The 144,179-nt window shown below is 34.8% G+C and overlaps 6 protein-coding genes, 1 long non-coding RNA gene and 1 other non-coding gene across 11 annotated transcripts; 5 read left to right on the forward strand and 3 right to left on the reverse strand.

Moving 5' to 3' along the window:
• The first annotated feature begins 12,415 nt into the window (after positions 1–12,415).
• LOC127835386 (myosin essential light chain, striated adductor muscle-like) lies at positions 12,416–21,362 on the forward strand. The gene is made up of 6 exons (XM_052361784.1): positions 12,416–12,543; positions 13,307–13,334; positions 17,467–17,613; positions 18,828–18,995; positions 19,711–19,797; positions 20,680–21,362. The coding sequence occupies exons 1-6, from the start codon at positions 12,541–12,543 to the stop codon at positions 20,712–20,714; spliced, it is 468 nt and encodes a 155-aa protein (XP_052217744.1). The 5' UTR covers positions 12,416–12,540; the 3' UTR covers positions 20,715–21,362.
• Positions 21,363–30,189: 8,827 nt separating this feature from the next.
• Positions 30,190–36,630, forward strand: LOC127835367 (mannose-P-dolichol utilization defect 1 protein-like). Its single transcript, XM_052361752.1, has 5 exons — positions 30,190–30,340; positions 31,128–31,193; positions 32,521–32,653; positions 34,253–34,457; positions 35,426–36,630. Exons 1-5 carry the CDS (start codon positions 30,244–30,246, stop codon positions 35,642–35,644), a joined length of 720 nt encoding a protein of 239 aa, XP_052217712.1. The 5' UTR covers positions 30,190–30,243; the 3' UTR covers positions 35,645–36,630.
• A 2,486-nt stretch (positions 36,631–39,116) lies between these two features.
• On the reverse strand, positions 39,117–39,869 carry LOC127834848 (uncharacterized). The gene is made up of 2 exons (XR_008028248.1): positions 39,500–39,869; positions 39,117–39,337 (listed from the first exon to the last, which is right to left on the reverse strand). It is a non-coding gene; the product is annotated as an uncharacterized LOC127834848 (long non-coding RNA).
• A 1,473-nt stretch (positions 39,870–41,342) lies between these two features.
• On the reverse strand, positions 41,343–60,711 carry LOC127834473 (uncharacterized). 3 transcript variants are annotated; one of them, XR_008027956.1, is made up of 9 exons: positions 60,608–60,711; positions 57,286–57,404; positions 56,106–56,154; positions 54,572–54,639; positions 52,774–52,879; positions 50,783–50,901; positions 47,940–48,079; positions 43,498–44,526; positions 41,343–43,357 (listed from the first exon to the last, which is right to left on the reverse strand). XR_008027956.1 is itself a non-coding variant. In XM_052360338.1 (8 exons), exons 1-8 carry the CDS (start codon positions 60,666–60,668, stop codon positions 44,415–44,417), a joined length of 774 nt encoding a protein of 257 aa, XP_052216298.1. In that variant the 5' UTR covers positions 60,669–60,711; the 3' UTR covers positions 41,343–44,414. The 3 variants fall into 3 exon arrangements, 1 of the variants encoding a protein (XP_052216298.1); XR_008027955.1 differs by having other exon boundaries at positions 41,343–43,331; positions 43,478–44,526; XM_052360338.1 differs by having other exon boundaries at positions 41,343–44,526.
• LOC127834472 (uncharacterized) lies at positions 60,649–86,139 on the forward strand. 2 transcript variants are annotated; one of them, XM_052360337.1, is made up of 6 exons: positions 60,649–60,705; positions 79,720–79,783; positions 80,033–82,111; positions 83,210–83,314; positions 84,359–84,478; positions 85,154–86,139. In XM_052360337.1, exons 3-6 carry the CDS (start codon positions 80,050–80,052, stop codon positions 85,222–85,224), a joined length of 2,358 nt encoding a protein of 785 aa, XP_052216297.1. In that variant the 5' UTR covers positions 60,649–60,705; positions 79,720–79,783; positions 80,033–80,049; the 3' UTR covers positions 85,225–86,139. The 2 variants fall into 2 exon arrangements, with proteins under 2 accessions (XP_052216297.1, XP_052216296.1); XM_052360336.1 differs by lacking the exon at positions 60,649–60,705 and adding an exon at positions 76,409–76,488.
• Positions 86,140–87,580: 1,441 nt separating this feature from the next.
• LOC127834157 (uncharacterized) lies at positions 87,581–87,970 on the reverse strand. The gene has a single exon (XM_052359791.1). The coding sequence runs from the start codon at positions 87,968–87,970 to the stop codon at positions 87,581–87,583; it is 390 nt and encodes a 129-aa protein (XP_052215751.1).
• Positions 87,971–98,396: 10,426 nt separating this feature from the next.
• LOC127835144 (uncharacterized) lies at positions 98,397–104,752 on the forward strand. Its single transcript, XM_052361448.1, has 3 exons — positions 98,397–100,519; positions 101,478–101,600; positions 102,211–104,752. Exons 1-3 carry the CDS (start codon positions 98,407–98,409, stop codon positions 102,273–102,275), a joined length of 2,301 nt encoding a protein of 766 aa, XP_052217408.1. The 5' UTR covers positions 98,397–98,406; the 3' UTR covers positions 102,276–104,752.
• Positions 104,753–117,022: 12,270 nt separating this feature from the next.
• Trnap-agg (transfer RNA proline (anticodon AGG)) lies at positions 117,023–117,104 on the forward strand. Its single transcript has one exon. It is a non-coding gene; the product is annotated as a tRNA-Pro (tRNA).
• Positions 117,105–144,179: the final 27,075 nt, after the last annotated feature.

A 144,179-nucleotide genomic window follows, 5' to 3' on the forward strand; every position in this document is an offset into this window, starting at 1 on the left:
CTCCTATTTGCAACATAGTGTCAAATTTACCTCATACTAGAAGTTTAATGACAATACATGACAACAAACACGTTTTTTTACTACTTTTATTTGTTTAAAGGTCATTAAAATTGACAAACATTTGAGATTGTTTTTATAATTGATGCACAGGTGACGAGGTGCGTGGGAAAAAAGTAGTCCCGGTTTGGCAGTTGATGACGTCATTTCGTGCCGTTGATTATAGCCATGCCGTTGATTATAGCCGAAATTTAATAAACACGGCTTTAATCAACCGAATTCGCTGTAAAAGTGGGATAAAATAATTATCTCGCGTTAAATCCGTACTCCCGGGCATATTCATCAGTTAACTAGTGTTGTGCAGTACAACTGTATCCCTGAATGATTTGAATGACGAATACTTCTACAACCATTAAATATAATGTTTTGCATTGTTTTGCAAAATATATCTTGACATAAAATGTGTTCCATGCTGTGTTTTTATTTTGTTACATATGAACAAAAGGTTTGACAAATTATGTTTATGAATATTTTGTTATGTTCCAATATAAATAACTGAATGATATTAAATAGATATTTAACTGGGCCTTAACCATTTTGTTGTTACTCAACCATAGTTACACTCACTAAGTTAGTGTTACCAGAAAAAAGCGTCAAACGCATTCAACAACAACCACCAGTTATCTTTGCTACATAAGAATATTGAAAGGTTTAAAAATAACTTTTCATTGTTAAATTTACACAAATAATTCCAAAAACATCACTTGAGTCAATTATTTGATGACACAAATCCCCCAAAACCCCACCCTGTTCCTCATCGAAAATAATAGTGGAAAGTGTCGTTTTATTTAGTGACGCGTCTTTGTGTAAACACTAGAGACATGTCTATTAGTATTACAATATTTCAAATATCCTTACTATTCATTACGTTATTTTATCATCAAGAGCAATATTATATTTTTATTGTCTGTTAAAGCAACGTTTTATTCACCTTTAACTTTACTTAAATGGTATTAACAATTAAACATATGCTATGAAGTCAGTTTAATAACTAACGAGACAGAGGCCCGTGGATTACTGCGCAAATTGGTTGATTACGTCACTGCCACGTGGCATCTTCAGATTATGACCCGGCTGTACATAAAATGACCATAAAGTGGTCACGTGTTCATACTAGATTATGATTTAATAATGTATTATACATGATCTGACAGCAATACGTTATGATGGCATAACTCCGTCTATGACATGCATCAAGAGAGCATATGTTCGTCTCCCCTGGGTAAATTGTATATATATATATCTAATGATGTTTGTAAAATATGTTATTCCCCCGTGCGGCATTCGTGCATATATTTATCAAACATAAGCTGATATGCCGTTCTCGCGTTAGCGAATTGCGTTTTTCTTCTAAGAGCTCCGTCTACGATTCCTCAAATACAGGCGTTGTTACAAGCATACATCAAATGCACGTGTTTGAATAAGACTATTCTCATACAATAGCTAGTGAGTCTCACTAAATAATAAATAACAAAGCATTCATGTGTTTGTGTTGACGTTGGTCGGCGTGGTGGTCTGCATTAATTACTAAACGAAGACTGACTGAATACCGGGCTGAATAGATGACTAAATGATTTTTTAAATCAGTGAAATTAGAATGACCGTCGTTTGGATGCCCAGATATCAATTCACTATAACGCCCCCCCTCCCCCACCCTTATTCCGACTTGTGCGGGGGACCCCTCCTCCATCCAGGACATGTACTAAAGGATCCGTCCCTATGTGCAATATACCTGTAAAAATGTATTTCGGTTCATTATTTAAGCTCACATTTTGTATCACTTCGCCACCAATTCGTATAATCGTTTATTGAACTCGTCCACAGTAATTTGTAGCATTTACTTCTACAATGAACTACCGTATTTCTGTTGAGTACGTATAATGCTGATACAACAGTATCGAAATAAGAAAAAAGAAAAGATAAGAAGAGGTTGTCAGGGAAGTACGTCCAAAAGAAGAAATAAAGATTCAGTCAATAAAGTTAAGATGCATCGTTATGTTCTGTCGTCTTTTAAACATTTTACTTAACATTAGCATTTCAGACAATATCACTTTCACTCAGGGGTTTTCAAATATAAATTGGCACTTTAGTCATTTGAATTTAACGCAAAATTGTTAGTGATCAAATTGTATATACATGTACATGCATGTTAAAACAAAATCTATAGTCACTACACACTCTTATGTTAAATAATACTAAATTAAATAATAACGCACACATTAAACGGCTTTTATAAGTTCGCTGTAGCAACATTAACTCATTTTATGACATACATTTCGCTCTTGTATTTATCAGAGGTCTAAAAATACACGTTTATTTGTATTTATTGATAGATACATGTCTATGTGGTATGCCAGTTTATATAAAATACGCATAACAATCGAGTAAAGCAACTAGACGTGGTCAAGGTCCAACACTCGTGATTTCGAAGAGAGAAGTTTTGAGAAAGCCCTGTCGATTATTAACAGAGATATATTAACTAATATTATAGGTACCTTGTCACGTTTTGGTAAATTGTCAAAATTATTTAAAAATATCAGATTCTCAAGTTTCGTTGTAGTTATAATATTTGTGCGGAAACAGTAATACTGAACATTTACCATGCTCTAAAATAGCAATTATGTGCATCTTTTGACTATTTAAAAACCTGAAAATTATTTGTATCCGGAGAAGCGCCCCCCCCCCCCGGAGAAGTTCCCCGCGGAGAACTGCCCCCTTATTTTAAAGGGGGCGGAGAGGTGCCCTCCCATCAAATCTGTAGTGGCGGTTAACTGCCCCCCCCCCCGTCAGAATTAAGTAGGCGGAGATCTGCCCCCTCACAATAATTCAAGGGGCGGATGAGTGCCCCCCTGTGTCAACTTCAATTAGCATGAAACGTCGGGCATCATCATCACACCTTTTCCCCCAAACAGTTACTCTTACTTAAACAACAATGGTTTCTAATGAGAAGTTCAATGCAAATGGTGAGCAATAAATTACTTATGGCGAGTACGTAGTGAAAACAAAACATACGGGTAATTTTACACTATACCCGTACACATTTTATCCGGTAACAATTTAATTTCAGTACAAGTGTATTTCCATTTATCGAACTGAATAACACCAATTTTCTACATCCACCTGATACTATTATTTAAGTACCTTTGTACGCATCTATACCAATCACTATACATGAATGCCATGTAAAAGTCGTGTTTTAATAAGAGCGCGAAACTTAGTCGAGTCCACGCAGGAAAAGCGTGTGTGTAAATACTGACCATGTGTCGTAACTAAATATAGACGTGTAACTAAGTACATGTAGTACTTATGAAAGAAACATAACATAGGAATTAATGTACACAAAAAGATAGTATTGACTAATTGTAAATAGCGAAAAATACGTAAATTTACGAATATTAAATTAAATTCGATAGGCAAAATGGATGCCTATATATAAGTTATGAAGAAAGTTACTGGCGTTTTTGTCATTGTAATACTCGCTCTATATATCGACTTTACTCGCCGTGAAATTTCTTTATTTAGAGGGCACTTCTCCGGGTCATCAATTCTGACAAGGGGGCACTTATCCGCCCCCTATTTGGCAGCAGGAGGGCAGTTCTCCGCCAAATAAAAAACAGTGAGGGGCAGTTTTCCGCCCAGTGAACAATTATAAAGCGTTGCAACGCGAAACGATTGAATAATTTGGAGAGTTCTGTTGTTGTCGTTTTATTTTGGGATACTACGAGGATTGTGTATTTATAAAGTATAAAATACATCATTTGCGGTATGAGTACGGATGGCCGAGTGGTCTATGCGAATTATTTTTTTTACTCCAGGGCTCCAGGGGTCAGTTGTTCGAGCCCCGTTGAGGTTATTTCTTTCCTTTCTTTAATTTTATTCTTGTTTTTTTACAGGAGCTTTTTAGATCCAATGTTTACATTTCTCAATATAAAGCAATAAATGACAAACTTCAATACATGCCAAAATCTGTGAAAAGGCCCTTTTAATGGACGTTTGTTGATAATCATTAAATAATATATCGTGGTCGTCTCCCCCGATTATTATTTTGAGTAAGCCCGGCTTATCTGGCCACGTTCTAAAATTGCAACCACAGGTCGGCGTCATGCTGTGAGCACTGCTGGCACCGCTTCCAGGTACTGTCATGTCACTACGTGCGACCACGTATCAATACTTATTTCATTCAAATGTCCGTCATGTTTATCTGTAAGTTCTAAGGCCTGTGCGTAACAAATCAGTGATTTTGATAATTATATTAACATATCTGAAGGGTTCTCCTATTAAAGAAGATGATGAATTAAGAAAATTATGTGCAAACAATAAACAAATAAAACATCATTGTCAGCATTAAAACAGATTCAGATGGAAGACTTTAAAATCATTAGTTTATGTCATAACTTATAAGTTATATTCGTCAGATTTTCCGCACCTAAATATCGTAGTATACATTTTTAATTTCACCCACCGTTTTCATTTTTCCTCGCACCCGCTTTTTTCGTCGAAACGCTTTATTTTATTCATTTGTGTTGAGCTTGTTAAATGGTTAATCGAATAAAGATATCTGAATTAATCGGTTTGGTAGTGCCTTAAACGAAAATGCCGCTTCCCACCAGAACAAACATCATTTACTCCTCACATAAATTTAGGCACAAACTATAACTTATCTTATCATACCCCGTAAAAAACTTTCCGGAAGACCTAGACTGGTAGTCAAGTATTAAATTATCTTCCTGATAACTTCAGAAATACATCACGTTTTAACAAATGCCGTTCCCAGTTGGGACGGGCCTGCATGCGCAAGTAGCTTCTGCAGTAGAAATAAACATATATTTAATTACTTTGTGCATATAAACATGATTTCGATTAGTTTAAACCTATTATTTTAGCTCGATTGCATCGAAAGCCTCCGGCTTATGGAAACGCTCTCGAGTCCGTTTCCTGGGACTTACACCAATACATGGCGTCTTTGGGGAAGATCTACAGAACGCTTCCCGAGTCGGGATCGAACCCATGACGTCCTGATCGCTAGGCGGATACCTTATCCATTTCGATTGTATATGTTGTGGAAATATTATCGCGTGTCGTAAACTTATGCAAATCATTTTACTAATTTATTGTAATATTATTATTGATGGATTTAAGATAGTACCAAATAATGTATAAAGAATTGACTTCATGTGTTGTCTTATTATCATAATTGCATGTCTTATAATAACACATCTCTTTTTACGCATTCATGTGTTATTACTTGTAAACAATACATTTAAATTTCTTAACGACGCATTTTATTTCATTTAATATGTGCTTCCATAGATATAAAGCAATATCATGTAATATTTAAAGTCGCTTTTACAATTTCAGTAGAGAAAATGATTTTGTTACACTTTGCATCGATGTTCGAAATAAAAATTATTTAACTTACTAAGCAAAAACATTTAAACATTTAACCAACATTCACTTTATTGAATAGAATGCACAGATAAAATCATAAATAATTATTAACCTTATTCGCATACCATATCTTTGACGTTGAAGTGTCGTTTTTTGAAACGTATACGGTACGTTCAGTTATAAGAGACATGTTTGAGGTTGCATTCCTTACTTTTGCCTTCAGAATGTCAGTCATAACTTACGTACGTGCGTAAAATACGAAACTTCTCGAAAGACAATGAATGCAGCACGGTGGTAATTATTATCTCTTACAAGCCAAGTCTGCTCTAGTAATTACACGACTTGTGTTCGCTCATTTGTTTCTGCTGATACACACCTGATAAGCCATTTAGGATTACTGCAAAGCTGTCGCTACCCAGGTAATCAAAGGTACTACTACATGTATAGCAGCGTACATGTATTTGTATTATATTCATCTGATTATGTATAACCAGATGTGGTTAACGTGTATATTACTAGAACTAAGCGTTGTTGCGGATTGTAGTATTGAACACCTTTACTCCTGTGTACGGTTGCCATTCCCTTAAAACAAGTCGAAATCCAGAGCTACAGACCTTACTTTGACCAGGGACCTACACAAACAATTGTTTGTATAGGTCCTTGTTTAATCTAGAGCGATCAACTGTGATGTTCGGGCTTAAACAAATCGTGAAGGTAGCATTTTACTAAATAATCGAGTCAATGATGTAGGGAAGTTCTTTCTCGGTCTGTACATGACATATCTTGTTTATTGCTTAAATCGATTCAGCTTTGAATGCCCTTAAAGAAAAGGTATGGTTATGGAGGTATCTTTGTGCAAAAAGTTGCATTTATTTTCGCTTAAAGAAGTCGCTTTAACACTGAATTTTATAGGGAAAATATTTAGTATATTGTGACCTGAATATGATACCTGTCCGAGGTAGGAACTTGTATCCGGACTAAGAGAATCATGTAAAACCAATGTCCACACAATTATTTAAAAAAAATAATCGCAGGATAACGATCCGTTTGTACCGATGACCGTATACCAAGTAAGGTAATGTTATTTTGTTTTACGTCACATCTGCGCAGTCCAGTTTATTTTAAACCTATTTATTTTAGCTCGATTGCATCGAAATCCTGAAGCTTATTTGAAACGCTCTGGAGTCAGTTTCCTGGGCCTAGATACAGTACTTTTTGTCTCTGGGGGAGATGATAAGAATGCTCCAACAGTGGGGCTCGAATCCGTGACCTCCCGGTCGCTAGGCGAACACAACATCTACTACGCCATGGCGACCTTTTAAGGTCGCTGTCGCAATTGACGTCACAATTTAAGTCAAAATCACTCTGAAAGTGTTGTGTTATCGCGACGATATCCAGAAAACAATGATATGGTACACTGGAGCACTGAGCTTATTGACAAACAGTGAATATACTTTGTGTTTGAAATGCCATTTTACAGAATCATTTTGGAGATGCGGTGAACCTATGATTGACTAATTGTATATTTAATCAGTATGTATTGTTTGTAAAATATATTAAAAGCTTGAGTGTCGCACATTTGTAAACAAGCCATATTTATGATTGTGTTGATTAAAAATGTACGTATATTTTACAAGTTAATAACAGTTAGTTTTTTCTGATGAAATGTGACTTGAGTCTGTCTATAATACACTATCAATATCTTGTATTCTGATAAAACCTTTACTTCAGCTGCATGGTATGCAATTAGCGTTTTTATTCACATTCTGTGAACCGCTTTATTCGATCACCGGCGGTATTGCCAGTGTAATGCTAAAACTTCTTCAAAGAAACCGTTCGTATACTAGTAAGTCACAACTATTTCAGGACATAAACAAGTGCACGTTATGTAGGAAAATATTCTGATTACATGTACTAAGATATGATCTGTTTAACATATATCATGAATGTGCATCTTGTTTATTGAGTGTTCGTCGCGAAAATTCAAAATATATCCGAAAGAAATGGCGCGTTCTAGAACCGAGCACGAGAATGATATTACAACTAGACAAAATAACGTCCCGGTGTGCGAACAAGGCTAACACACTTTATGTACGTATGAAACATAACTTAGAAACAACAAAAAATAACATCTTTGAACGCTCAACGCTCTACGCAATAGGAACTATAATAGTAATATCGCTCGACTACATTGTTTTAAAGTTTCGGATGTCTCGTACAAAGATCTAAGTTCTTGCATCATACTTTTATATTATTTTACAGAATTACAGAACGAAGAATGTACATCAGAATGTTGATTGCTAAAAGTACTTATTTCAATTAGTAATCACTGATGAAAGAAGTTTGATATACATACATTTTATCGGCAACAAGTGAAAAGGGCTGGTATTTATAAAATCATTTGAAAATCACAAGTGTTTGAGAATAAAATGTAGATATTGAACCGTGATAAAGAAAACAACAGGAATATTGAAGACAGCGAAACAGCAGAAATTCTCGTCAAAACCGGAGATGCTTAATTTATTTAAGGCCTAATAATTGTCTATGACAGCTCCTCAATGAAAAGAGCACAACGACCAAAATATCAAGCCTGCATATAAAAATTAGAACTGACATTGTAAAGAATTGAGGGTGTGAACTACTTTAAATTCTTAAATCGTACCCTTCGCACAGAACATACATCGCACAGCAGATAAACAAGGCGGTAAACGAACATTTTCAAAGCTGGGGTCACCGCCAGAATAGTGTTAGCGCAAAAACACATCGGGACGTTTGAAAAGGCTATTTCCGTTTCAGTAAATTGACAAAAAAAAAAAATACAAAAATGAGATTCGCAAATTTTCGTTGTATTTATGACATTTGTGAGGAAACAGTTAAACTGAACATTTACCATGCTCTAAAATATCATTATATGCAACTTTTGAATATTTAAAAACCTGCAAATTATAAAGCGTTGCAACACAAAACGATTGAATAATTTGGAGAGTTCTGTTGTTGTCGTTATATTTTGTGATACTACGAGGATTGCTTATATAAAGTATAAAATACATCACTAATTGTATGAGCACGGATGGCCGATTGGTCTAAGCGATAGACTTTTAGTCCAGGGGTCAGTGGCAAGAGCCCAGTTGAAGGTTGCTTTTTTATATTCTTGTTTTTTTTTTAATGGAGATTTTTAGTTCCAATGTTTACATTAATCAATATAAAGCATTTAATGACAGACTTGAATACATGCCAAAATCTGTGAAAAGGTCCCTTTGAAGGCAAACCGAAACTTATTCTTGATTTGATTTCATAAGATGAAATTAAAAATTGAGCATATAGCTTTGTTATTCACATTTAAACGCCAAGGAGACACTTTATACTTAAGATGTTTATATGTAAAAAAACTCATTTTTTTATGATTATTATATTGACGCGTTATAACAAGCGTTATACAGCGTTGCAACACAAAGCGTTGCGTTGCTGCACACCACCCATAGGTATCAAGGTGAAGTTCGTAAATAATGAAAATGTTGTGAGAGAAAGAACCATTTTGAGTGTTGAAACAATAATACATGTCTGATTTAAGTGGTGGATATTTTATGGGATGATTATAAAATTCAGAAATATTGCTTATGACAACAAGACTGATACAGGAAGTCAAAGCCACAAATTTCGCAAACAGATGTATTGATTACTCCTGTAGCCATTTTGAGAGGATATTTAAAAGGGCGTAGGCACATTGCAATTTTGTGAAACATTTCATTCTTCGGTCCCCAGTTTTGTCTGATGCAGATTAATAATTGGAAAGCTTTACGCATGTAAATATACTGTTTTAAGGGTGGTCGGGCGTGCAGCAAATGGGCAGTGTGTTGTTAAAATGGCTGAAATGGATTTGTGAATAAAAACTCAAAGTCTCAAAATACGAAATGCTAAATATTGTGCAGAAACTAGTTATGAACTTGTTTTCCCCTCATTTAAAGAAGCTAGCTATTTTGAAAATGTTCTTGAATTGCTGTCAGTCATTGCGGTTCTCGGTCCCTGACCCAGGCAGCCGAAGCGTTAGAAACTTTATATATTGCCCCTTAATGAATTGTCTGTTGGAAATTCCAAGCGTATAATCTCGAGACAACTGAAAGCTGGCGCAAAACATTCTATCTTTACTGCCAAAGTAATCAAGCTTATAGGTCAGTATATCCTTTCGAACTACCACGTTACATGCAAAAAATGCAGACCAATTGTAAACAGCATAGACTACAACGCAATATGGACGAAACACTTGCCAACTCTTTCAGAACCCCTTTTTTGCCCAGGCCATTTGTAATCAGGGACCTATACAAACCTATGTTTGTATAGGTTCCGGTTGAAATTTATTTTTGTATTATTCGTAAATAAATTAAAACCAGAAAGAAAGAATGCAACCGTATTAAATAACGACACTCTAATAAAATTCCAACGTATTCAAAAACTTCTAAAATTACACAATACTGTATCAAGAGGGGTCTCTGTTTCGAATCCCTTGACAGACAAACCAGTATTTCCTATATAGTTTCTTGCTATCTATTAAAGTACTGTTAATAATAACATTTAGTGAAATTAAAATACGAAAACGAATAAGTCCCTTTATTTCCTAGTCAAAAAAAACTCTGTTTTTAATTTGGGGAAAACGCACTTGAAACTCAAAGGTTCGTGGGAGTAAGTGTTTCCTGATCTATATGAGACGCGTTCTGAGTAAACGGGGCTTAATGCATGTGCATAGATTGTCATCCCAGATTAGCCTGTGCAATCCGCACAGGCTAATCAGGGACGACACTTTCCGTCTTTATGACATTTTTCGTTTAAATTAAGTCTCTTTTTAGCAAAAATCCTATTCAAGCGGAAAGTGTCGTCCCCGATTAGCCTGTGCGGACTGCACAGGCTAATTTGGGACGACACTTTACGCACATGCATTTTGCCCAGTTTTCTCATAACACGACTCAGTTAATTATGAACTTTTCAATATTTTTTCACATACTGGTATTTAAGCATATGTTTACACAAATTAGGTTAGTAGTAAACTAATATGCACTTTTTCGGTTTAGATTGCGTTCGTTTACAAATGATAAGCTACGCTTTATTATTGTACATTCTAAACTGCAGCGTGGTGATGGTATATTTATTTGTGGCAAAAATGCTTGCCATTACAAGAAAAGATGGAGATTAACATTCAACTAGTATTTGCCAAATTTTCAATCAATGATACATATGAAAATATAATACTTCTTTGCTAAAATTGTGTATTTTCCTGCTGCTTTTGAAATTTTCTTGTACAGAAATAACTTATGCATAGAGATTATTATTTGTTTGCTTTTCCGTTGGGGAGATAACAACATTTATGTCCTTATATTTGTAATTCAAATGTTTCACCTTATTCATTGTCTTGAATACATATTTAATGCATTGATGTGTAAATATACATAAACAAATGTTTTGCGAGATCATGTTTTATGTTCATGAGAGTGAAAGTTGTACACGAATTTTTCACAAAAATGCGGGACAGAAATTTAGGGTTTGCAAATTGGAATGTTAACAAAAACTAAATGGTTCGGTTATTGTTTTATTATCTTTGATTTTGGTATAACAATACGAGTTGTGCGAAGAAAGAACAGAAAATTAAAATTTCGGTTAAAAAACCTACAACATACTTAGGAGTGTTACTTAAACGCACATAAGCTTCTTGCAAACCCTAAATTTCTGTCCCACATTTTTGTGTATATTTCAGAATATTTTAAAGGGATCTTTTCACGGTTTGGTAAATTGACAAAATTGAAAAAAGTCGTTTCATATTCGCAAATGTTCGGTTTAGTTATGATATTTGTGAGGAAACAGTATTACTGAGCATTTGCCATGGTCTAATATAGCCATTATATGCATCTTTTGACGATATAAAAACCTAAAAATTATAAAGCGTGCAACGCGAAACGATAGAATAAGTTGGAGAGTTCTGTTGTTGTCGTTTAAATTTGTGAAACTACGAAGACTGTATATATAACGTATACAATACGGATCTTATGTATGCTTAGCAGAATAGCTCGAGCGGTCTAATTGGTTTTTACTTCAGGATGCCGGGGGTCACTGGTTCGAGCCCTGCTGCGGGCTATTTTTTTCCCCCTTTTAAAATTTTATTTTTTACTGGAGCTTTTAAAATTTAATGTTTACATTTATCAATTTATATAGCATTTAATGGCAAACTTCAAAACATGCCAAAATCTGTAAAAAGGCCCCTTTAATTGATCTACAATAATTCCTGCTTGTATGGATTTTTGTATTCTGGCGATATTTACTGGTCAATTTCTATAGAGGAGTATGACGTTGATGTAATGAAAAAGTATCCGTTAACATTTTTCTACTAGGTTGTGTTTTAGACTACTGTATTCATTGTTTTAATACAAGTTTATGTAATGCATTTTTTATTTTAGGATCAATAAATGATTCGCTATTAAATTCCATTTAATACAATTAAAACAGTAATTGTTGCACGTATATGCTGTAAATTCCTCGTCCACAATTAATGTGTATTGTTGTATCATAATTATTATTATTAACGCGAGAAGCCATCGATGTTTTACAAACTTCGTCCAGATGATGAAATTTTCTACCGATGCTATCAAGAACAGATGGAAGCCCGCATGTAGGATGAATGTTCATGCTTCACCGAGATACCCCAAGGCGACAATGGATTAATGTTAGATTATTAACGAACATTCTGAAGTGTTATCTAATTAAGACGCGTCTGCTATAGGGGTACTAGTATACAATTCTGATTTGAATGTCTACCTAGCACTAGCCTTTACAGCCGACTTGATAAGAATCGATTACGTAAACTAAGCGCTGACCGTATCATCTTTGACCAGCCTGGCTTAATCGATCATTGCTGTTAATCTAATCGAGCAATGGGCTGGCCTATACAGGCGCGAATCATCCAAGCACGTGCGTTCATCCCCGCTTGACGGCGAATGGACTTGCCCGGCACGCGTACAGGTAAAAAGGCTGTTTTCTCGGTGTAAGTACGGATACCTCCAGTGCCTTCGGTGTGGTGCATATCGTGTACGGATTCTTTAGCCTACAGACAAAATGGTGAGTACTTTTAACTATTATTATCCATGAACGCTTTTTATTAGTTTATATTATATTGCTAACACCTATATATTAATTCTCATTATAAGTTATATTTGATACATAAACATGTACGCGGTTTTTCGGTAATGTAGGTAATTCTTCAGTTTATGTCGTTCTCTTATTTTCATGCACTAGTATGGCATGTTGAGTTAGAAAAGCGATCATGTGCAAAAGGCGTTGCATTATGTTGCTTAATTGAATTTTATACTTGCATATCATATATATAATATTGCGTTCATCCTCTTAAAGCTATATGCACAACACCTACAACAATTTGTTAAAGAAAGATTTATGTTAATTCACTGGTCGTTCAGTAAAGTGGATACTATAGAAAATTATTATTAAAGCTTGTCAGTTTGTTAATACACAACGAGCCACCACGTATAAAATTCGCTTGTAAATATTTTAGATAATAGTTATTGAATTAATACTTAGTGTGCTATGCGTGATGTGCTCGATTTGCTAAACGTTATTGATAAGAGATCGAGAGATAATTATACTAGAATTACACAACAATTTAACCTAGCTGCATATCGGTATGCGTTTATTTTGTTAGTTGTAGAGTCTGTTTCTCACGATTTGCTTCTTCTAGACACGAGTGTCGAATATATGAATACACATGTATGCAACCTATTATCTTCACACTTCGTAGCCTTAGCAACTACATACTGGTATGGTACCTGTAACCGATTAATAATTGTGCACACCTGGCTTCTTTCAGAGCGGCCTTTCTGAAGGAGAAATTGAAGGTAAGAAACTGAGTGGTTCCCGGACCTTTTAATGACTAACCCACTAATGTGTTTTCGTATATTAACCCATTTATGCCTAGCGTCTAGAAAAAAAGCCTTGGCAAACAGCGTAGACCCAGATGAGACGCCGCATGATGCGGCGTCTCATCAGGGTCTGCGCTGTTTGTTTAAAGGAATTTATGTAAGAAATATTCTAAATGTAGAAATAAATATACTAGATATCCCTAATTTTGGAAATAAATTGATCCAATTTAGAAGGATGGGAGAGTCCACTAGGAATAAATGGGTTAAGAAGTAAAATTAAAATTTAAGGAACTGCGACGTTAAAAGGTTTTAAGAATTAAGTTCAGTCAGCGTTAACAACCCCACTACCACAACAACGATTATTGGAACAATAACAATAACAAATCAACAACATTAACAACAACAACAGCCCTAACAATACCAACATGACTTATTGCTACAACACTTTAATAATTATCAGCGCTACTTTTTGGATTATTGACGCAAAGCGGCAATAATACACAGTAGCCAATCTTCAGCCTAATTTGCATATTACTGCAAACTTCGGAGCACTTCTGTCTACGCCGCAGAACTAACTCTCTGTTAACGCAACGCAATTTGATTGGGTGTTGTGAAAATGTTAGTACATGCGCATTGCTAGTATTCTCTATATAACGATAAAAGCCGTTACCGAGAAAAAGTATCCGAATGTACAATACTCGATTCACACAGGCGATATTTTAGATTGTATGTTTCCCTTTAACTCTTTCCTATTGAAGCTGGTCCGAGACTAGTAACACACTAAACATCGCAGTGGCGAAGACAGGGTTCAGAAACTTGAATGTTTTTCTAAATGAACTTAGTTTCCTTTTGAATCAGGGCCACGTTGTGAGATTTCATGTCAATAATCCACCAGTACTTTCAGTGCTTTGATTATCCTAAGCGCATTGCCTTAGTAAAAGTTTCTTAACGGTTGGCATTTAATTAGATGTCTATATTTCGAGGATAGAATGTATGCGTATATGAAAATAGTCCACCGATCATGATACCGACTTTCCATGGCGTTGGTCCTTACTTCGGAAAAGAAGTTGGAACAAGAACACCTGATATACACAATTGACTGACGCAGTTCGTGTAAACAATTCAGAGTAGAAGCGTGCCAGGTTTTCTGCAGCGTTTATGGTTATAGTCTGCGAAATGCGTTTGTACTTACATTAGTAGTACGTTCTGACCGTTCCATCTGCGCAGAGTTTAGGCTCTTTTTGGGATGGGTGGGGAGTGGGGCTGGTAGGGCTGGCACGTGAGTGGGTGGGGAAAACTGATTTTAAATGACATACATGAGGCGATTTATCATTGTTTGGTTGAACGCGTGTATTGCTTTGATTATCGGTATTTATCTGTGTATATAATCAAAGAAATCCATTGTTCTTGAATTGTATGGTAAATAGCAAGTATATTTTCAAAATTCAATACACTTACAAAAACATTAATAAATTGACATGTATACTGCTATTTGTGCATTTCGAACGTCTTATCTATTGTAATAAATGGTACAATCATATTCTTCTATAAAATTATACAATAAATGGATTACTTGTTGATAAAAACAAGTAATAAGCAATCTGGTGGACCGTTCTTCTAAATGTTTCCATGCGATATACATACCACACGATCAGAAAAGATACTTGGCATGTAAGCACGCATAACTCGTACGTCGATTGCTGACATGTGTAGCTGACCTTAATTACCTTCCCTGGCACTCAGACAAAATGCTTTCGCCGAGGCTTTCCAAGAAACCGCCTGTATTTGCATATACAACATTTAGACACATAAACGATAGCTTTCTTCTACGGATTCTCCATTATGCGTATTGCGAAGGCCGTGCGAAATAAGTATTCGTTTGCCAGCTTTGCATGTAACGTCGCTTATTAACTCAATACTAGCTAAGAATTCGTCGTTTTGATAATTCTACGTGTTTTGTTATTACAGTGGAAGGCGTTATACGAATACCGTTAAAGCATAATGTTATTATTGCATCTTTCTTACGGTTCTAAGCAACGGTATATTAATATTAGTTTATTTTGTATCCCAAAGTTTCCCCGACTTTTACAATTGATTCTCCTGAGGTTTACATGCGTCAAATTCCGATGGCGAATACTATACTTAATGTATTTTATTTTTAATGTAAACATACTAGAAATTGTCAAAAATACCCGCAAACATTGGTTATGTAACATTGTATTGTGTTCATTCCTGCAATGTTTGAAATTTATTTTGTGTTGCTAAGGTGGTCAAAGACAAACAATAGCCAATCATTTACGTATAACAACTTATTAAAATCTAAATCTCTTAAAAGAACAAACAGGTGGACGTTTTATGTTAAAATTGTAATCATCGCTCTGTTTAAACGACATTTGTGATATGGCAGTCTACATTTCAGACCTTTACACTAATGTGTCACACGTTATATTTAAATATTTTAAATTGGGTAATCGATAAAAGTATTTCCTAATAAAATTTCTCGTTTCTTTCAAACACTGTCTATTTATTCTGCCATGAAACAAGACTCTTACATGTATACATGATGCGAGCTTTTTTACGAGAAATGTTGTAGATGTATACAATATTAATCATATTCGTGCAGAGGCAAGGAAACGCACACACGCGCGTCTCTTTCCACCAATTTTACCTGTATCGTAACTATGGAAACTCATATATATTTGTTTGCCCGCTAACTAGCAACACGTGCGCGCTTATTCGCACGGCACGTTAGCATCTTTCGTATTGAAACCAGACACTAGACGCCTTGTGTGCGCTCAGTCCGATAGGCAGAAGTAGAGATGACTTTCCCATGTTTGGAATCGTCAATGACGTAGGCTGCGCTTCTGCGCGTGGAATGCTTATCATTGATATTTTTAGAGTCTTTCGCGGGGGAGTGTTTTTTTTTATGCCGCTTGCGTTGCCCTAGACGAGTAATTGCTTAATGCAAACTCACTCAGTATATAATGTAGATCGTACGTACTGAGTTAATAATCTCTCATACTAATTACTGAGAACAATTGCTGATAATTATCATTGATGATTGGCATATGCGAACGCAGCATGTACAGTAACTAGTGATCAATTTACACGAAGAACACGTGCGCCCTAGTACGCATCGAACCTCATGCCAAACATTTGTATTTCTAATCAAACAGTTGCCCAGAGATATTATCTGCATTAATCAATATTATGAGATAGACATACATGTATGATACATGCATGTTACATGCATGCCTGCATAAGTTGGATCAGCCCAGACTGTACATTATGGAGTCTCGTCTCATCTTGTAGTGTGTTGAGAGCAGCAGCTTTTAAAAAAAATGAATACAACTTTGTTTTTACAATTGTTCTACACAACTTAATAGTTATTTCCTTTGCGGTCGCGACAGTTATGGTTTTAAAAACGCTCATATAAATGGAGGAACACCAGATCATCGGAAATATCAACTGAACGCCTTCTAATGAACGAAAGTCAAATAAAGAGTTATTGAATAAATATTACAAGTAATTTATCAAAGGGAATCCATTCTTGTTTTTAAATTGCATATGCCTATTGCTTAATGACAACTCCGTGATGACAAATTACATTTGCATGTTGTTATATTACAAATGCTCAACGAGGCCTTCAATCGCTCGATACATTCACAAGCAACCAAATACTGTAAATAGCTTATAAAGACAGTAATATGATTATACATTTCAGTGCTGCAAGAAGCAAACAACAAAGTTTGAAAGCACTAGTGAATGAAAAGCGCTTGTCAATTTAGCAGTCCTGTAACGTTAACGTTGCATATATTTGTCTTTACGATGCCTTTACGTACTTATAATTATGTTGCATATCCTTATATTAACGTGGTCTCTACTTATCTTAACGTTGCATTTCCTTATATTTAAAATCCTTATACACGTTCTTATCTTTATTTTGCAGATGTATCTTAACTTTGCTTTTTTATAATAACGTTGCATATATGTATGTTAACGTTGAATTTTTGTTTTTACGTTGCCTTTACAATGTGTATAGCATTTCGTTGTTTATACTTACCTTAATGTCGCCTATACTTACATGAACGTTGTTTTTCGCGTACAGATGCCCGTGAGGTGTTCGACCTGTTCGACTTCTGGGACGGTCGTGACGGTGAGGTAGACGCCTTCAAGCTAGGCGACCTCCTCCGCTGCCTTGGCCGCAACCCCACCAACGCCGTCATTTCCAAACACGGCGGCACCCAGAAGATGGGTAAGCAATTGCTGGCATCTTTTTAGCTAAACTGAGCACAAAGCTTTTGGCGAGCTTTTGTTATCGCCTTTTGTCCATCGTGCAGCGTCCGTCGTGAGTTGTCCGTCATGAGTTGTCAACATTTACCCAGTGAAACCTTTAAAGGCCACATCTCTTGTCCAAATTTCACGACATTGGTAACAACATTCTCAGAACAATTAAGTTCCTTCGGGTCTCAGATTAGCGCCTGGTGGTCCATTGCCTTTTTGTTTCTATCCCAACTTTGGAATTATCTAAAATACAGGACAATTTATGTGAACTGGGTAATTTAACGTGTCCTCCTTTGTTCTCCTAATTACCACTTGGAATTATTGTTTAGCTGTCAATACTCATGGTGAACTATTTGAGATTAAGAATGAGACTGTACTGACATGGTTCGTTCTCTTGGGGAAAAGTGTCAAGGGCGTTACTCGACGAAATTGAATAAAATTAGCCGTACAATGTATCGGGACGCGTTCTTACCTTTTGGTGTCACATCAAGTTACATCCATGCAAAATTTGCGAATTATACCCCCATAAGATATCGATCGATATCTGTAATTGTAAGAATGTCAACGTCTAGCAGGGTGGCACACAGACAATGTGTACTGCTCGTATAGTTAACTGGGTGTAGAAATTAGGGCGAAAACGTTGTACTTTATAGATTAGTTGATATAATTTAATCTTAGTGGAATACCAAATTACACTATTGACGTAATGATATTTTCATACTGATAAAAAAATCAAAATTTGTCTGGAAAAAATGCAATGTTTAATAACTTCTTGTTGCATTTTTCACCTTTTTACAGCTGGTCACATCATAAACGAGTATGTTAGCGTTAACGGTAGCAAAAAAGCCAATCGCTTCTGAAATCTCTGTTTGGCTGATAAATTGTAGAAATGGCATCTAATTTTGATGTAAATTATTTTTTAACCAGATTTTCACACTTTCGAAGCTGTCTGAGCTAACTTTCTTAATAGCATGCATTTTGGCTAAACAATTCAGATTACCGGCGCTAACCTAGAGTATTCCATGTTACTCAATACACGTACTTACAACGTTACGCCAATCTACATAACGAGCATATACTTTATTACCCGCATTACCCGCTATATTTTGTAAGGGAGACTTGATTATCCGCTAGATTTCCTAAGGGAGAGAACTCATATATTTCATGCCTGCCACTATTTTTCAGGAGAGAAATCCTACAAATTCGAAGAGTTCATTCCCCTGTACAAGGAACTGCTCCAGGAGAAAGACACCGGTACCTTCGCCGACTTCATGGAGGCCTTCAAGACTTTCGACCGCGAGGGACAGGGATTCATTTCCGGCGCCGAGCTCAGACACCTCCTTACCTCCCTTGGTAAATGGCTTTCATTTCCGTTTTTTCTTATTTTAAAAGTTATGCGGTCTTAAATGGCATGACGTATGCACAAAGGTCCCCCATTCCTTTGCTACATTTTGGCGTGTAGCAGCGGCGATAACCACGTAGCGTTCAACTTTCGAGAGGTCTTACTGATTCCGAGAAGCTATTGTCAAACCCTACCCCCCATTTGTAAACGATAGCAACTGCCATCCTTCCAGGGCAATCGAATACACCTGTGCAAAAAAGCGATACTTACGTGTATACTAACAATTGCTGTCTGATCGATTGGACAGATTTATAAAATCATGTTAATGACTAGGTTTCATTAGTAAAAGAACAGCGAACGAAATGTCTTGTAGCATTCATCTACTGTGGGGTGCATGCTACATTTGGTGTTTCTATCACTATTCACATGTATTTACGAGAACTCGTGTTACACAAGTTAAAAGCGCCTAGCTATGGGAAAACGGGGTGTAAAGCATGTGCGTTAAGTGTCGTCCCGGATTAGACTGTGCAGTCCGCACAGGCTAAACAGGGATGACACAATTGCCACCGAGACTGAATTTTCGCTTAAATGGGACTTCGTTCAAACATTTCAAGCTGAAATTGTCGTCCCTGATTAGCCTGTGCACCTTACTCACTTGCATTAAGCCCATTTACCCCAGAGCGAGGCTTTATGAACTCCATGTACATGTTTGATCTGTTTGTGCAGGCGAGAAGCTGACGGACTTGGAAGTAGACGACATCTTGAAGCACATCGACCTCACCGAGGATCTGGAAGGAAACGTGAAATACGAGGGTATGCATAGCCAGATCATTCATAACTTACGACATACTTAAGAGCCTTTAAGAGAACGTGAAATACAAGGGTACGCATTGTCAGATGTTCCATAACTTACGACATACGCAAGAGCCTTTAAGAGAACGTGAGATAAGCGGGTACGAATAGTGGGATCATTTATAACGTACGACATAATTTAGATATTTGAGAAACGTTAAATGCTATGGTAGGTAGTCAGACCATAACTTACGACACACTTGAGATCCTTTAAATTATAGGAACGTCAAGTACGGGTGTTCATGGTTAGATCATTTAAGGCAATATACTAAAGATGCGGTAAGAAACGTAAAATCCTAGGGTTCGCAGTCAGACCATAACTTAAGACATAATTAAGATTCTAGAAGAGAACGTCAAGTACGAAGGTACTTAGAAAGATCATAAGTAAAGAAATATCAAAAATATAAGAGCCTTTATGAAACGTTAAATCCATGGGTATGTGATCAGATCAAAGCTAACGACACAAATAAGATCCTTAAAGACGAGCATAATTATGTACTCAGATCAAGACGTTTGCTTATAGAGATTCTTATAACTACGTAATATTGTGGAATGCGAGAAGAATAAACAGAAAACTTAACACAATGTAATTCAATGTGGAAAAGTCAGTTATTAAAGTTTCGAAATCTTGATATTTTTCTAGTGTTTTCGCTATAATTAGACTATCTTGGTGTGGGTTCGAGTTGATTTGATATACTTGTTCTGAGCAATGCTCTAATTTGAATCCTTTTTTCTCTACATATTGATATGCTTAGCACGCTCATTTTATTATTAAGATATTCGGTTTGAATTACACAATGTTCCTTTTAGCATTGATGTCAATGTGTTGTTCTCTATTTTCAGAATGCATCAACAAAGTCATGGCCGGACCCAACTAAGTCTACAGAAAAATAACAAATTTGACTTTTAAAATACAAACAAACATCAATAATCATCTCATTGACCAATGGCTTTGAGAAAGAGTGCATTTTTAACATCTTTGATGTTATTTGATTTCATGCTCAAACATTCTTGACTTCCCCCAAACAAAGGAGCTCCTAATTTTGTAGGCAAGGAACGATTTTATAGGTCACGTGACCGCCCATGTATAACATCTTTGTGATGAGCTTTTCGAACCTCTAAAAATGTATCAACCTGATTTTTGTTTTAAATGAAGAAGAAAAAAAACACCGTAAAATCGTTCCTGCAACGAGTGATTGATATTTAAATTCAGTTTCGTATGGAGTTTTGTAATTGTATTACATACTTTGTTGATTGTTTTTATTTAATCGATTATTTATTAATATTTAAATTGCTATTTAAGAACCATCTTTAACCGGCGCCGGTTACAGATTGTCAGGTGTGATGTTAACCAAGTGGCCCCAAAAGCCACGTGGTCTCTGTCACATGATTGTCTGTCTTATCTGTGATTGGTGTAAATTTTGTCTTGCAAAACGAGGACTCGCTGTTAAAAATGATTATCCCATTTTTGTATCCTCGAAAATGTTTAAAAAGCGAAGCGAATAATATATATATATTTTCCCGAATTGAGACTTTCTTGTGTTGTATTTTATGCGTAAGCACATGGTTTAGAATAAGAGCTGTAAAGTATTATAAACAAAATGCGCTGATTTGTTTAAGAATTAATATCGATTTGGATGATGCAACATTAATGGCGATTTCATGAGAAATAATTACACATTCGCCGATGAAAGTCCTCCTACACTTACATTTTACACAGTTATGAAGAAAATCGTGGGTAAATTTAATACAGAAATATTGGCAAATACTCTTCCATTCTAATCACACCACAAATAAAATCACGTTGTTATTTCTTGAACAGACAGCTGTCACAGAAATGAACGCGTATATTTTCAGGATGTAGAAAACACTTCTCGAAGAGTTAAAACTTGCTTAGGCAGAACAATTCATTTATGTCGCTTTGGTTTCGTCCTCAAAATAAACCAAGTAGCGAAGGCAAAAAGCGCTTCATTTTTACTGTTTCTAAAACTTTCTATTAACTTCGCTATATCTCCACCACGAGTTTAGCTAATTTAAATTATACCGAACACTATAAACCGATGATTTAATGTGTTTATTTTGAAGAGTACCGTACAAAGTTTATGCTACGAATTATTCGGTGATTAACTTCGCTTCAGTTCATCGCAAAAACTGTGTACATCAGGATAAAAGTTTATAATACACAATGTATTTATAATTATTAATATTGCGAATACTTCAAGTGAGTATTGAACCGGTACTTTAGATATGTCATAAGCATGTACACGCAATATTATTAATTGTATCATTTCACTGCCTTAAATCATTTGGAGCTAGTCTAAATTATGACCAATATGTACAAAGGATGATCAAAACGTTTCGGTGGACTTTCTTCAGAACGTTTACATCTGATGTAAGATCTATCGACATTCTTTTTTAGAATGAATTAAAACTTGCTTCATAGATTTGATTCAGATATCGCAAATCTTGGATAAGTGTATTCATTTTAATCATAGAAACATTTATACAACCTAGAGCAGTTCAAATCAAAAGGATTTTTTTATAGCAACAACATCAGTGTTTATTTTTGCGATAATGGGAACCAGCATGTTTTCGCACTGGTAAAAAAGCCATGGTAAATCATTACAATAATATCGAAAACCGACCAGGCTTCGTTAATGGTTTATAATTATATCATAAGTCTTGATGTCGAGTCTAAAATCTATTAGTATGCAAACCTGCGTCCCTAATGTATGTTGTGGAACTTACACTTTCAAGTCCCACATATCTATGAGCATCTATGAGCAATTGACTGTTGAATCATGCTTTTCTGACCTTTATACAAGTACAATAATAAATTAAGCACGTTTTTGTATGATAATATTAATTTCTCTTATTGGTTCTGCAAAATACACAAATGTTCCCATTTTGCCCTTTTCCAAAGTGGTGAGGAAAATTACTTCAAAATTGCATGATGAATGACGAAGTTATAGTCTGAATAATCTGTATAAAAACTTAATACTTACTTTATATAAGCCGGTAAAATTTTTTTTTTGATCTTTAAGTGTGGCCTCGACCTTTGAGGTAGGGTACGGTTGTTACACATGACCCACAGCCTCCATATGGTGAACGTGTGTGGTCAATAAGTTTTAAAATTTTATGGTGAATAAGTAAAGCACAGTTCAGACAAGCTGATTCTTTTCATATTTAACATTTAAACTTTAAGTTCGATCTTAATCGTTGAGGTAGGAAGACGGATGTTACACAAAAATACATCGTTGGTGGGATCCATTCATAAATTGCACTATCTGGTCTGGACAACGCGCAGTGACCAGATTTGTTTTTTGGCCTAAAGTGTGACATTGACCTTTGAGGTAGGGCTTGAACACGAGTATGACAGGTAACACATCGACTCATTATGGTGGTCATTAACGGAAAGTTATTTAATTTAAAAATTGCATCATAAATGGCAACATAACAGTTCGAAAAAGCGTCTTATGGCTTAATTTAACCTTTGACTTTGAGTGTGCAATTTAAGCTTTGAGGTAGGGAGACAAGTTTTTCAAGCATCGGGGGTCTTATGGTGGTGAACACTTGTGGTAAAATGGCACGAATACTGTCAACGTATGGTCCAGAAAATCGGACGCACGAACGCATGTACCGGTAACTCGACAATTGTTAATGCTGTATCGAGGTTTCCAAAATCGGGCTCAACAAAAATCACATTTTGCGCATGTCCGTCCTATTGTGACTGCATACAGAGATGCGTTAAATTGATCATTAGTGTCTGAGATCTTGCACGGAAATGATAATTAATCAAATGGCATAAAAGAGCTAGCCTGGTGATACCGTTTGCCAGTGTAAAAAGCCTTTGTCCTTAAATATAAATTTTTTAAATAAATGAATCAAATGCACTGCATCAGATTAACGTAAATTTAGTAACCCTTTTCATGCAGAAACAAACATTAAGTTAGATTTGTTGTTGCATTTTTGCTAAGATTTCGGCTGCATTCTACACCTGGTCAGCATTCAATTTATTAGGTGTGATGATACCGTCTACCAATCTATTATTGATAACCGATCTGGATGGTTGCTAAAATAAACTTCATTTTGACTTAAGCTTAACAGACAAGAGTTAAGGTAAGATGAACAAAGTACAAAGTGATAAACATTTTAATGTATGTATGCATAATTTACGTCAACAATTTCTACTTTAATAACATATCAAAATTAGTGTATATTTTGACGTCTAAGGTAGAGAGACGGGTGTCACACGCGACACGTCGTCTTATGATGTTGGGCATTTGTGCTCACATTAAGATATGAGTGAAACAAGAAACGTCGCAAAAACGGACGAACAGACAAATGGATAGATAGACGGACAGTGTGAATGCTAAATGCGGCCTTCTTTGAATGGGCGGGGCCAAAACAATGTAATATTCAATAGCTGTCGACGTCACTCCACTGGCTTTCTGTCAATGAGCCAGTGGGTACTAGAAATATGTCTCTGAAAATGTTAATTTTAAACAAATGAAAGAACTACATGTTCTATGAAATATTACCATAGTACACTGTCTATATCTATCATTAACTGAAACAAAAGTAATCTCCGAATCCGCCGTTTGTATTTGTCCGCACCTCCCGTGAAATGTACCGGTTAAGTACATACAATACTAAACTGCAGGTCAGTTATTCAGTGCAGACTAAATTTGCTCACGGACTCTACATGATATATACGCTCTCTGATTTGCTAAAAATAGTTTTCTGTCACACATTTTTATGAACACGTCTAAAGTAGTTTTGTGATATGGGCTTAATCAAAGGTCTTTGTCTTAATAAGGGCGTGTGAATTGTTTTACTATGTAAACAAATTAAAAAGCCTTAATGTTTAGACGGTTATATATTAAGAAAAACTTATCATTACAAACATTTAGTCGAACAATTTAAAACAATACAAATCTTGTTTAGATACCACACAGTATTTCTTACACAAACAGTATTACGGGCAAAAGCCCGCGTAGCGGGCGTTGACCGTTCATACATATGGACATTTAGACAACAATAGACATAGGTATGCATCTAAAAAAAATTGCAACGCGACATAAATTTTCGCGATGCTATGTATGACCTTTAACAAATCAAAAACACTTTGACATATGCTAAATCACATGTACAAACATACCTCAGGAAAAAGTATACAAATGACATCATAATTGTGTAGCGAATCGCACTTAATATTCTTTCATTATATGTTTTTCTCCGCTAAATGAGACCGTTTCAGAAATAAGATTACACAATTATCTCCCCTGAATGCTCATCTTCTTCATGTTCTGTTTCATAGACTGGTTCACTACATATAGTGACAGTCTTAACCAAACACAATTTTGGTAAATATAACCCGTCTAAAATGTTTTACCTGAATATCCGATTTCTTTCGAATTTATTTGCTTTGATCTTATCGATATCTTATTGTCATTATTATCCTGACAATTTATTATTATCCTGACAATTCACAAACGCTTGTTAAAAAAAATGTTTTACACATTATAGTTGGCATCTATATTCTTGCAGTATTCTCGCGATATTTCAATAACGACACCCTACTGTTAACTTGTCAGAATTCGTGACGCATTCCATTCGCTCTCAGACAGCAGTTTTACGTGTGATCATGAGCAATATTCTGGTAAGTTGTGGTTGTTATCCATCAGAAATACATTTATTCACAAAATTTAACGATATTCCGATTTAACTGTTTAGTCTTTTAGCTTATTTTAAACGTATTTACACCTCGTCTGCTCGCACTTGGCCGATATCCCGAAAGATTACGTATCACTATATAAAGTTTAGGCCTAAAACCACAAAATCTAATACCGTTGGATTTTCGTACCGATTTTTTTCGTAACAAATCTTCCAGATTCGAAATGAAAAAAAAACAACAACATGACATTTAGAAATTGTCTGCATCTTTTATCAAATTTTAAGATATTTGTTGGTTTTCCTTTTTTAGAAGCTGTTTGCCAAGGCAAGAGCTGGGCCTCACACAACTCCAGCCATTCTTTTGAACAAAACTGGCAGTTTAGTTTTCAGAAATAAACAAAGGAGAGATTCCTGAACTATCGATGTTTCCAAGTTATTTGTTGTGGTGATCTTATTATTTATTGGTTCTGTTGGTTTGCTTGGATGGAACATGTGTTAACTTTTATAGAACTTTGAAAAGTCTATATCTGTCTATATATAAACAAAAACAGCAATGGCATTATCAATCAGATGTGCAAATATTGTCAAAGGGTTGTTAAATTAACAATTTGAAGGTAGTGATGATGAAGAAATATGAAGGTTCCCTTGCAAATTTAGTCTGTATATTGACAAGTGTCTGTCTGTAAATGTCAAACTAGTAATACAAAACTTACCATGTATGTAAAAGAACTAAGTAACTGTTGTGATCATTGTTAGTAAGATAGTGTTATTCTAAACAGTAGCAAATAGCTTGTTTAGTCAGTGCATAATGCCATTAATATGATTTCCTTTCTATTGTGTAAATAATAAATGTGTTGTTACTTGTTGTTCCATGAAAAATGATTTATGCGCTAGTACAAAATCAGCATTGTTATCCCCACGCTTTTCGGAGAAAAAGTGGGGATATTGGGGTTATCTTCCGTCTGTCTGTCCGTCCTGGCCACTATCTCCTCCTACACTATTAGCACAAGAACCTTGAAACTTACACACATGGTAGCTATGTGCATATGTGCGAGCGTGGACTATTTGGAATTTTGATCTGACCCCTTTGTCAAAAGTTATGGGGGTTGGGGTGGGGGCCGGGTCAGAGATTTTCTTTCATTTTTGTATGTTATTTTACATTAAATTCTTCAGTTCTACACCGATTTACTTCAAATTGTCTTTTGATATTGAACATCTCTTATGACAATACAGTCAATCTCAACTATGCATGGCCCCATTACCAATCCTGGGGCGTCCGCCCACGTAGACCACGCCCACCCAAAATTGCCTTTTACTATAATTTATGTATAATTTCTTCATTTCTACACCGATTTACTTCAAATTGATATTGAACATCTCTTATGATCATACGGTCAATCTCAAATATGCAAGACCCCATTACCAACCCTGGGGCGACCCGCCCACATAGACCACACCAACCCAAAATTGCCTTTTACTATAATTTCTTCATTTCTACACCGATTCACTTCAAATTGACACTGAACCTCTCTTATGACAATACGGTAAATCTCAACTATGCATGGCCCCATAACCAACCCTGGGGCGCCCCGCCCACATAGACTACACCCATCCAAAATTGCATTTTACTATAATTTCTTCATTTCTATACCGATTCACTTCAAATTGATACTGAACCTCTCTTATGACAATACGGTCAATCTCTACTCACCATGGCCCCATTTATGCCAACCCTGGAACGCCCCGCCCACATAGGCCACACCCACCCCAAATTGTCTTTTACTATAATTTCTTCATTTCTACACCGATTCACTTCTAATTGATACTGAACTTCTCTTATGACAATATGGTCAATCTCAACTATGCATGGCCCCATTACCAACCCTGGGGCGCCCCTGGGTCAAACATGCGGTGTGGGGATACGCGTCGGCCTCTGCAACGCCATTTCTAGTTAATTTTGTAAAAGGTAATACAATGTTACTTCATTGATTCCACAGTTTTTCAAAAGATAACATCACTTTGGAACTTCATTTACGTAAATATTCTTGTAAGTTGATGACAGTGTATTAGTATTACTAATTGTGTAACTATTATTTTATGTGTAAATAAATGATGTGAAGCGTTTTGTATCTCCACACAATACCACACACCCTTTTATATATGTACTGAATATATATACTAACATCATTTACATGCTTCTGCTAGCGGCCTACCCAAGAAAGACAATGACTTCTTTAGCCTAAGAATTCCCGGGTACATTTCAGTAAATTTTCTGTACCAGGTGTACATCTTAGTATACTTAAGAGTACCCCGGGTACATTTAAGTAGTACCCGAACCGACACTGAGCTGTACTTAGTGTCTTAAGGGTGATCTAAAGAACGCTCCCACTTAAGGGATCAATACAGAGACCTCCCAGTTACTAAGCAGACACCATATCCACTATACCACAGCCACCGAACCAGCTTTAATTTAAATTCCTGCGGCTAGAAAACACACAAAATTATAAGATGCTAGATATTAAAGCTAGGAACATGTTACTCGTTTGAAGATCGAATTTTTTGGATGCATTACTTTATTTTTGAAACAATTATACTATTTTGATCACAATAATGTAAAATATTATTTAAAAAAAAAAACATGGTTATCAAAAAAGCTTTTGCCCGTAAATTAGGTAGCACCTATAATCACAATCTCCACGAAGAGTTGTCGTTCCTTGCTCTCACATACAACTCTGCGAAAGGCTCAGCCCTCCATTTTGTCTATAAAATAGATAAAACCGAACAAACGCATTCAACGTATATTTGATTGGATATTTAAGATCGCATGCATTAAATTAAGAAATATGACTTTGAAATGTACGATAAATCGTGCAAAAACTTGCGATTTTAATGCAACTCTTTGGAACTAATTTATTGCCCATTTACGCAGATGGAATCATTCCACGCACTTCACAAATGTAAACAATTGAACATATTTTTTTGAGTGACGTTAGGAATTGCTTCGACGTGTGTATGTTTGTTGGTTTCTTAACATAAAAAAAAAACATATCAATTTTATAATAATGAATTAAGACTGATATAAGATATCATGGTATGAGATGGTTTTCTTTAATGCAGTGAATGCAATGTAACCGTCGTGCAAGAGATTGTTTAGTATTCTGTAACCTCAATGATGAACGCTTGGAATGATCATTACATAAATGAGACGCTTTCATAACAATAGTCCGTTCTGCATTGTGTCACACCGGTGACAATAACGTAGTGACGTCACCATCTATGTATAGAATGGTCCGTTCTGAGCCCAACACAGAGGTGAATGTAATGTAACCGTCGTGCAAGAGATTGCTATAATCATATTATCCTTTTCTTAGAACCCAAATACGATAATTTGAAAACATTTTACCAGCTTAAACATACGCAAATCTATAATAATTTAAATATTTTAAACACAATATATATTTGTTTTTAATGACTTTTGTAAATAATTAATACAGACTTTCGTGCAATATTTTTCATAAAGAGTAGCCAGCAATGTTTTTAAAGCGTCCAAAATAGCCTGCATTTAAGTGGATCGGTACGCATTTTCTGTAAGAAGTGCGTACGTGTTGCAAAAAATGGATATGATGTGTTATGATATGTTATTTATGTATCGATATAATTCAGATATTTAGATTAGTCCATATAAACGGACTCCCAGAGCCTTTGATAATTTTTGCTATGGCGGCTCTGTCAGGTAATATGCACCCCTTCATAAACATAGGTGCAGTTCAGCGCAGTGAATCCGTGCGCTTCACTAAACAGACGACGTTCGAGACAAATTGAGAAAAATAATGAATAAACTTCATAAACATGTTAAATTTACCTGAATGGCAACCTACGGATGCTATCCTTTGCATGCACCCTATAAAAACACGACGATGTTTCAACACATTTTTCTCGCTGACATGTTTATGTTTAAATTTGAAACAGTGTATTCTGTATCGAATACCACATCGTTATCGGCTTTATTGGCTGGATCACATAACCCGACGTGCAAAATATTTGTGTACTGCGACCTGGGTCAATTTTCCAATATGGCGGATACAGTGTACAAAACAAAACCTAAGTCAATAAAATCAATTATTTCTTGCTTTAATGGTACCATTTGAATGAGTTTGTGGTTAAGATAGGTAAAGTTTAATAAGTTCTTGCAGTTTCAGCGTTCCTTAACCCTTGCATTGTTGATAACATTTTGCACCCATGGACAAGAGAGAGCGCATTGCAGCTCTAAGCAGCCGATTGGGCTATAAAAATTAGAGTTTAATTATTGCAACTAATTTAGACATGCGTTTAAAAAAAATACATTTTGAGCTATTGGAAACTAATTGATAAAAAGAGAAATAACTCATTCTGTTAAACACAGAAATTACTCATATTCTTAGATCTACTCATAATTCTCATGTTTTTGTTTTTTTCTTGTCAATTACTGTATTATTGATTATGTTTGATTATGTAATATGTCTATCGTCTTATGTAGATCAAATAAAATGTATTTGATCTACATAACAATATTGTACAGAGTTCTTTGTTATACATTGGGGCCGTTTTGACCAACTTTAAAACTGACTTTGGGGTCGTTTTGACCAAACTGGAACCGTTTTGACTCGTTTTGACATGGGGACGTTTTGACCTGGGGCCGTTTTGACTAGCTACCCATTGAGCTTCTCTTATTTGCGAACTATTGACGATAGAATGAACGAAACAATTGGCCTATTTCCGATGTTGGTTCAAATGGTAGTACCAGAGCCTTGCTTTACAAGAATTTTCACAGAGTTTAACTTGTTTAATGGTATGTGTTTGTGGTGTTTTTCGTTACTGGTGGTTAATGAAATGCTTTTATAAAATTTCCGAAAGTGTCATCCGAAATACTAAGCAACTGGAGAGATAACGGTGGCACGATTGCCCTCAGTTAAGATTTTCTTACATTTATTTTATTACGTGCTTAATTGCTTTTGCAGCAACTATTGATAAAGTTGTTTGAGTTACCATATTGATTGTGTTTTTCGTTTATAATTGAAGCTTTAATTTCTTGTGAAAATCATACTTTGACACTGGTGTCTGTCAACATCTAGCTAGATATTGGGGGTATAACTCACGGGGGAGTAACTTTCTATATACGGGTATATAGGGGTGTGCCGATTTTATGGGGTGTGTTTTTCGACTGAATTTATAGATATGGGTATGATTTTGAGCATCTAAGTATACTATAGATATGGGTATTGAAATCAGAAATTTGCTTGTATATAAATGCATAATGGGTATAACTAGTTACCGAAAATGACTTGTTTTATCAAAAATGATAACAAAAACAAGTTTGTTTTCCAATATATAGAGAGTTTATGAAAAAGATAAAGATTAAATCTACACTGCATGTGTAATAGTGTCAAGTGATAATATTTCTAAACTTGTTTTCTTCAATTGTTCCTTTTTTTATTTTGATTATAGCACTTTTTCATGTTGCTTGTAAACAAACATTTTTGTGATTTCATTTATCATTTTGATGGTTTTGAATCCTATATACAAGGTGTTACTTAGTCTTTTATAACTGCTTATCAGAATACTCTTGTTTGTTTCAGTTGAATGTCTGAAAATTGTGATAAGCAAATGTCTTGGATATGCCATCATTCTTGGGTCCTTCGTTGGTATGTATGCAAAAATCTATGTAAAATCTATGTACATGAAACTCTCATTGGAATCCCAAAAACTGTTTGCTGCTCATCAGTACCTTAGGGTTAGAAATGAAGCCTTAACAACTTGAATGTAATAAAAAATGTCATAAATTTAATTTGATATTCAAAGTGCAACTCAAAGACTTAGTGCGTATCTAATTGGTAATTTGTTAAGCTACTATGGTCAGTCATCATTGCCAGTATTCAGTATTTATGAGTTTCTCAGCTAGCACAGATCAAAATTGTTTTCTGGACATCATCATGGTTTAGAATTCAACTGTAAATCAGAGAGTAAAATATGAATTGCTCTAATAAGTTTCTGGAGCTTTGAATCGAAACAATTTCACTATTATTTATTCTCCAGTTTTCAAATACCTTCTATTTTGAAAGTTGTTACATGGAAAACATCCTACAGATGCTTCTTATTTATTGAGTATAGAACACCTCATTCAAGTTGTTAATGTTTTTGGGATTGTTATTATATAACATGATACAAAGTACTGGTTATTCCAAGGATGCAGACTTAACAGTGTCTAACACTTTCAATGTAATCAAGCTTAAATAGGTTTAAACTTAATATGTTTGCACTAAGTGAAATACTAATAACATATATTTTATAATTTAAAGCTGAAATGTCATATATATGTAAAATTATTTTTGGCTTGAACAAATGCAGAATTTTAATGATGGTTAAATGCGCTCTTGGCAATCGGGCTTAATGCATGTGCGTAAATATTACACAGTCCACAAAGTCTTATTAGGGACAGCACTTTCTGATTTCATTGTTATGCTGCCCCAAAATTTATTTTGGGGGGAGCATATAGTCACCGTCTGTGCACAATTTTTGTCCGGGCTATTTCTCAGCAACTAATGACCGGAATTCAATGAAACTTTATGGGAAGCTTCACTACCAAGAGGAGATGTGCATATTATCAGCGGGTTCTGGTCGGATGATTTTTCACAGAGTTATGACCTTTGAAATTTTCTATAAAAAAATTCTTGTCCCCCCCCCAACTACTGTGCCCTCAAGATGTTTCCTTTTAAATGAATATATAGTGCAATATTGTGACAAAAAAAAACTTTGGGGAGCATCACCCGTCTCCTACGGTTTCTTGTTTTTTTTAGTTTTTTTAAAGGAAGTCTCTTTTAAAACAAAGTTTTTGCGGAAAGTATCATCCCTGATAATCCTGTGCAAAGGCTAATCTGGGATGACACTTGAAGCACATGCATTAAGCCCAGTTTTCTGAGCGTGCAACTCATTTATATTTCATTTGTTCTCTCATGCTGTGAATATTTTCAGTGAAGGTACCTCAGATAGGCAAGATTTTACAGGCCAAGAGTGGAGAAGGGATCAGTTTAGCCTCTGTGTTATGTGAGCTGGTGGCCATCTCAGCCAACGCTGTCTATGGTTTCTCACATGGATTCCCATTCAGGTAATTATGTATTTCTTGTATTTCAGGTCATTGTATATTACAGTATAGATTTATTAGATATATTGGCAATTTCTATGTGTTTGTGTGTGAAACAAAGAAGGAATTATTACACCCCACGAAAAACGAAGAAGGGCATGGTACTGGATCTACCATGGGTATCTGTCTGTCTTTTTGGTTGTTTATTCATGGACACAAAAGTTTGGGATTAAGTTTTCTGCAACTTTTGATTGTTTATAGTTATAAATTGGTAAATTGTTTCCTTTGCACAGCCTGTCCATTAAGTTCTAAGATCACTCAATTAGTATCATTTTGTACAGAAAATGCAATGCAACAGGTGGCCAAATCTTTTTTGGATTAAAGGATACTAACTTTGTTGAACCTATCAACTGAAGAGTGTTTCTCATCTCTAGAGTTGAAGTGCTTTAAGTGATCAATGGAATTAATTAGACATGAATTGAACAGTTATTACATGTACACAGTTGGTTATACACATTGTTATAAAAGAATTCTGGAAACTGTGATCTTCCTTCACAATGCTATTATGTCTTTTTGAACATTTTTTGTAATGCTTTTTATATATGCCTTTGTGAACATCCTTAGTTATGCTATGGTGCCTTTGTAAACATCCCTTGTAATGCTATTATGCCTTTGTGAACATCCTTTTTATGCCTTTGTGAACATGCCTTGGCCTTTGTGAACATCCCTTATAGTGCTATATGGCTGTTTAAACATCCCGTGTAATGCTATACTGCCTTTGAGATCACCCATTGTAATGCTATAATGCCTGTGTGATCATCCCTTGTTATGCTATTATTTTTATGTGAACATCCCCCATAATGCTATTTTGCCTTTGTGAACAAGCTTCATAATGTTATAATGCCTTTGTGGACATCCCTCGTAATGCTATAGTGCCTTTTAGAGCATCCCTCATAATGCTATAGTGCTTTTGAGATAATCACTTGTAATGCTATAGTGCCTTTGTGATAATCCCTTGTAATGCTATTATGCCTTTGAGATCATCTCTTGTTGTGCTATTATTCCTTTGTGAACATCCCTTGTAATGTTTTTATGCTTTTATGAACACCCCTCATAATGCTTTTGTGCCTTTGTGAACATCCCTTGTAATGCTTTTATGCCATTGTGAATATCCTTTGTAATGCTATTATTCCTTTGTAAACATCCTTGTAATGCTTGTTATGCCTTTGCGAATATTCTTCATAATGCTATTATGACTTTGTACCGGTAAATATCCTTTGTAATGCTATAATGCGGCGTATTGACTTTGTAAACATCCCTCGTAATGCTGTTTGCCTTTGTTAACATACCTCATAATGCATTATGCCTTACTGAAAATCCCTTGTAATTCTAAAATGCTGTTGAGAGAACCCCTCATAATGCATTGATGCCTTTGTAAACATCCCTTGTGAAGCTATTTTGCCTTTGCTAACATCCTTTGTAATGATATTATGCATTTTTAAACATCCCTCGTAATGCTATTATGCCTTTGAGAACATCATTTGTAATTTATTATGCCTTTGTTAACCTCTATTATGCCTTTATAAACATCCTTTGTAATTCTATTATGCATTGTTTTTCCAGTGCCTATGGGGAGGGAGTGTTCCTGGCCATTCAGACAGCTCTGGTCATGTTCCTGGTGTTAATGTATGGAGGGAGACAGCTGGGCTCATTCCTTTTCCTGGCCGTCTATGTGGCCATTATGGCTGTTTTGTTGTCCCCGGCTACACCCAAGGGGCTCATTGCTGCAATGCAGGGAGTTAACATCATCATCGTCATGGCCAGCAAAGTAAAGCTTATTTAGACCTAATTGTCTTAATTCGCCAGTGGAACATTAGTTGACAATTAGAGATAGCAATTGTTGCCATATATGATATACATGGTAATTTCAATTAGAACATTTTGCATATTATTTTAGTATTCCACTTGCCCTAAGGAACTTGTTTTCAAAAATCTGAATCATTTTGCAGCTATAATTCATGGTTAACATTTTCACTTGTCATACTATAAATATAACTGAATTTCAATAAGCCTATAAGACTAAACTAGTCCCAAGCTCTGTGCCTAGTTTGTTTGCCTGAAGACTAGAGTGCTAGTACTTTGTATGTAAAAAAAACTAGTTATCATTATAGACTATAAAGTCTCTATTCCTTACTATCAAATCTGTGAGCATATATGGAAACTATGGTAAATATTAGTCTATATTCCTTGCCATCAACAGCTATTTTTCTTCCCCCATTGGGAAAAGTACCTGTACCATACCAATCGGAAAAAAATTAACCCGAAAAACCCTGAAAATTGGGAAAATTTGCGTAGTGAAATCTCCCTTTTGGAAATTATGGTCTTTTTAATTGCTTGGTATCAATAATACAAATCAACTCAAATATTGATTTACATGCATTTTGGCTTGAAATGTTCAGTGTCAGTGCTCTTAATTGTTAACTTGCAGGTACCGGTAATGCACTTTTGGAACAAAATTGATGAAATTTTCCTTCCTTTTGGGAATGTTTTAGACTGCAATTGGGAATTTTGTAGTTTTTCTGCAATGGGGAAAGTACCTTTTATGGGTACTTTATAAAGAAGGGAAAAAATCGCTGCATCAAATTTGTGTCAGTATATGGAAACCATAGTTAGTATTATAGTATATATTCCTTGCTGTCAAATCTATTGGCATATATGGAAACCATAGTCAATATTATAGTCTATATTCCTTTATATCAAACATGTTTGCCTACAGAGTAATACTTTATTTTCCAGCTAATCCAGGCATATGCCAACTTCACCAACGGAGGTACGGGCCAGCTGTCAGCCATAACGGTTTTGATGCTATGGGGCGGTTCACTGGCCCGTATTTTCACCAGTATACAGGAGACCGGGGATGCCATGACAGTGGTCACATATGTGGCAGCTTTCATCTGCAATTGCGTCCTTGTGGCACAGATTGTCTATTACTACAGGAAGGCTAAAGCCGATTAATTCAGCGTTTTACTGTAGGATTAACAAATTTGCCAGACCATATTGTGATGTAGGGAACATCTGTTGCTTTGCACAGGTCTTTAATGTATATTGCCCTGTTGTTACATATAGGTGAATTTATGTTTGTTCAGAATAGGTATTGGTAATTTAAAATGATGCTTAATGAGTGTATGAAAGATAATGCATACTGTTTTTATTGCTTATCCAATGTTCAAAGCTTCCATCTACTGAAAATAATTGAATGCACGCTCATTATGGTCAGAGTCCATTAGAAACAATTTTGCCAAGTTTAATTTTTGGAAGTGTTTTGTTAAATTATACATTAAAAGTGTAAGCTGTTAAGTGTTTTTGTTAGATTGTTGTTAAGTGTTTTTGTTAGATTGTTAATCTGTTATTAGAAACTTTTACCACATTTGTTAAATCCCATGGAATATTTGTTATTACCGGTATTTGTTATGTTGGAAGATGTACATGCATTGAATGAAGCCATTTTATTGATGGTCTTGCTTAACTTTTATGGGCATGGCATTTGCACAATAGATAAAATATAATTTTAATAATTGGCATTATATTTAACAAGGAAAAATTGAAACAAGTACCTTTTTTTTAAATTAAGAATGTTTGTAATAAGTGAGTCACGCATTGTCACATACTAGTCACACACTTAGAATACCACAGGGCTTATCCACTGAAGATTTCACATTCCATTCTTATTGTTTTACTCCAATATTACACATGATACTAGCTATTAGTAATTACTGCACAACTTATTGTAATGCAACCCCTTATTTATCTCATGCAATACTATCCGGAATTTTAATTTATAGTCAACACATAGGAATCTTGTGAAATGTATAAAAATATATGTGATATTTTAAGTGCACATTATTGGCAAATCAGTTTTAAAAAAAAGTTAGTTTGTGAAATGTTATTTGTTTAGAAATATAAATGATGCAATTAAAATAAAAATGTTATAAGAGCAAAAATGTTTTGTGCTTATTTAAAAGTTAAACACTTGAAATATTAACTGAAAATATTGGGAGAAAGAAGTATTTTTATTTTCTTACGTAAATGCTCTTTTCCTTTTCATTTCATTATCAGACAAATGATAGTACATAACAGTATCCATATGCAACTATACTTAATTAAATTTAGGATGCCTTTATTTTTAATCAATATCTATTAATACAGACGCTTGATTATGGGTATGCTTCCTATAGAACCAGAGTTTGGAGGTTTTGATCCCGAACAAAGTTGTCCATCTAAAAATCATTAAGTCAGAGTTCAAATATGCATCTATGTGTCTGGGGAGTCGTGTCAGACACATCTAGCTGAGAATACTTGTTCAAAAACTCCCAAAGGAATGGTTCAGAACATCCAGGTTGTGTCGTAAACACATCAGAGTTTGTCACACAGAGCAACATTCAATTATTAGTCTCTTCAGTATATAGATACTCTATAGTACCTGTACTAAATTGTCTATATGGACAGCTTATATAGAAAGGACAGGTAATCCCAAGGCACTTAGCCGCCTGTTAAGATTAACTCCTTGAAAACAGTATGATTTTTTATGCCCCCAAAGGATATAGTGATCGGACTGTCCGTCACACTTTGCGTTTAGGTTTTGAAAAATGCACATAACTTTTATGTTGCTTCAGATAACAAGTTCATATTTGGCATGCATGTGTATATGGACAAGGCCTTCCCATACGCACACAAATTTTTACCCCTGTGACCTTGACCTTAGGGTCCGCGTTTAGGTTTCGAAATCTGCGTTTAGGTTTCGAAAATAGCTCATAACTTCTATCAAGCGTTTATAGGGGGCATAAGTCATCCTATGGTGACAGCTCTTGTTTTACTATCATCAATAACTTGAACAAATCTTCATTGCGAGGCCAAGTCATGAATACTTCAGTAAGAAATTACCACCTATAACATGAGCACATGTTGGTCTCTATATCTGTGCAATATTGAAAGCCCTCCATAAATTGGATTGTTCAAACCTTGTGAAAGCTGCTCAGAGGAAATCGTTTGCACCTCGTCAAGCTTGGAACAGATTTAGGGGAAGTATTTTCAACACATGCAACAGATGTATAAGCTCAAATAGCAACAAGAGCACCGCCTTGCGGGTGCAGACCGCTCATCTATTTTCTTTTTAAAGGTGAAGGGACTCTCATATTCAATCACAAAGGAGGGAGGGGTTGAGTGAAGAGGGGTGCATTGTGTGGGGGGTGTGGACATTTATTACATTATGTTCCAAAAATGCAAAAAAAAGGGAAAAAAAATTCGGGGGGTGGGGGGGGTGGAGGGGGTGGGGGTGGGGATTCTTGGGTATGATGGTTGGAGGGTATTTCAAACATAAAATAATAAAATAAATATTTGTGTCTTAACCGTTTCAAAAAAAAAAATGGGGGTGGGGGGGGGGGTATAGTGTGAGGGTGTGGTGGTAATTTGTGAGATGATCTTAAAAAAAAAAAAAAAAAAAAAAAAAATTAGGGGGGGGGGGGGGGATTCGGGTGGGGGGACGGGGGGGTGGGGGGGGGATTCTTGGGTGCGATGGTTGGACGGTATTTCATAAAATAATCAAAATAAAAAGTTTTGTTTTTTAACCGTTTAAAAAAAAAATTTGGTGGGGGGGGGGTATAGTGTGAGGGTGTGGTGGTCATTTGTGAGATGATCTTAAAAAACAAAAACAAAAAAAACAAATAGGGGGGGGGGATTCGAGGGGGGGGGGGGGAAGGGGAGGGGGGGGCACGGGCGATGGTTTGGGTGGAGTCTATTGTGGTATGTCAGGTAAGAGTAGTTTTGTCAAAGTATCAATCAAATCTAATCATAAATAAAGAAGTTATGGCAATTTTAGCAAAATTTAATAATTTGACCTTGAGAGTCAAGGTCATTCAAAGGTCAAGGTAAAATTCAACTTGCCAGGTACAGTAACCTCATGATAGCATGAAAGTATTTGAAGTTTGAAAGCAATAGCCTTGATACTTAAGAAGTAAAGTGGATCGAAACACAAAATTTAACCATATATTCAAAGTTACTAAGTCAAAAAAGGGCCATAATTCCGTAAAAATGACATCCAGAGTTATGCAACTTGTCCTTAAACTGTACCCTTAAAAACAGTTTGCGAGTGTTCCAAGTATGAAAGCAATATCTATGATACTTTAGGGGTAAAGTGGACCAAAACACAAAACTTAACCAAACTTTCAATTTTCTAAGTATAAGGGCCCATAATTCCGTCCAAATGCCAGTCAGAGTTACATAACTTTGCCTGCACAGTCCCCTTACGATAGTTAATAAGTGTTGCAAGTATGAAAGCAATAGCTTTGATACTGTAGGAATAAAGTGGACCTAAACACAAAACATAACCAAATTTTCAATTTTCTAAGTATAACAAGGGACAAAATTGTCACAAAACCAGGTTTTCATTGTGAAAAAAAAATCTGATAAAGGGAGAAAACTCAAACTGAACTTTTGAAATGACCAAAAAAAATTAACCCCCTTTGTAAGTTTTTTTTTTTTTTTTTAAATCTATTTTTAGTCGTGGCGACCTTGACATTGGAGATATTGACGTGATTCTTTCGTGGGACACACCGTCCCATGATGGTGAACAAATGTGCCAAATGATTTTAAAATCTCACAATGAATGACATAGTTATGGCCAGGACAAGCTCATTTATGGCCATTTTTGACCTTTGAACTCAGAGTGTGACCTTGACCTTGGAGATATCGACGTAATTATTTCGCGCGACACACCGTCCAATGATGGTGAACAAATGTGCCAAATGATTTTAAAATCTGACGATGAACGACATAGTTATGGCTCGGACAAGCTCATTTATGGCCATTTTTGACCTTTGAACTCAAAGTGTGACCTTGACCTTGGAGATATCGACGTAATTATTTCTCGCGACACACCGTCCAATGATGGTGAACAAATGTGCCAAATGATTTTAAAATCTGACAATGAACGACATAGTTATGGCCCGGACAAGCTTATTCCGCCAGCCCGCCAGCCAGCCAGCCCGCCAGCCAGCCAGCCCGCCCGCATTCGCCAATCTAATAACCAGTTTTTTCCTTCGGAAAACCTGGTTAAAAAGGGCACATAATTCTGTCAAAATGCCAGTCAGAGTTACATTACTTTGCCTGCACAGTCCCCTTATGATAGTTAGTAAGTGTTTCAAGTATGAAAGCAATAGCTTTGATACTGTAGGAATAAAGTGGACCTAAACACAAAACATAACCAAATTTTCAATTTTCTAAGTATAAAAAGGACACATAATTCTGTCAAAATGCCAGTCAGAGTTACATTACTTTGCCTGCACTGTCCCCTTATGATAGTTAGTAAGTGTTGCAAGTATGAAAGCAATAGCTTTGATACTGTAGGAATAAAGTGGACCTAAACACAAAACATAACCAAATTTTCAATTTTCTAAGTATAAAAAGGACACATAATTCTGTCAAAATGCCAGTCAGAGTTACATTACTTTGCCTGCACAGTCCCCTTATGATAGTTAGTAAGTGTTGCAAGTATGAAAGCAATAGCTTTGATACTTAAGGAATAAAATGGACCTAAACACAAAACTTAACCAAAATTTTCAATTTTCTAACTATAAAAAGGGCACATAATTCTGTCAAAATGCACGCCAGAGTTATCTAACTTTGCCTTCCCAGTCCCCTCATGATAGTAAGTAAGTGTACCAAGTTTGAATGCAATAGCATTGATACTTTCTGAAAAAAGTGGACCTAAACGCAAAACTTGTCCAAAATTTTCAATTTTCTAAGTATAAAAAGGGCACATAATTCAGTCAAAATGCACGCCAGAGTTATCTAACTTTGCCTGCCCAGTCCCCTCATGATAGTAAGTAAGTGTACCAAGTTTAAATGCAATAGCATTGATACTTTCTGAGAAAAGTGGACCTAAACGCAAAACTTAACCGGACGCAGACGCCGAAGCCAAGGTGATGACAATAGCTCATAATTTTTTTTCAAAAAATAGATGAGCTAAAAATGATATCCTCATTAATTAATAAATGTTAACCAATTCACTGTGATAAATATTTGTGTACTCATTTAAACATATTTTTACAATTGTATTGCCTATATATTTTATTTGTTTTATAGACAGTTTGTTATTATTGCTGAACATAAAAGTATTCATGGCCACAACTTACAATTTCTCGAATAGTCTTTTACATTTCAATGATTCTTTTTAACGTTATGGATACCTCAATAACTCAAGACCTATCACTGAAGTATTTTCATCATCATGGTAGGATATCGAGTTTTTTTTATACTGTAAATGAATAAAGAACACACTTGAATCTTGGTGAATTCAGCTCAGGTTAATTGAAACTGATATCTCTCCAAGTGTAGTCCACAATCATTAGTTGATTTCCTCATTCAACTCTTTTAATATATGGCGTGACATAAGAATATAAATGTGTTGGATTTTACCTCTACAAACGTCCACCTGATGCAGTGTTTAACTTTTCATGTAAATCTATACTTCTTCAATAGTTGAATGTGACAAAAGCAACCAAGCCTATTGCAATTAAATACTTCGTGAAGAGTACCTGATGCCATCAGCCTGTCACTTCATTGTATGCTGAACATAAATATCAACATTCTTCACAGACCTGAAGTATTAAATGTATAGTGTTCAGTGTACAATGAAAATGACCCAGAATAAAACAAGTGTTTTAAGTAAAGTTTAATGTGCTTTTCATCATAGGTATATTACACTGGGACGGGGTGAATTTCAACAAAATAAGTAGAACACAAGTGCTAAAAGCCTAATGATGAGAGAATGATGTCTATAATATAAAATGCTGGTGCACACATAAAATACTGTTCAGCAGACAGAGATCAGAAATGTGCGAGTACCTAAACATTAAAATGTACTTAACAATTCATGAACACAGCTATAGCACTATAAATACATGTAACATGACCATCATTAAGTACGCAAAGCAACTTAAAATCAAAACAAGCAGTAAACAAAATATTCATTATGACAAAAATTACTATTGATGTGAACTAATCTTTATATAAATAATATAATTATAAATAGTGTAGGCAGAACTAATAGTATGCAAACAAATGATAATTGTTGTCTAGCACATGGATACCATAATTAGACATTGCAAATCAGCAGTTGCTTGTTCAATTGTGTTTTACAAAAAAATACATGTTTAAACAGAAAAGTTTGAACTGAACATTTGTCAAACATCCTTATAAAAAACATTGAATAAATCCTGTAATACATCAAAATCGATACATAACTTGTTCATTGGCTCATTTCCATTATAAATAATTAATTTTTTAAAGGAAGACATTAATACTACTGAAAAACAGAAAAAATAACCCCAAAAAGATATTTAAAGATAGATTTACAGTAAAATACAGGATTGGTACTTAATCAGAAGTACAATATTTTCCTCAAATTGAAACATAATCTAAGTGTTCCTTCCAACAATAGGTACAATGAAACCACATGTTACAAAATGTATTGCATCTATTCATTGAAAAAGATGTCAAAAAACTGAATTCTTAACATTCCTGTGATAGCTCATTTCTACTGTCATATAAAACTCATCAAAACTGCATCTTTTTAATCTCAGCTAACAATAGGATGAAAAACCACAACACACACAAAACTTAATCTACAACACACACAACTTCAATATATAATTATACTAGCTTGTTATATGTATCCCAAAGAAATGTTTAACTAAAGAATCTGATGATACTGATGTATGTTATTCTATAGCTCTTGATATATTGGACAATGTTGTCTATATTGTTCAGTAAAAAGCTATTTATTTAATATCCATGGCACCAAAAGCCTATATAAGGCTTACTGAGATACTGGAGTCTATATCCTGGGTAAAACCATTTTTTTGTGTCTTTGAGGGATAAAAAAAGCTCCCACAAATGGGATCAAACATGTGACGTCCTGGGCGCTAGAAAGAATAATATGAACTACAAATATAAAATCCCAAACTAAATAAAAGAATTGAAAAAAGCTATTTAAAAGACCCATGGGATGAGATGAATGATTGCATGCTTTAGCTTCCTTATACAAATTTGGATATTAATTAAGTCTTGCTGTGTTTTTCACATTTTTATTATTTTAAAATAGAAATAGCAAAAATGAACAAAAGTGAAAAAAATATCAAAAAGTTCCATTAGTTGAGGTGCCAGGATGTTGGAACCAAAAAAAGGGGCAGGGTGAAGCATCCAGATATTCTAGAGCATTTAACATGCAAAGGGTAGTTTCAATTAGCTAAATAATTTACTTTTTACTACATACTTTAGTGTAACAGATGATAACAAGATGTGTTTGTGAAACACAATGTCCCCCTATATGACGTTTGACCTTGTAGGATGACCTTGACCTTGTGAAGGATGACCTTGACCTTTCACCACTCAAAATGTGCAGCTCCATGAGATACACATGCATGCCAAATATCAAGTTGCTATCTTCAATATTGCAAAAGTATTCATAAAATAAGCGATTTCGGCCACATTTATTTGACCTCTGACCTTGAAGGATGACCTTGACCTTTCACCACTCAAAATGTGCAGCTCCATGAGATGCACATGCATGCCAAATATCAAGTTGCTATCTTTAATATTGCAAAAGTATTCATAAAATAAGCGATTTTGGCCACATATATTTGACCTCTGACCTTGAAGGATGACCTTGACCTTTCACCACCCAAAATGTGCAGCTTCATGAGATACACATGCATGCCAAATATGAAGTTGCTATCTTCAATATTGCAAAAGTATTCATAAAATGAGCGATTTTGGCCACATATATTTGACCTCTGACCTTGAAGGATGACCTTGACCTTTCACCACTCAAAATGTGCAGCTTCATGAGATACACATGCATGCCAAATACATATGTATGAAGTTGCTATCTTCAATGTAGCAAAAGTTATTGCAAAATGTTAAAGTTGGCGCAAACAGACGGACAGACCAACGGACCAACAGACAGACAGGGCAAAAACAATATGTCCCCCACTACACTACTATAGTGGGGGACATAAAAAGTTTTGTCCAACGAAAATGCGATTATGAAACCCTTACCACCTAGAAATCAACCCATTAATGATCAACACAATCCCTGACTACTGTCTACTGGTGGACTACACACAGTTAACAATTCTCTTCCACCTGTAACCTCTCAATATAATTATGTACACAATGACCAATGTCAAGAACAGAACATGTAAAGTAAAATCCTATAAAGGATACTAGTAAATAAAGAAGGTTTTATAGCTTAGTACACATCCAATGGTTACTATGACCACTGAACACTTGTACAAACGAAGTGTCATGAAACAGATAGTACACAAAACTCCAGAACACATCTATTTTAATTCATTTTGAACCACATTCTGCCTTTACATATAATAGGATGTCATATAACATGTACGAGCACTCAAAATTGCTCATCATTCCCAACATATGTGAGCTGGGTTATGGAAAAACTGGGCTTAATGCATGTGCGTAAAGTGTCGTCAAAAATTAGCATAAGCAGTCTGCACAGGCTTATAAGGGACAACACTTTATGCCTTGACTGGATTTTCTTGAAACAAAAAAATCCATTAAAGCGGTCAGTGTCGTCCCTGATTAGCATGTGCAGACTGCTCAGGATAATCTAACAGGACACTTTATGCACATGCATTAAGTCTGGTTTTCACAAAACACGGTTCATGTGTATCCATGGTGACCAGAACGGTTGCATGTAGTGTTGTCATGGAGACGTGTTCTTCAGCAACACTGTGGCAGGTAGCACCATGTCCATGGTGAGCTCTGCAGGGAACGTGTTCAGAATGTTCAGGATATGACTCGTCAGATTTAGTAACCTGGAAAAAAGAAAATAACAAGAGTTCCGCAGCCCGAGACATATGCCCTCCAAACAGGGCTTTGAACTAGTGACCCCAATTTCAATAAGGGTCATCTACTATCCAAGGCTAATGCACACGAGAAGTATCCAGCAAATTGTTCCAATTGTTGGTGAGTTATTGATTGAAAACAATTTTCATACTTATTGTGACAGTGACCTTCGACCTAGTGACCCAAATTTCTATAGGGGTCATTTAATGTCCCAGGCCAATTCACATGGGAAGTATCAAGCCAATCAGTTGATTATTTGATTAGTTAATGCTCAGACAAATGGAGTTGTTTACCCTCGGGACTTAGGTTAATAAACCATTGCCCGAGCACACTGCTTAACATAAAACTCTGCATAAAAAGGTTGAAAACGGCCATAAAATGGACAGCCCGATTTTACTGGGCTGTACCATTGATATAAATAGAAAACTTTGCAGTGTTGGTGCGGTGCCTTATTGGTTTAAAAATATCTATACTTATTCAAGAAGCGTTAAAAACGCAGTACTTAATAAAATTAATAATCAATATCTAGCCTAAAGCTGTAAGAAAGCGGTGTTTTTATTGGTTGACTGTATTTAAGAACATGGCTCTGATTGGTTATCTCTGTTACGTCTGCGCAAAAGCAAGTAGGTCAATCCGTTTTGGGATAAAAATTTCGCACAAAGAACGACCTTGAAATGGCGTCTGCTCTTGCACGGACGTGACAGAGATAACCATATGATAATGATTGCGTCTGCCCTTTTGCACTTTTGGAATGTAAACAAAGCATATGAAACAAGAATGAATATTTCTACTTGAATCTGTTTGAATTAAATATAATTGGTATATGTTATTTAAACTATTATGATGAAGTTATATTAATAATAATATTATTATTATTGTTACTATTGTTATTATTTTTATTATTATATGTATGTTGTTTGTATTGAAAAGAGAGAGAAGGAGGAGAATAGCCCAATTTTTATAAGTATTGATGGTAAAAACACATACTATTATATCCAGTATCATCATTACTAGACCCATTGTTCAGTATTTACTGCAATGGGTTGTTGGAGTCTTTAAACTTTGTGATTTAGTTATTGATCAGAAACGATTTTCCCACTTATTGTGACCATAACTTTTGACCTAGTGACCCCAATTCAATAGGGGTCATCTTCTGTCCAAGTCCAATGCACATGGGAAGTCTCATGCCAATTGGTCAATTTGTTGACGAGTTATTGATCAGATTTTTTTTTTTACACTTATTGTGACAGAGACCTTGACCTTTGACCTAGTGACCCTAATTTCAATAGGGGTCATCTACTGTTCAGACAAATGCATATGTGAAGTATCAAGCCAATTTTGGTCAATTCGTTGACAAGTTATTGATCGGAAACGATTTTCACACTTATTGTGACAGTGACCTTTGACCTAGTGACCCCAATTTCAATAGCCGTCATCTACTGTCCAAGGCCAATCCACATGTGAAGTTTCAAGCCAATCAGTTGATCCATTGACGAATTATTGATCGGAAACAAACTGGTCTACCGACCGACAGACAGACCCACCAACCGACATCCAGCAAAACAATATACCCCCTCTTCTTCGAAGGGGTGCATAAACATACAGAATGAATTGGAGCAAAACATTTTCAACAAATATTTGAGAATCCAATAAACTTCAAAGGTAATAGAAGGTATGGAGCAGGCATAAAAAATGAACACAAAAATGGGTGCTCAATATTGTAATATTTAAGTGTTACCTTCAAACAGAGCTTTTATGAAAGACCTTTAGCATTTGCAAAACATTTCAATAACCAAAATACAAGTGTTCCAGTTTAAAGCACAGGTGGAAGTAACGTACCCAGGATAGTGTTTTTCATATATATATTTTTAGGAGCCCAATATATTCAAATAAATATATAAAATCATGTTTAATGAGAAAAAAATTGACAAAGAGCCATGAAAAAAAATCCCCACCCTCTGATATTGAAATCATAACAAGGTCATTAACTAGAATTTATCATAAACCTGTCTTCGCGGGCCGCAAAAATGTCAAAAGTAGCTTTAATCAAAAGCATCCATTGATCCTCCTATGGGCTATTGGACAACCTTTCAAAAAAAGTTCACTTTAAAAAAATCTGTCCAGCCGTTAACTCACAGTCGGTCGAAAACCGAGCAATATTTCGAGTCCGTTTGTCAACCCGAATAAATCTTCTACAGACTTTCAAACAATATTTTTGAGTTTTTGGCCCCTTAATCGATAGCTTGCGTCCTATTCCTTTAAAACAACGAGGCGTGTCAAATAATGCATGCATATGCAACCACTTACCCCTCAAAACTTATTCCAATACAATCAGAATGATAAGTATTTTTCATTTATTTACATTTATTAAAACATCGTTGTTGTTGTTGATTGGATATTTATGTGCCTGGCTCTGTCAGTGTAATTCACTGCTAAGCCGGGTTCAAGAGCCATGGCTACTTTCGTTTTCAAGTAAATCAAATTTAGACTTAAAACAGTTGTTGCAAAGAAAATATAACCTTTTGGAATTAGTTTTTATGGGTAAGTGGTTGCATATGCATGCATTATTTGAAACGCTTCGTTGTTTCAAAGGAATAGGACGCGAGCTATCGATTAAGGGGCAAAAACTCAAAAATATTGTTTGAAAGTCTGTAGAAGATTTATTCGGGTTGACAAACGGACTCGAAATATTGCTCGGTTTTCGACCGACTGTGAGTTAACGGCTGGACAGATTTTTTTAAAGTGAACTTTTTTTGAAAGGTTGTCCAATAGCCCATAGGAGGATCAATGGATGCTTTTGATTAAAGCTACTTTTGACATTTTTGCGGCCCACGAAGACAGGTCTATGATAAATTCTAGTTAATGACCTTGTTATGATTCCAATATCAGAGGATGGGGATTTTTTTTCATGGCTCTTTGTCAATTTTTTTCTCATTAAACATGATTTTATATATTTATTTGAATATATTGGGCTCCTAAAAATATATATATGAAAAATACTATCCTGGGTACGTTACTTCCACCTGTGGTTTAAAGAAAATCTTTCAAAGGGTATAGGAGATATGGACTGTATACTATAAAGGAAACACAACTGGTGAACTTCACGTCTGAAGACTTCTGTCTTCTGCACATTGTCTCAATGACATAAACGTTTAAGCCAATTTTCATGAAAAAGATTCCACAATCACTGTTCAAATGACTAGATAGTCGTTTACAGAAGACTCCCTTTAAAAAAAATATCCCATAAAAAGCAGACAAACTTGTACATGATTAGCCTGTGCGAACTGCTTACTTCACATGCATGCATTTAGCCCAGTTTTCCCAGACAGAGGCTAATATATATGTTGACCCTTAGCCCCTTCGTGACCCCCCATGTACCCACCATTCCTGCTGCTCCTCTGTGAGACACCTCCTCATGTCCTCATCTGACTCAGCCAGTGTGGCCTTGATAGGCTTAAACATACCCTCAATACTCTGCTTGTGCTGGGAAAACACTGGGCTCTTCAGGCTGGTCAAGGTTTGCTGAGAGATAAAAAGATAAGACATTGACTCAGTGAAAGTAACGTGAAGTATTGCTATTAAATAATTATTTTCATAATCAACATCATCGTCATTGTTGGCATGTGTTGGCATCATCATCATCATCATCATCATCATCATCATCATCATCATCATCATCACAATAATTACTTTTTTTATCATATGACTGCTGCTGTTAATTACACTCAAAAAGTGATACAATAAAGAGTCAATTAATATATTGAATTGTTTTGGTATCCTTCATGATATAAACATGTTGAAAAATTAGGTACAGCATGTTGTAATAGTGTAACTCTTCTTATGTATTTATAAATATCTGCCAAGAAATAAAACTGAGACCATACAATTATTAAAATTGAGGGCATTGACTATTAATTAAGGAAGTTAAACATCCCCTCAGAAAGGAAATAAACAATTGCATACATCCTACAGATTTTTACACTGAAACTGAAACAGACACATCCTGTAAACTCAAAAGGAAAACTGTTTCCCCACATGTCATTCTAAGTTTAAATTCACGTAACCCACCCAAGTGATTTGTCTTCAATTTTACTTCCTTTTCCCAGTAAAATAAACAGTCATACTCACATAGAGTTGAGCTAGCTGATGTGCTATGTATTTATGTGAGGAATGCAGTCATACTCATATAGAGTAGAGCCAGCTGATGTGCTATGTATTTATGTGAGGAATGCAGTCATACTCACATAGAGTAGAGCCAGCTGATGTGCCATGTATTTATGTGAGGAATGCAGTCATACTCATATAGAGTAGAGCCAGCTGATGTGCTGTGTAATTATGTGAGGAATGCAGTCATACTCACATAGAGTAGAGCCAGCTGGTGTGCTATGTACTTAAGTGAGGAATGCAGTCATACTCACATAGAGTAGAGTCAGCTGGTGTGCTATGTATTTATGTGGGGAATGCAGTCATACTCACATAGGGTAGAGCCAGCTGATGTGCTGTGTATTTATGTGAGGAATGCAGTCATACTTACATAGAGTAGGGTCAGCTGGTGTGCTGTGTATTTATGTGAGGAATGCAGTCATACTTACATAGAGTAGGGTCAGCTGGTGTGCTGTGTATTTATGTGAGGAATGCAGTCATACTTACATAGAGTAGGGTCAGCTGGTGTGCTGTGTATTTATGTGAGGAATGCAGTCATACTTACATAGAGTAGAGCCAGCTGATATGTTGTGTATTTATGTGAGGAATGCAGTCATACTTACATAGAGTAGAACCAGCTGGTGTGCTGTGTATTTATGTGAGGAATGCAGTCATACTTACATCGAGTAGGGTCAGCTGATGTGCTATGTATTTATGTGGGTAGTGCAGTCATACTTACATAGAGTACAGCCAGCTGGTGTGCTATGTATTAATGTGAGGAAGCAGTCATACTTACATAGAGTAGAGCCAGCTGATGTGCTGTGTATTTATGTGAGGAATGCAGTCATATTTACATCGAGTAGGGTCAGCTGATGTGCTATGTATTTATGTGAGGAATGCAGTCATACTTAAATAAGGTACAGCCGGCTGATGTGCAGTGTATTTATGTGAGGAATGCACAGTCATACTAACATAGAGTAGAGCCAGCTGGTGTGCTATGTATTTATGTGAGGAATGCAGTCATACTTTAATAGAGTACAGCCAGCTGATGTGCTATGTATTTATGTGAGGAATGCAGTCATACTCACATAGAGTAGAGCCAGCTGGTGTGCTATGTATTTATGTGAGGAATGCACAGTCATACTTACATAGAGTAGTCAGCTGGTGTGCTATGTATTTATGTGAGGAATGCAGTCATACTTACATAGAGAAGCTCCAGATGGTGAGCTATGTATTAATGTGAGGAATGCAGTCATACTTACATAGAGTAGAGCCAGCTGGTGTGCTATGTATTTATGTGAGGAATGAACAGTCATACTTACATAGAGTAGAGTCAGCTGGTGTGCTATGTATTTATGTGAGGAATGCAGTCATACTTACATCGAAAAGCTCCAGATAGTGAGCTATGTATTTATGTGAGGAATGCAGTCATACTTACATAGAGTAGAGCCAGCTGGTGTGCTATGTATTTATGTGAGGAATGCACAGTCATACTTACAGAGAGTAGGGCCAGCTGGTGTGCTATGTATTTATGTGAGGAATGCAGTCATACTTACATAGAGTAGGGTCAGCTGGTGTGCTATGTATTTATGTGAGGAATGCAGTCATACTTACATAGAGTAGAGCCAGCTGGTGTACTATGTATTTATGTGAGGAATGCAGTCATACTATCATAGAGTAGGGCCAGCTGGTGTGCTATGTATTTATGTGAAGAATGCAGTCATACTTACATAGAGTAGGGTCAGCTGGTGTGCTTTGTATTTATGTGAGGAATGCAGTCATACTTACATCGAGTAGGGTCAGCTGGTGTGCTATGTATTTATGTGAGGAATGCAGTCATACTTACATAGAGTAGAGCCAGCTGATGTGCTGTATATTTATGTGAGGTATGCACAGTTATACTCAAATAGAGTATAGTAAGCTGGAGTGCTATGTATTTATGTGAGGAATGCACAGTCATACTTACATAGAGTACAGCCAGCTGATGTGCTATGTATTTATGTGAGGAATGCAGTCATACTTGCGTAGAGTAGGGCCAACTGATTTGCTATGTATTTATGTGAGGAATGCAGTCATACTTACGTAGAGTAGGGCCAGCTGATGTGCTATGTATTTATGTGAGGAGGGGTTAGCACAATCGTTGTGAAGCTGCCGTGCCAAAGTGGACATCTGCCCCAGCTGCGACACACTGTTTAAATAATCTGAAAGTTTAAATGGAAAAGCTGCATAAACGTCCATTTATATCTTAACACACAATGCAATATTAACTTCCTTTAATTCTTTTAAACAATGCCATGTGTTCATTCAGAGCGGAAAATAATGCATTTAAAGTACCATTGGTTTACGTAGTAGTTTATATGCAACAATTCAGACATCTGATATGTCAAAATGAAATCGAGTGTGAATGGTTTATAATATATGTGCAGGAATATTTCCTACTGATGTTCATTTAACAGAGAAGAATGTGCAAAAATAATTGAGATTCCAACATGAACTGATTGCAAACTATTATAGTTAACTGATTGATTCTTTATCTTTAATTGATTATGATTATGCAATTTAACAACATTATATGTAGTCTTGGTTTTTGTACACATGAAGCATTTTTATGTCGGGTTGATGGAATACATTATATAGGAATGGTATTTGGATCGTATATACCATATACTTCCAACAAATTTCTCAATGCTCATCAATATTGGACCAAAAAACCTTAGATAGAACCTTAAAATCTAACGATGCTTCATGGCTAATTTCAGACAATACTACCAAATATCAAAACACTTTAAACAAAAACAAGAAAGCCATGATGGCCCTGAATCGCTCACCTTACTAACCAAATACAATCCCAACCCAGATTTCATCAAGATAAACATTCTAACCAAACTTCATAAAGATTGGATGAAAACTGTGACCTCTAGTGTCTACACAAGGTTTTTCTAATATTAGATTGATTGACCTAGTTGTTGACCCCACGTGACCCTAATACAATCCCAACCCAGATTTCATCAAGATAAACATTCTGACCAAATTTCATGAAGATTGGATGAAAACTGTGACCTCTATTGTCTACACAAGGTTTTTCTATTATTTGACCTAGTGACCTAGTTTTTGATCCCAGATGACCCAAATAAAATCCCAACCAAGATTTCATCAATATAAACATTCTGACCAAATTTCATAAAGATTGGATAAAAACTGCGACCTCTATTGTCTATACCAGGTTTTTCTATTATTTGACCTAGTGACCTAGTTTGACCTAGTTTTTGACCCCAGATGACCCAAATACAATCCCAACCTTGATTTTATCAAGATAAACATTCTGACCAAATTTCATAAATATTGGATGAAAACCTTGACCTCTACTGTCTACACAAACAAATTGTTGACAGTTTTTCTATTTTTTGACCTAGTGACCTAGTTTTTGACCTCAGATGACCCAAATACAATCCAAACCCTGATTTTATCAAGATAAACATTCTGACCAAATTTCATAAAATTTGGATAAAAAACTGCGACCTCTATTGTCTTCACAAGGTTTTTCTATTATTTGACCTAGTTTTTGACCTAGTGACCTAGTTTTTGTACCCAGATGACCAAAATACATTCCCAACCCAGATTTCATCAAGATAAACATTCAGACCAAATTTCATAAAGATTGGATGAAAACTGCGACCTCTATTGTCTACACAAGGTTTTTCTGTTATTTGACCTAGTTTTTGACCTAGTGACCTAGTTTTTGACCCCAGATGACCCAAATACAATCCCAACCCAGATTTCATCAAGATAAACATTCTGACCAAATTTCATAAAGATTGGATGAAAACTGTGACCTCTACTGTCTACACAAGCAAATTGTTGACGGACGCACACGCGCGCATATACGGACGCCGGACATCACACGGTCCCATAAGCTCACCATGTCACTTCGTGAAAAGTGAGCTAAAAATTGAACCGTCCGCTATGGTCCTTTTGGCCCATTTCTTGTTGATGCTTCAAGGCCAAATAATTGATATTTTTTCAGTTATATGCGTTCAAGAGTTTTGTAAAGGTATCTACAATAAAGGCCTTACTGTCCAAAGAAGAATTCTCGTTATCCAGAGCGAATGTGCGAGGGCTGGCAAGGTATGTTACTGCTCTCGGAAACAACTTGTCCAGGCCCTGACTGTATATATACCTCTGCAAATGGAAAAATGACTGTGTATGCTATGTTGCTATACAAATGACTGTGTATGCTATGTTGCTATACAAATGACAATGTATGCTACATTGCTATACAAATGACTGTGTTTGCCACTTTGCTATACAAATCACTATGTACGCAAAATTTTTATATAAATAACTATGTATGCTAGGTTGCTATATAAATGACTATGTATGTTATGTTGCTATATAAATGACTACGTATGCAACATTGTTATATAAATGACTATGTATTCTAAATGTTAAATAAATAACTATGTATGCTAAGATGTTATATAAATGGCTACCCGTATGTGTGCTACATAGTTATATAAATAACAGTGTTTGCTTATTTGTTATTTAAATCACTTTGTATGCTACATTGTTATATAAATAACCGTGTATGCTTATTTGTTATACAAATGATTATGTATGCTACCTTGTTATATAAATAACCGTGTATGCTTATTTGTTATACAAACAACAGCACCGTATAACAGTTGCCACGCTCGGCTGCCGGTGCAGTTTTGAAGATAAAAGCTTGTCAGATTTTTTTTTTTGAGGTCACAGTGACCTTGACCTTTGACCTAGTGACCCAAAAATGGGTGTGGCATGTAGAACTCATCAAGGTGCAGCTACATATGAAGTTTCAAAGTTGTAGGCTGAAGAACTTTGATTTTAGAGCCAATGTTCAAAACCTTGACAAAATGTTAAGGTTTTAGCACGACGCAGACGGCGGACATGACGAGCTGGCTATGACAATACCTCGGGTTTTCTCCGAAAAGATCCGAGCTCATAATTATGTATGCAACGTTGTTAAACAAATCACTATGTTTTTATACGAATGACTATGTATGCTACATTGTTATAAAATAACTTAGTATGCTACTTTGTTATAAAAATGACTGTGCGCAAAAAAGTTTACTTGTATTATTAAGTTGTTAAAGAAGATGTCTGATAATGAAGGTGAGGGTCATCTTTGTAATATTTCCTTAAAGAAGTTTATTAAGTTATGAACAAGAAATGTGTTTGTCGGAAACACTATTTCCCCTTCTGCGCCGCTTTGAATTTTTTTTTTTACCTTTGACCTTGAGGGATGACCTTGACCTTTCACCACTCAAAATGTACAGCTCCATGAGATACATATGCATGCCAAATATGAAGTTGCTATCTTCAATATTGCAAAAGTTATGACAAATTGTTTAAGTTGGAGGAAACAAACCAACAGACAGACCAACAGACAGGGCAAAAACAATATGTCCCCCACTATAGTGGTGGGGGACGTACCAATTTCACATTCATTTTCAGTCAAATAATGGTTGTCATTTATCTTTAGTACTCATATTTTTGCTTGGTCAAGCTTAAAAAACACAAGTAGTTAACCAGTAGTTCCAGAAAATGACAACTGTTTGACCTGAATCAGACTGATTTTGGGTACACATTTTAACAGAAGTTAATCTGAACATAATCAAACAGATGGTTTTCAGAAATCAATATACAGTTTAATATAATACTTGCAGAAGAATGAAATAAGTTCTGCCATAATAACTGTACTGTACTGTGCAAACAGAAGCAAACTGAATCAAAAGCATTCATCCAAGTCGATTGTCAGACAAACATGCAACCACAGCATGAACCACAATTTAAATTGTATTATTCAGAAAATAACACAATTACTTCTCCACATACCAAGCAGTCTTGGAATTCAGGTGGGACCTTTTCAAGTAGGCGGGTCATTCTATCCAATACAACAGTGGCTGAAAAAATTGAGAGTTGCAATCAGTGTGAAATAAATCTCATCCTGAAAACATGTATTGAGAAAGTGATACAGGGATTGTATATATAAGATGGTGAAATTTGCGTAACTAGGCTCTAATCCTGGGGCTAATTTACATCAATACTGAGTTAAATTAATTGTTAACAAGAAACATGGCAAAGCAACAAAACCAGGTTTTTAATGTTTACAAAATCAAATATAAACAACTGCGCAATCCCAACCTAGATGGGCTTGTGAGCTACCTCAGCCCAAAATTTTGGCAAAATAACTCTATCAAAACATGTGTTTGATCAGAAAACAGCTTTTAGATTTTAAGGAAAAGAGACCTTGAAATTGATCCAACTGGTCGGTAATGCGTTCCCACACTTGATCTTTTTTAAGCTACCAACGTACACAATTTTAGAACAATGCCCACATGGAAACTCAGGTAATTCAGTGAAACAGTCTTTCTATTTTAAGAAAAAGAAATACCTTGATATTGAACCAAGTATTTCCAAACGAAATCCATAGCTAGGTTAACATATAAGCTACCAAACACACACAATTTAAGCACAATACATGTATATGCATCTTAACTCAAGTTATTTAACAGAAACTGTCTTTATTCTACGTTTAGTAACAATGATCTTGACCTTAACACAAATGGCCAAAAATGAACTAGTATACATTTTATGTAGGTCTGCATGCACATCAGCAACCTACACACACAATTTCAGTGCAATAAATCCATCAAAAGTTATTTATCAAGAACCATTTTTCAAATTTAAGTGACCTCAACCTAGATATTCTGGCCTAAAAATGCGTGTAATAAACCTACTACACAATATTTCAGTACAAAACCTCCACTCAAACTCAAGTTGAGCGTAAGCCATTTATGCTATTTTTAATATTTAGTAGCAATGACCTTTTTCTTTGTTCAAAACACCCCAAATGCAATCCCAAGCTAGGTTTCAATTCAAGTTTACTACATCCTAATTTTCATGAAGATTTGTCAATGCAAACTTAAGTCTTGTCAATTCAAACTAGAATCAACCTGAAACCACATGTTGGCGGTTTTTCTATTTTCAGTTACACTAAACAGTGACCTTGACTTTGAACCCACTCACCACAAATGCAATCCAAAGCTATGTCTTTATGTAAGCAACATACACACAAAGTTTTAGAGAAATATCTCCATAAAAACTCAGTTATTGAGCAGAAACTTGTTCTTATTTTAATAACAGTGACTTAGACCAGAAAACCCCTAAATAAATACCAAGTTTCAATGCTTAGGAAAGTAAATGGAGTAAACCACCAGAATTATGACAGCTTCCGCGCCATACCTGATAAAAAGAAGGATTTTCAATTTGTTGAAAATACATTAAAGTAACAAAAGATTTTGTAAATGTTTAGTCCAGAGATTGGACTCAGGGCTCAGACATGATAAAAATGACAAAAATGACATACCTCTGTCAATGAAAGAGTTGCTAACGTGGCCATGTCTTATGCTGGTTTGCTGAACAAAAAATCACAAACAATTTAAAAACAATAAATAATGTAAAATATGGAAAACAATGGGATTTCCTGAAAATGTTTTTAAATACATGTAGTCTTAAATGTTGTGTGTTCTTTCAATTTGTAAGACTCATTTAAAGCTATAGCCTAGAAGGTTTTTATGCAATCAACAAAACAACTAACAACACACTATAACGGTATTTTATATAAAACTTATTTTATTAAAATAAACAAGAGCTGTCACCATAGGATGACTTATGCCCCCTATAAGCGCTTGATAGAAGTTATGAGCTTTTTTCGAAACCTAAACGCAGATTTCGAAACCTAAACGCGGACCCTAAGTTTGAGGTCAAGGTCACAGGGGTCAAAATTTGTGTGCTTATGGAAAGGCCTTGTTCATATACACATGCATACAAAATATGATGGTTATATCTCAAGGGACATAGAAGTTATGAGCATTTTTCAAAACCTAAACGCAGATTTCGAAACCGAAACGCGGACCCTAACTTCAAGGTCACAGGGGTCAAAATTTGTGTGCGCATGGAAAGGCCTTGTCCATATACACATGCATACCAAATATGAAGGCTATATCTCAAGGGACATAGAAGTAATGAGCATTTTTCGAAACCTAAACGCAGATTTCGAAACCTAAACGCGGACCTTAAGTTCAAGGTCAAGGTCAAAGGGGTGAAACAAATTGTGCGTATGGAAAGGTCTTGTCCATATACACATACATACCAAATATGAAGGTTATATCTCAAGGGACATAGAAGTTATGAGCATTTTTCGAAACCTAAACGGTGATTTCGAAACCTAAACACGGACTCTAAGTTCAAGGTCAAGGTCACAGGGGTAAACATTTGTGTGCATATGGAAAGGCCTTGTCCATATACACATGCATACCAAATATGAAGTTATGAGCATTTTTCGAAACCTAAACGCAAAGTTTCAGAGAATCACTAAATAAATCCTTTAGTAATTGTTTTGTAATTGTTTTGGAAGGGGTTCAGTTTATACAAAGTTTTTATGCATAAACAATGATGGATAATAAACAGACATACACAGAAATTTTGTTTTAACAGAGATTGGTTTTGACATATATTAAAATTAGTTTAAGAGAAATGACAGTCACCTCTGCAATCTCCTTCTTACATAGTGTTTCGAGCTGGAAACAAAGGGAGATCATCTCCAAGCGCACATCTCCAAGAGTGACTGCCCTTGAAAGCAGTGGTTCATGCAGCTGAATATCAACTGAAAAAAAACAAAAAACTGGTGAATTCATATCCACTTATCAATGTACAGACAGCTTAGAGATACTGTCATTGATGTAGACATTTGGCCTTATCATTTCGATATCATGTTTCGAGTGCAATATTAGCTTGTAAATCTGGCAAAAAATTGACATTTATTTTGATATAAAACAAGACACGGCAGAAAGATCATTGGCTTGCCTGACATCGCCTGCAAACAATAGGCCCGAGGGACGACAGCAAGTTTATGACACTGAACCATCTGTAAATTGCGATAGTGCTTCCGAAAGCCAATTTTACCAGTCATCCAATAAAAATTGTATGCAATTGTGTTATGAAAGCGATTTTTTTGCCCAATCGGGAAAAGTATGGATATCAGCATGATTGGGAAAAATTTACCTGACATCGGGAGAATTGGCACCATGAAATCTTCAGATTGGGAAATTGGTGCATTTTAATTTTTTCTCCAAAATACTTTAATATTGATAACTAAGTATTGTCAAGTTGTCAATATAATATTTACTTAGGTTCAAACCATAGAGCTGCAGAGGGAAACGAACTTAATTCTGCATTTTATTTATTAACCTTAAATTGGAAATTTTTTGGACAGCATTTGGGAAATTTGTTTTTTCTTCCAATTGGGAAAGTGCTGTTTTCCGGTACATGTACTTCATAAAGAAGGGAAAAAATCGCTGAATCAGGGGGTTTCATCTGATTTTGAGGAAAGGGCCTGGCCTTTTTTTAGGGGAAAAATAGCGCTAAACGCTGGATTTGGGGGAAAAAATCGCGTCAAACGCCGGAGTTTTGGGAAAATAAAGAAAGTCTGTAATAATCAATTTAACATATTTTACTGCTTTTAAAACAAATTCAAGGCAACAGATAATTTAAACATGCAATATTTTTTTATTTTCTACACTGGATCAGGTCACCTTATATATTTAAAGCTTTTTTGTTTTTGTTTTGGAGGGGAAAATGAAATCTAGGGGAAAATTTACCAGCTGAGGGGAAAAAAAATCTGAGGGGAAAGGGCCTATTTTTGGCGGGTCACAAAGAAGGAAAAACAAAAACCTGGCTGAATTATGATCATGTCAAACATCAAACATTATTGATGTAAAAATATTTAACTGCTTAAAATGATCATTGTTACTTTTTTGTTGTTAAACTTTTGCTGAGGTAACTTTTCAAAATAAGTAAATTATTAAAGATAGAAAAGTTCTTTGCAAAAATGAAATATATATTTTTAAATGACAGCATTTTTTACCCCTGTTCATGTTTACCAAAATGATTTTGATGTGTTCCGTCAATATAGTAATCCTATTCAATTGTTTCATCGATGTTTGTTCACAAACATTTTGAAGCTATTACTTGTGACGTTGGTTTTTGCTTTGTATTTGGGCATGGTATTGAACTGTTTTTGGAACAACACATTGAATTGCCTAACATTAAACAAATAGATCTGCTAACTTTGATTTAAATGTGAAATAAAACCATTTCATTGTTGAATCAAAAGACTAAAGAATAGAAATATATAAAAGTAAGATCAGATTTTGGACAATATTATTTTTTTTACAGGTCTCAGAAATATTTGTGAGTAAAGATGACACTAAACAACAATATGTATATTTCTATTGAACTGTTAAACACGATGAAATATAGTACATGCACAAATGTATCATACACATTTGTAACTAAAGATTACACTAAACAACAATATATATTTCTATTTAATTTTTAACACAATAACATTTAAAACTTGATAATTTAAGCAGGTGACATTTTCAACTATATTAAAGGGGCCTTTTTACAGATTTTGGCATGTATTAAAGCTTGTCATTAAATTCTTTATAGTGATAAATTTAAACATTGGACCTTACAATCCCAAGTAAAAAAATCAAGAATACAATTTAAAAAAGGAAAATAAAGTAACCCTTAACTGGGCTCAAACCACTGACTCCTTGAGTAAAAAGTCTCCCGCTTAGACCACTCGATCATTCGTTCTCATGCTATCAGCGGGTGTATTTTTTACCTATAGCGCTGCAGTCATTGTAGTTTCCCAAAATAAAGTGACAACAGAACTTTTCAAATTATTCAATCGTTTTGCATTGCAACGCTTAATAATTCTCAAGTTTTCAAATCGTCAATGCATATAATGGATATTTTAGAGAATGGTAAATGTTCAGTATTACTATTTCCTCACAAATATCATAGCCAAAACAAACATTTGTGAATCTGAAACAACTTTTTTTAATTTTGTCAATTTACCAAAATGTTAAAAGCACAGGTGGTTAGCGTGTGGCTATGATATTAATTAGTGAAAACATCATTTTGAATGATAAATTATTATAATATAACGAAAAATCAACTTTTCTGAAAAAAAAATGTGAATTGTGTATCGTTTTATTTCTTAAAAGTTGACCCAGCATGTGTTGAAATAGACCAAGATATATACATTTCCAGAAAGGAAATTCATTTCTGCGTTGAATAAGACCGGGATCATGAAAATCGCTGCAAAATTGATGAAGTAATGGCTGTTCAAACCGATGCACCCTGTTTTTGGATGATTTCGAGTTGGATACCTTGTTATATATAGTTGATAGTGATTTTTTTTCAGAAAAGTTGATTTTTCATTATATTATGATAATTTATCATTCAAAATGATGTTTTCACTAATTAATATCATAGCCACACACTAACCACCTGTGGTGAAAAGGCCCCTTTAAAGCTGTCATTTGCTTTTTTTGTTAACAAAACCCCATACATTCTGCTTCACATGTGATGAATCTAGTTGCAATAAACCAACTCCCAGATATTGACCCTCCAAGATGCTGGTACTGATAAAAGCTCTGAGCATTCAAGAATTACTACTGTAGTGATGAATCTAGTGTGTTCCATGTTAAGCTTGTTCAGTCATAGAAACATTCTTTAAACAACCCTAAAATATATCAATTGTATTTGTTCCACAAAGGTAATATCATTCAGAAGCGTCATATAGTGACGGATTCTGAATTTAAATAAATTATGTTGCTATATGTCATACTCAATAAATGACTGTCCGGAAAATCACGTCCGAAAACCTAGACAATGCAAAAATTCCCTTGATATACGATTTTGCATTATTGTTTGTACTAACTCTAGGGCTAGCACGAGTCTTTACATTTTTCTTAAACAAAAACATAACAATTTAAAAATCGAAAACACAGTCACCTTTAAATGACGGATCATAATGAGTTGGCAAAACAATCGGCGGTGACATGGGCGCAGCCATTTTGAATATACCTCCAGTCGAACCGATTACTGTACAGGTAAAATGTTTGTATTTTATTATTCCAAATGTATTGTATTGAACTGGTTCATATGCAAGAGTGTCCTTTACCTTTTAAGATGTATGGTAATTTCAAAAAGCATTAGGGGAAATAAAGTTTTTTATTTATTAAAGAAGCTGGATCACGGATGTTGCAGCTGGCCACATGTATACATGAAACAGCTGTCCGATATATTTAAATCGATAACTGTTTGTATTGAACTATAGAGGATATCCATGAGAGGTAACAATTTTACCCTAACACCGGTTGGAGGCATTCGGACGTATGGTGACCATTAAAGAAACTTCCCGCCATAATGTGTGTTTGGTTGGTCGCCATACCGGACTTTTGGGGTTTTCTCCGGAACCAGCTTCTCCCTCAACACAAGAACACACCAAAATTGAATAATCTTTCAGTAACAACGAAATAGCTACAAATGGCAGCTATAATTCAAAATTCGTACAAACTCTCGTGAGTCTAGTAAGTCAATTAGGTAGGAGTGCTGGGACACACTCCGGGTCTGCACATTAAACATAGCCTCTGGCTCGTAAATGTATCCCAAATCGCTCGCATCTTAGTGTATTGAAAGCACTGCATAACTATCGCATAGGTACTCATGGTACTGGGAAAACAAAACAGATGAGAATTTACACATTTGGACATTTCCTGATAATGCCCTTTTGAAAATATTAAAAACTTTGAAGAGCTTGTATCATGAATTTGTGTGAACTTATGGTATCTTACTTCAGCTTCAGGAATTGAAAGCTGTTTTTAACTTATACTCCCGACATTAATTGATAAAAGGTTAAAAACATCATGTGTACAATTATAATATAAAGAAGTGCAACCGAATTTTTCGAAATATTTAACCATAATGCTATTGTTTTAAACAGATTTATAAAACACACACTGACATAATGAAGAAGGCATTCTAATATAAAACAAGCTAGTTGATATTGTTCATAAATACTAAATGTCATCATCATACATCACATAGAGAATACTAGGTTAGCGTTAAATACAGAGAAGTTTATGTTGCGAGGCTTAGAACGCCGGGAGCGCGAGCCTTGGCGAGCGCTTTCGGTGTTCGAGCCGAGCAACATAAACTTCTCTGTATTCAACGCTAATCCTAGTATTCTATTTATCCCATTTGTTTTTTTTTCAACGTGACATTTAACATTACTAGATCTAATAACCTTAGCCTAACAATTAGTTTAATCCATTCTTAAAAATCGCTTAAAATCTAACGAATGTAACCATGCGTAGTGATATAAATGTATTTGTTCTGGTACGCAAAATAGTCTTAAAAAAATTCACACACAAACTGTAAAACTAGCAAAAATATCACCATATGCCTCGATTTAATTTTACGCAGCATGCGAATTGTAACACATTACGACCGCGAAAAGAAGATTTTACTTTACTATAATTCATTTTATTTTCGAAAGAAAATGATCAAAATCCAATATGGCGGCGATTGCTCCTGACAAAATGATGTCGATGTCAACTAGAATCTACATGTACACTATCGACGAGTAAACAGACAATTGCAGCGAGTGACACTTTATTTGACTTAATATGCAGGGCAATACGCTTTCCGACTTCGGACGACGAAGTTAAGGACGCGCAGAACGTGTTTTTTTTTTATAATGTATAGGTATGCCGTGTGTGATCCAATGCATTAATGGCTCCAATGTAAAAATCATTTCCCCGAGAACAGGGAACGACAAAAGTACAAACAAAAACCAAAACGCGTTCGAACTAGTATCTTACCTTTAATTATCCTTTAAAATCCATCTAATAATCCATTTAACTCAATAATTGGCGATTTTTGCATCTAGGGTCTTTAAAAATTATTTAAGCATAGTTAAATAAAGACCCTCATGCCATCCTATCACTATTTTCAAATAAATTTATGAACTCGATAAACTTTCTGATTCGTCACACGCTACGTCATGTACTCTATGTACATTACTGCAGTTAAAATGAACCGGAGCAGTTTATCAAATAATAGCCGTTGATAAACTCGGATGCATTTGCAGATTTCTGCATACAAACAAAATTATGTTTAAAATTGCACAATGCTATTTTCCTATACCCTTGTACAAGAAAATAATTTAATATATAAATACACAAAGAATGGAAAACATTCCATTACACAACAGATAAATCAGTGGATAATACCCGTGTACAAAATGGGAAGTTCCGAATTCCAATGTGGTGCTTTTTTTACCATCTTATACTTTACACAACTCTATGATTAACATGAATTAAATCGGATAGAAAATATTGCAGATTATTTATGAATTGTGCGATATTTGTATGGCTTGTTGTACATTCTTAAATGTCAAAAGTATATGCATGGATTAGAAACAATGCACATTACACGAAATAAGGAAAATGTGATTAATTGACAATTCAAATACCGTATGTCGATATACAGTACATAAGTACATGTGAAATAAGTCGCGTTTATAATAAATCGTCAATTTTTTTGTTGGAAAATGACGCAAAAAGTGTCATTTTATGACGCCATCAATCAGCTGATTCATTATACGGATGGCGAAAAATAATGTCATATGACTAGATTTAAAGGTTGAACGTCGTATAATTTTGAAGCTAAAGTTTTCTCGACTTTATTAATTATGAAAAATCATTCAGTGATAAAGTAAAAAGTAGTCCGTGCACGTGACAGGTATATCCCACAGTGTTGAATACAGGCTAGTATATTCCATAAGGTGTTATACCGTCAATGTCGCGTTGAAAATGGGATAAAATCGTTTCTTAACTGGCTGTTTTTTTCTTGCGATTTACAAGAAAAATATCTATAAATACATTAGAACTATCTTTATCAACAATGATAATTTATTCAACGTGTTTCGTATCTGCAATTTTTTATTTCACTACTCTTTTAGAGTGTTTGCACATATGATATTAATTTGTTATGCCGTATCTGCTATTTGCATGCATACAGACAGACATAGCTTTTCACCACAACTACCGTATATTGTCGTTACAGTATACCAATTTTCATAATTATAATTCAATAGAACAGTTAAACATAACAAGGTCATTACTCACGCTGGGTATGCGGATACTTTGATAACAGTTGGCACTTCGATACCAGATAACAACAAAAGCCACGCGCAAGAGGTAAGCTCATCAGTTGTTTTTTTTAAATTTATATCATAAAGATGAGTTTTTTAGACAGGGCGCATGGTCGAGTTTATAAATGGTATATCCTTTTCTATTGCAACGAAAAACATCACGGAAGAATGGTAGATTTTTTTCCCCCAAAAAATAGAAAATTTGGTCGGAAAACAGCATATACTGGATGATTAGTAAACATTTCAACAAAATAAAACTACTAAGAAATATTGCAAGATTATTTTTATATTCCAGCATGTAGAGTAATCACTGTGCTTTTAATACTGACATTTTGATAGTATTCAATGAAATATAAACGAAGATAGAGAATGTTTTAATAGGTGGTTTTCATAAAGTTGCGGATACTTTGATTCCAGATATTGGGCACTTCGGATAACAGAGACTTTCAACAAATTGGGCACTCTGATAACCGAGTTTTATCTTCTACCTGAAATGCATTTATGTATATTATGGCTATACTTACCAAATATTTTGAAGTACGAATCAATTTGCATTGTCGAGCCCGACATATTGGGAATCTATGCATAACGTAATTACTATTGTCTAAATAATAAACTTGTTTTTAAGTGGTAAATTGAGATTAAGAGAATTGAAAATACAACGGATCATGTGGATCAACACGACTGTGTTCAATTTAGCTTATAGCAGGACTCTAGATAAGGGGAGCAAGGGGTCGTAAAGCGGCCAATACAACTCATAAAATTCGTTGTCATTGGTGCTCATTAGAATCGCATCATAAAGAAGATACTAATGCGTAGCCACAAAATTTAAAAGAGATTGAAAAAAAACCTTTATATTGAGCTCTACTTATAGGAAGCACTTCGCTTTACAATTCCCTTTCCCTTTTATTATCATATTCCAAAGGAATAAGAACATGTTTCGGTAATTCGTTTTTAATGTACGACAGTACATATATTTTTATTTATGCCTGCTTACTATAGCAGTATTCCACAGCGAATTCTGCATTTCTGATTCACCAAATAGAGTGTGTTATATCTGGTAAAAAGTGTCGAGTTATCTGGAATCGAAGTGCCATTGTCTTTGAGATGATCGGTAAAAGAAGTGTCCATGAAAATTTGGCATCCGACTCTAAAAACATTTGAATTTTCTCATATACAACTAAAATTTAACATGTTGTAACATTAATGTATATATTGATCTTAAATTTCAATTAGTTGGCGCGTTCTTGATTTATTTCAAGTATTTTTATTTTGTTGAAATACGTACTGATCATCGAATTCATGACGTTTATCGATGAAATTGTTTCTCTTTTTTTATAATCCACTGTTTTTTTTCACGACTTCTTTGCTCCGCAATACGAAGTACCATATCATTAATCGACCAAACAATGTAACGTGTCTGAAAACCAAATGAACAGAACATAAATGCAAAAAAGCTGAAGAACTCAACTCTCGCGCGTGGTTTTTATTGTTATCTGGTATCGAAGTGCCATCTGTTATCAAAGTATCCGCATACCTGGCGTGCATCTGCTGTTATTTCATTCTCTCGCAAACTTGATAGATCGCTCATCGCTTCTTTGTTGAGTATAAAGCATGCGTTGAGTTTTGCATGAATTGTGTAATGACCAGTTCTTGACAGAACAGCATCTAAAACATGAAAACAAAAGACAATTTTTTTTTAGCATATACTCATTTATTTGTCATCGTCTAATGTTTACGTAAGGGCATACATCACAACGTATTTTAAATACCAAAAAGAGATTATCTGTTAAATAATAATGTAAAATTTACTCGATGAATCACAACGAAACGTCAAGTTTTTGTTCAATTTGTTCGACTAAATAATATTTAAGGGTAAATCGGCGAACAAATTGCTTTGTGACGAAAGTAATCATTCCATTTTTTCAAATTTAAATTAACGATGGTAACATATACCAGAAATTCGGTGTTTTTATTTTCATTTCCTTTTGGATGAAAGCATTTGCGTAAAAACATATCCCGTGTGGTAAGAACCAGTCCTTTACTGACTTCATTATATTATTTCCCAACTTTTCGATAGTGGTTGCAGTTGTTACTTTCTCTTAAAGATAAGAAATCGGGGGGGGGGGGCAATTTTTCGAACCAATCAAACTTTTTCATTCATTGCTTATTTATTTAAAGGATAATAATCACAATAAGATATTGAATTTATCAATTTTAAGCAATTAAATTCCAAACTAATCTAAATCTATTAATTTGATCGGGGTTTAGTTAAAACATATATATAAGACGGTTTATGTTTACAAAAATTGTGTTCAAAAACAGAGGGGCCTGCGTATACGGAAGCTTACCGCGTTTAAGTGAGAAAGTTGATGCAAATCTTCAAAGATGGCGTCGTTTTAGTGTTTTTCGTGAAGGAGTAGCGGATATTTTCACCCGGTAAGCCAGTTTATATTTATATTTCTTTTAAATGAATACGCCCTTTCGGTTCTCCGGTGTTTGTGCTTCCCTCGGGTTTTTGTTTCAAGATCGTAGACGTAAAGATAAAAAAGTTATTGAAGGAAAACCGTTCTTTAATCTGTTGTCTCCTTACGTGACGTTCGAGAAATAGGATGTGCAAATATCATTTTCTCTTATAATACACAGTATTGATGCACGTGTACGGTAAAATATAACTAAAACCATGATTATTTCATTTTCCCGACGCCGTTTTATCTCTTATAACTAATTTATTGCCAAAAACTATTGGTTTAACCCCTCTTTTTGGAACTGACTTCCTTTTAAGCACATTTTGGGACATGACTTCCAAATACAAAAACTTTCTGTCGTGATTGAATTTACCATTGATATGAATGTTTTAAAGAACGTTTCCTCTGTTTAAATGTATACCTCTTTCATACTTTTCAAAGATACGAAACCTCAAGCTACATTACAAAAGATGAAACATAACTTGTTTTGTTATAAACTCCGACATTATACGTGGGGAGCTTCACGTTTTTGCAATATACATGTACTATTAAGCAGCATAGCGCCCTTTTTGGAAGGGATATTATGTCCTGATGTTATGTTAACTACTTACCGGTTCGGAATCCATTTTAAACTAATTGGCGGGTGCACACAGCAGCGGATAATATGCAGGTCGAAAAAAGATTTTGCATCCGGTGATGCTGGTTTTGACACCCGACGCATATATACATTTATGAAAGAAAGGCTTCATGAACGTTGACATCGCTCTTGGTTACCAGAAAAATTCCCACGTACGGATTTCAACCGTCATTGATTGCAATCTATTAAGTGCACAAGTACTGGAATTTGTATATATATAGCGTTTTTTTAAAGGTGTATGTCCAGCGCGTGTGCCGGGAAAACAGGGCTTTATGTATTTTTTTGTTTAGCTCTATAATAATTATATCAAATCTGTATGACAAATGTCGGTGAACATTAATCCGGTATTAATTTTTGAAAATATTGAGGCGTTAATTAGTTATGGATCTAAAACGGAGCATTAATCCGCATATTAAAAAACACCGGGCGTATAGCATATTAGTTCGGAGACATGAAATTATTTCGAAAGAAAGCCATGAAAGGTTCAATTCTATATGAGCAAGTTTCACTGCGCACGATTACGCTTTTGCTTCTCGTATATATTTGACTCTTATGAATCTTGGCAAATACCTAGTGTTTTATTTTGCTTGATCTAAATTAAGTCATGCATATATATGTACTTTAAGCAGCATAACATGACTTCCAAATGACCAACAGCTCTTTCATATGTGATAGAGATTGACACGAAATACCTACCCATCTATAATAAAGTTTATATGTGTACTTCAATATTATAGTTTTATAGCATTTTATGTGGTGCAATATAAGTGTTTTCTTTATCCTTTTACTGTAGAATTATACAAATGTTGTACACAAAACCTGCCGACCAACTGAATCAATTCACCGATTTTAAAGAAGATGGGTTGTGGGGTGGCTGATGTACGAGATAATAGAATGTTTATCAGCCGTTTCAGTAATATTTTTATTAATTAAATGTATTTTATGACGTGTCGACCTTATTCTGATATGAAATTTTCTTTAGCCATTCTTTTACTGTCTTTTTAGATGACTAAGGTTAAAGGGCGATAATAAGTGCATCTTTTGTTGCAGTATAATATTATGTAATTAGGAATTTAACATTAGCGGAGGACTGGAATACCATTCCCCATTCATGGACCACACGAGTTTAAATGTACAATATGCAAGAGAGAGAGAGAGAGTCCTTAAACAGAGCCGGACTAAAACAGCAAATAAAACATACGAACCAAACAAAAAAATGTACAGCTGATGTATTATGTGTTTTTTGTTTGTTTTATTTTATTATTTCTACATAGGCAAGTCTGACATATAATTGCTATGAGTGCTACTTAATTACACGTTTTGTTTCGTATATGTCATGCTAGTTTCTCACTTTTTTATGAAAATAAACCATTATCTGTGTAACGTCATTTCTTCCAACGATGTCTCTGCTACATTTTCAATTGTATTTAGCACTTACATACATGATAAAAAAAGATTTGGGTCGGAATGAATTCGTTATGCATTTGACATATTAACTTACGATTAGAAGGCAATGTTAGGAACAAAAGAAATAATCTTTCTATGTGAACCAATACTTTATTCCCTCAATACAACAGTCTTAAATAATATGTATTCACATGTGTATAAAAGAGAAAAATACATGTATATATTGATCACTTCTACTGTAATCATATCGTGTATTGCATTTGCACAAATCTTTCTATCCACTACAAATTCACTTTATGCGATTATAATATAGTGACCAACTCAGAACTGGTTTCAAAGAAGGTCGTCCAAAATTTGTCACATCAAAGTCACATACATGTTTTAGTATCGTTATGGTAAAACGTGTCAAATGTCATTGTATTAAATAAATTAATTCAATTAATATTTAAGTTTTCATTAAAAAAAAGCATCCACCGATATGCATCTTCTAAGCAGGTGTCAGGTATTCCAAATTGCTTCATGTATTCCGAATCAGAACAATGGCAGTATTTGAATACAGCAACCTTATACTAGTATTGAAACGGCTTTAATCTTTTCTGTTTTTCATTACACTTATATTGCACGTACATGTGATTGTTTGGCGTGGTACTTTGACGTAATCTTTTTTGTTTGATTGGTGTGTTTTCATGTACCTTTCGCTTTCTAGAGCGGTACACACTTCGTTACGCCGTCTTTTTATGCCCCCTTCGAAGAAGAGGGGGTATATTGCTTTGCTCATGTCGGTCGGTCTGTCGGTCCGTCCACCAGGTGGTTTCCGGATGATAACTCAAGAACGCTTGGGCCTAGGATCATGAAACTTCATAGGTAGATTGATCATGACTCGCAGATGACCTCTATTGATTTTGAGGTCACTAGGTCAAAGGTCAAGGTCACGGTGACCCGAAAGAGTAAAATGGTTTCCGGATGATAACTCAAGAACGCTTAGGCCTAGGATCATGAAACTTGATAGGAAGATTGATCATGACTCGCAGATGACCCCTATTGATTTTCAGGTCACTAGGTCAAAGGTCAAGGTCACAGTGACCCGAAATAGTAAAATGGTTTCCGGATGATAACTCAAGAACGCCTATTCCTAGGATCCTGAAACTTGATAGGTAGATTGATCATGACTCGCAGATGACCCCTATTGATTTTCAGGTCACTAGGTCAAAGGTCAAGGTCACAGTGACCCAAAATAGTAAAATGGTTTCCGGATGATAACTCAAGAACGCTTATGCCTAGGATCATGAAACTTAGTAGGTAGATTGATAATGGCTGACAGATGACCCCTATTGATTTTCAGGTCACAAGGTCAAAGGTCAAGGTCACGGTGACCCGAAATAGTAAAATGGTTTCTGGATGATAACTCAAGAACGCTTATGTCTACGATCATGAAACTTCATAGGTACATTGATCATGACTCACAGATGACCCCTATTGATTTTGAGGTCACTAGGTCAAAGGTCAAGTTCACGATGACCCGAAATAGTAAAATTGTTTCCGGATGATAACTGAAGAACGCTTATTCCTAGGATCATGAAACTTGATAGGTAGATAGATCATGACTCGCAGATGACCCCTATTGATTTTCAGGTCACTAGGTGAAAGGTCAAGGTCACAGTGACAAAACATATTCACACAATGGCTGTCACTACAACGGAGAGCCCATATGGGGGGGGGGGGGCATGCATGTTTTACAAACATCCCTTGTTTAATCTTGGTATCCTCGACATATATAACTGGCGTCTTGATATCTGGAAGTAGTAAGCATTGTATTCCGTTTAGTAGGCATAGTATTCCGTTTGATGCATATTCAAACATAAGTATGTCCATATGTGTTAAAACAAACTGGTTAGGATAACACTGTGTTAACAATACCGTTGAATGTCTTATATTTTACACACACTAAATGTTAGCGTTAAGTACGCGATAAAACATACAATAATAAAAATAAATATTATAACAATTACTAAAAAAAAGATAACTTGATTTCCTCAAGTGAAAATGATTTCCAAAACACTTGCACCAATGCGGAATTCATTCACGAAAGTTATTTCGCATAAAACATTCTAACATAGGAAAGAGCTGTTTATCATTTGGAAGTCAGGTACCAAAATGTGCTTAAAAGGAAGTTTAGTTCCAAAAAGGGGGGTTAAACCGTTATAATTCGGCATTAAATGAATAAATTGACATAAAAACGCGTCGAGATAATAAAATAATCGTGATTTATGTTATATTTTACTGTAAACATGTACAAATACTGTTTATTGTGAGAGAAAATGATATCTGAACATCCAACATCTCGAAGGTCAAGAAATTAAACAACAAATTTGTCGACGGTTTTGCCTCAATAACTTTTTTATTCCGACGTCTACGGTATTGAAACAAAAAACCGAGGGGAGCACAAACACCGTAGAGCCGAAAGGGCTTATTCATTCAAAAGAAATATAAATATAAAATGGCTTACCGGGTGAAACTATCCGCTACTCCTTCACGAAAAACACTAAAACGACGCCATCTTTGAAGGTTTGCAACAACGTTCTCACTTAAACGCGGTAAGCTCCCGTATAAGCAGGCCCCCCTGAAAAAAGTTATCACGCACTGTAGTGAACAAGTTTTTCTTCGATTAGTAAGGGCTCGAATTTAACTTTTTTTTCTACTTGCAAAACATTGCGAGCAGCTTTAATACCAACTCGCAAAATCAACAACATTCTCGCAAATTTTGCTGGAAACATAAAAAAGCACGTTTGAACATTAGTTTAGTACTATCAGTTCCTTGGACCATACGGGTATTGTTTTAAAATATAAGTGTGTCGTGTTCACTCAGAAAACAAAGTTAAAGTGTCAGTTTGGGATATTTTGTAATGGGTTTTCAATTATTGAAACAAGAAATGTGTTTGTCAGAAACACTATGTCCCCTTCTGCGCCGCTTTGACTTTATTTTTTTGACCTTTGACCTTGAAGGATGACCTTGACCTTCCACCACTGAAAATGTGCAGCTCCATGAGATACACATGCATGCCAAATATGAAGTTGCTATCTTCAATATTGCAAAAGTTATGGCAAATGTTAAAGTTTGACCAAACCAACAGACAGACAGACCAACAGACAGTGCAAAAACAATATGCCCCCCACACACACTAGTGGTGGGGGACATAAACATCAGCTATGATATCGTGTGTTGAGTGCGACGTCAACAAAATACATCTCAACGGTTTACTTTGCTTAATCTTTCGTATTGTTATTTCCGTCTGTAGGCAAAAAGAAACTAGTTATTTTTTGCTTCGATGTCATGTGTAATCAAGTTCAATGAACACATGTGAATAGTCGATTGTTTTACGTTCTTTGTACTAATGGGTGCTGGTTGTTTCGTCTAATCCCCGTGTCGTCTAACTTATAGGTAATAACAGATGTGAAGTCGTTTCATCAAAACAATGTGGTCAGTTCGTCGAAGTTATTAAGTTAGACGAAACGGGCATTAGACGAAACGACAGTAAACCGAACCAATACCATCAGCGTATCTGTACTACAAGTTTACCAGTCTACGTATAAGGTGCGCCCTTCCGCATACAGGTATTCGGACGCAATCTCTTGCACGACGGTTACATTACATTCACCTCTGTGTTGGGCTCAGAACGGACTATTGTTATGAAAGCGTCTCATTTATGTTATGATCATTCCAAGCGTTCATCATTGAGGTTAAGGCCCGGTCACACCGCCAGAACTTTGCTGGAGCGTTCCTTGAACGGTATGAAGAGGGGCCGAATTTCGGCAACGCTCGTCACCGCGCACAAAATGGGGAAAAAAATCGACAACACGGGCGTTGCCAAAGCGGTGCACCGCTGAAGCCAGCGTTGGCTTAGCGTTGGTTTAACGGTATCGAGCGGTAGCGAGCTTTGGTTTAGCGGTGACGCGAGCGTTGATAGAGCGGCGTTCTTCGCATGCGCGCGTCGGCTCGGCGGGAGTTTAAAGTTGGTATAGCGGCAAACCGCTTCTGACTACGGAACTAAACGGATCGCTTTGATAGACGTTCTGATAATTTTTGATAGAAGTCAATAGTTGAAGTTCATCATGCCACGTAGACTAAAGAAGTGGAAAGCTGGAGATGGAGAGGCAGCATTCTGTAGAACTCTGAGCCAGAGTTAGGAGGAGCTTTACAGGCCACGTGCTTGCCATCAATGGTACCAACTGTGTGGGGAAACTTCCATCTCTGGTACCATTTGTCAGCCAGGTCTCTCTATCCTTGTTCAGCTGTTGGGCAAAACAACAATTCATCTGTGTACTCCTCACTGATGACCTTTACCACTTCTCTAACTACCACCCTGATGGTGTTGTGGGGAACCCTCCAGGCGTATTGCATGTTTCTGTAGGTGTTACCAGAGGCCAGGTGCCGTAGGGTGATTGCCACTTTGAGACCAGGTTCCAGGCTTGGTCGGTAATTGGGGATGGATGGAAGGCTCGTGGATCCTCATTTCTCAGCTCCACCATCAGCTTGTTATACAGTCCATGTTCAGGCCTTCTCAGTATCCACTTTCTGACCCACACAACTCTGTCTCTCCTTCTTCTCTCTCTCTTCTCCTTCTGTCAACAGCTTGTTGCAATCTGAGGAGGTTCTGATTCTGCTGCTGGACTATTGCACCAATCACAACAAGTCTCACATCATCCATGGTAGAACACTTTTACTGTTACTGAGCAAATTAAAATGAGGTCTGCACTCAACGGTAGCTCGATTTTAAATGGACTCCTGACTCATTTCTCCCCGTATTTATAGCCAAATTCTGGTCCCGCTCCAACACCTCAATACCAACGCCAAACCACAGTTAATCACTGCAATGGATCGCTACTTCAACGCCCGACACCGTTCCAGCAATTCCGTGTCCGTTTGAAAAACGCTTACAACCGCTCCACCAAAGTTTGTGCAACGTTTAATCACCGCCCGGGCAAAGCTTGCGAAGCAGTGGTTGTCCAGCATTCAAGATTTCTGCGTTGGCCTTGCGGACCCAAACGTCCACGAACTTGCGTCTAGCGGTGCCAAACTTTGACTGTGCGTTGGTAGAACGGTGGTGAACTTTGTCAGAGCGGAAAATTGCCCGCTCCTCACCGCTCGCAATATTTTGTGCAGCTCAAAACTTTCTGAGCGGTAGGAGGAACCATCAGCGGTGACCGAGCGTATACGGCGTTGCCTTAACGGTGGCCAACTTCTGTTTAACGGTCGTGAACGGTAGCGAGCGGTGATGATTGTTTTTCACCGCTACAGGAACGCTCAAGCAAAGTTCTGGCAGTGTGACCGGGCCTTTACAGAATACTAAACAATCTCTTGCACGACTGTTACATTGCATTCACTGCATTAAAGAAAACCATCTCATACCATGATATCTTATATCAGTCTTAATTCATTATTATAAAATTGATATGGTTTTTTATGTTAAGAAACCAACAAACATGCACACGTCAAAGCAATTCCTAACGTCACTAAAAAATATGTTCAATTGTTTACATTTGTGAAGTGCGTGGAATGATTCCATCTGCGTAAATGGGCAATAAATTAGTTCCAAAGAGTTGCATTAAAACTCGCAAGTTTTTGCACGATTTATCGTACATTTAAAATTCATATTTCTTAATTTAATGCATGCGATCTTAAATATCCAATCAAATATACATTGAATGCGTTTGTTCGGTTTTATCTATTTTATAGACAAAATGGAGGGCTGAGCCTTTCGCAGAGTTGTATGTGAGAGCAAGGAACGACAACTCTGCGTGGAGATTGATTCGGACGTTCTATAAATTGACCTACGGTTTAGCGTTCACGACGTCAAGCGCATTTAGCATTATTACTCGTTTTTTAGCTCATCTATTTTTTGAAAAAAAATTATGAGCTATTGTCATCACCTTGGCGTCGGCGTCGGCGTCGGCGTCCGGTTAAGTTTTGCGTTTAGGTCCACTTTTCTCAGAAAGTATCAATGCTATTGCATTCAAACTTGGTACACTTACTTACTATCATGAGGGGACTGGGCAGGCAAAGTTAGATAACTCTGGCGTGCATTTTGGCAGAATTATGTGCCCTTTTTATACTTAGAAAATTGAAAATTTTGGTTAAGTTTTGCGTTTAGGTCCACTTTTCTTAGAAAGTATCAATGCTATTGCATTCAAACTTGGTACACTTACTAACTATCATGAGGGGACTGGGCAGGCAAAGTTAGATAACTCTGGCATGCATTTTGACAGAATTATGTGCCCTTTTTATACTTAGAAAATTGAAAATTTTGGTTAAGTTTTGTGTTTAGGTCCATTTTATTCCTTAAGTATCAAAGCTATTGCTTTCATACTTGCAACACTTACTAACTATCATAAGGGGACTGTGCAGGCAAAGTAATGTAACTCTGACTGGCATTTTGACAGAATTATGTGCCCTTTTTATACTTTTTAAAATTGAAAAAATGGTTAAGTTTTGTGTTTAGGTCCACTTTATTCCTACAGTATCAAAGCTATTGCTTTCATACTTGCAACACTTATTAACTATCATAAGGGGACTGTGCAGGCAAAGTTATGTAACTCTGACTGGCATTTGGACGGAATAATGGGCCCTTTATACTCAGAAAATTGAAAATTTGGTTAATTTTTGTGTTTTGGTCCACTTTACCCCTTAAGTATCATAGATATTGCTTTCATACTTGGAACACTCGCAAACTATCATAAGGGTACAGTAAAAGGACAATATGCATAACTCTGGTTGTCATTTTTACGGAATTATGGCCTTTTTTTTACTTAGTAACTTTGAATTTATGGTTAAATTTTGTGTTTCGATCCACTTTACTGCTTTAGTATCAAGGCTATTGCTTTCAAACTTCAAATACTTTCATGCTATCATGAGGTTACTGTACCTGGCAAGTTGAATTTTACCTTGACCTTTGAATGACCTTGACTCTCAAGGTCAAATTATTAAATTTTGCTAAAATTGCCATAACTTCTTTAGTTATGATTAGATTTGATTGATACTTTGACAAAACTACTCTTACCTGACATACCACAATAGACTCCACCCAAACCATCCCCCGTGCCCTTCCTCCCCCCCCCCGAACCTCCCCCCCGAATATATATTTCTTTTTAAGATCATCTCACAAATGACCACCACACCCTTACACTATACCCCCCCCCACCCCACCCTCCCCCAATTTTTTTTTGAAACGGTTAAAACACACAAATATTTATTTTTATTATTTTATGTTTGAAATACCGTCCAACCATCGCACCCAAGAATCCCCCCACCCCCTCTCCCCCCACCCGAATCCCCCCCTATTTTTTTTTTTTAAGATCATCTCACAAATTACCACCACACCCTCACACTATACCCCCAATCCCCACCCCACCCCCATTTTTTTTTTGAAACAGTTAAAAAACACAAATATTTATTTATATTATTTTATGTTTGAAATACCGTCCAACCATCGCAGCCAAGAATCCCCCCCCCCCCCCTCGAATTTTTTGTTGTTGCATTTTTGCATTTTTTTCGCATTTTTGGAAGATAATGTAATAAATGTCCACCCCCCCACACTATCTTTACACCCCTCTTCACTCCACCCCTCCCTCCTTTGTGATTGAAAATGAGAGTCCCTTCACCTTTAAAAAGAAAATAGATGAGCGGTCTGCACCCGCAAGGCGGTGCTCTTGTTCCACTATTTCTTTACTCGCAAAAAATACTAGTGGCTTAAAACTTAACTCGCAATCGGTATTTTTCACTCGCATGTTAATTTCGAGCCCTGCACTGATTACCACAATTAACACTCCCTTTGTCCAAACTCTTTACACTCCTTTGTGAGACTTTTTAATGGGATCCCAGATACAACACGCGTGAATCGGTCAATTTGTCTTTGCTGTTCTTGTAATTGTCGCATAAATTACACACGGTATATTAAATAAAACGTAATTATTAATAACATCCGCCTGATGTTAAACAGTCACCGTGAAATGATAAATAGTTATATCTTTACATGAATTTCACAGATTGAGTAATTATCTATTTTTATCCCGATAGATATTTTGATCTGGGATCCCAGTAAGACAAAACCCGGCGTCATTTTGGCTGAAAATTTTATGAAAATTTCTGAAAATCAGATGAAGACAAGAGGTATTTATTTTTTTTGCATCGTATTTTAATTCAAGGTATGGCAGGTTGTTCGATGTAAATGTTCTCTGTCGTGAACTGTTCACTTCAATTTTACAAATCGTTACTTCCTGATTAACCTATTTATAATTTGTATGATGCTATGTGTTGTTTATGTACCATACTAAGTATTTTTGTTTAAATGAAATCCGCGTTCCCATAAAAAAAAACAGTTGACCGAAAAGACACATTCCGATGTCCATAGAGGAAACGCCGAACAACTATTCGTATGTTTAATTTACTTAAGTGAAGTGTATACTGTTCATGCGTGCATTTGTATAGATCCCTAGTAGTGATTACCCGGAGTGATGATGTAGCTTGATGACAAACAAAACATGATTTTCTTTTACGCACCCAGATTGTATGTTCATATAATATAGGAAAAGTAGCAACGTGTCTCTTTGTATGGGGTTTTCTTTAGACCATAAGGGTGTGATAAGGGAATATAAACAAAGCAGGTGAACGTAAACGATAGATCAGTTGGCTTTAAACGAGATTTTGATCTCTATGTTGTTTAGATGGCGGATTTATGTTGACATTTTTCGAACAGCAAGTACACGTTCATTAAGGTGAATTTCTGTATATATGAATTTTGATCATGACTTTTCTATAATCACATTATTCCGTTACATTTAGACCGTGTTTGTTGACAGAAAAACGTGTTTATCAAAAGCAATGATAGGAAATTGTGTGGGAATGAGGTTGATTTGAAAGTTTCGCCACGAAGGCATCTAAATTCATGTGTATAAGTACATTAAATATCACGAATGGGTTTCGAATTATATGTATATTTATGTGTTTTGTACATTTCGAGCACAAAACGTTATGTTCCTTAACAGCATTAAAGAATATTTATAACAAAAATGTGATTATAAGTCAATTAAATGGCCACGGTGGATTTAAGTCAAATTTAATGCACACGTTAGTTAATTCAATACTGGTTCCACAAAAGCGTTCTTTAATATGAATGTGTATTAAAAAGGAAATCTATATTAAATACACATCTTTTTTTACTTAATATATATTTGCATCAGGTAATATAAAACTGGAAGCTTATGTTTGATATCTAATGATTATTTTAACTTTGTAGTGATTTTAAATGGTCGTTATTGATTCCGCTGCAGTTTTGCAGCAGCAGAAAGTGTTGTCATAGCCTTAATAAATGAACGGACGTTAAATGTTTGCAGGAATATAATGTCTGTCCTTTATTGACTATTTATTTTTACTACCACAATCCCTTAAAAGAAATGTAATATTTCCGGTTTCGCTTACACTTTCATTATTTATTTTTTTATTTATATTTCCTTTTTTTTAACGAACAATAGAAACTAAAGAAAAGCTACCGATAATATGAGCTTACATTGTCATACTTTTTTGCAATTATGTACTTCTTGTTTCTTTTTCCTTTTTGAATGCGCCCCATGGAGGTTCCTTTCTATTTAAAACTTTGTTTTAATTCTAAACAAACAAAAAACAAAGTAGTTTTAGAGCGTTGGTACAAAGTACCCTTAAAACGTCTGGTTTGTCACAATATCAAGACCATACTTAATAAATGCTATCGCCTGTCCGCTAAAATGGTTTCTTGCGTTTTGCAATATCTACTAGTGCGTTAATGCGATTTAAAAATACCACTGTCGCTTTGATAGCGCATTAAGTCATTAAAAATTGTAGTTTTTATTCAATCTTTACCAAACTTGGTCAGATGTTATATCTAAATGATGTCTAGGTCAAGTTCGAATATGGGTCATGCCGGGTCAAAAACTAGGTCACGGGGTCGCTAAGTGCGTTTTAAACATTGAGCATGGTGTCCGCTCTCTAATTGAGGTAGTTTTCATCCAATCTTCACCAAACTTGGTCAGAAGTTGTATCTAGATGATGTCTATGTCAAGTTCGAATATGGGTCATGCCAGGTCAACAACAAGCTCACGGGGTCACTTAGTGCGTTTCAAACATTGAGCATGTTGTCCGTTCTCTAATGGAAGTAGTTTTGATCCAATCTTCACCAAACTTGGTCAGATGTTGTATCTATATGATGTCTAGGTCAAGTTCGAATATGGGTCATGCCGGGTCAAAAACTAGGTCACGGGGTCACTCAGTGCGTTTCAAACATTGAGCATGGTGTCCGCTCTCTAATTCAAGTAGATTTCATTCGAGCTTCACCAAACTTGGTCAAAAGTTGTATCTAGATGATGGCTAGGCCATGTTCGAACATGGGTCATGGCAGGTCAAAAACAAGGTCACGGGGTCACTTAGTGCGTTTTAAACATTGTGCATGGTGTCCGCTGTTTTTTGTGAACACATGCAAAATATTCTGTGTCAATGCGGCGGTGGGGGTATTCGTCACGTCTGTGACAAAGCTCTAGTTTTTTAATCAATTTTATATCGAACTGCATGGTGCTAAAATATTTCATTTACAACCTGCAATGAGATTTAAAAGAGACCCGCGTGTTGCGAAAATGGGTCTTATGCCATAAGCGCCCATTTTAGCTATAGCCTACCAAGCCTGCGCATCTCTCAGTCTGGTCAGGAGAAACATAATGAGACCATAAAACCTTGAATGATTTTATAGCGGACAGCATCATCTCTGACCAGACTACCAAATGCACAGGCTGGGCTTGAGCTACGCTGGTCGAAACGCCATAAAACCCATTTTCACTGACACGGCTATGGATGTGTGATTTGAATGTTTGAAAGAAAACTGCGTGTTAAATATTAACGTACGATATATTTCGATGATGGAGAAATAAACTCATAATAAGCCACGTGAGGACACATATGATTTGAACTCCCGTAGTATAATTTGTATGTACTAACACTCATGTGTGGCTTGACTATCATTACACACATTTCATGCGGTCAATATGCGACTAACAAGTGAAAAATACACACTCAATAGTTTAACTTTTGTTTTCAATTTAATTATTTAGAAACGAAAATTTATTTCCGTTTAATCTTTATTCATTTTCATATAGACCTATTGACATTAACATGTAACTCCTCTACCCCCACCCCGTCACCAATATAAGTAAGCAAAAATACGTTTTTTTTTAAATTAATTTATATAAAGGTTGAAATTGTTGTTGTTGTTGTCACTTGTTAGTCGCATATTCACCGCATGAAATACATGCATTCTATTGTTGTTTTATTTGATTATCAGTTGTATTTGCTTTTGCAAATGGTAACATGTATTTTCAGTTCAGAGACTGTCTTTACTAATACTATCATAACATCATTGGTTACACAAAAGCACCAAGTACAAGTAAGTACCGGTATCAACGGAACAAATAATTGCAATTTAATTTTAACAGGATCCTGTGTATTGACCAAGAATGTATTACTTTTTTTTCGGCCACAAATACTAATCCGAAACTGGAATGTATGCATGTTCTTAACAAACGTTGTGTAAAAACTTTTTCATTGTTTAATTTTTAGATTTTTTTCTTATTTATATGAGTATTTATTTTATGTGTACAACTAATTCATTTTCATATGTGCCATTCTTTTGTAGATAGGATACAACTGCTCATGTACGACAAGGGCGGTCGAGGTGAACATTTCGGTCAAAGGAATGTTGAAAAGATGGCCAACATGGACTGGCAGCAATGGAACTATCGATGCTTTTCTCTTAAACACGATAACCTAACAGACATCCAGTATGTCACACCCTATGGTACAGACGTGTATTTTGTCCTTGTTTTTGACATAGGTTTTGAAATAGTTGAATACAAACATCCCCTTGTTCAAGTGTATGGCACACAGAACGATAACGCTATACTCTTATGGAATCCAGCCAATGAATTAGAGAAAAGGTATGTTAAGCCATGTGTTAGTACTATAAACCGCACAGAACTATCCCAAAATACGAAACAATATTGCATTCAAAACAAGAATGATTTGAAACTAGCAGATAGCTGTCGTAAACCTAAATGTCGAATTGTTTCAAGTGATAATTGCAACCCCAATTCGAAAGAACAAGATAATGAAGCATACAATAATTCACACGAATACCAAAATACAGCTATCAGTGTTGAAGAACTAGAAATGAGTAACATTCAATTGCTTGACGAACATCAAGATCAGCCTCCAACTACTTCGGCGGCCCATTGTTTTAACGAAAATGAAAACTCAATTTTCTATGATCGACAAGGTCATACTAAATCCTCCGATGACGCTCTTATCGACAAAATAAAGGAATTGACTAGCGATTTTTTAACCGAAGATCCACAAACATGCACAGTGGAAGTGGAAAATTTGGAAACAACTACTTGTTATCAAGAATTAAGAATAAATGGTGTCAGTGACGCATCTTCAGTTACAGAGCACAGACTTGTTGAGGGTAGAGAAACACATATAATAATTGATTGCGATAGACTGAAAACTGTAAGCAACGATAGCAAAAGTACTACTGAACGGCAAATAGAAGGAACTGTAAATATTGGTACACGTAGTCGGTCGTCTCTTCCAGAGACAATTCAGTATCCGGATGTGCGCAATTCATATCTTACTGACTCAAATGATATAAATATACGAGCTGTAAAACAGCATAGTAATGATACACTGGAAGATCATTTGCCGCTTGATGTTAATGACTCTCGTGTGCTAAGTAACGACTCTGTACCACGAACTTTGTATCGAAACAGCGAGGTTCCCCAGAATGGCTCAAGATCAACTGACTGTGATCATGATTATAATGCAAGCAAACTGAAGCAGCAAAGTGTATCAGCTGGTTTAACATGTAGTGTAGTTCATTTACATGAACAAAACCCCGACCAACCAGCTATACTTAAAGACGCAATAAAGAAACTATCGAATGATACAGAACGCGTTGTAGTGCCTCGTGATTGGGTGGTTCTACCAGCCGTACAAAATGACATTGAAGAACTGCGGCGTATTGTTGACAAAACGGTTCAAGGCGAACCGGTCCCCGCTCAAGAAAGCATGCGCTTTGAACTTTTGCGCAGTTGCACGTACAGGACATTTCCAAAAGATGGCAAACCTGACGTCAGGAAGTTGGCTGAAGCTGGCTTTTATTATGCCTCTAATAGTGATGAAGTTATTTGCTATTGCTGTTATAAACGAATTAGCAACTGGAAAGCAGACGATGATCCTATGGCTATCCATCGGAGAATTTCGCCAGAATGTCGATTTTTTACTGACACAGCGACCGTAAATGTAACAAAAGAACGTACAGCACAAGTTGAATCAGAAATCATGGCAAAAATCCAAGGCGGGCGTCAAAGAAATACCATCACACAAAGTGCACCATTTCAAACCAGAAAAGATTCTCAAAGTCCAAGGAATATTGCAGATGCAGGTGTTTCTTTGCGTCAAAGTCAACCAGCACGAGCTCATGGTCAGTTTGCAATGGCCCACAGTGGCGAAACATCTTTACCCATGCATCAGCCGCCGGTTAACACGCGAGACTCTACGAAATATCTGTCCATGATGCCACAAATTGCACGGAATGAAACCGCGTCACCAAACAGGTCGCATTTCCAGACAGGCGTTTTTGTGCCTCAGGACAATTTTAGGGTTCCTGTGATCGATACTAGAGCTGTGCAACCATCCGACGACACCCCAGGACAAGGTAGTGACTATTGATATTTAGTCCATGTATAAACGGGAAAGCATTATTCCAATGACAGATTATAGGTACTCTGCAGAGGTGTAGTGAAGACTGATCAATAATGCCGTCTGTTTTTTCAACGGTGAATATGTATGTTACTTAAATGAATGATGTAGCATATGCCCTTTAATGCGAATTTGTCGTTTTTGTTTTACAAAAAACATTACTTTTATAATTTGTTGTTACCCAGCCCCCCGATACGAAGTAAAGCGGGTATACTGGAATCATCATGACCTTAAACCCCGTTAGCAGCCCGTTCGTCCGTCTGTTTGTCTGTCTCTCTGACTGTCTGTCAGTCTGTCTGTCTATCCGTCTGTATGTTTGTCTCTCTGTCTGTGTATTCGTCTATATGTTTGTCTGTCTCACTGTCGAAGTTCTTCAACACCTTTCAACGTACAGCATTCTTGCTTGCTTAGATCGTTCCTTATGATAGGAAGTTGAGCCTGTGCGATATTTTTCGTCCTACGTTACACGTTACATAATAAATTCCCCATTTTCGACTAAGAGTTTCTGTTTTATTATTATTGTTACTGGTTATTTTATTTAAATACTGTGTGTTATATCCCTCTATTTAATTTGATCAATTCATGCCCATTTGGTAAAAACTGACCAGACCCAAAGGGTCAAACATATTATGTAGACTTTTAAGGAAAATTACTTAACAATCTTTTATTCTGACATACCAAGGCCACAAAGGTTTGATACTTTGTTGCATTGTATTCCAATCTCTATATTTTTTCAAATAATGCTCATCGGGTCAAACTGGCAACGTGCCAGGGTCTAATTTGTCATTGTAACATATGGTTAAATATTACAAAGTTTTGCGTCGGCGGTTATTAGTCTATGTTGTGAAAGGTTTTGTTGGATAGTGTTTAAAAAAATCTTAAATGTAAATAAGTAGCCGAAAAATTAGCTGCGTAAGCTGTACTATAGTTAAATATCGTATTATATTAGGTCGAAACCCGAATGATTTCTGGATTTAAAGATAAGCAGAACGTTCGTATTGCGTGAAATGATACGCCAATAATAGGAACGTTTACGTGTCTTTAACTATTTTAGATGCCGTCATTGACGAACATGTTCGAGAATCGCTTTTCCGCATAGAGGAAGTCTCAACGTCTGTAGCCACCTCATCAGCACGTGCAGAAACATCTCGTCCAACAAGTAATACTTACATTGCCTCGAATTTCATGCAAACCTATAAACAATTAAATTAACATATAAATAATCCAACATTGAATGAAAGACTTACATGACTATTGTATTTACCCAAACAAGACATGGGACCATTACAGTTACTCGAATCTGAGCTGTCAATGCATATTAATTGATATTGATTTATTCGAAGACAATGTGCACGAATATTGAACGTGCACGAATATTGAACGTAACTATTGGATATGGAAAATGAAACCAAATTTAACTACTATTAAAATACTTTCTTGCACTTTTTGGTAGTCTCTAAAACGTGCATCAGTAAAATAATTGTGCCTATACCGCGTGACTTTTTAAGATCTGTGTTGGGAGAATAAAGCGCGACCCAGTTAACATTTTGAATGATGTCATTTAAAATATTGCAACTTTTTTAATGGGATAAAGTGGAGAGCCCGCTTATTCGTGAGAGTTTTCTATAGCTGTCATGATCTTTTTAAACAAATAAGTATTTTTTCAGTAAAGTGCAACCGCGCGTTTGTAATATGAAGTCCCCGCTGTGAGTGATTCGACATTTCTCAAACGCGCGGTTGCACTTAACTGAAAATGTACTTATTTGTTTAAATAGATCATGATACCTATAGAAAACTCTCACGAATAAGCGGGTTCTCCCTTTTATCTCATTAACAATGGTGAAATATTTTAAATGACATCATTAAAAATGTTAACTGGGTCGCGCTTTATTTCTCCAAACACAGATCCGAAAAAGTCACATCATATAGGCACTGTGTACATTAACAGTGTTTTAATATACTATGAAAATTTTGGATCGATGTGCCTTTTTAACTTAATCCAGGTTTGATTGCAGTAGAAAAAGTATTACTAAATGCGAAATAAGAGAAACCAAAATACAACATACTTCAAGTAATGTGTATTCGAAATTGCGCTTTTTATACCGATTTTATTTCCTGTAGGGCCTTCTCCAATTAAATTAATTGTTCTCATACTGTAAATATATTTATTCGTATTTATATATGTGTAACTTTCTGTTTCAAGCGGAACGGCCTGAAAGAGGTTTAGACTCTTTGATAAGGTCAGATGCATCTGTGCTCGTTCAGGGCATGGGCTACGAGTTACCAATTGTCAGACGAGCGCTTATAAATCTACTTGATAGAGGTCAGTTATTTAAACCGTCTTAAATAGTAGCATTATATATATAGTCGAATGTAAATTTGAAGCCTTTAATCTCAAATCTTAAACAATAATTCACCCTTCAAAATGATCAAATGTGCAGGTTATAATTTAGCTAAAGCAACTTCAGCTAACATACATGCATATATTGTACTATCACGCTCTGTTCGCTGAAGCGAATCACGTATCAGAAGTCCATCTGGTATACAAATTAATTCACATTAACATACACTACACCAACACTAAACCCATTTTGTTCGCCAGTGTTGGGACTCTCAAGTTATATACATGACCGTGAACTTGTACGATTTTCTCACGTGCAAGAGTAATTTTCTTGTATATTATGCATTATGACTAAAATTGGTGTGGTCTTTTTTATAAGCTTGGTTACTAGACGTAAACATGCCCCGATATTTTATTATTCTGTCTTTTTGGTTTAGCGATGAGATGAAGAGTTTGTGTGCTTAATGATGTCTGATTTAAAGTCATTTTGATTAACTGTGTATTCAGGGTTGCGCTGTTATTGGAAACTGCATTTTTACCACCGCGGCCGAGTTTTTAATAATAAAAGTCTTACTTTTGAACAAGAACAATTGTTTAATGACTTTTCATTTATTATATATAATTATACATAATGTTTTTTATTTTTTAATTGCACAGGTCAGACACGCCCCGACGCACAGGAAATAATGAACGAAATATTCCAAATAGAAGATGGAACAACGAATTAATATTTTGAAATAATTAACGGACTAATTAATATTTTGTGCGTGCGTGTTTCCGAAATTTACAATTTAATTAAAACGATGTCACATATTTATATCAGAATGTATGCATGTATTCAAAGAATCAAATGTAAAATTTGATTTGTGATACTTCAGTAATATTATATTTAACCAGGTTTTCCGAAGGAAAAAACTGGTTATAAGATTGGCGAATGCGGGCGGGCTGGCTGGCGGGCTGGCGCGCGGGCGGAACAAGCTTGTCCGGGCAATAACTATGTCGTTCATTGTCAGATTTTCAAATCATTTGGCACATTTGTTCACCATTATTGGACGGTGTGTCGCGCGAAATAATTACGTCGATATCTCCAAGGTCAAGGTCACACTTTGAGTTCAAAGGTCAAAAATGGCCATAAATGAGCTTGTCCTGGCCATAACTATGTCATTCATTGTGAGATTTTAAAATCATTTGGCACATTTGTTCACCATCATGGGACGGTGTGTCGCACGAAAGAATCACGTCAATATCTCCAATGTCAAGGTCGCCACGACTAAAAATAGATTTTTTTTAAAAACAAACTTACAAAGGGGGTTAATTTTGTTTGTTCATTTCAAAAGTTCAGTTTGAGTTTTCTCCCTTTATCAGATTTTTTTTTCACAATGAAAACCTGGTTTTGTGACAATTTTGTCCCTTGTTTAGGTTGGTTTCGTTTATAGTTTTGTTTGATCTATAAAATATGTCCATTTGGTATTTTGTCATTTTGCACAATTGTGGTGTCAAATTCAAAGTTGATACTTTAGTTATTGCAATTTCACTTATTTTAAAATGCCTTTGTTTATTACACGTGCATTTGGCATATACATCAGTATGTCTGCATGTCAGCTTATATATATTTACAGTGTAAATATATTATATAACAAGTACATGAGTTAAATGTTATGTTTTGTATCGAATGCATCTGAGAAGTTAAAAGTTAGATGTGTTTTCAGTGCGAAGATCTTGCAAAGGTTACTCACAGAAAACCGTAACGGTAATACGTAACCATACGTAAGTTTTTAATGATGTCAAAATAGCTTAAGCCAGTTTGTCTTGAGTATTAACATGAACACACTTCACACGGTCAATCTCTGTAAGTAATTTGTTTTTCAACATGTCATAAAGTAGAAATACACGAAATAAGACGATTAATAATGTGTAACTCATAGATAACGATGGTAGCCCGATCATTATCCATTCGTTATTTTAGCATTACATTATCAACCACTAGCACTTTACTAAATTGACTAGCACTGATATATGGAATTTTAATACGATAACTGTATTAAAAACAAAGACATATACTTGTTGCACATAAATGCTTTCTTCGTCGTGAATTTAGTAGTAAGCTCTTCTATTTAATGAAGCGTTCAGATAAAACTAGAAAAAAGTGACATCTTTGTATATATTTATTATAATTTGATACATTCCGAGACAATCGCCTCAGAATCGCAACCATTGATGATAATTGGGTTTGCTACAAGTGTAGAAAACACATTGTATACATAGGACCAAAGGCGCTCATCTGAAACCCCAAAGGCATTAGACTGTTTTGAGCAGGTAGTAATACGAAGCTTTCACAATATAATAACTACCCGTGAAACTTGGTAGCCATGTTTTTGAAAACAAAAATTATTGTAGAACTCAGCCCATGTATCATACGGACACAATTGTTTAATTTTCTGAGCAGGTAAAACATGTTACTTCTAGAGTGTGAAATATACTGTATATATATCTCATGGCGCGTGGCAGGTTTTGACCATAGGTGCATTATTTGAACTACATTTAAAGGGACCATAATATTGTTTCATATCAAATTTTAAACATATCTGGGCCTTGTAGTTTAGAAGAAAACGTTTGTTAAAGATATTGTGCTATATAAGTAAATAAAACCTTGTAACCCATAGGTCTCGTCATGTGTTAACCAAAGGGGCATAATGTAAAAAAAAATAGGGGACAAAAAAGGTAACACGTACCGAAAGTGATGGTTAGTAGAAAAGTTCTTTTGAAAGCTATTATTTGTTTAATGTTGTGAACACATATTCGCATAACTATGATAACTACATTTTGGCGAAGACTATAGAATCACAAAAAGGAAGCGGATGCTGTTAGAAAAGGGGAATGGTGGAAAGCTTGACCAGTTTTCATTTTCTAATAAATTGCTAAATCTGAGTAATTTCTTTGCCCAGCTCTTGTGATTCAGGTATTTAAAAATATTCTCACATTGAGTTAGTACGTTTAGAGCGGGAGATGGGTCTTCTATCGATGGAGATAGAGGTGTGTTGGTCATGGAGAGTCTGTTGCATTACATGTATCTTCTTAAGGTGGTTAAACAGGACAGGATAGAGAAAAACATCCCTGACGGACGCGCCCACTGATTTCCCGAAGTCTCGATGCTGTCCGTCCGTTGAGAAGTACTGCGCTGCTGGCGTTTCCGTTGAGATCTTGAATGACTTCCACCGGCCCTTTGTCAATGGTGAATCCTCTCATAACATGCCATAGGCGATCATGCCACACGCGCTCGAAAGCTTTCTTTAAACTAGTTAAGTGAATGAAGTTGTAGAAGAGCTCACGTTTGTGCTTCGGGTGTTTCTCAATGATGATTCTGCAGTTGAAAATGTGTTCCACGGTGCTTCTCCTAGCTCTGACTCCAGCCTGCTCTCCGGCCAGCAGTGCCTCGGCCTTACTTCTCAATCGATAAAGGTTGATGCGTAGCATGACTATGCTGGGATGAATGATGAGGCTGATGGTGCTGTGATTTTCTCGCAATTTTCTCGCAATTTTCTCGCAATTTCCTTGTTTCGGTAGAGGAGGTATGACCAGTGACTAGGTCTACTTCTTGGGCCACTTCCTCACCTTCCAGATCTTTTGGTATAGTGTCGTCATTGCTGCAATCGTTGCCGCTCCTCCGTGCTTAACCAGCTCGGAAGGGACATTGTCCACTCTCGGGATTTTCCTATCTTAAGACTACGCACTGCCTCCTCCACTTCTGCCTTAAGTATCGACGGACTTTCGTCGTCCGCCTCTAGTCTGGGATCGTTCTGAAGGGGACTGAAGTCTGTTTGAAGCGGGTAGTTGAAGAGGTTACTGAAGCGACTGGCCCAACCTTGGCGTTTTAGTCGCCTTGGACAACGAGAATATCTTCATTGGGGGCTTTGACTATGATGCGCTCTAATTCTGCATAGGCCTGTTTAATGTCCTCGTCTTTGAAGTCAGCTATTGGTGCATAGACCTGGATGATTGATATGTTGCGAAGTTTCGCTGATATACAAACGAAAATGAGTCTGCTGGAGACTGGGGTGCAACTGATGATGCTGTTGACTACCTCCTTCATATCGATGACAGCAAACTTGTTGCGATGTATACAATCCTAACCGCTGAACCATATATTACGTCCTTAAAAGAAAAGGTAAATTTTCTGATTGCATTTTTCAGTTCATTCAGAAATCGTGTTATAAAATAATATTAATATTGATTGCTGGAATTACGACAGAACAATATCATTTGTGTAATTTGTCTTGTTTTTACAGGGGTTCAGATTTCCGCAAAGCGTTCAACAGACTTGAAGACCTGACATGTTTGTTTCCCAAAATACCTCACTTGGCACTTACAGCGACAGCAACACCAAATGCTATAGAAAACCTTATTGAAAGTCTGCAATTTAAGACACGACAAAAGTATTAGCCAACCCACACCGCCCTTATATTTTTGGGGGTAAAAAGAAAGACTGCCAAATATTCACAAATATGAAAAGTATGATATGATAATGTATGAAGTTGTGCCTGAATTAAATGACCAACATATTTAGTTTCCAGTCACCATAATGTACTGTGATTATTTGGAATCTCTTGGCTATTGCTTTAAACTACTTTGCTATGAACTAGGAAAACGTGCATATTGTCCTGAATCCAGTACACAACCAGAAGATCGAATCGTAGCACAATTTCACAAAGACTACACGGACAGAATAAAATCTCACATTATTTCTGAGCTAAGAAAGAACAATCCAAAAGTTTTTTTTGTGCTTGCAACAGTTGCCTTAGGCATGGGTCTAAACGCGCCTTCAATTGCAAGAGTTATTCATATGCGACCACCTACAACACTTGAAAAGTACATGCAAGAAATAAGTAGAGCAGGTCGCAACGGTAAACCTGCAAGTGCCTTGTGCTATTATAACAACAGTGACATTGCGAAAAACAGGAAAGGCATGGTAGTTGAAATGCGCTCATACATTCAAAACAATTCCACATGCTTGCGCTTACATTTGGTTAATCATTTGGGCTACAGCAGTGTCTTGTTTTCAAGGAACCGACATAGTTGTTGCAGTAATTGTATGGCTGGTTAAATGACTGAGAGATGCCGGTTAGAACCATTTTAAATCTGAACCATAAACTAATTTAATCACAACTATGTTTAAAGTACTTGTTTGTTTTTATTCACTATTACATATATAATAAGAACCGGTACTATACAAACAGGTATGTATAGGTCCCTGATAGAATTGTGCAACATCTTTCAATTAAGCACATGATATGTACCTATCCTTAAACATGACACAGTAACTTAACCTTTTACATTTGATCAATCAAAAATCAATTTACTTGAAATCGAATGAGAAATACCAGATGTTTCCTTGTCAAGTTTTGTGAAAATAGTCTAAAAAATGTATTGTAATGCGAAAGACAATGTCATGTTTACTGGAGTATTTAATAACTATAAAAAATTTGACAGCTTTCAGCTAAATCACATTTAATGGTTTTTGAGCAACCAGGTCAATAACAAGGAGTTTATAGTGTATTCTGAATGTTTGTGTAGGGTACAAATCAGTTCTGAATATGATGACTTCCTTAATGCATACATATATGTTTCACTAGTCCAACTAATTTAGATCAAAAGTGAACAATGTGATTCAATTTTGCAACTATCAATATCGGTCCTTCTTTATCCGTTGCAATTAGTCGCTAAATGCCTTGTCAAAACACGACATTCATGTTTAGTATCTTAGCAATTTATTGCATATTGAAGTAATGCTATTATCACACTATATGTGTATTGTAAATCGTTACAATAACAATAATTAGCTCTATGCAACTGGATTTGCTGGTTTTACTCATAAATGTAGCACTATATTTTGACATTTTTTCTGATAATATTGTTATATATATATATATATATGCTTCTAGAATGATTAAATATATGATAGAAATTAACATCTCTTAACGTAGAACAGTAAATACGTGCTTTCTTTCTGTATTATTTAAGTTTTAATTACCATACTTTTTGGACTGAAATGAACATAACCATAAAAGCTCAATGTCTGTCTATATTGTTCTAATGAGGCAATAAATGCAAACGGTAAATAGACATGTTACTTATTCACAATTATCACAGAAATCATAACTGACAAAAATATACACCGGCATTTGTGTGTAAGATTAAATACAGGACTTACATCATCAGGAAACTCATAAATGTTGAAATGATAATCACTTTGTGTTAAAAACTTTAATGATTACAATTTCCAGTATCTGATATCATACTTAGATTTCAATATTTCAACAGTACATGAAAAATAAGTTGTTTGTTTACAAAGGAACACATTTTAATGGTTATCCCATAAACGTTAAAAATACCTTTAATTTTTTTGAGTACCTGGGCTGGTATTCTAGAATCTTCTAAGAGAAATCTAAAACTAAATGTGAATTAGATGGAAATTTTATATCAATTTTACTGTGCCAAATTCAACCATTTATGCTCTCAAAATAATTTTTTTTACTTCACTGTATATAATACTATTTAGAGTTGCACAAAACTATGCCTGAATTATGTACATTGATATGAAAAGAATTGGTGATTTTCTTAGACAAAACAGTTAATTACATATTCAGAATGTATTATTGGAATATTCATTCGGTTTTGTAGTACCAAAGCGCTTTTCTCTTACTTTATTATTTATAGTAATTGCATATTTTATCATTCTGACTGCATTTATAAACTGTTTCATTTTTTCAGTACTTACAGAATCAAATTAAACAATTAGTTCTGATGTAAAATCAGTTTTTATATGCAAGTGTCTATTTCACTTATAAATTAAAACAGCATATTAAACATTATTGAAAAGATTATTCCAAGATTGATGTCATATGCCAACTTTGCATTGTGTAGTTAATTAAACATTGTATGTTGTATAATACAAAATGCATTATTTCTACCACAAGTAGACCCTTTAAGGCCTATTGCCACTAATTAGTCACTGTATAAATTTTACTCTGTTTTGATGCACTTAAAAAACTTAAATTATTACTACACTTGAGTATTTTTTTTTATTTTTGTGTTCATCATGTTTTGCAAAAGATTGCGTTTATGCATTTGAAAATATACTTATTCAAGTATTTAAGGCTTCATCTCCATACGTTAGATACTGATGAGCAGCAAACAGCATAAAGCCTGAACAGACTGTGAGTTACTCGCAAACTGTTCTGGTTTTATGTTGTTTGCTCATAACAATTTCCACTTTGGCTCTGAACGGGAAAGGGTAAACATACCTATTACCTAGTAAAGGGTATTTGTGATGATAAAAAATACACTTGAAAGGTATTAATGCTGGAAAATGCAGAAATAATACATTTTTTTCTGTAAAAAGTGTATCTTGTCTGCATTTTTAAGTGTATTAAATGCACACTAAATGCAGAAAAATACAATAAAATTACTGTAAGCACTTTTTCTTGTAATTATATGCTAAGTGAATTGAAATCATCTTTAAATAACCTTTTTATGTCCCCGGATCAAATGATCGGGGGCATATTGTTTTTGGCTTGTCTGTCTGTCTGTTATTGTGTGTGTCTGTCCAAAAACTTAACCTTGGTCATAACTTTTGCAGTATTGAAGATATCAACTATATATTCGGCATGCATGTGTATCTCATGGAGCTGCAACTTTTGAGTGGTGAAAGGTCAAGGTCATCCTTCAAGGTCAAATATATGGCTTCAAAGCAGCACAGTAGGGGCATTGTGTTTCACGAACACAGCTTTTGTGAACAATTAAAAAATATCCTTTTATATAAATTCTCTTTTGAAATATGACACTTAAATGACATTTGCACCACTTATATGAGATATAATTTGTGCTCATATGCTTTTTCATTATACTACTTGATATCATTCGTATGAATCATGTGTTCTTAAATAAAATGTATCTGCCACTTATGTTTTGTTGTATGAAAATCACCCATAAAATTCATTTGAAAGCTCAAGAGATAAATAGCAGCACGCTACACCCTGCTTCTTTTTTTATACATGACTTGATAGTAATTAGTCCCCATTTCTATATGGCTAAGGGCAAATTTACAGCTATGACAAATTAGTCTTAACTGGGATCCCAGAGGCAGAGTCTTTCCTACTACTTGTATTTAGTTTAATTCAAGACCTAATTTGCTCTTTGGCAAATATTAGTTTGTCACAGAATTCAACTGAAGTTTTTTCACATTGTAGTTATTATGATTTTATAATTTTTATATCAGATTATATCTCTCTTCAAAAGTTTAACATGATTACTTGGTAGATTCAGAAACAAGATCAATGCATCATAACATAAAATATAAACACATGTTATAGTAAAAATGGCAGTTAAAAAAACACTAGATTATCTGCCTTAAATCTGTGATGATATGGTGATGTATTGGAATTTCTCATAAATAAGGTGTCCCGTAGTTGTATAATTGTATAGTCACATCATAAGCGTTGTCATAAAAATAATTAAAGCCTATAATTTACTAAAATAATTTGAAATGTGATGCGTGTTTTTTCAAGATCTGTATATATATAGTGTTGAAAAGTTAACATGCAACATAGTTACTGTAATTAGGTGACAGTTAGTTTTACTGATTTGGTTGGATGCACATGTAGATATATCATGTTTTGTGGCGAGGACAGTAGCAAACACGAGCACCGCATAGCGGGTGCCAACGCTCGGCTGCAGGTGCAGTTTTTAATAAAAGAAAGCTGTTACTATCTTTATTTTAAGTCGGTGCATATATGACAATATAACATTAGCTATGTATAGCTATTTACCGACATATTCTTTTCAGAAGAATATTAGTGGTCACAGTAACCTTTGACCCAAAAATGGATGTGGCAGGTGCAGCTGCATATGACGTTTTAATGTTGTAGTAGAAAGCACTTAGAGTAAAGAGCCATGTTAAGGTTTAAGCACGGCGGACAACGAGCTAGCTATGACAATACCTCGGGTTTTCAGCCGAGCTACAAATGAGTTTCATATTGTTTTAGTAAACAAGTAATGTAGTTATAAGGGCAGAATCATCAGTTTTTATATTTATTGATGATAAAAAAGTGCTGCTGGCATATTGGATGTGTTCATCTAGCTATAAGAAGGTCCCTGTTTGATCCCCACTGGCGATGGGTGAGGGTTCTCAAAATCTTTAAATAAAATGAATAAGTTAAGATATGGCTGAGTTAGCGTTATTGATTCAGTGGCTAAAGAACGTACAAATCAAATCGACCCAGGTTAAAGACCGAGGCTAAATAAACCCGAGGCCGCATGAGCCTGTTATACTCTGAAAAAGTATTATGTCTACACAGGAAACAGGCTTGAGTGTCTTACTAAGCTTTAGACGTTCAGTGCAATCTATCTAAAAGAAACTTTATTATTTTTAAAAATAAGCATTCTGCACAAAGTCAATTATTTACTTTACCTGTGTACATGAATCATTTCAGTCTTGATGGTTAGTGAACTATGTCAAAAGCACCATAACTATGAAACACTAGTATATTGAATATTGAAATGTTCCACAGAAATGATGCTGATGATAATTCTACACGATGATGCATTATTAGAAATTTCTAAATTCCATTTCCACCAACAATGCCACTACCAGTTCAATTGCTTCGAACAAAGTTGAAAATAACACTATTCCACTCTAGAAACGTGACACATGTACTCAATTTCTCATCTTTTCGCAATAACAATCGTCTACCACTATGTGTTTTTTCGTGCATGCTCCTGATTTAATCAGCGTTTAATAGTATTTCCCGGAGGAAAATTGATATTCACAACATTTTCTCACAGTGTCACAATTTACATGTTTTCTTGATATAAAAGAAAACATGTCCCTGTCAAGGTTGAAGCACAAATCACATTCGGGCATGGGTGCCGACATTTTGTCGGCCATTTTGAATTTCGAAAGAAGTCCGAAAACAAATTGGCGCCTACGTTATACCAGGGGCTACTTTATGCAATAAAAAGCCGGTTGGGTCCAGAGTGATTGTAAATATGCGATGTGAGTTATTTTCATATTGCATGATGAGTGATAAAGTCTAAGTCTGGAAAAGCTGAATAATGCTCGAATTTAATTTGACCTCAATTTGTTGCCTTTATCTTAGAGCTAGAAATCTGAGTCTAACAAGAAATGTTCATATAGTGAACATATTTGAAATGCTATTTTAAAAATGCATGACGAGTGGTGAAATTTCTGTTGAGATCTGACCGTTGACTTCACTGTAAATTTGACTTTAGTCAGTTAGATGGTTGTGTAACGTGGCACTTTTTAGGTAAGCTATTTTAAACGTGCATGATGAATGACAATGTGACATTACGCTGTAAAGCATGCACGTACAATTTTAATTTGCACTCTAACATGTCAAATAATGTAAACTGAACATATCAATTGTGCATCTTGCTCTATGTATGGCACCATCATAATGCACTAATGCAGATAACATACAGTAAAATACCTGAATTTTACAACATTAACTAATTTTATTGAACGCTGTGACAAAACAACAAATACAATACAGTTCATGTTGAGCAACATATTGAATTTTAGAAAGTGTATTCGAGGAGATACCGGTTTCTGTATATTTCTTGCGCATACGTTGATTTCATGTTTGTTTTATCGTACAGGTGACACGCAGCCCGATGCACAGGCCACAATAAATGAAGTTTTCTTAATCGAATATCGAATGTCAAACGGATAATGCAGAATGATGTCGGTAGTGTCTACATTTAAACATTTATTTGAGTTGCTGTGTTCTGCGTGTCAGAGTGTATACAAACGTGAATTCAAATTTGTTTTGTATGATTTGAGATATGTGGGTTAAGTTTGACATTTATTTCATTTTCTAATTCTTATACACCCTTAAAAAAGGCGGTGAGGTATAGAAACACTTCGGCATGCGAGAATGCGGCGTCCAAAAGAACTATATCCGCTTATTAAGTAAAAGAGAGAATTTCAAATCATCATGATATTTTGTGATAATGTTAATGAACATAATATAGGTCAATTGCGATAACAAGCCAGACCGCCTGAAGTACTTCTCAAGTAAGACCCTTCAGATATAAAAATGGTAACATAAATCTTATCCGCTCCCCAACTCAAATTACTCAAAGTGGATCACCACGAAACTTAGGGATAGTGTTTGTGGTGTTCTAATCTCTGCAAATTTGAATAACCAGTCAGATCGCACGTAGCTCTTCTAAAATAAGTGCATTGAATTATATAAAAAATAACAAAAGCAACATTGTCCGCCAGCTAACTCAAATAGTTATAATTATATGATCATCAAACGCGACCCCAATTGTTGTGGGCAAACAATCTTGTGTCAGTGTGTCAGTTCAATTACAGCCAAAACTTCGGAAGCTTTTCTGAATTATAAACCGTGAAAAATATTAAATTCCCCCCCCCCCCCCCATAAAAAAAAAAAATCCGCTTTCTTACTCAAATCATACAAGCACCAAACCTAATAAATGTAACCGGGAACTTTATACGGGTGTATACGGGTGTATTTTGTGACAAATTTGCAATATTGTTTTCTTTGTACATTTTTATGTTTATTGTTCATCCCTTTATATATCTTGCATATACAATATGAGGTTATGTTATATACATTTTTAACAAAGCATGTATACGGAAACTTATTAGCAACTCCAGAAAACACATTTGAATCACACAATTATTGTCCATCTCTGTGATTTTTGCTCTCATATCAACTTTATATGCGCATGTATTACATTAAGATTCTCAGAAATATGTTCAGGATTAGGCTTTGCCTCCTTTGTTCGTCTGAGCATAATGACTGAACGCATAATGAATAATATGAATGCATATTGCTTTTACAGGGCATTGTACTTATATTGAGGCAGAAATAATGATAATATGCTATGTGCTATTGTTTTAGAGTTGGTCTCTTCATTACCGCTAATTAATAACAAAGATTATTCATGAGAACTACGTCATGCTGCCCGATGTCGATGTCGCGTTTGCTCGTGAATGTTCGACTATCGTCGCGGGAAATTCACATGGGATATATTGGCAAACAAAAACATAAAAACGTGCATTTTGTATCTCGCTTTAATCAATCTTGATTTGTATTTTGAGTGTTTATTGGTGTTTAATCATATTCATTTTTGCGCATATTATATCGAGTCCTTTAATAAATACGCAATTGTTTTGTGTGTGACATGAATATTATATTTGATCATATTTTATTCACTCGTTAAACAAACTGGTTAGCCACTTTTAAAATAATTTATATTTTAATAATTTTATCACGTTTGCGCTTGGGAGCACAAATGGCCGCTCGGTAATGATACTTTTTACGCGCGTCTATGCAAACAAGAAATACACACAACTGGAATTATCGCGTTCGGAATGTCAACAATTTATAGTTTTGCATGAGTGCTTATTTAATCAATGAAAACACTTTTTTGAAACTATGTTTTATGCTCTAAGGGGCTTAATAACAATTTTGTAAAGTGACTATTTTAAAAATAATTGTCAAAGATTCACACAAAAATATACACATAATCAATAAAAAAATAACACTCATAACCAGCAAAAATGTTACCTTTGTTAATTCAGTTATGGATAATAGTTGGTGATAGGTAATTAAAGAAAATGTTTGTAGCGCTTTTTCTCTATAATGTGAACAATACTTTGACGCAGGGGTTGCGCTTTGATTTTGCTCCCACTGGTTTGAATCTCAGAGTAGGCAATATATTTTATTTAACCTTTTTTCGTGCTATTTCAATTAGTTAAGACTATTCAAAACATAATTGATTTCTTATTAAACATATTTAATGATAATTTTCAGAAAATACGAAAATCTGTGACAAAGTTCCTTATATTTTTATGGTTTTATTGAAAGACTATTGTCGTTTTTTTTTTATGTTATTTTCCTTTCAATGTATTGTTAGATTCGAGCGTCACGAAATATAACCAACAAGCCTACTATACTAGTCAACAAAGCAATGTAATATTAACCGATATTTGGCAAAAATGTAATGTCCTTGTTATGTTTTGTTTTGTTTCTACTATTTACTATCTATATCACGTATTCGGAATCCCAGTGATAAAAACCCACACTTTCATTTCACTGATGGCAACCTGGGTGTAAGTAAACTCTTTATTGTTCATTTAATGTGAAATAATAGATTTTCATATGCACTTATGCATGTCAAACATAACTTACTAGTAAATAATTTATGTATTTATGTTCATGGCTGTATAGATCAAACACGAATTTAAATCGAGACATCAATTGCATTGAAACAAAACTGGTTGTAATTCAAAAACATGACAGCCCTTCAGCGCTCAACTTAATGTCACTGTCCTGATGACCTAGTGGTTTAACCACATTTGAAATAGAGGCAAACATGGCCGTTATATTGTCAAGATAAGCATTCAAATCAAATGTAATCATGATCGAATGATTATACTGACTGCTAGCGCGATATCACGGCTTTTCTAAGCCTGTTGACATGGTGACCTTATTTTTGGGGCACGCATGACCCAGATTAAAAATAAGTTTTAAAATTGTCAAGAAAAAAATATTCTGACAAAATATCATCTTCATTTTGTCATAAAAGTGGCTTCCTGAGTGGTTTAAAAGTTTTTATAAGGATTTGACATTGTGATCTACCTTTTAAACACACGTGACTCAGATTCAAACTAGTCCTAGATATTATTAAGATAAGCATTCTGACCAAGTTTCATCAATTTAGGAAGAAAATATAGTGGTTCTTTACCATAAATGAATAGTAGCAACAAACGCTGAATAATTCTTCATGTTGTTCCAAAGGCCTTGATATTTAACAGATCTATTTTTAGTTTATATATTCACAGGATCAACATAAAGAGAATGAGTACTGAACATATAAATAGGACACTAGGAGGCGACGGCTTCTTTTTTCTACTAAATATTCCTATAAAGTGCAACACGATTGTGGTGGTGTTTTCAGAATTGTGCATTTCGAAACAAGAACTCGAGTACATCGGTTTCCAATTAGCTTTCAGTTTGGTTGCAAGGTTCCGTATGTTTGTCCTGAATTTTGGGTTCTTCTTTGCGAATAGTTTTTACGAATTTTCCGAGGCAACAGCGGATGACAAGACTATTTCGACAGATGCAAATGAGGACAGAGCCGACAATCTTGCTAAACAGCCAGGTTATTCAAAAAATGCAACAGCATATATTGATAATCAGACGAATGACACTACAAGTATGTTCATAAATAACGACAATATGACAAGTCAAAATGGAAGAACGATAGATGATTTGAATACAACCGATGCTATTGAGAACACCGGCAATAGTTATAAGGAAAAGACGGGGTTAAATACAAATACAAATGCTTATAACGATTTACCTAAAGGTCCACCTGATGGCAAAGCACTTAAAGCCGAATGTTGTTTACATAAGAAAGAAGATAATAATTCGCCACATGGCAATAATAAATCTTCCAATCAAGATGTGCTTAGGAAGAAAACCGGTCAAACAGATTGTCGGAAATTGATTTTCGTAGGATTTCAGTTGATTTCAGAACCGGAAAAACAATATCAAGAAAGCGATAAATCAAAAGAAAATTATTTCCAGACAAAATCCTTAGGAAAAACCTGGATCTGTGGACCTGATGAAAGCCACGGAAAAAATCCCTTGGTCGATATCCCTGTAGGTCTATCTGATACGGAAGAACGTTTGCAAGAATCAAGTCCAATATACAACGTTGTTTCGAACTTAGTAGGTACAAATCAAAGAACTTATAATTCTATTGCAAATAAGAAAATGCGTTCGATGTGTGAACAATGTCTTATGTCGAAAAGTGAAATGAGAAGCAAAGTAAACGTGTCTATAAAGTCAAATCATGAGGGAATTCCCGTGGAGGAAGATGACGGAAAATATTTACCAACGGAAACAACAGATTGTCTTGTTATTAAAATACTTTCGTCAAAATTTATAAACAATGCACCGTCCAAGAAGACGAATTTATACGCCTCGTGGGACACATCAAATTTACGTTGCATTGTTTTCAAAGACACGCCAACTCCAAAGGATGTATCATTGTATCCATTGAATGAGTTGAGAAAACACGATAAAAAAGAGTCGAGAAAAATTATAACTGAACATGCCCATGCCCATGCAACACACAAGGTATTGAATGATTTTAAATTCGAGACTAAACTTTCAGAACAAATGTCAGTAGAGCAAGAAGTTAAGCAAATTATTAACCACTTAGGCTGTACATGCGCACAAGGCCCACGAGAATTATTCCTCTTACCCCTTATGCGTGGAGAAGAGGTAGATGACCCAGTCGAACAGCTGCAGCGGATTGTTGACACAACTGTGAGAGGTGAACCGGTCCCCCCTCAAGAAAGTATGCGCTTTGAACTTCTGAGGAGTTGCACGTATAGGATGTTTCCAAAAGATGGTAAGCCCGATGTCAGGAAATATGCTGAGGCTGGCTTTTACTACGCATCGAACAGTGATGAAGTTATTTGCTATTGCTGTTATAAACGTATAAGCAACTGGAAAGCAGACGACGATCCGATCGCTGTACATCGCAATATCTCACCAACATGTCGCTTTCATATCGACAATTCGACCGTCAATGTAGCAAAGGAAGTAACAGCACACGTCGAGACAGAAATCATGGCACAAATTCAAGGCGGGCGTCAAAGAAATATCCCACCACATAGTTCACTACTTCCAACAAGTCAGAATGCACCAAGACAAACAAATGTACCAAATGTTACCATGTCCCAACGTGGCGACACCTCTTTACCCGAGTATCAGCCACCAGTAAGTACACGAGAATTAGCGAAATATCAATCCATGATGCCACAAATGTCGCGTTGTGAAACCGCCTCATCATGTAGACCGCAGTTCCAGACAGGCATTTCAGTGCCTCAAGACAACTTTAGGATTCCTGTGATCAACACAAAAGCAGTGCAGCCATCAGAGGATGAAGCAGAACAAGGTAAAGCATATCTTCTTCGCTTCAACTTTATGTCCAGTCTTATAATTCCACAAAAAGGTGTCCAAAATTTTACGGCATTCCCGCAAGTCTATATTAGAAATTGATAATTAGTTTGACACGGATAAATGATGTAGAAGCTTAGACTGATTGTATAATGGTATTGCGATACTGTTTTAAATACTGTATATATTTGGAATAAAATGAAATTTAAATATTTAAGAATATTAAATGTAAAAAGACTATGGTCCATTTCGAAAAGTGTGTTTTATCACAAGTTTTTTTTGAAAATGATTATTATCTGAAAATGAAACTTCTGCCACAGTAACATTAAAACAAATTAAAAAACGCACTATAACAGTGAATAAACATGCGGTAATGAAAAAACATTATTTGTAGTTGTGTACATTGGCGAAATTGTCGGCGAATCACATTCACAAATTGGTGAGGTACTGACACAAGTGACTTCGGCTTTATCTCGCGCGGATTTATTTCGTGCACCAGGTGATACATTGTACCGTCTTTGTTAATAATTTCCTGACAGCTAATAATGTAAGGTTGGTGAACTGCTTGTATCAGACGAAAAACAAAAATATTTCTTTAAGAAGCAGCAAATAAGCCCCTATAAGTCATTGCAATGTACACATTCCGATCTAAATACTAAATTGAGGCTTACATATATATATATATATATATATATATGCAAATCTATTGCAGATTGATGTTAGTAAACATAAGTTTATTATAAATTATAAATTGATTGGCTCGAATTCCGGATGGCACGAACTTTTGTTGTCGGTCCCGGCGAGTTCGAGCAGTCAGGTTTCGATTGTATTTCATTCTTTTCATACATATGACGATTTGTAGCATCATATACTTATCAAAAGCAAACCATCATAAGCATTCAAAGTAATAGAAACAAATTTAAACCTGCCCTTTGCTATTGATCTCTTGTTTTCAGTGCAACCACAACAATCACAGAAACTGGAATCATTGATGCGGTCGGACGCCTCTGCCATTGTTCAAAGCATGGGCTACGATGCATTGATAGTTAGACAAGCATTATCCGATTTGCTTGAAAAGGGTTAGTTGCAACTTGTATGCATATTAAATATTGTTCTCATTCTGGTAACTACTTTGTTACTTGATATTATACAAACTTCATTCGAACGTCTTCGTTTAAAAAATGTCAAATTATTATGTTGCAATACATCACCAGAATGCCTTGCAAAATAAATAATTATATGATAATACATGGAACCTTAACAGTGCTTTGTGCTGCGTACATTTTATTTTGGATATATTGTGTTCCCCAGTCCTATAAGACAATTATTACAATTACACTTTGAATATGGGCGATAATAGATCTTTACGCAAACTTAGGATAATACAATTGTGATGGTTCTAATCATATGGTGTAGACAGATGTTGACAATTAGTAATTGTAAACCGGCTTATGGTCGTAAGATTAAATGCAGGATTAAACGCAGGATAAGCATGTGAAATAAAGAACGGTGATTTCATCTACATAGACCATATGGGACAGTGAATACATTTAACAACTAACGCATTTGCGGTTGTACACAGTTTACTGTAATTGTATTCCACTTTTTTGGTTTACTGCCCTACCCATTTTGCGCAAATGTCGTATATATTTATAGACATTATGATTTCATGGTTACTTTATCTTATAGGTGAAACGCAGCCCGATGCCCAGGCAATAATGAATGAAATCTTCCAAATCGAAGATCGAACATAAATGCTTGACGCTATATAATATCGACAATTTTATCGTTTCCTATTTTCTTTGCATTTTCTGTGTGACAATGTGTGTAGCTTATGATATGTCTTGTTGTACTTGTGCGAGAAGAATTTTGTTTTGGGTTGCCCAGTAGGGATAATTAAGACATTTAAAACGCGGTTGATACGGATACTTATTAAAATCACCCAACAATATATATAATGGTCTAATAGAAAAGCTAATTTCAATGTTCCCAAAACATTTAATTCATAGGTATTAAAACTGTAAATCATGTGTCATTATTGTGTGTGATACACCAGTTCATTTTGACTTGTTAGCGGACATTTTCATTTTTTTCTCTTTGGAAAATTATTTTGAGGTTATACCTATTATGTTAAGAATATACTATTATGTATGCAATATGTTTCTTTGCATAAACGGTCTAGATTGTTTTGAACAAAATCAATAGGTACAAGAGAGAAACCTGATAAAGTGCAATTATTGTCAGTGGATCCAAAATGTATAGCAACATGTGAAAGTAACATGTGAAATAGGATTTATTGACCAATTTCTGATATCAAACCTATGGCTATTCATTCTGCGGGAAACATTCTGATTAGTTTGTCCGACGCATTGTTTATTACATTTTTACATGTAATAAATTAAATTACATTGCGCGAAGTACAATCAACATCCTAGCGTAAATCATACGATAAACAAATAACACTACTATTGGAACTTGAACTTATGTTTATATTATTGCAATGTGTACATCTTGGTCGGTTACATTGAGCCGATAAATGAATATCAGTACTGTTATAAGACACTGAACATCTTACAAGGCTGTTACGAATATTCTTAGGTCTTTTATAGGCCAAAATAAGTTTAGTTAATGTAAAGACTTAACACTTTCCTTGTTTGATAACCTTAACAAATCACAGTCTTTGTGTTAAACTTTAGCAATATTAGGAATTGATGTGTTAAAACATACAGTAAATGGTATTATTGAATCAGTATTTCTCTAAGTAACACATAATGCACTTTCCTGTGTCATATTTTTCACTTGAGAAAATCCATTTTCAATAACATTTGTTCGATAATTTCTCCTTTTAAAATATTCAAATAAACTAGATAAGGACTGATCAAATACATCATCATCAGAACTAATACGTCTGTAGCGCTTTGCCTGGCTATATGTAAAACTCCGCTTACAGGACATGGGGTGAGATGACGTAAAATCTAAGTATAAATGCATATTAGTGAGTTAACAAAAAAAATGTAACCACAGTGTCTAATTCACTTTTTGATATAGATACATCAAGGAAAGATATACACTGTTGAGATATATTAGAGGTAAATTTTATGGTGGAATGGAAGTTATTTAAAGTATTAATAAAAGTTTTTAAATCTTCTAAAGAGACATTCCATATCATAAAAATGTCATCCAAAAATCTAAACCAAATATGTGGTTTAGTAGAGGTATTGTTCTTTCTCAAATTTACCCCCAAAAAGCATAACAATAGTTTGTAAATAAGTACCATTATTGAAATAAAAACAGTTATTTCCAAGAACAACTTGCACAAGTTTGCTAACATCATCCACATTAACATGGTTATTTATAGTTTCTTTTCTTAAAAAAAATATGTACAAGCATCTATTCCCTCACTTTTATTATTAATTTTCTTTATAAAGAATACTGTTAAGAATACTTGTAGATACTTATGAAGCACTAATTTTGAATTGAATGCATTATCATTTTAGGTCTGTTCGACATACTTTTCTTGTAATACAAAGAATAATTTACAGTCTTGCAATTTTATTCATAGCCGTATAATATATTCAGTGTAAGTATAATGTATATTAAAATGATATTCTGTATGTTAATTAACATATTAAACACAGTTAGTGTGAATGTGCAGTTAAGATAAAACACAATTTTTATGTTCATTATTACAGTAATGCATATTATTCATGAGTTTCGTTTGTAATGTTTAAATTTGCATTTTGACTGATATTGATACAGAGATGAAGCCGGTTACAAAAACATTTACCGGTTATCCTATAAATGTTACCGATTTATTTAGCGGATAACTGAACAACGTAAAACTGTTTAAGCATACTTTAAACCATGTCAAATTGTACGTAAAGGCACTCTGTCTAAAAACGGACGTAATTTATGATCACTTTCTTTGATTACATAAGCGGCAATATCATGCTCGTGATATAAAGTTACTATATATAAAACCTTTAATTACATAGATTTGAAAATGTATGTTATGCTTTGTATGTTCTTTTCCGGTCCTAAAGCATATGGATGAGAAATAAACAATTCAGTATGCTATTTTTGGTGAGGTAGCTTACGTTTGTGTCGAAACGCTGACAGCAATGTTTGTTATTTATAGTTTGTAGTTTATAATTTACTAAACAATATTGCTTTGTTATATTGCCTTTATTGTATGTTTTGTGTACTTGGGTGAAATAAACAATAAGATCTGTATGCTCTATTTTGTACTTAATGTGTTTTTTGTTCTTTTCGTTTTATTTCTTATGTTTTATTTTAACTTTCTATTTCAGGTCGACCTAAAGCGTTGTTTTGTCATTAATCTAGTGTAACTATGTGCTTTCTAAATTAACTAAAACTTGTGTCATATGGTAATGGCGTCATCGATGATGGATTATTTTCAATAAATTATAATACTCTTAATACAATTGATATTTAAAAAACTTAGTTTGGCGAGCAAACAGTTTGTTTGCGGGTTAAATAAACGTTTCAATTACCGTTAATAGCCACCACTCCACACTGATGTCTAGTTAAATGTTCGCGATTTAAATACAAGACTGCGAATTATCAAAACATAATCCATGTTTGTAACTATAAAGGTATTATACAGTATGTAAAACATGGCCCTCGTGATCGTTATCCTTAGCCAATTCTTCATTAAGATAATAAGTCCATTATTAATACGGATATTTCAAAACACCTGTATATATTTATGCAAAGACCAGTCACAATTTGACTTTAACCTATAGCCTTAAAGTCACTGCACAGATTCACTTAGTTGCTGATGTCTAATACAGACGCTAATTTGGCGCAGCTTATGTTTGTTAATAATCTTCATTTATTTGTAATTTAAGTACACCAATGTTTTGTGAAATTATTTTAAAATGTTTCGTTTATTAAGTTGCAGCATAATTTAATATATATATATAAGGTGTCTTGAATGCAATTTGGTTAAGGAGCTTTGAATGCAATTTGGTTAAGGAGCTGGTTTCATCTTCTTTTTCTTGGTTTCACTTTTTTGTCGCCAGTTTAACTTGTTCCCAATCACGCTGTTGCGACTGTAGCCGATTCAATCGGTAGTAACAGTTTTAATTGTTTTTGTTATTCAAACGATATAATAAGACAAGAAAACACATCGACATTCCCATTACACAAATTATTGTTTTTCAGTTAACCAAAATCGTCGTTTCAGCCGAGTAGTACAATTATAGTAATACAATAACATGTACTCCCATTGTGGGTATAATAAAAATCGTATAGCATACAGACCGCCGAACGTAAGTACGGCTCCATATAATAATGCAAGTAAACAAAATTTGGTTCTTGGTATCCGAACAATCTGGTGTTCTAAAATTCTCGCTAATGACTAAAGAGCGAATGTTGTGCACAGTAATTTTTTATTTACTACCTAAATAAAAGCAACATTAATTTCAAAGTGTATTGTCTTTTTTTTCAAGACATGTTATGTTTTTAATAACAATATTATCAATCGGAAATGCCCATTAGTTAGCTTGCGGCCGTAAATCTTTAACGTAGATCATTTTAAAACTGTTTTGTTGGGAAGTGATGGCATCGAATCATTGTTTAACTTTAAAGTTTATATAAATAAATTGTAGGCAAACTTATGTATGCGCTTGAAAATTCGCGAAACTAACACATTTCTTCGTTATTCTTATTTTCCTTGCAAGACGACGCGTTATGTTTGTATGTTTGTATCATCACTTCACGGCTATATTTGTAATTTAGTTAATTTAGTGTATGTGCAATTGACCGTGTGTCTGTTGTTGAATTATTTAATGAATGCATGTTGATGTACACAGTTACACACAATTTAATTAAAGCTTTCATATACATGTATAAGATTATATGTGAAAATTTAAAATCAAATAGCTACATAATAAATCATAAACGAATGATTGTAAATAAATAAATCGAAAGTTCTAATTCGGGCAACTAGATTAAGTATACTGTTTTCATAATAAATAACATATTCATTGTTAAAGTAGATTATGGACTAGAGGACATTTAAATTAATTTAATGAAGCTAATACAGATCAGTTTGTTTAACATGCACGAATACGAGGAATGAAGCCAAGACAAACTGCAAAACTGCTTAATTTGACTCGAACGTGTTTGTGGTTTATATACAGCTGAAACATCAAGAAAAGTTAAAGCTTTATTTCTGTTGAATAAAATAGCTTGTGCCGTGTTCATGAAAGATTATCTTCAGTTAAACATTTACGGTTTATATAAAAGTTTGAACTACGCGCAAGATGATTCCAAAAATTGTTTTACGAAACACTAAGTATTAAATACATGTAACAGGTAAAAAATTTCCTCAATTTGTTCGAATGAAAGTCGTTTAAAAATTGCATTTTTTAATATAAAAATTGTTCAAAGTGTGTATTACGGTTTTGTCTTTATTGAACTGTGTATTTTTTTAACAGAAAACTCCGCACAATGTCAATTTTGAAAGGTTCCAACTTCTTAATATCGTCCAAATTGACTTAAATCTTCGATATATCAAAACATGCAATACTGAATAGGACTTGGAAGAAATAATGCACATAAAAAGTCATTTACGAAAGTAAACGAACTTGACAAGCAAATTTTGAATAGTGTCATCATAATCCGAGCTGCCATGATCCGATAACAAATATACTTCAAACACATTCAATTAAAAACCATTAACTCTATGATAGCTGTATTGAACTTTCGAACTGTTGACTTGCTAATAGATTAGGTGGAGGTATTTTTGTGTCCCTCTAAACTAATCTAGTAAATACTACTCTTCATTATGTTGCAAATAAATCTAACTCAGAAAGTTAACTGTTAGAATGGATGCGTGAAAGTCTATAGATTTATTTTCGGTAAAATTAATTTAATTAAAATCTTAATTTATACGAACTCTTTCCCTTTGTTAAGATTAAGATGCACATATAGTGTCAACTTTTCTAAAATGAAATGTCAAACAGTTTTGCTGCAATATCATTTAGCCTAATATTATCCTTGCGATTATTCTCAGGTAAAACTTTATCATACATGAAACTGGAAACATTAACGATATATTTGTGTTTAACATTTTTTAAATGAATTGTCTAATGTTCCAAGCAATTGCTAAAAATCCATCTTAAACATGATGTTAATGGTCGTGCCATAGCACACACATGTGTTGATGATGACTTTGTTTTTATTAAGCTGCCAATCAAGGGACATTATTTACAAATAAATACTCAATGACACACATGCACACCTGATTTAAATGATATCAACTACCAAAGAAAAAAATCGGATGCTTAGTTGATATGAAAACTTCAAACCTTAATATATATCTTGAATTTTCTTACGGGTGGTTAAACGAAAACTTACATTTCATTACTTTTGTGGCCATTTTGCTTTCCCGTAGAACAATTAAGTGTAAGTATTATCCCAGTAACTGCCGATTGTGTGTGTTTGTGTAATTATGGGTTGGTTTTGTTAAGGAAAATGCTCAAAAAAAATAAAACTTTATACCATGTCGAGCATTATTTATAGGATGCAGTTAATTTTGTTACATATTTAATGGGTCATATACATCATCTTGACATTCTGAACATTTTGTGTTAATATTGTGATATTTTATCCTGAAGTTACAGTCTATACAAGATGGATCATGCCCAGAATTTTTATTTGACTAATACACGTCATTTGTAAATTTTAGGTTTGAAAAAGAGCGTAACAAAAGACTTGTCGTGTCCGTATTATAAATATTTTTGGGTAAGTTATTGTTATATTTCATTGTGGACAATGAAATTTAAGTTCGAAAGAACCCAGGCGCACTTACGCACGCACTAATGCACGTTTACACTTATGCTATATTATAGTGATAATTGTATTGCGCATTCCGCAAACGAGTCCGACAAAATGGCATATCTTTCATGTATTACGAAACAAATACGATAATACAGGACTGTGTTTGTGTCCTTATAACTGGTAAATAGCTTATTAATGACAAGTGTGAATGTGTCCTGATATGACTGAAGTACTATTTAAATGACGGAACAAATAAACGAAAACAAGACTTTAAAAAGAACATATCCAAAGCACATACATAATGTTTTCCTTATTAGAGATGTAATGTTAAGGAACAAGATCGTATTGCTTTAATATTCCAATAAATACCGCATGCTTTTTATTATGTAGTACATTATACATTTATTATAAGCATGGTATTAAACCAATTTTTGTTCTACAAAAGTCGATCAATGTTTAATTAATGTTTGAAATTTGGTAAAGGAAACAAGGAAATGCATTTGTAACCAGTCTTTATTAGCTTAAAAGAACATAACATAAAAATCACAAGCGGAATAATTTCCCATCATTTTTAACAACAGTGGTTTAAATGTTTAGACATTCTTTTCATTATAGCCTTTAAATGTATTGCATGGCGTTAAGAATTGGCTAAAATGCTTGTTTTTTTTTCTTAGACAAATGCTTACAGAAATTTTGAAACTGCGTATTTATTTGTACATAGTACGCTAAATTAAACGGTTGCAAATGAACGAGTACGAGAAATTTACCGAATATATAATTTATAGTCAGCCCGCTTCATGCATATTGAACACAATTTTTGCATGTAATTAGCACTGCAACTTATATTTATGCATTTCATTAATTGTTAGCAAACATTTATAATGCATATCTTTGACATAGGCTAAGACATCTACATCATAATAATCCTATTCACCATCATCATATGCGTCATTATCATCACAATTGCCATCAAACATGTTTTTATATAAAATATTTTAAAATACCAATTGTAAGATTGCAATTGATTTCATATTGGTGTTTGTGTTCCTTTAAAGAGTTCCTAACTTGCCAATACAGCTACAGTTTCATAATTTGTATCGATCAAAACCGTATTGTTATACTATTAAATTGGTAAATCACGTGTCGAGTGTGTGTAATGCCGTAACATTTTCTATTTTTTTGCATGGAGTTTGCATTAAGTTTGATTTTAAGGATTAAAAGGATCCAATATAGAGCAAATACCAATAAAAAGCTTATGCAAATACAGCTCATCGACATATACAAATCCGAGAAAACAAACACGTGCTTCAGAACAAATATAAGAACGCAAAGTGTTATTAAATACATATATGATATTAAAATGAAATGTGAAAATGCGAAACCTCATTAATCCGGATTTATTTGTTTCCAATGAGAAAGCAAGTCCAGGTTGGATTAAAACTTTTGAAATTCGATACTGCGTTCGTAAAAGCAATCAATTTTATTTTAAGCTAAATACAGCATAATTTTCAGTAGAGCCGATCTTAAAAGTTTGGCAAAGCTCTACCTTGTATTTTGTACAATCAACCAGAAACTTTATGACAAATTTCAATTGTTATAATGTTGGTCATTATAATTATTTGTTCATCTATCATAAGAACTCCAAAATTGTGTATACCTTTTTTGCGTGTTACTGGTTCGATAGCTACATGTAAAGTGAAGCAAACATACACTATTACAATCAGTATGACGGGAAATAAATAATACACGGTAGATATAGAACATCAGCAAGAGTTAATCTTCTTAATATCATTTAACAATGAAATGAAAAACTTAACGAAAATGTAAGGTAATTTTTTTATTAAAAGAACATGTCTGTAAAACGTCGTGCAATATAAGCTATAGTGACCATCTTGTGCAGTAAAGCGGAACATTGTGCACATGTTTGATGGTGGACCCTCCAAGAAACATACGTCTATAATTTAATAATGATTTTCCAAGAACTTTCGAAACTTTTTAAATGCAAAACGTTTTACGTAATTTCTTATTTTTAGCTTAATCGGTCTTTTTGTGCAACAGAGCGGACTTTTTAAAAAAACTTTGGCGTAATAACACATAATGAACATTTCTGTTAAATTGTTTACTTCTAAAACTTGGAGCAGGAAAAAAATGTTTTTCGAAATCGTCGTAATTGAATCGAACATGTAGATCTATTTGTTGTTCAATTCTGTATCCGATTTTCAAAAGTAATGTTCGACACCAGTGTTTAAATTGGATCCGAACGTTGTTAACAACAAATGAAGCACAACCAGTTTCACAACTTTGTAGAGTTTTCACTAAAATGTGTCGTCACTGAAAATAGACTTTTATTATTGTATTCATACTGTTTAACATTTAATGTAATACTAAAAGTATTATTTTGTATTTTAAGTATCCAATTAAAACCTTTAATAGAAAATGAATTAATCATATTCTCTGTACACAAACAGTTTCGCGGTGTAAAGTATTTTATCGAGCAAACGTAATCTTGTAAACATGACCCGTCACATAAAGCTTAACATGCTTATGTTCATGCCGCTTTTTAAGTACCGAAGGCTAATGTATCCGTTTTATAACTATATTAAGTATTATGTAAAGCCAATGGCCCTGAAATAAATTCTATCAAACACATGATTCAAATAGTTCGTTAGTTGCTGATTGATATATAAGTTCCTATGTATGTGGTCGGTAACATAAAATAAATATCACGCTATATTTAGGGTGATACACGGCGAATATAGGGTTTCACATTTTCAGGTTGCCATTGTGCCACCCTCTATGGCGTGTGATATATTAAATGATGTCAACAAATTCACAACGTAAGTAGGGGGAGAACATGTATTTTTTCCACTGATATGAAGGTGTGTATTTGAATTCTAATGTTGTGTCTATGTCACATAATTTCTATATAAAATTTAGAAATTGGACAACTCATAATGTTTTAAGTATATGATCGATTTGACCAAAACATAATTATGTAACATAGACATTAGGAAGCTTTGACAGTACTTATTTTTCCAAGCGGTATTATACGTCTAAGATTTCAATGACTTTTCAACCTTATACTTTTTGTTAGTTGATAACAAACACTTTGCCAAAAACTTTGAATAAGAAGCACCCCATGTAAGTGGGTATTTAGTTTTTATTGATCTAGTAGGATACTTCATAGAGCCTGTCTAAGTTAAATCAGTTTTTCTTAGTTTATCTTTAGATCAGAGTATCTTGAAAATTCATTTATAAGCATGTGTAAAGTACAATTAAGAAATTGTTGTGATCCACCAAGAAGTAAAGATGATTCATCAGCAAATTGAGTTATTCTATGTATTCTATTGTAACACCTTTTAAATCATTGCTTTCTCTTATTTTATTAGCAAGATAAGTAATTATATCGTATAATTATGTTTAGGCCTTCCACATGGGTATAAATGTGCTGACAGAGCGTAAGATACGCCCAAACTACGAAATGCGCAATGCACAATAAGAAACAGGATAGCATAACTGTGGCTCGGGCAAAAGCAACCCAACGTTCGATCAAGTACTGTGACTCACATCTTTTATATTATTATTATCGGACAATCGTTCGTATCCGAATTGAAAAGGCAGGCATCAATACACATGACTTTCTACGACTAGTTTTGTCCTACACGCTTAGCAATTTCCACGCGGAAATGTTATTGTTTCACGTGTGTGAACACAGCAGTGAGATCTTAAACTTTACAAGCTCCCTATGGTTTAGTCTGCATATAATTAATACAGTGGTCAACAATTCGGATACTTGGGTGTCTGTTTCAATGTTGTATTAGCAGCAGAGCTATTTTGAAAACAAACTCTCGGTTGCATTCAACGATATATATATATATGATTTCTTCACATGAAATAGTTCGCTGTTAAATGGTATTTAAACATAATATGCCAAATACAAACATATATAATTCATGGTATATCTCACTTATCCATTGTTATGCGACCGAGTGCTAATCTAATTTATAAGAATTTGTAATAAAACAGTAAAAATGAGTGACCCTGTTTAAAAAAGTAAAAACGCTAAACTCAAACTTATAACATTCGGTCAACGAGCCCTTCATTTATTCATTGCACCACCACAGTATGTGGTAAAAGCTAAGTCATGCCGATTTTTATGTAACACCTTAACGAAGGCACTTGGTTTTGTTATCCTCGTTTTTCCTCGATCTCTTTACGGACACTTTTTCAAATAATTTGCGAAAATTCATGAGGCTCATCTTAAATCTATTGTATAATATTGCATTATTGCTGCTCTTCTTGGTTAATGGACACGTTATTGAGTCCCACGATTGGCTTTGTATGTTTTTAAGCAGGAAATAGCGTTACTTGGCGGAATGTCGAATTAAAATTGCTTTATTTTTTCCATGAAAAATGAATTTGATTTATTTTTAAAAGTTTCATTTCAACCTTTTATACTAATTGTATCTAATTAACCGATCATTTATTAGGTTAACCTATTTACCTGTTGCATCCCTAGTTAGTATGTTTATTTTTTCTATATTTTTCGATATATTTTTAATGAGTGGAAATTTATACCTCCTGTTGTGGTATTCTTCTTTAAGGGCTGTCCGCAAATTCACATATTGATTTGATTACTGTAATTATTGTATTTTACTGAAAAATACTGTGTTTCTTTAACATTATAGCACGTTCATATACATTGATTCAAAGAAAGCATACACTAGTTCTAACGTGAAATTTGATTGTTTCCTTCATGTGCATTCGGTTTTCTTCGTGGTCATTTTTCACGAGTTTAACGAGTTCAAAATAATTTCCTAAGTCAGGCACCGGTACGCTTGAATCGATTTAAATCGCTTCCAATAGGGAAACTAATATATTTTTCGTTACGACATTTTAGCATATTAATGCACAAAGGTCAGCGCAATGTTGATATTGGCGAGCTCTAGCAGTTCATTTATTGGCGAAAGCAACATAACTAAAGTCTCTATGCATATATTTCTAAAGTCGCCTGGATGCGTGAAGTATTTGGCTATTATCCCCGCCGAAATTAATTTCGGAAGGGGATACAGTAATTGGTTTTGTCTGTCCGTCCGTCCGTCCATCTGTCCTTCCGTCCGAAACTTTGTCCAGAGCAAACTCCAAATCTATTCAATGGATTTACTTTAAACTTAGAATATAAACAGATGGCAACTAGGAGAAGTGCAGTGACCAAGAACCATAACTCTATTTGAATTATCTCCTTGTATATAATTTCAAAGTAAATGTTTTTTTCCGGAGCATAACTCTAAATCTACTGAAGGGATTTACTTGAAACTTGAAATATATACAGATGGCAAGTAGGAGAAGTTCAGTGACTAAAACCCATAACTCTATCTACCTTAGTTTTTTAATTATCTCCATTTATTTAATTTCAAAGTAAATTTTTATCTGGAGAATAACTCTAAATGTACTGAAGAAATTGGCTTGAAACTTGAAAAAATGAACAGATGGCAAGTAGGAAAAGTGCAGTGACTAAAAACCATAACTCTTTCTACCTTAGTTTTTTAATTATCTCCTTTTATTTAATTTCGAAGTAAATTTTTGTCCGGAGCATAACTCTTAATCTACTGAAGGGATTTACTTAAAACTAGAAATATAAACATATTGCAACTTGGAGAAGTCCAGTGAACATGAACCATAACTCTTTCGGCCGTAGCTTTTTATTTGTGTCCCTTTTTCATTTTATTTTTATGTATATTCTATTCATTTATGATTTTAAATATTATTTAATTTAATTCCATAGTAAAAATTTCAGCTTTTCAATTTTTAATGTCTCCCGTTATTTAATTTTTCAATAATATTTTAATTTGAACAATGAAGCATTCGCTGTAAAATTAATAGATGAGTTTAAGGAAAATTACAGTGATCAAGAACAGTAACTGTTTATAGTCTTAGTTTTTGATAACCTTCCTTTCTTTCATTTCCATATATTTTATTCTCTACAGCATAACTCCAACACTATATAACTTATTGGTCCTTGAAATATAAATAGATGACACAGGTGCCATGTTTTACGAATATTATTATACTCTCTAAAACAAATGTTGTCCTACAAGCAAACACATTTCGGCGGGGATTTGTCACTTCTGTGACAAGCTCTTGTTATTATGAATGTTTTTCTTGACAGAATTTAACCAATTCAATGTTAATTGCTTTTCCATACACTGTAAATTGTTTGAAAAAGTCTATTACTCTGCCCTAGGGTACACCACTAATATGATTGTCTGTAATGGTTTCCATGTCATTATTATGTCTTTTTGATTAATATGCCTGCAACTAATAGCCATTATTTTTTCATATTGTAAATGACTGTATTGCTTTTTGGGTTCACAGTTGTGTCCAATCTGCTCCGAACACTCATCTGACGTTATTTTCCATAAAACCCCAATGTATATTTTGATGAAAAAAACACAACGATTTGAGCAAACCATTAAACAAATAGTATTTTTTGATAGCGCCACATAAACATTTGATCTTGCTTATTTGTCACTCATTTTCTTATAAAAGAGAGCTGTCAATTTTTATAAAATTGGCCCGTACATTACAACACACTGTTGCTATGGTGATATAGTGTACATTTCCTTTTAAGGCATATTACTGTGATTAAGAATTATTCCAAGTACATGTTAAATTGTATCTAAATCGGTACATATTTGCAACATTCGATTATCAGTGTATGTAAAGTTAATGTCCATATATTGATGTATGTTATGGATCGATTTCACTCTTTAAAAGGGATTTCGTGAGACACACAATGTATTGTTCCTTGAATTAAGAATTGTAATTATGTACGATGAAATTGCATTACATGAATAACGTAACAATGTGTGAATACATGAACCATTTATCGCCTTATTATAGCTTATAACTCCAGACAAGTTTATGTATTAACCACTCATAAATCCACGTTGTTATATATTTATGCAGAACACAACATATATAATTATGAATATTAGCTTACAAGCTAGTTGCTGGGATTTTTTCACATCATGAAAAAAAAAATAGTTTACAAACATGCGATCCAACACTCACATCATTAAGATATTCAAAATATTGTTTTTCGAATAGATGACCATCAGTCTCAATAGTAAACACAAGTATTCAATAAAAACATCATTGAAAACGCATTTTATCAATAAGTTGAGAAATGTGTGTATTACTTACATATACTTATACATATACATATACGATGCTAATGATAGATATTGCGAACATTTTGCAAGAAATACGCCAAACGACAGATTAGGTGGTCATATATTTTAACATAAGTTTAAGATATATAAAACAAATAAAATAAACAGCTAGTTATTTTTGTGGAAGAAGACTTAACAATAAACCAATGAAGCCCACTGAAGGTCAAGGTCATTTTAAGGATATATAATTTTGTACCACATACCAATCGTCCCCGTGTCATGATGACGTATATTTTCGGTTCGTTAAATATATCATTAAACTACATAATAACAGTAAATAATAAACTATACACCTATATTACCTACATTAATGTGTTTAAAAATAAATCAACAATAGTGTTATACAACCAACTATAGATTCTACCGAAGAGAGAGGTTTAAAAAATGCATAATATTAAACATATACATGAGTATGCAATAGTACCATTACAATTTGCTCTTAATACCATACACTAGTAGTAAAATTATATTCTTGTATTAAATTGTTTAAGTATGACGCTTTTTTTCCACACATTTGCATTGTCATATACAGACGTAAACTTCATCATGCAGTGTACAATTTGTGACCTATATATCCAACAGAACAAAATTACCATAATAAAATGCTGTGCCTTATATATTACTATGTGAATTTTCTAGTGAGAATAACCTATTCACATGGATTACAATACAGATGCTACCAGAAATTTACTCTTACTGATACAATATAGGACTAATGTTATTTCAGCAACACTATCAGGAGAGAAATTTGTGCAAAAGCACGAAAGTCCTGTATTGAAGGCAAGTAACCCGTTGAGTTTCAAATACATAACAAAACATTAAAAGCCCATAGAACATGAGCCGGCGTAAGCGCATTGGGACGGTCTATGCGAAGCATTTAGTTGAGGTAGGGGGGGGGGAGAGTGGGGGTAAACCAGTTTATCGGCGCGCCAAATCTCGCACTTAGCCCATCTATGCTCACTTTAAAGTTAAGGTATGCAATTAACAGCTTAGATATTTAAAAAAAACAACAAATATACCAAAACGATACATTCGGAGATCATCGCCTCGGATGTTTTTGTTTCGCATAAGTAACGTAATATCGTTGCAATGAAGATCTCAAGACAGGCTGACCGTGCACTGACCTTGATACCGTGCGAGGTGGAATGTATTGCATTAAAACGGTCACGACAGCTTTGTAAAACTCAGTATTTTAACGAGTTTAAAGGTCAACAATTTAACTCATACTGCAATATGTTAGTAAGTGTTTAATATAAGAACATAGCATTTAAGTACAAACGCTCTGTTGCGGACACTGTTCCAGACATATAGGGCCACGCCACACAAAAACTATATTAATATCGAGACTTGAGTGTAAAACTGTTGTAGCCGCTTTTTACCCTCATATATAGTCTTTAAGATAGCGCACCTCTAATGATTTCCCGCGATTTATTCGAAGGATGAAGAGCCTAATATTAGGTGCCGTAGCCTAGTGGTTAAGGCGATAGACTAGGAATCTTTTGGGATATTCCCGCGCAGGTTCGAATCCTGCCGACGACGTATACTTTTTGCGACGCGTTTTATTTCTTTTCTAACGTTATTTGATTTGATATGGCATATAAGCTATGTTTATTGTTAAATATGTTGTAATTTTAATGCACATTCTTCAATTTTTTAAATTAAAACAACGTTATGGCTAAATTGGGTGATTTACTGCTAAAATACGAACCATGCATGTTGCATTTTTATTTTTATTTCAAAAAGTAGACGGTAAATCTGTCTATTTCTTGGTATTTTTGCTGTATATACTGTACCTATAAAACCTAAGTTCAAAATATTACTTAAATGATACCATTTTTAATTTTATGACACTTTGTTTTCAACCAACCCAATTTCGACTTGCCTGAAACCACTTACATGTCATGGCACTCTTCCATAGATAACAAGTTATAAAAAATAAATGTCTGTAAAAGAAAACTTTTTTCATCTTGTTTAAACTTAAAACACCTTTACTGCATCTGTACACACCAACTGCATGCCTATATTAGGAAATCGGGATGAATTATGGAACTGTCATATACCCCTTGGGTGCACATAAACTGGACATAAGCCGAGTGTGGGGGTGGTTTTGGAAAAATCAGTATATTTCTTTAAAAAGCATGGAGAGACTACCTAAAAATTTGCATGTAGTTCAGTGAAATGATACTGATTAAGAAAATAATGGATAAGATTATATTTGGATAGGTTCCAATTACGGGTGCGCTACCTTATTTTATAGTATGATAAATCCAACAAAAACACATATTTTTCTTTCCTTTTTTATCAACGTTTCGGCTTACGCCTTCATCAGGATAATACAAATAATAACAGAAAGCGGATGTTACGTCATTGACTTAACGTACATTAAAATGCGGGAAAATGTACGTCAATAAAATGAACGTTAATTAAATTAAGCTTAACTTTCGGATTCAAGAATACACAATTTCCTATAAAATTATATATAAAAATACTAATAGGAAAAAACAAAAGTAAGCTTAATTAAATTGAAGAGCTAGTCTTTTATGTTAAAAAGAACTTTGTTATTCATACCATTAGGGTGTAATGTTTTAAGTCTATGTATATAGTAAGTTTCTTTACATAGACGATCTATGTTGTTATTAACAACATCAATTGGCATAAAGGAAAAGTCATTTGCGCTGTGGTGATCTTCATTAAAATGTGATGCGACCAAAGTTGAAAATTCAGGGTTAGAAAAGTTTCTTATGTCAAATCGATGACTGTTCATTCTTTTTGACACCGGTTGCATGGTTTGTCCAACGTACTGTTTCTTACACTGTTTACATGTAATGAGGTATATTACATCTTTAGATGCACAATTCATATTCTTCTGTAAATTAAATTGCTCGCCTGTTACTGTACTTTTAAATTTTTCTCCAACGTGTATGGATTTACAATGGGAGCAACGTGTTCTTCCACAGGCACTGGACGCACGTGAACTGTTTAAACTGTTCGTAAACTGAGCACGTGTAATGAAGTTTCCTATATTATTAGGCCTTTTAAACGCCAGTATTGGCTTATAAGTTTCATGCACACTTTTCACTTCTTCTTTCTGTGACAGGTTAAGTAAGTCCCAATACTTGTTTATTGCGGCTCCTATGTTTGGCAATGACGGATTATATTCCACTGTAAATGGGATAACTTTTGTTTTTGCTTTATTGCAGGACTGTAATGCGTCTTCTTGAGATAGAGCAGAAACTTTTTCAAATGCACAATCGATAATTTTTTCCGGATAATCTCGCTGTTTGAAATGATGCTTGAGGTCTTGAAGTGACGATTTAAAACTGTTGTCATCCGATATAATACGTCTATATCGCTTCGCCTGACTGTATGGTATTCCGTCCTTACACTGTTTAGGGTGGCATGACGTATAGTCAAGATATTGGTGGTTATTGGTCTCCTTTATGTGTATATCTGTTTGAAGTGTTAAGTCGTCATTAATAGAAACAGCCACATCGAGAAAAGACACGATTTTCTTAGAAGCAGAATACGTAAACTTCATGTTGGGGTGAAAACGGTTTAATGCTTCAATAAACAATTCAAGCTTCTCTAAAGAGTGGTCCCAAATCATAAATATATCATCTAAAAAGCGAAACCACAGTGTCGGTTTATGTTCACATATTTTAAGGAAGTCTTTTTCAAGTTTTCCCATAAATAGAGAGGCATATGCTGGCGCCATTGGACTACCCATAGCCGTACCCATTTTTTGTAAATAGAAATCATCATCAAATTGAAAATAGTTATTTTCAAGTACAAGTCGTAACAATTTAGAAACTATGTTGCTATTAATGTTGCCATTATGTAAAAATTCTTCACAAGCCTTGATTCCATCGTCGTGTGGGATGTTCGTGTAAAGCGATGACACGTCTAGAGTGACGAGATAGGTTTCTTTACTATTAACTGTCTTATTTTTGAGCTTTTTTATGAAGTCTGTTGTATCTTTGATGAAAGACGGCAATTCAAACATGTATGGTTTGAGAATGGAGTCTATATATTTCGAAATATTCTCCGTAGGTGAATTACATGCTGACACAATTGGACGACCGGGGTATTTAAGCGGAAGATTTTCATTTGTTTCTTTGTGAATCTTTGGTAAAATGTAGAAAAATGGAGACCTTATATCCAGTGGTAACGCATCAAATTCGTTTTCAATGCTGGCATGTGATTTTTGTATATCTGCAATGCAATTGATGATACATTTTTTTACATTTTCTGATGGGTCGCTGGGTAGTTTTTCATAATGAATTACATTGTTTAGTTGACGTAAAACTTCATTTTTGTAATCTATTTTGTTCATAATCACAATAGTGTTAGATTTGTCGGCTTTCTTGATAACAATGCTATCATCTTGGGACAGTTTTCGAAGTGAAGCTAGTTCCTCCTTAGTAATATTACTATACTGTCGTTTTTTACTAGCGGACTGTAATATTTCTTCTGTGATAGCTGTGATATAAAAGTCAAGGTACATGTCTCTACCGGCGAATGGAGTAAACGTAGATTCGCGTTTATTGAAGAATGGCCGTTGAAAGTCTTCATCATTATTAATAATATTAGACTGGGTATCAGGGTTATTTAAGTCATTGAAAAATTCTTTAAGTCTTAAACGCCTACTGTATTTAAATGTTTCTTCGGCTAACTTAATTTTATCATGAGCACGTATCTTGGGACAAAATTTCAAACCTTTGCCGAGCAGGATATAATCATCATCAGTGAGACGCTTGGATGAAAGGTTTAAAACTGTTTTCTTTCCTTTCTGAATTTTGCGAAGCCGTTTTTTTTGTTTTCCTCCATGTTTTCCGGTCTGAAACACGGACAAAACGTCTCTGTCTTTTCCCCTTTGAGCCGCTTCTGCTACTAGTTGCGCAACGGTTTTTGTTAGGCTGTCCAACGATGTTTGAAGACTTGAAATACGCAGTTGTAGATTTACATTTGCCCCGTTGCTCAAGGCCTCTGCGTAGGTTTTCTTTGGACCCGGGGCTGCCTCGTTTTTTGACGGTGTTGCTCTATCGTCAGGTATTGAACTGTCGCCTTTTTGTTCCGATGACTGTGTTTCCAGTGTGTGATGTAATACTGCGTTGTCCGTATTCTTGGAATCAGCAACGCGCTGCGCCGTATTTGTCGAAATCTTGATGCGTTTATCCTCTTTGCGATTCACTGCACCCTTTGACTTCCATCCGTTGTTTCGGCGATTGCGTGGCGATGAATCTTGCTTTGGTCGATCATCGTTTTTTGTTTTAAGCACGGTTGCATCTGTATTTTCTTTCACTTTATTTGATTTATTCTCTTCTCGTTTTTTATTAACAATGTGGCGAATTTTTTGTTCGTGCATAGCAGCAAGTTTTTCGCGCTTCGTTTCCGTTTGTTTATTGATTTCACAATCCAAGTCAAACATGTCGGCGTTTGACATTTTGTTTTTAAGTTCGTTTCTAACTTCCTCCAGTAAACACCCATATTCTGTCGATCTACGAAGATGGTCATCACGTATACGTTCGCAAATTTCCATGCTCACTTTACGTAAAAGACGATCTACGGAATCTTGTAGCTCGCTAGAATTGTTGCCGACGTTCACTTTTAAACGGAGTTGAAGACCCTTTGGAATTATGTTTTCTGCTCTGCAATTTTCGAGAAATTGTGCATGAAGTGCACTTTTCATCTGTTTCTCCGCTATCCGCTGTAGATTTTGTATATGTGGATCTTGAGATGCCATATTGTTGGTAATTATGAAAATATAGTATGATAAATCCAACAAAAACACATATTTTTCTTTCCTTTTTTATCAACGTTTCGGCTTACGCCTTCATCAGGATAATACAAATAATAACAGAAAGCGGATGTTACGTCATTGACTTAACGTACATTAAAATGCGGGAAAATGTACGTCAATAAAATGAACGTTAATTAAATTAAGCTTAACTTTCGGATTCAAGAATACACAATTTCCTATAAAATTATATATAAAAATACTAATAGGAAAAAACAAAAGTAAGCTTAATTAAATTGAAGAGCTAGTCTTTTATGTTAAAAAGAACTTTGTTATTCATACCATTAGGGTGTAATGTTTTAAGTCTATGTATATAGTAAGTTTCTTTACATAGACGATCTATGTTGTTATTAACAACATCAATTGGCATAAAGGAAAAGTCATTTGCGCTGTGGTGATCTTCATTAAAATGTGATGCGACCAAAGTTGAAAATTCAGGGTTAGAAAAGTTTCTTATGTCAAATCGATGACTGTTCATTCTTTTTGACACCGGTTGCATGGTTTGTCCAACGTACTGTTTCTTACACTGTTTACATGTAATGAGGTATATTACATCTTTAGATGCACAATTCATATTCTTCTGTAAATTAAATTGCTCGCCTGTTACTGTACTTTTAAATTTTTCTCCAACGTGTATGGATTTACAATGGGAGCAACGTGTTCTTCCACAGGCACTGGACGCACGTGAACTGTTTAAACTGTTCGTAAACTGAGCACGTGTAATGAAGTTTCCTATATTATTAGGCCTTTTAAACGCCAGTATTGGCTTATAAGTTTCATGCACACTTTTCACTTCTTCTTTCTGTGACAGGTTAAGTAAGTCCCAATACTTGTTTATTGCGGCTCCTATGTTTGGCAATGACGGATTATATTCCACTGTAAATGGGATAACTTTTGTTTTTGCTTTATTGCAGGACTGTAATGCGTCTTCTTGAGATAGAGCAGAAACTTTTTCAAATGCACAATCGATAATTTTTTCCGGATAATCTCGCTGTTTGAAATGATGCTTGAGGTCTTGAAGTGACGATTTAAAACTGTTGTCATCCGATATAATACGTCTATATCGCTTCGCCTGACTGTATGGTATTCCGTCCTTACACTGTTTAGGGTGGCATGACGTATAGTCAAGATATTGGTGGTTATTGGTCTCCTTTATGTGTATATCTGTTTGAAGTGTTAAGTCGTCATTAATAGAAACAGCCACATCGAGAAAAGACACGATTTTCTTAGAAGCAGAATACGTAAACTTCATGTTGGGGTGAAAACGGTTTAATGCTTCAATAAACAATTCAAGCTTCTCTAAAGAGTGGTCCCAAATCATAAATATATCATCTAAAAAGCGAAACCACAGTGTCGGTTTATGTTCACATATTTTAAGGAAGTCTTTTTCAAGTTTTCCCATAAATAGAGAGGCATATGCTGGCGCCATTGGACTACCCATAGCCGTACCCATTTTTTGTAAATAGAAATCATCATCAAATTGAAAATAGTTATTTTCAAGTACAAGTCGTAACAATTTAGAAACTATGTTGCTATTAATGTTGCCATTATGTAAAAATTCTTCACAAGCCTTGATTCCATCGTCGTGTGGGATGTTCGTGTAAAGCGATGACACGTCTAGAGTGACGAGATAGGTTTCTTTACTATTAACTGTCTTATTTTTGAGCTTTTTTATGAAGTCTGTTGTATCTTTGATGAAAGACGGCAATTCAAACATGTATGGTTTGAGAATGGAGTCTATATATTTCGAAATATTCTCCGTAGGTGAATTACATGCTGACACAATTGGACGACCGGGGTATTTAAGCGGAAGATTTTCATTTGTTTCTTTGTGAATCTTTGGTAAAATGTAGAAAAATGGAGACCTTATATCCAGTGGTAACGCATCAAATTCGTTTTCAATGCTGGCATGTGATTTTTGTATATCTGCAATGCAATTGATGATACATTTTTTTACATTTTCTGATGGGTCGCTGGGTAGTTTTTCATAATGAATTACATTGTTTAGTTGACGTAAAACTTCATTTTTGTAATCTATTTTGTTCATAATCACAATAGTGTTAGATTTGTCGGCTTTCTTGATAACAATGCTATCATCTTGGGACAGTTTTCGAAGTGAAGCTAGTTCCTCCTTAGTAATATTACTATACTGTCGTTTTTTACTAGCGGACTGTAATATTTCTTCTGTGATAGCTGTGATATAAAAGTCAAGGTACATGTCTCTACCGGCGAATGGAGTAAACGTAGATTCGCGTTTATTGAAGAATGGCCGTTGAAAGTCTTCATCATTATTAATAATATTAGACTGGGTATCAGGGTTATTTAAGTCATTGAAAAATTCTTTAAGTCTTAAACGCCTACTGTATTTAAATGTTTCTTCGGCTAACTTAATTTTATCATGAGCACGTATCTTGGGACAAAATTTCAAACCTTTGCCGAGCAGGATATAATCATCATCAGTGAGACGCTTGGATGAAAGGTTTAAAACTGTTTTCTTTCCTTTCTGAATTTTGCGAAGCCGTTTTTTTGTTTTCCTCCATGTTTTCCGGTCTGAAACACGGACAAAACGTCTCTGTCTTTTCCCCTTTGAGCCGCTTCTGCTACTAGTTGCGCAACGGTTTTTGTTAGGCTGTCCAACGATGTTTGAAGACTTGAAATACGCAGTTGTAGATTTACATTTGCCCCGTTGCTCAAGGCCTCTGCGTAGGTTTTCTTTGGACCCGGGGCTGCCTCGTTTTTTGACGGTGTTGCTCTATCGTCAGGTATTGAACTGTCGCCTTTTTGTTCCGATGACTGTGTTTCCAGTGTGTGATGTAATACTGCGTTGTCCGTATTCTTGGAATCAGCAACGCGCTGCGCCGTATTTGTCGAAATCTTGATGCGTTTATCCTCTTTGCGATTCACTGCACCCTTTGACTTCCATCCGTTGTTTCGGCGATTGCGTGGCGATGAATCTTGCTTTGGTCGATCATCGTTTTTTGTTTTAAGCACGGTTGCATCTGTATTTTCTTTCACTTTATTTGATTTATTCTCTTCTCGTTTTTTATTAACAATGTGGCGAATTTTTTGTTCGTGCATAGCAGCAAGTTTTTCGCGCTTCGTTTCCGTTTGTTTATTGATTTCACAATCCAAGTCAAACATGTCGGCGTTTGACATTTTGTTTTTAAGTTCGTTTCTAACTTCCTCCAGTAAACACCCATATTCTGTCGATCTACGAAGATGGTCATCACGTATACGTTCGCAAATTTCCATGCTCACTTTACGTAAAAGACGATCTACGGAATCTTGTAGCTCGCTAGAATTGTTGCCGACGTTCACTTTTAAACGGAGTTGAAGACCCTTTGGAATTATGTTTTCTGCTCTGCAATTTTCGAGAAATTGTGCATGAAGTGCACTTTTCATCTGTTTCTCCGCTATCCGCTGTAGATTTTGTATATGTGGATCTTGAGATGCCATATTGTTGGTAATTATGAAAATATAGTATGATAAATCCAACAAAAACCTTATTTTAAGAATACGTAGTTTCAAGCTTAACTACGGTGGCATAGAGGTGACATTCACTCCTCTTTTATCTCTTCTATCTCGTGGCCACGAGTTAGCCAAGTCGGGATCTCGAGCTCTCGAAATAGAAAAAGCACTCCTCTTTTTTCTATCTCGTGGCCACAAGTTAGCTAAGTCGGGATCTCGAGATCTCGAAAGAGAAAAAAACACCCCTCTTTTTTTTATCTCGTGGCCACGAGTTAGCTAAGTCGGGATCTCGAGATCTCGAAATAGAAAAAAGAGGAGTGCAAAACTAATTAAAAGAGGAGAGAAATTTTGCTATCTCGAGATCCCGAGTTAGTCAGCCAATCAAATTTTGCGTAACATGTGTAAATATTCTGTACGCATATATATAGCTGGTCAAAGGATATAACATAACATACTACTATAAGTACTTCTATTACTACTACTACTACTACTGCTGCTGCTGTTGTTGTTGTTGTTGCTGCTGTAACTACTACTACTACTACTACTACAACTACTATTACTACTACTAGTACTACTACTGATACTACTACAACAACAACAACAACAACTACTACTACTACTACTACTACTACAACTACTATTACTACTACTGCTACTGCTGTTACTGCTCTTCCTCCTCCTACTACTTCTACTGCTACTGCTATAGCTGCTGTTGCTAGTAATAGTAGTAGTAGTAGTAGTAGTAGTAGTAGTAGTAGTAGTAGTACTAGTAGTAGTAGTAGTCGTCGTCGTAGTAGTCGTATTCGTCCGTCGGTCGTCGTCCGGTCCTCATTCGGTCGTCCGTCGGTCGTCCATCGGTCGTCCATCGTCCGTCCTCCGATCGTGGTCCGTCGGTCGTCCATCCGGCGTCGTCCATCGGTCGGTCGTCGGTCGTCCGTCGTCGTCGTCGAAGTGGTAGTCGTAGTAGTAGTAGTAGTAGTAGTAGTAGTAGTAGTAGTAGTAGTAGTAGTAGTAGTAGTAGTAGTAGTAGTGGTAGTGGTAGTGGAAGTGGTAGTGGTAGTGGTAGTGGTAGTAGAAGTAGTAGTAGTAGTAGTAGTAGTAGTTGTAGTAGTAGTAGTAGTAGTAACAGCAGCAACAACAACAGCAGCAGTAGTAGTAGTAGTAATATTAGTACTAATAGAAGTAGTAGTGGTAGTAGTTGTCGTAGTAGTAGTAGTAATAGTAGTAGCAGCAGTAGTAGTAGTAGTAGTAGAAGTAGTAGTAGTAGTAACAGCAGCTACAACTAGCAACAGCAGCAGTGGCAGTAGCTGTAGTAGGAGGAGGAGGAGGAGGAGCAGTAACAGCAGTAGCGATAGTAGTAATAGTAGCAGTAGTAGTATTGGCAGAAGTAGTAGTAGTAGAAGTAATAATAGTTGTAGCAGAAGTAGTAGTAGTAGTAGTAGTAGTAGTAGTAGTAGTAGTAGAAGTAGTAGTAGTAGTAGTATTAGTAGTAGTAGTAGTAGTAGTAGTAGTGGTAGTAGTAGTAATAGTAGTAGTAGTAGTAGCAGTAGTAGTAGTAGTAGTAGTAGTAGTAGTAGAAGAAGAAGAAGAAGAAGAAGTAGTAGTCGTAGTAGCAGCAGCAGTAGCAGCAGCAGAAGCAACAGCAGCAGCAGCAGCAGTAAGCAGTAGTAGTAGTAATAGAAGTAGTAGTAGTAGTAGTAGTAGTAGTAGTAGTAGTAGTAGTAACAGCAGCAACAACAACAGCAGCAGTAGTAGTAGTAGTAATAGTAGTACTAATAGAAGTATGTGACGTTAAATCAGAGCCTTGCCTGCTTTGACCAGCTATATATATGCGTACAGAATATTTACACATATTACGCAAAATTTGATTGGCTGACTAACTCGGGATCTCGAGATAACGAAAATTCTCTCCTCTTTTATAGAAAAAAGAGGAGTGCTTTTTTCTATTTCGAGATCTCGAGATCCCGACTTAGCTAACTCGTGGCCACGAAATAGAAAAAAGAGGAGTGCAATCTAAAAAAAAGAGGAGTGAATGTCACCTCTATGACACCGTACTTAACGCTCTGAATACATCGTTGCAAAACGCCCTACTGCATCCCTATACTTTTTAAGTTATCCCGTACAGTATTAGATTTTATGCTAAAATTCACAGAATAGATTGTCAATTAAAGTACCTGTTAAAGTAAATGAGTAACAATTTTGTAGATTGCACGTTTTCTATTTCGCGCAGTTTTTGTACTTTTCAGAAATACGACAATTCCTTTTTTTCTTCAAAAGGGCATTTTGGCGGGAAATTGTATCAAGAAGTAATTTGAAAATTACAAAAAGCATAAAAGGTCAAAATCTGGATAAGACACTCACGCCAAAAAAAAAAAACACGCAGTTATCTTCAGAGAGGAAAGTTCTTAACAAAATGAGATTTATCTATCACGATATGAAGTCTCGTCCCCCAGATCAATGTTATATCTTAAGAAATTAGTTAGGTAAAAGGCGTTTTGAATTTAAATATGTAAAAATGTGCAAGCTCTAAAGTTATTCACGTGTTTTAACAACCTTGCCATAATTTGGTATAATAGCAAGAGTCACCTATTTTGAAGTAGATTTCATATTGACTTGAATGTACATGTGCAGCGGGAATACAGTTTCCGGGTTCAAGTATCAGTCGGGGAGGATTTGTAGAATCTTTCCCAAAGAACTGTTTCTTTCCATGAAAAGTAATCGATAATGTCTATATTAGTCAATGTCTTTCGAAAAAATCAAGAGCTCACTTATATGAACAAATATCGTTTGCTATTGAAATCAAAATTTGTTGTCAATTTAGTTCATATATTGTTTAAATGTTAAGATCTTAACGAAAGTGAATTAGGAATTTTTATAAAGAGAAAAGATTGGCTACGCGTTACTTTTTATTCCATGATAACATTAAGCTGTGTTTCGTAACACTGCATGCCGTTATTATGTGCAAGTTCAGAAAATCTGCAAACACCGATGTTTATTTGGATAACATTTTTTTAGAAACTGTGGGCAATGGTAGATCGTCAAAACTACAAATAAACATTACTTTTTTATTCCTAAAGATCTTCAATCGCAAGCTCGAGACATTTTAAAATCTGTATAATACAGTAGAATCAACGTTGGCGTCCGCTCTCTATGGACTCGAAACTGTATCTGGGTTTAAACATGCTATTGCGTGTTATAAGCAGTAGAAGACATGTCGTTAATCTATATTTACAGTCATTTCAAATACCCAGTTTCTTGTTTTTGTTTTGAAGAGAAACCGCCAAATATAATCATAAATCACAAAGTTATTTTTGGAACAAATTGTATATTTCTTGCATATCATTCCAGAGCCAACTCGCTTACACGTACTTAAGCGTTTTATTTCTACTTTAAAACAAGAACGGACAATTCTTACAACAATTATGTGTTGTGTGTTTACTTTGACAACAACCAATTAGTTATTTTCAATTCAATATCAGACGGTAAATAGTATACCATCGTCATATGGTATGGAACGAGATTGCGTCCTAAATAATATGATATGATAAACCTTTGTAGCACATTCGCGAGAGAGCATATCGACAATTATAGTTTGTTTTTCCTCAGGACACATATATACGATGAGAGGCCTGAGTTAAACCCGATGCATATCAATCGTACGTTTATATTTGATGATACGTATGTTAATTTGTTTTAAAGATTCATATGCTTTTCCAACAGAGAATGAACGTCCGTCATGATTAGCGACAACAGCCAGTAGCCCGACTACGTCTCTTGCCTCTCTGTGTTAATCCAGTTATGTTCTGTAGATACTTGTGACAGTGAGCTAATGTCTAAATTCATACGAATGTAAAATGGCTTGTAGCAAATAAATGCGTATTGTCAGAGCGTTAGAACACCGGGTTTCAAAAGTTCAAGTACTTCTCAAATCTTACAAATTGGAAGTAAACATTAAAAAAAATTAAATGTCAATTTACGTATGCAACATAGAGTGGTCCCACAGAAAGCCAACATGTTGACATAAACCGACTCACATAACCCCACAACATTATTTGGCATGTTGATAAATAACGACTTGGCATGATATCATAAATATTTACAAAAATGAAAAGTGAAGGTTACTTTTATTTTGATGTGTATCTTGAGGTTAACAACGCATGTGCGCTCCTGATAGGTATATTTGAGAAATGTGTATCTTAAGATTATCAAATTCCATTGTGGGCTTTCAGTTATGGTATGTACGGCGCGTAGTATCTTGCGCGGTTTCCAACAGCTGACTTAGACTTCCTTGCAGAGATCCAGATAAGTAAATAATCCTGCTGTGATCGACCCGATGTCATCACTGAGAGAAAATATACACAGAATTATTTACTTCTTGTTCTGTGGAAATAAATAAACATTTGAATTTGTTTTGTAGTTTTGTGTCACAATAAGAGAGAGAGAGAAATAGAGAGTTTTTACACTGAGCTTAAAATAAACAATAAAGTAAATAAAGGTCATGAGTCGCCCAATGGTAGTCGATTAGAATTCGCTTCTAAAAGTCTCTTTTGTATTCACACTATTATTTTTTTAGGTTTTTAAAATATCACTTTTTGATTATACGTTAATAAGCAATGTGCAAAACTATATGTACATTTTAATTTAATTTATTTATTTTTGTATTAATTTTTTTAATTTTATTTTATGTTATTTATTTATTTATTTATATATCTTTATATATTAATGACGGAAAGTGCATATCACGAAAGCCATACATCTCGCCTCAGTATGTTTAGATTAATTGCCCTATGTATTTTTTAATTGCATATCCCGAACTTATCTTAACAATTTAAAATGTATTACCATAAAGACTTCCGAGGCAGCTAGATAGGATAAGAAGGACGTACATTGAGCAAAATGGCAATAACTCTTGCGTTCATATGTTTGACTTACTTCTTTTGAATTTTTACCCATCATTTATCATTTAATCCTTTTTGAAATAGTGTGGGCATAAAAATGCGTATAAATAGACTAAATGCTTACTGCAGACCGAGATAACATAATCAATATTGGTCAGATTCATGGGAATCCCAAATCGGAAAATACACTGCGATATATATAGCCGTTGGCACTAAAAGTGTGTCTACAGTATTAGAATCTTAGAAATCGGTTGCACAAGCGGTCGAAATAAAAGTTATAATCGTTTCATCGATTTAAACTCCGGACACTAATATTAACATACTTTCTTATTATATTTAAGTATGCAAGTATGCTTATAAATAGACTAAATGCTGACAGAGATAACATAATACATATCGATCAAATTCATGGGGATCCCAACCGTGATAATACACTGCGTAATATATAGCCGTTGGCACTAAAAGATTAGAATCTACCGAATCGGTTGCACAAGCGGTAGAAATAAAAGTTATGATCGTTCCATCGACTTAAACTCCGGACACTAATATTAACATACTTTCTTATTATATTTGTATGTATTTGTATGTATGTATGGAAAATAATATTTAAACTATTTTTGACTAGTTGCAAACAGGACAACAATAAAAAAAATAATTATTTGTACACATTTTTACAATTTATATTGTATTAGTTTTGCGTGTTCAATCAACACGCATGCGAATTTTTATTTTATGCAGGATTATTTTACGTCTGTCAAAACAAAAGATGACGGCTTACCATAAAATTTACTTTCTTAAAGTTGTTGTATATACAAGTACGTAATGTCCATGTGTTAATATCATTCAGTCAGCGATTTTAAAACGATTGCTTTTATAAAACAATACATTTACAATCAAAATGAAAATTACATATAAAAGGGACCTGCTTTCCGATTTGATAAATGAAATAACTTATTTTTTATATTTATCCCAACCATTTCAGCATCGAAACTAAGAATAGTAACGATGATAAAACTATTTAACAACTGTGCAAAATTGTCACAAAATACGACGTTTAAAGCCACACACCTTGAAATGAAGTACATGTTTATCAATAAATATAGATGAAATTTGAAAGTGTGCAAAATTGTCATTGAATCTATAGCCTAGTTAGCAAGTAATTTATTATTTTTTTAATTTTAAAACCAATAGTAGGATTTCTATACACGTATACGTCAATTTCGACAAAGGCGATTATTTTTCATGTTTAAAGCGCAAACAAGACGGATTTCTACCTTGTAACCACCAGATATATTCTAATTGAGATATACAAAATTAAATCTATAACCTAGTTAGCAAGTGATTTATTATTTTTCAAACGGTACCGCTTTTAGAACCGAAAGTAGGATTTCTAGACGTATACATCCATTTCGACGAACGCGATTACTTTTAAGTTTTAAAGCGCAAAAGAGACGGATTTCTACCTTGTAAACACCAGATATATTCTAGTTGGCATAGATAAAATATGTTTCTTATTTATACTTAAATTTATTATGCCATTTATTTCATTTCCAGACGTGTGGCTTTAAGGTATATGTTTATTTGTTAAATTAAAGATAATGCATGGTCCATTATCTAAAAGGTCTCTTTGCGATAAAGTGAATAATCAAGGTGTTCCGCGATATTATGTCCGCAAACATTATCAGCATGTTATTCATAATGACACTATTTAAACTATTCGAGTAAGTGTGCTGACGTCGTCTTCCTGGAGGCCATCGATCCCGCGTCCGCCGCAGATATTCCGATAATATATTCTGTTTTTTAGTGTCTCAAAAGAAATATAATCTTAATTCACTGGATATGAATCACGGTCACCTGGCACAATTTTACAGAAGATTAATCTGTAAAAAAATGCTATGTTAAGAATATTTTAGTAAAGTATTCCGTTTTATTTCGCTCATTTGTATTTAATTGTCGTTTATATTTAGACTATCTGATAAAAATGGGAAATTTTTTAATTCGTCATACATGTGAACAGTACACCTTGAAGCATAAAATTTACCTATTTTTAGATTTTCCTAAACCCGTGAATTGCCTTGGGGATCCTTTGTAGTGCAATAGTTTAATTTTACGCAACCATTTAGAATTCCTGATGACCCCGAAAAAAAACATGATAATGATATATCATGCATGCAGGCAAGCAGAAAACTTTATTGTGCAAGATGGGATTTCGAAATACTTGAGATTTTAATTATGTGATGATTGTTTAATCGTGTATACGGAGAGTATACGTGTGAATCTCCATCCACATTTTATTGCGCTCATCGGGGTTTCGAAACAAATTGACAAAAATTAGTCGAATGCAAGAATCAGGTCTCTCGCATAAATTTATGGTCATGGCCGCAGTGTGTACAGACGAATTTTAACCATATACGTATGCAGCATAATACGGACCCAACATGCGAAAGAAACTTACAAAAAGTAGATGATCGGCGTTTATACGATGTAAAACCACCAGCACATGCTTGTTATTTTAGAATTTCATGTGAATAATAATAAGTTTAAAGGTCATATTGTTATCAAAATAGCATCAAATCCAAAAATAATAATTTGGGATTCCAATTAACGATTTATCAATATTTGTATATTCAAACGTAATCTTGCATATCGTTTTTGGAAGTTCATCAAGGTAGGAGAACATTATTAAATAATGGTTTATGATATTTTGTTTCAGAGTTGCAAAAGTAAAGTTTGTAAAATTATGCTATTTTTTGTATACTAGAACTGTAAAACCTCAAAAGAGATTGCTATTTAAGTGTGCAAAGATGATAATTGTATTGGTTCGGGGTAATAAACACACTTCCTCTTACTTTTTGTATTTGAAAAAAAAAACATATTTAAAGCATTAACTTTGCCAAAGTCTGGATCATGCGTATATATATGCTACCTTTATATGAAAATATAAATCGATGTATTTTACATTCGGTGAAGTAATAATAAACTTTAAATTAGAATATCTTCTTGAAAATATGTATACACAATTTCATTTTTGAGGATTTATTGAAATGCCTGCCATACGTGTTATGTTATTTAAAATAATTGGTTACCGTCATTTGATGAAAATTAATTAATAATTTTAATGTTTAATGTCGTTATTTACGATTGGTTCTGTATTTTATAGACATTGTTAACTTGCCTGAAATTAAAGACAAACGGATGCTAACAAAATGTTCTCTCTCGATACTCTTTCTGGATTTCCATAATTGTCGCCTTTGCTGAATCGATAACATAGATATATGGTTACGCTTAAGTACAAATATTCGTGAAAACCATCAACGGACACAAATTACAAATGTTAATTCTTTTATAACCTATTGCATAATATGGTATAATGAAACTGTCGGTTGCATTCCCTTTTTTAATAGTTTTGAGCATATAGCGAGGCAACTACAATAAATTTGCAAAAAGCACGAACTGGTTCGAGATGTCAAAAACAACTGCAGCGATGAAGATGGTACAAGCAAGTGGGGAGACATGTCACATACACTGCATTAATCAGGATACATGCCACCCAAACTGCGGAAAAACCACTGCCGAGATATGCAAGGCTACATGGATAACTCTTATTAATAGCATGGTCGTCTTTGGAAAGATAATGTGTTTAATACTGAACATGACGACGGTATCATACGATTCGATTGCTAAAACCAAATCGCCCACATTTCAAAGGTTTTGTCTACTGATCCTATGGGTTTGTCTTATTTTGCTAGGAACAACTTTGTTCATTGTATATCGAAACAACACAGAAAGGACATGCAGAAAAAATACCTCATCACAACCGTGTTCATTCCAACATTGTCTTGCTATTTTTAATGATTTGTCGACCAAACCTTATAAATTACAATACCCTGAAAGGTGTGTTTCATATGGAGATAAAAATTGTGCACCCTCTGTGCGTTGTTATAAATATGATTTGAACATTTTAATTGTGTTTCGTGTAGTCCATCTCGAGGTTGCGTTGATGAATGCAAACGAAAATTTAAATAATACAATATATTGTGTCTATCTTTTCACTGTAAATGATTGCCAGACAGGAATTTCCACTTCTAAAGGCAACGTTGAAATTGTTATTTGTATTATCCTAACGTTAGAAGACGTGACTAAGTATTGGGCTCATTCGTCATTTCAACATTTAACGGGGATCATAAATGAAGAAGTTTTAAGAAAAGAACTGAAGTCAGCAAATGATCCATCTCTCAAAATCACCATTGCAAAAAGCACCATATACGTGAACGTAGATACCTGTGGGTTGGATAATAATCGCGATAAACAAACGTTTGAGTTTAAAAAAAGCACAGTCGTAAGCGCTAAAATACACCTTTTCAGTGTGAATCAAATGTGTTTACAAAAGGTGTTAGGAGTAAATATGTATAAAGCAGATAAACAAACATTGATAAGAGTTTTTAGAATGAAAAGAATTACTGTATATATTGGTCTTGGTCCTAAAGATACATGTTTATCGTTTTTGCACGGACATAATGGCAAATGTCACTCTGCGATGGAGAATGATGTCAAAAAACTGAAATGTTCACCTGGTCAAAACGACGAGAAAAGTCTCCCGCCAAATAGTACAATTACTAACGTTGAGACTCCCAGTGTTAAATATGCGGAACTAGCAAATAATGTCCGTTTTGGACATGACGGTCTAAATGCCAAAAGTTCAGTTGGAAACGAAACAAATACATTTAATGTGGAGACAGACGATACTTTTAAATTGCAAAACCTGAAAGATGTGATAAATCATATACAGTGTCTGTATCGTGAAAAAACCTTTCTATGTGTTGATGCACATAGCATAGCGAAACGAGTCCGAGTTTTCCAAGATCGACATGACGAAAGAGGAAATGTTTCATCGTGTTTACAAAAAAGACCCTTCTATGAAATACCCGATCGCAAATACACTCAACAAAAAAATCAAACTACGAAGGATGTTGAACACAAATGCAATGGAAAGGGAATCCTGAAACTTATTTTGAAGGATACATCCAGTGTCTGCATATTAGCACCGCGTATATGTATCGTAGCTCCAGTGACCGGAAATGAACACTGTGGATCTAAACCGCAGGTTGACGTCTTAAGCAAACTATATGATGTTGTTGAAAGAACTTTGAAAAGTGTGTCTGTTCCTGCACAGGAAAGCATGGTGTTTGAACTTCTAAGGATTTGCACTTTCAGAACATTCCCAAAAACGATAAACCGGATGTAGGCGCCTTTGCCGCTGCTGGCTTTTACTATGCATCTCAAAATGACGAGGTTATTTGTTACTGCTGCTATAAACGCATCAGTAATTGGAGCAAATCTGACGACCCAACCGCTGTGCACGTGAGGATTTCTCCGGAATGTAAGTTTCACACAAGTAATTCGGAGGTCAATGTTTCAAAGGCAGTCACTGAATCTGTTCAATCCGACATCTTGGCAAAACTACAAGGCAACAAACGTTCGAGCATTGCTACAAATTCAAACAATACCACATTATCTATGTCAATGGTACCACCTAGAGTAATAGATGGCAAACGTTCCATAGCGACGGGACAAAACTACGAAAGTCGCGTCGCTATGAATACCTCTCAGAAGACACATACTAATCAAGCTTTCCCTACTGACTCCTTAACTCCGACCAGTCGTCCACCAAACGCAACTGCTGGGCGATTTCAATCCATGATACCGCAAACGTTCAGCGCTGATATTGATTCCTCCAAGACATCACGATTCCAGACAGGGAAATTTGTTTCGTCTGTTAACTTTGCGATTCCAGACTCTAACACAAAAGCGATTCAACCAGTAGACGACGCCATTGAACCAGGTTTGTACAGGTGAATTTATATTGTACAATATAATTAGATAGACTTACAACCAGTATTGCAACTTTCTATAACAGCCATGATTTCGCTTCATGTAAAGCTACTTTTGAGTGTATGATTATTGCATGCCATTTTTTAATATATATACGTGCGTTCTCAATAAAAAAACTTACTCGTAAGTGCCAAACAATAGCGTTTTGATTCATAAATACATGTATATACATGGGCAGTGAACGTGTCGAATTCAAATCTAACTCTGGAATGATATTTTAAACAATGCAAGTTTGACATCACATGTTTATTCTAACGTGAAGAGACGTGATTACTATTGGAGATACATTGTTAAATGTGTTTATATGACCTTTTCACAACTTGATTCTTTCATCCTTTGGCTATTTATGGTACATTATTATTTGTTTAGGTATAAAAATAGATGAATACATAGATGAGTACAATTCAGGATCAAATGGTGGAAACAAAAGCATATCGAAAGCATCAACACAAACAACAGATACTGGTGGGATATCTTCTATATGTAAGGGTGTGTCTAAAACGGAAGCATAGCTTGTTATTATTCTGAATTACATTACATACCTGTAAAAGACTGTATAACTGTAAAGACAGTGAGATAGAAATAATAAATAGTATTAATACTAAGTTTATAATAGCAGTGTTGATAATTAATTCGGCGTGGATCTACTACCACGATATATAGCATGATTTTGTGCAGTTTTGAATTCTCCAGAGACGTATTTTTTATATTTCAGGTTTGAATGGCATCGTTGAATCTCTTATAACATCTGAAGCGTCCGTTATTGTTCAGGGAATGGGATACAGTTCATCATTGATGAAACAAGCTTTGTACAGACTTGTAAATAAAGGTAAGCCAGTTTTTATATAATTTGCTAATATGTTTAATACATGCATACTTTACTAAGAATGTATTTGAATGCAGATTTATTAATTCAATTTCACTTTCCCAAATAATATGATTTGAATTTTGTTTTATGCTTACGCAATTCGTATTATAACAACCTTTATCAATTTATTTGCAGGCAAAACAAAGATTGGTCCGCAGGATATCATGCAAGAAATTTTTCTCATAGAAGATGAATAGTCGTGATTGTATTTGTACTATTTTTTCATTATTGGTTTAACAAATCTTGTTTAATTGATGTATATAGTAATGTAAGTTACTATAGCATAACTTTTTGTCTAAACCCGCCTGAAATTCACACAATTCCACACCAGTATAACATGCTTGTTAACTGCTGTATATGTTCACAACTCCTTGTTGTACACTTGTATACAAGTTTTACTCCCTATTTGTTGGTTTTATAATTAAATGTTTGTGTCAGTTTTCAAGTTTAAAAAAATGAAAGCTCTGTAAAAATTGTCCAAGTTTTATGATACTTTTGTATTCATTTGTTCAGTATGCTGTAGTGTATTTATTTTATTTTATTTGGTATTTAAACATATAACATGTATTGATGAAAATGTAGGCGTAGCAGCAATGTAGTGTCATGTTATCAATAAGTATACATTTAAATACCTAAAACAAAGTGTTTATTGTGTTGGATCTTTTTATATCTCAAAGTTTTAATACGATGCATGTCAAACCGAGAAATTTTACATATAGTAGTATATGCGTTTTCTATATTTTAACGAAATATTACATTCCAATATATACTTTTTACGACTATTCAAAACACGACAAGCGCTGTTAATGCTTTGTATTGATTGTTTGTAAAATTCGCATACTACAATCTATTCAAACTGAATTCAGATGAATTAAAGTTGTAAAAATGCAAACTACCGGTGTATTCATACAAATATCACTTATTACAACGAGCTATTCTTAGAGCAGTATGAGTATTGCTACTTTTAGTGTCAGTTATAAATCAAAATGCATTTGCATATGTATATATGACAATATTTTCATCATATATATTTGTACAACGTTTACCTACCTACACATGTAATATTGGGATTATCTGTATCGTATGTGTTAGTTTAACTCTTAAATCGGCTAAATGTACGTGCGTATTAATATAGTCGTACCAGATGCCTATATTTTCAAAATAACATTTTGTTATTCAATTTTGTTTTATTTTATACAAATATTTCTTGAAGTTTTTTTTCTAATGTTATATAGCAACTGTTTACCCTGTCCGACTTAAATTTATATCGCAAAATCGTCGAGTATTCAGCCATTTACATGAGATCAATCGCATTTTAACCATATAATTCACTGCAGTAGAGGCGCTCTTATGTGAATTTGCAAAAACACACCTAAAGTGTAATTGTGAAAATGGACTGCTTACCACACTTTCTTTATGACTAACATGTCAAGAGTAATCAGAAATGTATCTGGAGTTTAATGCATAAAATTAGATGCAACATGATTTTGTGTTGCTGTCCAGACATCTTTTTAATGTTCCAAACCGAGTGCCTACTAGTTGTAAATAAACTGTCGTTCAATAAATTTATAACACATGATCGTATAAACAATTATACATGTATATTAAATACACTATGATTTATCTTTTACGACGAGAATCAGGATAATAAGATTATATATGAACTAGTACACAAACACAGATAACTCATACACATATGCTTTCACGCTCTTATAAATGTTTGATATGATGAGACATGCGTTAATTGCTGAATTTTAGATTCTGTAATGTACGGAATATATTATGAGAAAATGCATATTTAACATGCCCTTAAAAAAGGATAAAATAACGTAATCACATGGTTTACGGTGTCCGGGACAGATGAATTTATATAAACTTTAAATGTTAACATGGAACTAATAATTCATCTCGTAGCAACGTAATTCCACATTTAAACAACGAACATCGAAAAACAATTTAATTACAATTTAAGTACAAACTGTAAAACTGTAAACAAGAGTAGCAGAATGGCAAATCATTGAGACACGATTAAAATGACACTGGCCAATGGTCATTTACATAAATCATTTGTTTCCAAAATTCATTTAATAAAAAGATAAATGTGTTTGATTTAAATATATCAAAACCTAAAATTGAGAACACGTCGATGGTAGACAGACCGAGATCGACATTCAAAGGTTTTCAATAGTATGACAGTTATAAGTTGAATAAAACAAGTGGAATATTGATCTGGTACTTGTTTAAAAAATACACAAATATGCACTGCATTTAATACTTTAAACATTCTGCGACTGATTATTCATAGCCGCTTCATCGTTTTCTACCATTTATCTACTAGACATATATGTACCTGTTTATTTAATGCATTTTAAAAAGGTTAAAATATTGTGAGCATTACGTCGGAACATAATCTCGATTTATGTTATACCCTTTATGTTTTTCAGAGCGTTGTACTAATATAATATTTTTTGTCAATAATAGATCTACCGTTGTTTATGTTATATGAAGTATGGTATACTTATTTGTTTGCAGTTTTACTCCATTTACCTTTAAAATATGACGGCCTTCTGTTTGATTAAATGTTTTAAAGGTAACAATACTTTATAATGTACTTTAAATCGCACTTTTAAATTGTTCAGTGCTGTTTACATTTTGTATCTGCAAATAGAATACACTACGTGTTCGAGAACGCAATTTTGAGATATGTTATGAACTTATTGACATGTACTCTGATATAATTGAAAGCAAATAAACATGATCTAAATGCGGTATCTTTGCATCATTTCCGGTTTTCCATTTAGTCATTTTAAGCTCGACTATTCACCTAATAGTCCGAACTATACTATTCACCCTTTTGACGCATTTGCCGTCGGCATCTGCGTAATGCTCTGGTCAAGAAAACCGTGTAGACTCTCTATATTAGTGTTTTCTTGTTTAGTTCATATTTTTTTGGAATTCGTACGTCTATACAAAATGCAGTATTTAATGCGTTGGTAAAAAGGATGTACGACGTAAAACGTTTTGTTCCTATTGTAATTTACGTAAATGGTAACTTCATCTGCAACAGCACAATAAAAATCTCAATGTATCATTTGGTCCTTAAGTTATGGTAGACAACCACTTGCTTAACAGTGATGCAAACAACAAAAGCAATGCACATGATACATAAATACACACTACAAAGGCAGTACGGTCATTTCTAAACTTTTTAAGATTTATAATTTAATCATAACTAGTTGTATGGTGTAACAGTTTCTTATTCACCGTTTTGTCCCATTGTCACTACCTAGAATCTTGTGATTTATTGACAATCTGAAAAATTAATACATGGTATTTAGGAATTTGTTGTGCTCTTGTCTCATACAGGAATGTTCGAACTTATTTTATTCGGTACTTTTTAAGCAATCTTAACATTGGACCCTTTGACCGTACAATTAGATTAAGCAAATGAACTGCAGGACGCGATTACTCACGAATACGCTGACACAAATAATATCAGATTCCTCTTCACCTACATACTTCAATTACCCCGAAAAAACATCAACCAAGTGCACTTCGATGCATTTTCATGGTCGGCTATGTTATTCTTGTATTCCTCAAGTGCGTAACTGCATTCGGGGAACTAAATGCGTTTCTTCGTAAGAAACTTTCTCCAAATGTTTGGTCAGACCAAATAGAGTCATTACAATACTTATCATGTTTATAGAAAGTTCCAACTGCTCAAAATCCAGTTTTTGACAAAAAAACAACCCAGATGTATTCAACATGGCTAACACCGATATCATCTCAATTTGCTAATAATGTAGATCAGTTGTTGTTTTTTGCATTCAAACACAACTGTTCCGATTTAAATAAACCTGTACATAGCAGAAATAAATAACCAGGCAGATCTTAATGCACAAAAGTATCATATAAAATTATGCAAAACATGAGATGACTTACCTAGACTGATCCAAACATTAACTTCATTGTTTACTACAATGATGTTATTTTACTATTCTTTGCTCCTAGTGCTTCTCATTTTGATCGTTCAAGACAGTAACCGGAAAACTGTAAAATGATATATCGGTTATTTAAATGAAACTAGCAACAAGATTATGAAACATATAAATCGCGCACGGTTTTGGAAGTTTGTGTTTAGAGACGTGATTTACCCTAGGGTTCGTTGAAATAAAAATGACATGAATATTGTTTATATATATTGTATCTGTTATATAAGTGTATTGCAAGGATTTTATGAAATCCAGTGCCATATAGGAGTGCTCATCTAAATACAAAGTATCAACGGTGGTTTTGACTTCATATGACAAAGTTTTTAAACTAGGAACACACACGGAAATGGTAATGGGTTAAAAGTTGACGTATGACGGGCGGACGCCGGATATGAACTGAGCAATAAATTGCTCATATTGAGCACTTCGTTAACTGATGAGGTAAAGCATCAAAATACGTTGACTTAAGAAGTGAACTTTAACTGTTGTAAAGTGCCATTTTCACATGATTTCTCTTTGTCTTTGTTTTGCAAAGAAAAGGAGTAATGTCACTATGATCCAAATGTTTGGTCAGACCAAATAGAGTCATTACAATACTAATCATGTTTATAGAAAGTTCCAACTGCTCCAAAATCCAGTTTTGACAAAAAACCCCAGATGTATTCAACATGGCTAACACCGATATCATCTCAATATGCTAATAATGTAGATCAGTTGTGTTGTTTTTGAATTCAAACACAACTGTTCCGATTTAAATATACCTGTACATAGCAGAAATAAATAACCAGGCAGATCTTAATGCACAAAAGTATCATATAAAATTATGCAAAAACAAGAGATGACTTACCTAGACTGATCCAAACATTAACTTAATTGTTTACTACAATGATGTTATTTTTACTATTCTTTGCTCCTAGTGCTTCTCATTTTGATCGTTCAAGACAGTAACCGGAAAACTGTAAAATGATATATCGGTTATTTAAATGAAACTAGCAACAAGATTATGAAACATATAAATCGCGCACGGTTTGGAAGTTTGTGTTTAGAGACGTGATTTACCCCTAGGGTTCGTTGAAATAAAAATGACATGAATATAGAAATAACACAATTCCTGAAAAATTATCAAGAGATACGACTCCATCCGCTGGACTTCAATTTAAAGCAGGTGACCGACAAGCTACTAGATAGGGCCATGCAGGAGCGGTTGATTGACGTGTTTGATATTTGTTACAAGACAACCTTGGTTTATCAAGAAATCAATTATTATGAGACGCAATATTCCCCTAAGATATATAGTTAAAAGTATATGAATAGATCTTGTTCATTTCCGGTATTCCAGTTAGTATTAAGAATGTAAACATATCGATTTGCGTTGCGGTCATATTAAATAGTTGTTCGCCCTGTGAGATATAAATGTTATACTACTAGATTAATTATAGTTTGACAATCATTGGGACAACTTCTTGGATTGTATTGCAAACTATGAATACGTTTGATAAATAGTTGTATTTGGGAAACGATTCTTTGCACTCGTCCCTCATCAATATATAGTTTGATTGGTATAAAACAACGTTGTAAGATTTAATTCACAGATACAGATGAGTTAATACTTCTAAAACAACACATGCCTGCCAAAAAAATCTATATGCACGCTACAAGATATATTTTAACAGTAAATGTTTATCCTACTATTTTTTTTTTTTGGAAAACTAATTCAATCATGTTAATGTACTTTTAAATCGATCGTTGCCATTGTAAAATATATTTCTTTATTGTGCGCTAGGTACGTTCGTAGTGCACTTACTCGATATACTTAGAATAGAACAAAACATATTAACTCAATATGTACTACACGTCTCGCGTGTATTTAATTTACACGATTAGTAATTGGAAAAACGCAACTAGTAAAGCAGCTGGAAATGAACGTCGCGATCAAGGGGAGAGTCGCCCTCAGAGACCCCTTGGAAACACTATATTGGCTTAGCCTGTTATTAAATAAGATGTTGAATCGGTAAACTTCTGCTTGTTGCTCTGCAAATTTCATTAAGAACAGTCTACACTCGCGAAGGTAGTCTGCCAACTGCTCAGCGTTCCTTCGGTCGCACAGCATGATGTCTTTTACTTTATCGGAAACTGTGCACCTGAAGACTCAAACGCTCGCCAGCGACGAATAACCAGACGCTCAACATTAGCTTTTTCACCTAACAAGTCACAGTGCAGGTCTCGACACAATGACATTACACGATACAAAAAAGAGAAAATAAAACATTGGAACTTAAATTTTATTCTAATAAAGCCTTTCTCCGACTGTGAACCTGAAAACCTTTTGTGTATATTTGGAGAGCTATTGTATATTATGAAACTGTTCACAGGTATTATCATTTACAGGTTAAGTCATTTTTTATTGCTATCTTTCTCTACAATCTAGACAACCTTTACATTATGTGCATGAAATGCATTGTCATGTTTAGAGTACATTAACTATCACGTTATTATTCTAATAATAACATTGATAAGCTGTTGTTTTTTCTATCAAATCGTATATATTGTTTTCCTATTTTGTACTTTCGGTTCCAAAATGGTTGTTCTATGTTAAATTTATTTAATATTGCATTTGCGGGCAACAGGATTTGTGCAAAATCGTAAACAATAACTATACAATTGTGCATTGTGATGGCTAGTAAATTTAGTTCAATTTCGGTTGGTCGTGATTATGAATGCAGTCTCTGTTTACTTCTGTTAAGTGCTTTACTTGATAACCTTGATTAGTGTCATACATGATCGATATGATGTTTTTGCAATCAGCATACGTCATCGCATGTGACATTATTTGCTACCGCTAAACTAGATATATTCGGATTTAAACTCATCAAATCTGTGTCACTATTATCATTAACGTTTTCATATCACCGGACTTCTACAACTTACGTCCGAACGCATTGTAAGGCAATAAACGTGAGTACAATGTTTAAAGTTAATTCTTACAAATAGGAAGTTATAAATGGAGTAATCACAGGTAATTATTTAACGGTTCCAAAAAGGAAACGATGACAAACTATTTTTGAAACATTACGTAATGCGGTGTTCTTTATAAGTATGACACATTTGTATTGACTGTAATTTCTTGTGGTTTTTGTTACCAACTGATCAACGTTTTCTAAACGTTTCTTTTACCCTAATATACCATATCAGACGAAAAACAACTCTCAATTTCTATTTATAGTTTAGAAATCCTTTTTCCATACAAATATTTTATCGAGTCTATGATTAATAAGAATTTCAGACTGTTTTATTTTCGCATTTTTTATGTTTTATTCAATTGTATTAAGTTATTGACTGTATCAAAAACGTAAGACGGCAAATAAAAGCAATACGAATAGCAATAGGAGTATCAAGTACGATTTGTGTAAACTATATATAGAATTAAGAAAATCCTAGATGGGATCCCAAACAAAATAATCACACCACCATTCAACTTTCGATTTGCAAACACAATGTGTCCATATCGTATTGACACCCTGCAAATGCGGCCGTATATGTTATGCAGCATGTATACATGTAAATTATTTTAGAAAAGACGAATATGTTTGCGATAATAATCACAGCAACATGTTAAAAGTCGTTCTGGTACACGTACCTTTTAGACAATAAATAAGATGGACGAATAACAAGTTATGCATTTTTTCAATGCTCACCTGA

This window comes from Dreissena polymorpha, chromosome 6 (genome assembly GCF_020536995.1).
Source record: "Dreissena polymorpha isolate Duluth1 chromosome 6, UMN_Dpol_1.0, whole genome shotgun sequence".
NCBI lineage: Eukaryota > Metazoa > Mollusca > Bivalvia > Myida > Dreissenidae > Dreissena > Dreissena polymorpha.

Excerpts from the sequence above, each read along its gene's own strand:
- LOC127834157 (XM_052359791.1), bottom strand. The coding sequence starts at position 87,970 with ATGCTACGCATCAACCTTTATCGATTGAGAAGTAAGGCCGAGGCACTG.
- LOC127834472 (XM_052360337.1), top strand. The coding sequence starts at position 80,050 with ATGTACGACAAGGGCGGTCGAGGTGAACATTTCGGTCAAAGGAATGTT. Across the intron at positions 82,112-83,209 it reads CGACGACACCCCAGGACAAG|ATGCCGTCATTGACGAACAT; the intron begins GTAGTGACTATT and ends TAACTATTTTAG. Across the intron at positions 84,479-85,153 it reads TATAAATCTACTTGATAGAG|GTCAGACACGCCCCGACGCA; the intron begins GTCAGTTATTTA and ends TTAATTGCACAG.
- LOC127835367 (XM_052361752.1), top strand. The coding sequence starts at position 30,244 with ATGAACGAAACAATTGGCCTATTTCCGATGTTGGTTCAAATGGTAGTA. Across the intron at positions 31,194-32,520 it reads CATTCTTGGGTCCTTCGTTG|TGAAGGTACCTCAGATAGGC; the intron begins GTATGTATGCAA and ends GAATATTTTCAG. Across the intron at positions 34,458-35,425 it reads TCATCGTCATGGCCAGCAAA|CTAATCCAGGCATATGCCAA; the intron begins GTAAAGCTTATT and ends TTTATTTTCCAG.
- LOC127834473 (XM_052360338.1), bottom strand. The coding sequence starts at position 60,668 with ATGGCTGCGCCCATGTCACCGCCGATTGTTTTGCCAACTCATTATGAT. Across the intron at positions 50,902-52,773 it reads CGAGAATTCTTCTTTGGACA|ATTATTTAAACAGTGTGTCG; the intron begins GTAAGGCCTTTA and ends TTAAACTTTCAG. Across the intron at positions 44,527-47,939 it reads ACAGAGGAGCAGCAGGAATG|GTTACTAAATCTGACGAGTC; the intron begins GTGGGTACATGG and ends TCTTTTTTCCAG.
- LOC127835386 (XM_052361784.1), top strand. Across the intron at positions 17,614-18,827 it reads CGGCGGCACCCAGAAGATGG|GAGAGAAATCCTACAAATTC; the intron begins GTAAGCAATTGC and ends ACTATTTTTCAG. Across the intron at positions 19,798-20,679 it reads AGGAAACGTGAAATACGAGG|AATGCATCAACAAAGTCATG; the intron begins GTATGCATAGCC and ends CTCTATTTTCAG.
- LOC127835144 (XM_052361448.1), top strand. The coding sequence starts at position 98,407 with ATGAGTACTGAACATATAAATAGGACACTAGGAGGCGACGGCTTCTTT. Across the intron at positions 100,520-101,477 it reads AGAGGATGAAGCAGAACAAG|TGCAACCACAACAATCACAG; the intron begins GTAAAGCATATC and ends TCTTGTTTTCAG. Across the intron at positions 101,601-102,210 it reads ATCCGATTTGCTTGAAAAGG|GTGAAACGCAGCCCGATGCC; the intron begins GTTAGTTGCAAC and ends TTTATCTTATAG.